Raw genomic sequence first — 142921 nt, 5'->3', positions numbered from 1 at the left:
TTGGCCATCTGACCACAGTGCTCTGATTGAAAGTTGTGCTGTTGCAATTTCTTCTTTTTATGAGATGATGGGGAATGAAGTCTAACATGGACCCCACCTAGTGTAACAGAGAGAAAAGTGAGCAGCACAACCAAATATTATCTACAAAAACCTAAAGCCATGGTATTGCAGTCTAACAGAAATGTTTTATTCGGTTTGGGGCAAAATGACAAGCAAATTATGGTTTTGCTAACCTTTCCTTCGGCCTCTCCAGAAGTTTCAAATGTTTGAGTTAATCATAAACTGGCCCACCTGATTAAATTACTAGAAGTCTTGATAATTAGTTGACTAATTGAGTAAGGTGAGTAAGATTGTGGATAAAACAAAAATGTGAAAAGTCAAGTGGGCTTAAGGAGAGTTTGGGGAAAGGCTGACATACATTCTAGGTTATTCCAACAGCAGAACCAAATGAATGTTTAGGTCTTACCAGTTTTGCTGTATCAACTGTGACTTTTTCTTCACTCAGTAGTCTATGTAAATAATTGGTTTACTGCTCTACACACTAAGAAAAAGTCCTTACCAGAATCATTGACAGTGGCTGCTTTAGTGACAGTGGTCCGAAGTTCATTTTTTGATGGTTCGGCATCTTCCCTGAGGAGAGAACAGAATTATGATCAGTTAAGTTCACTGCCATGGACACAGCCACTACTGCAACACCACTGAAGTCTGGGCCTCGAGGTCTGCACCTCTACTGGTTTTCATCCTTCCCCACAAAACAAATTCAATCAAGGAGAGATTTAGGCCTCCATTTACTACATGGAAGAAAAAAAACATCTAGAGCAGCGCAGAACTTGAGGCCTGGATTTGAATACCTCTACCACAGTTGACACTCACTCAGTTTCATTTGCCCGCTCTCTATTCACACCCTTTGCTTCTGTCTTCTCATTTTTGACACCACGTCCTCTTTTCTGTTTTCTTTTTCTGCCTCTTCTTTTCTGTTCTTGGGAATCCGTTGCCTCAGCCTGCAGTTTCCCTCTCTGTATACAATATATATTATAGTCATAAAAATGCACACACGGACTCAAAGCCATGCCTTTTCATTTATTTCCTTTAATGAATTTAAATGTATCACACCTATGTAAACTTGAAAACAAGGTGGATAAAACATGTAGATAATACTATACGGCATATATGCTTTTATCCAAAGTAACTTACAATATACAGTGACATCACATGATAATAAAGTGTTTTCAAAGTGGATAACTATTGATAAAGAGAGGGAAAGAAGGGAAAAATAGCTGTCACATTTTGACATGAAGTAAAAACAAACAAAAAGGAATGTCACATCAGTCTGGTCCAGAGGGAACCCAAGAGATTGTGTCCCAGGTGGGGACAGAATTCACTCTGTTACAATAGTTCTGTGACAGGTGGGGACAGAACTCACTCTGTTACAATAATTCTGTGACAGGTGGGGACAGAACTCACTCTGTTACAATAATTCTGTGACAGGTGGGGACAGAACTCACTCTGTTACAATAGTTCTGTGACAGGTGGGGACAGAACTCACTCTGTTACAATAGTTCTGTGACAGGTGGGGACAGAACTCACTCTGTTACAATAGTTCTGTGACAGGTGGGGACAGAACTCACTCTGTTACAATAGTTCTGTGACAGGTGGGGACAGAACTCACTCTGTTACAATAGTTCTGTGACAGGTGGGGGCAGAACTCACTCTGTTATGTGGTTCTGTGACAGGTGGGGACAGAACTCACTCTGTTATGTGGTTCTGTGACTCAGATCACAAATGGCTCTAGCAGGCTACTATGGGGTGAGTAGCAGTAGTGGATGTAAAACTGTCAGGCTAATACTAGTAACCATCACTCAGTGACGTCACCCCGACCAGGATTTTAAAGTTACTGCCCAGGTTTCTATGAAATATTGTCTATAGTTATTACAAATATTTTAGTTTTCCATCCATTGTGTTAAGTATTCAATGTTATAAAAACTGATATTCTGTGTAAGAATGCTGTGGGGCTATCCCAAAAACGGAATTCTGTGGGTGTATTACAGTTCTAGAAATACACTGTGAGTTGTCCACAGATTGGCCAGCTCATCCTTTCTAAGGCTGTTGAATGGCCGGTTCAAATTGTGTTTTTGAGACAGTTAGAAATTGGGTTTTTCAAATATAATTTTTTAAATGTAAGCTTTGGCCACACATATATGAGGAAAGTCAACAACATTATTTAGGGATGAGTTTTGAACTTTTAAAAGAGAATCTTTTTCTAGGCAGTTACTTTAAATCAACAGTTTCTCAAAAGCTGTCTTTAGGTATGGTTGACTTCACTGGTGAGTGTTTTATACAAAGAGAGGCTGGGATACACCTAACCTTTTCGGAGCAACATGTTGGTGCAGCATTTGCCTGCCTTCCAATTAAGGCCCTACATTCTTAAGTTTCTAAAGCTTCTCATAGTATGAGTGGTAATCTAGTATCAGGTCAAATCTATTACGATCTGAAAGGCAAGACTAGATCTGCACTCCTACTGTGAGACACTGTGAATAGGGGGCAAGGCCACCACCATATTCATTACACTTTAGTGATCCTACACATCTACAAACACAAACAAAATACAGGGTAAAGGGGGTCGAAAGATGATTATGTCCATCATTTTCTTAAAACCTCAAATTGGAGTGCCTTTAGTATTGTCGTATCTATTGTTGATACTGGTATCACCTGTATCTCGTTCTTCACTTCTCCACTCTTCTCTGATATAGAGTCCTGGAGAGGGCATGCGTCAGTGTGGGACGTCTGATTCCTTGTTAAGCCTTTGTCTGAGTTTGGTTCTTGGTCATTGGAAATGTCCTTTCCCCCTGACTTGTCCACAGACATCGAGTCCTCCTCTGGGTCATCCTTAACAGGCTGGTGTTGAATGATCTCCTCGTTGTAGTCAACATGAAGGTTATTCAAGTCGACATCCTTAATTGGTTGGTATTGACTGATCTCATTATAGTCAACATGGAGGTTATTCAGGTCAACATCCTTCATGGGTTGGTATTGAGTCATGTCCTCACTGTAATCTTCATCCAAGCTATTCAGACTATTTAGGTTCACTTCACTACTCATGCTGTTATCAGATTGCTGTAAATCATGAGAAAACTCTTCAAAGAACTCTTCAATACTCTTGACAGGTACACCTGTGGTGCTGGAGCTTGGTTGCTGGGACCTTGTCATGACTTCTGTTTCATTTATATTGTCCTTACATTTACCTTCTACTGAAGACAGTAATTCTTTCATCATAACATCAGAACATTTTTCCCTACAGAGTTTTTTTGTTTTCAGGTGCATCTTGAAGTCAGGATGGGATATAAATGTCTTTGGACACACTGGGCACTTGATGGGGCCATTGTTGTAGTGTTTTAACAAGTGCCTTCGCATGTCGCATGCCTTCGAAGTTGTTTTCCCACAGACATGGCACTTTCTGGAACATTCTTTTGTGTGTCCTTTCAGTTCCTGTGGGAGCTGGAAAGTGTCCCCACAGTAAGGACATATGTTCTGACAAGGGACAGGCTGGAGGTGGAACTTAGTATTAATGACCTCATCAGAACATTTCTCTCTACAAGAAAGTTTCAATCTCAGGTGCGATCTCAAATCAGCATTGGATATAAAAGTCTTTGGACAGACCGGGCACTTGAATGCACCATTGTTGAAGTGAAGTAGAAGGTGCCTTCGTAAACCCAGCATCCGTGTAGTTATTTTCCCACACACATGGCATTTTATAGAGTCTTGAGTGTCTGCTTTCAGATTAGTTTTTTCCTCTCCTTTCATGTCGGGTTTTTCATCAATTTCAGGTTTTTTGTCTCTTTTCCGATCATTCTTTTTTTTAAGATCAGGTTTTTGCTGCACAGTTTCCCCAAAGTAATCATCATTTTCCTTTTTGATCTTCTCACAGTTCTTTTGGTGTTCCTCTAAGTCCTCACCAAATTCAAAGTCTTGCCCACATTGGATGCACTGGTGGGATTTCTGCTCAATGTGAGATCGCATGTGTCTTGTCAAGTCCAGTGTGTCAGTGAAAGTCTTGCCACAGAAGGAGCATGCTTTGACCCGTTGGCTTCTTTTGTGACAGGTGTTGGATGGCTCAGGAGCTGGTGAGTCCTGAGATACCTTCTCTGTTAGTGATTCATGAGGTACCTTCTCTGTTAGTGATTCCTGAGGTACCTTCTCTGTTAGTGATTCCTGAGGTACCTTCTCTGTTAGTGATTCCTGAGGTACCTTCTCTGTTAGTGAGTCCTGAGGAACTCTCTCTGTTAGTGAATCCTGAGGTACCCTCTCTGTTAGTGAGTCCTGAGGTACCCTCTCTGTTAGTGAGTCCTGAGGTACCCTCTCTGTTAGTGAGTCCTGAGGTACCCTCTCTGTTAGTGAGTCCTGAGGTACCCTCTCTGTTAGTGAGTCCTGAGGTACCCTCTCTGTTAGTGAGTCCTGAGGTACCCTCTCTGTTAGTGAGTCCTGAGGTACCCTCTCTGTTAGTGAGTCCGGAGGTACCCTCTCTGTTAGTGAATCCTGAGGTACCTTCTCTGTTAGTGAGTTCTGAGGTTCCCTCTGTGTTAGTGAGTCACGAGGTACCCTCTCTTTTAGTGAATCCTGAGGTACCCTCTCTGTTATTGAGTCCTGAGGTACCTTCTGCACTAGTGATTCCTGAGGCACCTTCTTTGTTAGTGAGTCCTGAGGCACCATCTCTTTTAATGAATCCTGAGGTACCCTCTTTGTTAGTGAATCCTGAGGCACCCTCTGTGTTAGTGAATCCTGAGGTACCCCCTCTGTTAGTGAATCTTGAGGTACCTTCTCTGTGAGTAAATCCTGAGGTACCCTTTGTGTTAGTGAATCCTGAGGTACCCTCTGTGTTAGTGAATCCTGAGGCACCCTTTTTGATTGTGAGTCTTGATGTGCCTTCTCTGTGAGTGAATCCTGAGGTAACCTCTTTGATAGTGAGAATTGATGTACCCTCTCTGTGAGTGAATCCTGAGGTACCCTCTCTGTTAGTGAGACACAAGGTAAGACCTCTTCTTTTTTCTGTCCTTCAGCCACCTTTCCACTGTGCTCCTCTGAATGAAAGTGTATTTTTTGAGAGGTGTTGGATGGTTCTAAGAGTTCTTCTCGGTTATGCCCTTTGGCCATCTGACCACAGTGCTCCTCTGAGTGAACATGCAGTGTGTGCTTTTGCAATTCTTCCTCCCTCTTATCAGTTGATGGGCAATGGGGACCAACAATAACTCCACCTAGTGTTGAAAAGAATAAAGTTAGAAAGAGATTCACATATTGACAATCAAGGACAGAGAACAAGTATGACAGAGTCTGTGCTTGATATGAATAGTCTAGACCACTGGTTCACAACTAGTTTTAAAATGTCTAAGACAATGGCCATCATTCAAATTTGACCTTATAATGACCATACGACAGAGCTGGTATTAATCATATTGTCTTTGTCGTATCCTTAAGATCAAACTCACGTCTGGTTGGAGACCGTGTAAACCAACAACATAAAATTTGATAATGCTTAATTTGCAATAAGACCATCACTATCACAAACAACTATAATCATAACAGCCTCAGTAAAAAAAAAACACAGATAACAATAAAAAAAAATAGGTAATATAAAATAAGGAATATAGCACTTACAAATGTACCAAAATGTTTAATAATGTATCACTACCATATTAATGTATGATTTATTCCTTTCACTTCATGCTACATTTTTTTTCTCTTATTTCTGTTGTTCATGCATTTGTATGGCAGTTACCCTAATAATGGCAGATCTTGCTGTTCTAAAGGACCTTGGCTCTGGGCTGAAACATGAAACACAGATTTTTTTATGGAAAAGCTGTTTTAGGTATGATTTATGCTGAAAGCTGTCAATTTATAGGTTGAGGATCGCCACACACGCACACGTTACGGGTGTGTCATACATAAATGAGGAGTGAAGTGCGTTCTCGCGTCCATGACTTCATCCGATTTATCAATCTGCGATGACATCTACGCTCATTTCAAAGAGGTCTGACAGAATCATGAATCACACACTGAGATCCTATGTCTCTTCCCACACTTGGATCTGAGATCTTTTCTGAGAAGCTTTCATGAATGAGAGCTGTTGTGTGGAAATCGAAATTAAATTTCAATTTTCACACAACAAAAGAAAATTATTTTAAAGAAACAGGAAATTATTTTTAAATAGTGCAAGAGTGTGAATGTTTTTGGCTGCAACAAACTGATTAAATAAATATGATAGACAATTTGCTTTTCAGACAATTCAAAAGAAATACATGACATTCTGATATGAAGTGAGTTGGTTTAGTGTGTTTCTGAACGTTGTTAATATCATATAAACTCCACTTGGAGAGCAGCAATATTTTTTTTTAACTCTATATTCCAGCACTTAGGATTTAAAATCGATTTAGTGACAGAAATGTAGAAAACAGGTACTTAATAGTGTAGGGAATCATTGTGCCATCTAAATACATTTTTACATTTCTTTAAATATCCTAAAATATTGGATATACTTTTGTATATAAAAAGTCTACACACCCCTGTTAAAATGCCAGGTTCGTGTGATGTAAAAGAATGAGACAAAGATAAATCATGTCAGAACTTTTCCCACCTTTAAAGTGACCTGTAACGTGAACAATTCAATTGAAAAACAAACTGAAATCTTTGAGGGGAGAAAATAAAAATGTAAAACTCACAACCTGGTTGCATAAGTGTGCACACCCTTAAACTTATACAATGTTGAAGCACCTAGATTTTTTTTACAGAACTCAGTCATTTTGGGTAGGAGTCTATTAGCATGGCACATCTTGACGTGGCAATATTTGCCCACTCTTCTTTGCAAAAGCGCTCCAAATCTGTCAGACTGCGAGGACATCTCCTGTGCACAGCCCTCTTCAGATCACCCCACAGATGTTCAATTGGATTCAGGTCTGGGCTCTGGCTGGGCCATTGCAAAACGTTAATCTGCTTCTGGTGAAGCCATGCTTTTGTGGATTTGGATGTGTGCTTCCGGTCATTGTCATGCTGAAAGGTGAACTTCCTCTTCAGCTTTCTAACGGACGCCTTAAGGTTTTGTGACAAAATTGCCTGGTATTTGGAACTGTTCATAATTCCCTTCACCCTGACTAAGGCCCCGGTTCCAGCTGAAGAAAAACACCCCCAAAGTATGATGCTGCCACCAACATGCTTCACTGTGGGTATGGTGTTCTTTGGGTGATAAGCAGTTTTGTTTTTGTGCCAAACATACCTTTTGGAATTATGACCAAAAAGTTCAACCTTGGTTTCATCCCACGTGCGTTTGTTTTTGCAAACTTCAGCCGGGCTTGGATGTTTTTCTTTGTAAGAAAAGGCTTACGTCTTGCCACCCTACCTCATAGCCCATTTATATGAAGAATATGGGAGATGGCTGTCACATGTAACACACAGCCAGTACTTGCCAGAAATTCCTGCAGTTCCTTTAATGTTGCTGTAGGCCTTTTGGAAGCCTCCCTGACCAGTTTTCTTCTCGTCTTTTCATCAATTTTGGAGGGACGTCCAGTTCTTGGTAACGTCTCTGTTGTGCCATATTTTCTCCACTTGATGACTGTCTTCACTGTGTTCCATGGTATATCTAACGCTTTGGAACTTCTTTTGTACCCTTCTCCTGACTGATATCTTTCAACAGTGAGATCCCTCTGATGCTCTGGAAGCTCTCTGTGGACCATGGCTTTTGCTCTGAGATGCAACTAAGAAAATGTCTGGAAAATCCTACTAGAACCGCTGAACTCTATTTGTGATTAATCACTCTGAGTCACTTTAAATGATGGCAGGTGTGTAATGACTTCCATTTAACATGAGTTTGAATGTGATTGGTTAATTCTGAACACAGCCACATCCCCAGTTTTAAGAGGGTGTGCACACTTATGCAACCAGGTTATTGTAAGGTTTTTATTTTAAATTTTTCCCCCTCAAAGATTTCAGTTTGTTTTTCATTTGAATTGTTCACATTATAGGTCACATTAAAAGTGGAAAAAAGATCTGACATGATTTATCTTTGTCTCATTCTTTTACATCACCAAAACCTGGTATTTTAACAATGGTGTATAGACTTTTTATATCCACTGTAGCTGCCTCATTGATGGCATGAAGTTAGATCAGAAACAGCATTTAACCAAGTAATGTTTTGCTAAATCTAGTAACTAGGACAAAAAAAAGCATGACATGTATGAAGTCATGCTGTTTTAGCAAGTATAAACCATTAATTGGAGAATGTCATGGGCCTTCCACCTGGACAATATGTTTAAAAAGTGTTTATAAAAGTGACCACACAAAAACACACATTGTCCTCTTCCACATAACATTGTATTAAGTTCATTTGCTGAGTTGATTGGACCTGAATAACGACTTAGGGAGGGAAATATGGATTTTTGCTTTTAGCTGGCTAGTGATTTTACTAAAGCACCTTTAAATCCAGTGAACACAAACTAGAGACGTTTTCACCTTTGGCAAGCACACCTAATTCTTTGTATAGTTTTATCAGTCAGGCATACAATAATTCCCTATTCGTGATATTCTTGATAGGGCTGGAACGATTAGTCGACATTGTAGACAATAAAAAATTGTCGACAAATATCTTTGTTGTCGAGTGGTCGTTTAATCTCACGTGACCAATGTATGGGCCTGCAATATTGCGTTTTGACCGCTACGACGCTGTGGCGCTAGAGTGTAATGCAGCCGTTACAAATGCTTTTGCAACAGCGCAAATTGCATAGGGAGTAAATAAATGGCGAATTATGGCGGAGTGTAAACGGGTCCGGACCAGTAAGGTGTGGGAAAGTTTTACAAAACTGCCAACTAAGAATGCTGTCATGTGCAATACATGCAAGGCTGAGCTTGCGTTTCACGGGAGCACAACATGTATGTTGGAGCACTTAAAGAGAAAGCATCCCGGATCAAGAGGAGCCGGTGAGAGGTGAGTGTTCAATCTCCAGGTGAAGCTAACTAACTAGTTGTAAATCTCTTTATTAGAGAATGCAACACTGCTATTAATAAAAGCAATAATATTAAAAATAATAATATAATTACAGTAATATGATGATTTATTTTGCATAGAATAAAGCTTGATCGAGCTTAGGAGTCAGGGCTGTTTTTATTAATGTAACACTATTGGGTAAATAGTCTTATTACTTGCATGCATTTTATTCCATATTCATGAAGACTTACAACAGGAGATGTCAGGAAGAATATCATGTCATTTACTTTTTCATACTGTTAATTAAATGGTGAATAAGAATGTATTTGTCAGCACAAAAATGTAATGGAAAAAAAAGACTGCCATATTATACTTATAATATTTGTTTGCAAATAAATATTTAAAAAAAATGTATGTCCTGAATTTAATGTTCCTTTTTCTGTTTCAGTTCTAAGAAAAGCAGTGGGCCTAATATTGATGACTTTTTCCTGAGGAGGAATTCATGTACTCCTCAACAAGCCACTGCTCTTACAGAGTCAATTCTAAACATGATTGTTAAAGACATGAGACCTCTTTCCCTGGTGGAAGGAGAAGGCTTTCGTGAAATGGTTTCTACATTCCATCCTGGATATATCCTTCCTTCAAGAACCTACTTTACCAGATGAATAGAGCAAAAATATGAAAAAATCAAAAAGTAAATATACACCTACAGTAAAGCAGAATCGCAAATACATGTTTCAGGAACAATCTATGAGAACAATTTACAATAAGGTCCATTAGATAATGTTGGTTAACTATATAAATGAACATGAACTAATAATGAACTGTACTTCTGCAGTATTTACACATTTAATGTTTGTTAATGATAACTTCAACATTTACTAATACATTAATATAAATACAATGAACTAACATGAACAAAAATGAACAGCTGTATTTTTATTTACATTAACAAAAATGAATAATGTTATAAATGTGCTGCTCATATTAGTTCATGTTAGTAAATACATTAATGTTTACAAATTAAACCGTTACCTTAGTGTGAATTGCTTTTAGATTTCAAACTAAACATCCAGTAAAGATGATGACTAAACAACAGTTTAACCACTAAGAGAGTTAAAAATAAAATGTTCAACTAAAATATTCTGAAGGTTAAGGAAACTATTCAGGAAGGAAGAAGCTTCATTGCACTGACCACTGACATCTGCAACAGAAGCATACCTTGGTGTCACATGCCACTTTATAACTGAAGACTGGAACATGAAGAGTCTCACTCTTGCAACCATGCCTCTTGAGGAATGACATACTGGTGTCAACATAGCCACATGGCTGGAAGATGTTGTCACAAAATACAACATTTCCCTAGACAGCATTAAAGCGGTTGTTCATGACAATGGATCAAATGTTGTGGCTGCACTGAAATTGCTTGCTGAGAAAAATAATTGGGTCTCCGTTCCGCTGTACTGGACACACACTTCAGCTTGTCGTGAACCATTCCCTCAAAGAGACCAGCATTAGCAAAGCTTTGGGAGCTGCAAGGACCTTGGTTGAACATTTTAGAAGAAGTGAACTGGCCAATACTAAGCTGAAAGAAAAGCAGCAGCAGATGAACACACCAGAGCATAAGCTGATACAAGACGTTGCAACCCGGTGGAATAGCACCTACTTCATGCTGGAGAGTCTGCTGGAGCAGCGCTGGCCTGTTACTGCCACACTTTCGGATCCTGAAGTGACACCAAGGGGCAAACATTACTTTGATTTGAAGCCTGATCAGTGGTCATTACTTGAAGAGCTAACCCAGGGCCTGCAGCCTTTTCAATGTGCCACTGAGTTTCTTAGTGGCCAAGAGTACACAACATTGTCGTGCCTTCCTCAGCTTGCAAAAGGGCTACAGAGGTCTGTGCAACAATCCCTGATCTTCGAAACTACTCCTGGAAAAGCTTTTTTAGCCAAAGCTTCTAAAGAGTTAGAAGAAAGATGGGGGGATATCAGCACTTTCCTCAAGGAGAAAGATAACACCATTCTTCTGTCAGCAGCCCTAGATCCAAGATTTAGAAAACTCAAGTTTATGCCTGCTGAACAGAGGATAGAGGTTAAAAGCACTGTTGAGGTCCTTGCTATTAAAGCAGGAAAAGAGTTCTGGAAATCTACAGAAGAAGGGCAGCTTCAGTGTCACAGTGTCACTGTTCCTAGGAAAAAGGAAGAGTCAGTGTTAGAAACCCTCCTCCAGTCTGACACCGACAGCCTCAGTGAAGAGTAGTCACATGAGGAACAAAACATTCAGATGGTGAGAAAGGAAATACAAATGTACTTCTCAGAACCGCAAATAGCGAAACAAGAAGATCCTTTAGGTTGGTGGAAGGAAAATGAGGGACGCTTCCCTAACCTATCAAAGCTGGCAAGATCATTTCTTTGCATTCCTGCCACATCCACTCCAGCAGAACGGATCTTCTCAGCTGCAGGAAACATTTGCTCAAAAAAAAGAGCAAGCTTGTCACGTGAACATGTTGATATGCTGACCTTCCTTCATTTTATTTCAGCACTTATTTGAAAATCAAAAAAAGGCCAGTGCAGAAATGAGTGGTCTTCAAATAATGAAGCTCTTAACACTGCTGCCAAGAAATGTTTACATATAAAAAAAAAAATTTTTGTCTGCAATGCAGCAGATTTTTTTGTTGTTGACCTGTTTAGTTTGAGATTCATTAAAGTTCATTAAAACACAATTTGAAAAGCTGAAGTGATTATTTTGTTTTATTATTTAAGGTTATAATATGTATAACTGAATGTTTTAACTTATTGAAAAGGCTGAATAATCCTTCCAAACTTACTGATTAGTTGGTGAAATAATTGATGATTAGTCTATTAATCGTCACAATAATCATTAGATTAATCGATTATCAAAATAATAGTTTGTTGCAGCCCTAATTCTTGATGAAGAATGCGGCCTAGTTAACTTATCAGAGAATTACACAAAACTGTATGTTTATTATCATTTCTACACACTTTCTACCTGGTATTAGTTGTTAAATTCTGACTTTTAAAATAACTCAAGACACCCAACAACCACTGAAACCCTAAACACAAGCCACCAGTTAAGAACCACCGAGGGAAAAAAACTTAACTCACTGTATTTATTTCAGTGACAAGACACAGACCATTTTAAAAAAAATAAAAAAATAGCCTCAGGGATATTTTTCTTTTTGCAATGGAATGATAACTATTATAGCTATTTGTACACAAGAATATAATTAATTTGGTCCTTCGCATTTTCAGGGTTGTCATTTTTTATTTATGTTTCTGAAATTAGACATTTTGATTCCACAGAGCTTGAAATTCACTGCACTACACTCTTAAAGAACATTTCTTACCACATTGTTCCACAGTAGCCTTTTTATGGACATTGGCACCTTTTCTGACAGTAGTCCAAAGTTCATAATCTGATGGTTTGGCTTCTTCCCTGAGAAGAGACCAAGATAAAAGTCAGTTGGGATTGTTTTTATGGATAGGTTCACTGCTCCAGTCCTAGACAGTACTGTAGGGGCATTCAAATCTGGACTGTACCACTTTCATCCCAGCCCCAAAACCCCAGGGACCAATACCCCTTAAATCAGGGACCAATTCAGTCAACTTCACACTGAGGCTGCATTTACAAAAGCAGCCAAAATAATTAAAAAAAAAATTAACAAACTGAGCAATCACATCAAATATTCTCATATTCAATATTTTTCTGAGCTAATCTAATCAGTCAAAATACAGATTTGGAGTGCTCTAAGTGCACTTAAAAATGTAATAAATTTTTATTCATAATAACTATTAATTTAGTGTATTCTCTGGTCATTACATTATATAATTAAACATTTTACTAGAAAACCTGCAGGAGCGCAGACCTTGAGTTCTGGATTTAGATTCCTCTATTCCACAGTCACTTACTCTGTTTCAACTGACCGATCTCTTTTCACACCCTTTGCTTCTGTCTTCTCATCTTTGATGCCACGCCCTCTTCTATGTTTTTTATTTCTGCCTCTTCTTTTTGGAATCTTTCCTTGGGAACCTGTTCCCTCAGCCTGCAGTTTCCCTCGTCTTATAATCAGCTTTAGCGAGGGCTTGGGTAATGGCATATCACTAATGTCAAGTGTTTGCGCGCCAATCTTCTCAATCTTTAATTTTGTGATACCAGGTCCTATTTTCTGTCCTTTTTTTCTGCCTCTTTTTTTTGGGACTTGAGAACTTGTTGCCTCAGCCTGCACTATCCCTCTCTTAAGGGTCAGCTTCAATGATGACTTGGGTGGCGGTGTATCGCTTACATCAAGCGCGTGCGTTTCAATCTTCTGATTTGTAACACCATGTCCTTTTTTCCTTTTTTTCTTTCTACCTCTTCTTTTTGGTCCTGGGCGTCTTGTTGCCTCACCCTGCAGTCTCCCTCTCCTTAGAATCAGTGTCAACAAGGACTTGGGTAATGGCATGTTACTAATGTCAAGCCTGTTCAACCGCAGCACAGGCTTACGACACAGACAGGAAGCGGTTAAGCGGCTGGTTTTTAGTCCACTGCGGGTCTGAGGGCAGAGAACAGCTTTATCTCTCCTGGTCCCTTTAATGGTATCTTTGCCGATTGTCTTGCGTTTACCGCTTTTCTCAGTGGCGACCTCTATAGTGTCAACCTCCACTTCCACACATGCAGATCCTGCTGGTGGCTTTACAGTCCAAACCCTATAATCTGCCAATCTGCAGTCCCACCTCATCCCTGGTTCATCACATGGGAGAGGGCTTTGATATCCCTGCATGGTGGGATAGGACTGTCTCTCTGTGCCCACTTCTGAGGAGGCACTTCCCTCCTTCCCAGAGCAGCGTGATGATAGTGAAGAGAGGATGTAGTCACCACCAACAGACCGCAGAGCTAGTAAAATAGAAAGACCACGAAGCAAAAATTAGGAATTACTAAGAATAACATGAACCTTTCTTTTACTACATTTCTAACTGTAAATATTCAAATTGTGTTGTGTGAAAACAACATGCAGGCAATGAAATCAGGCAAGTAAATTATTTCTATAGCATGTTCCCCACCTACCATTGGTGTCTAACTGTTGTCCATTTTTCTGGTGACGGAGGAGAGTCTGTAATGGCTCTGGGTGAGCCACAGACTGGACACATTCTTCTATGAGGGCAGGTGCAATGCTGAGCCACGAGGCAGTCTGAAAGACAGAGCATGTAACAATGGTGTCTCAAGTTAAGTACACAGAGATCCTTGATGAAAACCTGCTTGTGCTCTCAGGACCTTAGACTGGGGCAATGGTTCAACTTGCAACAGGAAATGACCCCAAGCACACTGCCAAGACAAGCAGTAGTGGCTTCGGGACAAGTCTGTCTCTTGACTGTCCTAGTCTGAGCCCAGACTGAAGGGGTCTGAATACTTACGTAAATGTGAAATTTGTGTTGTTCATTTTGATATTTTCTGAAATTTCTAAAAAACTGTTTTTACATAACAAAATGTGGAAAAAGGGGTCTTTATACTTTCTGAATGTGCCGTATCTTCCAGCCTTCAACACTGTGAACCATCAGATTCTTCTCTCCATTCTCTCGTGACAAAATCTCCTGGCCCTGTCATATCCTCACACGGAATCTGAAATCATTTCTATATGGATGACACTATCAGTATTTATATCTAGTGATATCAATTTGAATATTAACTAGCATTGCAAGCCTTCATCAATAGCTTATTGTCTCCTTTTATATATAGTTAGCAATTCCAATACTGATGAATATTAGTTTTCTAATTCTGCCTCGTTACTCTGTGGCAGACATATGTCGTGTAACATTATTAGTGTCCAATCACAATCTCACTAATGAATTTAAATATATAAAATCTTGATAATCGCAATACATATTACCCAGACCTAAGTACTGGGATAATATTGTATCTCGGGCACTGACTAATATGCAACTAAAATTTGACCTTTTAAGTCTTTTACACAAATGAATGCAATTCTATTAAAAAATTTAAACATAGGATACATAGGAGCTCTGACAAAACATTAACTTTACAAATGATTTGTTATGTCAGGTTCGGTTTCACGTTTAGTTTTAAGTTATATCAGAACAACCAGAAAACATTTAGTTTTCAGTAATATCAGAACAACCCGAAAATGGAGCAACTGATGGAGAAACTGATTTACTGCCGTAGCTGTTTTGCATTTAGACTTTCTTTCAAGTACTTGTCCTTAATGCATAACTCTGATAATGTAGTTACAGCACAGTAATACCTGTTGAAGGTTTGGAGGTGGAAGCAGCTTCTCCAGTCTGGATAGGAACTCCTGGACAAGCATCTGCAGTGTTGAGTCATACTTGGAGCCAAACTCCTCAGGGAAAACATTCTAATAAAAAAGACAAACAGATAAAGTAAATACCTTTATTCTCCTTCAAAATGATTTGCATCCTTGATAACGATCCGCAAACAAGAAAATACTAATAATTAACAATATACAGAGTTTGTTATTTCCTTCATACACTTTCTAAAGTGAAAAAATGATTTATCAAAATGACTGTTACCGTTGTGGACACACCTTTTCCTATAATATAGTAGGAGATTGCCGAACACATTTGGAAGGAACTTAGACCATTCCTTAATACAGAATCAAATGAACAATTTATTGTAGGTCTTTCTTTTGTGTTCCTGGAATTATTGTTTTTGCTAGACAGCGTAAGCGGAGCCGGATTACTGCCTGAGTGACTGACTGACTTCCCCTTGTTAAATAGCATAGTGGTTAGAGACGTGGACTTGGGAACTATAGGTCCCGAGTTCGTATCTCCTCTCAGGCGAAGCGAGGTACGCATTGTAAATTATTCCATATTGACGAAGACTTCGCTGGCTGAAACTGTTCGCGGTAATATTGTGACTGTTTCTGGCGTGGAATAGTTCATCTTCAATCTCGCTAGCAATTGCTCAATTCTGATGATTATTCCTAGGAAGTTAGTAGATACCAGTAAGCCTATTACTGGATAATAATCTGTCAAAACGGCCAGTGGCAAAAGCAATTCAGTTCATAGACGCTATTTGTGGCAGAGGTAAACTTAATAAGAAACGTTAGACAGTTTAACACAATCCTCAATGGAGTCTAGCGACTGCTGAAACGTGTCATGTCGTGGCGTAGTGGTTAAAGATAGTGCCTCTCATGTGGAAGACCTATGTTTGAATCTATTGAGAGCAACAACATTTATTAATTATTTCTGGTAGTTTCCACGATTCTCTTGTCTTTTCACTTGATGAAAAAGTTAGTTATCGTCGCCTTTATTGATAGTTATTGTATAAATGTCATTCACGAATGAATGAAAAAAGTATGTTCTTATGCCATGAAATTAAATAGCTTTGGCAGACCCGCTAGCAATCGCTCAATTCTTATGACTATTTCAGTGCATTAGTAGATACCGGTAAAGCTTATTACTGCCTAATACGCTGTTAAAACGGCCAGTGGCAAATGCAATACATAGCCACTATTTGTGGTGGAAGTAAACTTTGTAAGAAATGTTAGTCCGTTTAACTGTATCAATGTCATTCACGAATGGCCAATTAACTATTAAAACGGCCAGTGGCAAAATTGAATTTGTTCAAGATCGAGACAAGATGCTACACTGGCACCCGGCTAATGTACAGCTCGATGGTGTAACGAAACAGCCTTTCACGTAGGAGACCCGGGTTCGAATATTGAGGTAGCAAACATTTTCTATTGCGGGCTGGCGGAACTAGGCGTACCTGGTTTCTTGTTTTAAAACCTCAAATTCTGGGCTGGGACTGTAATATTTTGTTTACTTATGAATAATCTATAACAATAACTATCATAACTCAGTTAGCCATTTAAAATAGTTTAAGTTTTCTTCCCTAAATAGTTCTTGCATATTTTGGAGCTGTGGTTTGGGTCATTGCCCTGATATAAGAGGAAATTGGCTCTAATCAAGCGCCATCTACAGTGTACGGCATGGCACTTCCTTCTTCAAGATCCCCTTAACGCTGTACAAATCTCCCACTTCACTACAACCAAAACACCCCCAGACAAACACATTGCCTCCACCATGCTTGACAGATGGCGACAAGCACTCCGCCAGCATCTTTTCATTTGATTTGGTCTGTGTCTCACAAATGTTCTTTGTGTTCTGAGCATCTCAAACTAAGAGTTGTCTGTACATAACACTTTTTTTCAATCTTCCTCTGTCAAGTGTCTGTGTTCTTTTGCCCATTTTAATCTTTTCTTTTTTTGGCCAGTCTGAGATATGGCTTTTTATTTGCAACTCTGCCTAGAAGGCAATTCATCGCGGAGTCGCCTCTTCACTATTGACATTGAGACTGGTGTTTTATGGCAAATATTAAATGAAGCTTTCAGTTGAGGACCTGTAAGGTTTCTAAGATAGTCTAATGTATTTGTCCTCGTGCTCAGTTGTGCACTGGGGCCTCCCACTCCTATTTCTATTCTGGTTAGAACCAGTTTGCGCTGTTCTGGTAGTAGTACACAGCGTTGTCTGTGATTTCTTGTCAATTTCTCGCATGGAATAAGCCTCATTTCTCAGATCAAGAAAAGTCTGACCAAACAAAGAATGTTCTTTGTTTCAGGACATTTTGAGACTATAATCAAACCCACAATTGCTGATAATCCAGATACTCAACTAGTCTAAAGAAAGACAGTTTTATTGGTTCTTTAATCAGCCCAACAGTTTTTAGCTGTGCTAACATAATTGCAAAAGGGTTTTCAAATTATAAATTTGCCTTTTAAAATTATTAAAAAAATTGAAAACATAACATGCCATTGGAAAACAGGACTGATGGTTGCTGATAATGGCCCTCTGTACAACTATGTAGACATTCCATTAAAAACCGTTTCCAGCTAGTCATTTACAACATCAACAGTGTCTACACTGTATTTATATGTTCTTTTAATGGACATTTCTATGTGACATTTCTATGTGTTCTTTCAAAGCACATTTCTTTGTGACATTTCTGTGTTCTTTCAAAGGACATTTCTATGTGATCCCAAACATTTGAATGGTAGTGTATGATACAATGGAGAAATTCAAAAGAGCTGGGTCTGATTTTTGGGTGGATCACAAACAAAAGCCATAAAAAAAAAAAAAAAAATGAAAGTTAGTTGTCAAGACAATGCATTGTTAAAACAATAAGTAACATGATTTCCTCTTCCAACAAAACAAACCCTGATTCATAGGGGCTGTGAGAGATGTCAAAATTCACTTAGATACACATGAGTATCCTCTATATAAGTCTGCTACCAGGGAAAGGAGGACAATATTCCATTATCCTACTAACAAACTGACAACCTGATCACAATTATTGATTACTGGGTCGCAGAAAAGAATAATTTTACATGAGTATTAAATAATTAAACAGGACACCATAAAATCCCACAATTCCTAACACTGAAATTATTTTCATTTTGTAATGTATTGTTCAACAAAATATTTTTGTCTGCAATTTATTGGTATAATTTATAAGTTTCATTACTTCATAGTCATGTCTCTTTGCCCACTCTCTACATATTATTATATATTATTATACTGACCTGGAAGAAGAGTTCCCTCTCATCTGGCTCCTCAAGCAGGGTTTCAATCAGCTTTGAGAAGCTTGCCTCTGATGCTTCCACCTTTGGATCTGAAACCTGCAGTAGATATGTGCAGAAGGTTAATTAAACTACCCACTTTCACAGTATAACACAGTATACTCTTTCCACTCTTATAGCATATTGGAGTCTTTCTTTGCACAGTTGATCTTCTGTATAGTATGTTGGAGTTTATACAATCTCGATCTATTGTATGAGTACAGCTCCAGGAAAGATTAAGGGACCACTGCACCTTTTTCTTTCCTTTCCAAAAAGTTGAAAAGGACATTTTTGAGTGAGGAACAGAAGCGTTCAATTTGCAGTGGTATCAAAATTTTAACCCTTCTGTTCCTCACTTTTTTGGAAAGGAAAGAAAAAGGTGCAGTGGTCCCTTAATTTTTCCCGGAGCTGTATATGTGTGTGTATATATGTGTTCATATACTGTATGGTATTAACTATATAGCATATAGGAATATTTTGGCTGTCCATCTTCTGTGAAGTGAATAGATGACATTACACCATTGGTCTACTGTACATAAAGAAACCGGCTTCTATACTGTTAGTTTGAGGTGAATAAAGGAATATTCAGTAAGATCCATCAGAATCATTCTCACCCCCTGACTGGAGATACAGCTCCTTATCCTGTTCAGGTGGGGCTGTACGGTGTCAGGACGGCACAATTCATCATCACAGCGACATAGCTCCAGAATAAGCTGTCAATCAAAAGAGAATTCATCATGACAACGGTCAACATAACTAAGACTCCAGTGAGTGTGAACTGAAGTGTTTGCAAACAACCTTCTCAGGATGCAGTTGACGGGGGGGGGGTCATTTATCAACGTCATTATAGTTTGTTTTGGAGAAAGACTTTAAAATGTTTCAGTTTAAAAATGAAATATTATTATTATTATTTATTATCTGTGAAGCCTTTTGAATCCTATTTCAATAGCTTAGAACAACAGGTTTCTGCAATATAGTATGTTGTGAGAATGAACTTTAAACTTAAAGAGTGGGTTTCTGAGGTAATAGGAACCTTTGTTTTTTCCCCAAAAATAGATAGAAGACCAACTTGACACAGACTGGAAGGACAAACCTAAAACCAGCTGACACTTCACCCATCTTCTGAATGCGTTTTACACACATCCCTTTGACACTTGTATCTTGTATTTTCCTACGGCTGGCATGGTTATCGTATAAGATGTAATGAGTGGACAGAAAAACAACAATTCTGCTGTGGTACAAACAGTTGACTGAAGATATCCAGGCACAAACTATGCAAAACCAACTGTTTACTTCTAATGTAAAACATTAATGAAAATAAACATTTTACTCCAAACTAAACATTTAGCAAACAAATGTATTTCAAGTATTTCAGTGTGACTCACTGGATCAGACATACAAGATACAGAGCAAAAGTCTCATTCATTTTCCTATTAGAGACCCGGTAGGCAGTGTCTGTACGCGGTGACAAGGAAAGGGCATCTTTTTTTGTTTGCCCACAGGGTCCAACCAAATGGAGAGGTATGGGGAGGAGGTACGGGGAGGATGTATGGGGAGGAGGTATGGGGAGGATGTACGGGGAGGAGGTACGGGGAGGAGGTACGGGGAGGATGTACGGGGAGGATGTACGGGGAGGAGGTACGGGGAGGAGGTACGGGGAGGATGTATGGGGAAGAGGTACGGGGAGGATGTATGGGGAGGAGGTACGGGGAGGATGTATGGGGAAGAGGTACGGGGAGGATGTATGGGGAGGAGGTATGGGGAGGATGTATGGGGTGCTGCCACAACGTCCATGGAGCAATTAAGGTTAATTGCCCTGCAGGCTGGTTACAGATCAGATGCTGTAAACTCCTGTCCACATTATTTCAATGAAACAGCCTCAATGATACAGCGATACTGTGAGATACTGTATCTGACCACAGAGATACTGTATACTGACCCACAGAGATACTGTATAATGACCACAGAGATACTGTATACTGACTACAGAGATACTGCATAATGACCACAGAGATACTGTATACTGACCCACAGAGATACTGTATACTGACCCACAGAGATACTGTATACTGACCACAGAGATACTGTATACTGACCACAGAGAAACTGTGCACTGACGACAGATACTGTATACTGACCCACAGAGATACTGTATAATGACCCACAGAGATACTGTATACTGACCACAGAGATACTGTATACTGACCCACAGAGTTACTGTATACTGACCCACAGGGTTACTGTATACTGACCCACAGAGATACTGTATACTGACCCACAGAGATACTGTATAATGACCACAGAGATACTGTATACTGACCCACAGAGATACTGTATACTGACCACAGAGAAACTGTGCACTGACGACAGAGATACTGTGTACTGACCCACAGAGATACTGTGCACTGACCACAGAGATACTGTGCACTGACCACAGAGATACTGTATACTGACCACAGAGATACTGTATACTGACCCACAGAGATACTGTATACTGACCACAGAGATACTGTATACTGACCCACAGGGCTTGTCAACAAACTGGCTTAAGCACAAGCTGGAAAACAACTTGGAACGTGGATTAGTGTCCTGCTATACTGAGATAAAGTATACTGTGCAATCTCTATCGACATAACTTCTACTAGCAGCCAGCTCTGCAAAACAAGGACACATGCAGACTATCACTTCAGAACGGGGAAGACATTCAGTTATAGATTGGGAGCAGAAAGTTATGCTTAATTTGGTTCCTACTGAAATGGTTATACCAGTGAGTGGTCCTTTTGCTGACATGAGTCATCCAAAACGACATGACCATCACATCCCTACTTGCTCCATCCATTAATGGTTCTGACTTGAACAGAAACCACCTGGTCATGCCACTTACCCGTGCTCTCAGTCCCATGAGGAGCTGGACCCTCTCTCTATAAGTCATCAGCTCAGGGACTATATCCAACACAGTGGTGGCAAACTCCTCCAGCAGTCCATAGTCCATGATGTCTCTCCGTTCTACAATCTGCCACATAGCAGCACACACCAGCCTCAGCGGAGGAACAAACAGACGCAGTGACGACAGAGGAAGAGGAGGACCTAGAAGAGAAAATTACATATTTTGTAAAATAAGCAAGCTGGTTACTATAAACTGGGCAGTACTTTACAGCCCCAACCTATTCTGCTTTTCACTCCCCTCTCCAGCTCTGCCAGGTACAGGTAAACAGCAGTAAAACCATGTCAAATCTTTGATAAGAAGTAACAGACACGAAGCACCCTTGGGAAATCAAATCCAACCTTTATCAATGAGGAAGTTGCCCTGTCAACATAACGGAATTCTGATTAATCAAATATCTATCTTGGCTGAGTTCCAACGGTGCTCATTAGATTAGTAGGTGCAACAGAGCACAAGTATTTCAGGGAAATCTGTAGTTAAGTATGTTTCCGACCAAACAGAATTTCATTTTTCCTCCAGGTTTCTTCCATTCTCTGCCACGTGTAAAACCAGCATACTGAGCAATGTGTCATATCCATTCTGACAGTGAACAACAATACATAGCACCCACAGGCATGTGGGATAAGGATTTTGAAATCTAACCACGAGCACAAATCTTGCGGCTGGAAGCCAACGGTCCATTCAAACAGTTTTTGCAATGCCAAGTCCTCCAGACCTTTAAGGCAAGGGTAACAACAATGCCAATGTAAAGTATGGTTGCACAAGACTATGTATCACCATACGTGATACCCTCACAACACTTATACCAAAAATGCGTATGAGCAAACGTCATGCAATCTCGCTTCAGACAGACTGACAGGCAGACTGAACTCAATTATTGCTTGGTCCAATTAATTATTGAGATTTTTTTTTAGATCAATAGCATAACATCTGAACCTGAATGTCAATTTATTAGAGGCACAGAGTTTAAAATGACTAATTATAAAATCAATTTGACATTTCTGTTGTTGTTTTTTTTATCAGTCTACAACTACATGCTTACATGATGACAGATTGGCCTATTCGCAACACAGGTGAGTATAGGGGTATAGGCTAATCATATCGCCAAACATGTTGTGCCAAAATAATCTCTATACACCTCTAGTGAAGAAGGGAGCTTGATTTATCCTCTAACCCCCTTTACAAAAACTGCATTCCCCTGTAATGTAATAATTAACACGTCTTGGGGTACGATATTTGTGCATCTGTAACTTTCTCACTTAGCATTATTTATTTGATGAATTTGAAATTATCTTCAGTCATAGTAGTATCAAGATTAAATAACAAATGCAAGAAACATTACATTCTTATTTACAATAAAAGTGACTCCAGAATGACACAAATACATTTACAATTAATTTCTAGAGGGTACACAATGATCTGAAACACAACACAAAAACAGGGAAAACATATACTGCAAATGTAACTTCAAAGGCTTGATGTAGTCATGTGCTTTAACTACTGGACCATATACTATACATAAAATAACTACTGTTTATGTTGCACAACATTTCAATTCATTTATATTCTTGAATTCATATACTAAAACATGATATGGCTATTTTACAAAATAGGCTGTAATGGTTTAACCTCGTTCCCTGTCTCAAGCCAGGGCCCACCTTCAGCCTCGAGCTGAGGAAGTGGGGGAAGGGCTACATACGAACATTTCTGATGTGCAGACAAGCCAAAATCTATAACTGACCCTTACCATAACAACACTTAAAATTATACTCAAGCATATGGGTTTAACAAATTCTAACAATAAATACAATTCTGCAAGTCAATTTTTTTGTATAACCACTAAATAAACCATCTTTGTTAAAAAGCCTTTTCGCGAGACCACCACACTTGCAAAGATGGTGGTCGGCTTGCTACCCTGGAAATTTAGCTGGTTAGGTAGCTAGCTTTAAATTGTGGCAGCATTGCACACTGACACACTTCACCTATACAGTCAATTGCTATATATAAATAATTTACCCTGTTTCTCCCGTAGCGTTTGCATTTTTTGATTTTGCAAACATTAGCTAACGCAAAAATAGCGCATCTCTCGACAGATCTGTCCGTGAAAATCTTGTTTACAGCATCAGACGGTGCATAGTAAGAAATTAATAACGCCAGTTTTTCTTTACCATATTATCATCTTAAACGTAACAAATGATTCGCTATGCCATATTATATTTGTAAAATAAAGTATGTAATAATTATTTGCATTATTAAACATAGTTTGTCTGCCTTATATTAAACACAATTTAAAAAAAATTGCAGGCAAACTTATAGACACATAAATAAGGACCATCCACATACATGATTTTGAAGTGCGGAAGTTGAGCTTTGGGAGTCATTTGGAGTAATAGCGGTAGTAGGTCCGCGTTACAACTCGTGTGAATATTTGTGATTTGTTCTAACCCGTAATGGATGACGAAGAAGAGACATACAGACTATGGAAAATCCGTAAAACCATCATGCAGGTATATCGTACATTGATATTACAGTCTAGGTAGTCGGGTTACAACGTTACAGCTACGTTACATTAGCTACGGTAGCTTTCTCGCGAATCGAACGTTCTTTTTCAATATGCAATATACAAAATATTACGGTGAGATGGTTTGTGCACGTTGATACATTAACACAAATGACCTGTATTTTTTATATTTTATAATTAAAAAACTGAATGTTTACAGTTGTATTTTTTTTTTACATCTCAGAGATATAGATTTGAATTGTGACACAATCACCAACACGTAAACATTCATAGGTAGGGTGAAGATGACGTACACAAAACGTTTAATTATATTAGCAAGTGAGAATAACAGCCAACATGACATGCTAAACAGTAGTATTGGCACTTGAATTGGATGCAATGCTTTGGTCAGATTCTAAAATAAACCTCTGGCACATTGTGTGTTTGGTGTTGAAATGAGAATGCTTAAGCATAAAAGGACCTCAAACCTAAATTAAAATATGGTGGTGGTAGATCTATAATATTGTAGGGATTTTTTGTAGGGTGTCCACCAATTCTCCAGAGTGAGTGGAATGTTATTTAGGGATATGTCGTTTCCTTATCAGTCAATAAATCACATTTGTTTTATATAGCCCTCTTATATTTTGCTTCCACTGGTCCTGGGACCATTGGTCTTTTGCAAACAGCAGTGCTCCCTCTAGTGTACTGAAAAATGAACGATTCCTTCTCAACCTGACCTGACATAGCATGCAGAAAATGAGGACACAGCATATGACACAGCGTATAGAAAATGAGGACACAGATTAAGTGTCATTCAAAAAGAACTTGCCTACTATCAAACTCAGATTTAGCTATTTTTATACTTTCTTGACCATTGCAAACACTGGCAGGTGGCAATCAAAGTAGGGTTCCTTTTCAGCAACTATGATGTGGCAACATAACTGTAAAGATGATGACATCACATAGCTACATGTGGTTAAAAGAAAAGCCTGATCTGTAGCCACAACCTTTAGAAAAAGGCTCAGTACCATTACCTGTGCAAGGTGATGTACATTATAAAACATTGTTTTTTGTTGTACTGTAATAGAGTGGATTCTCGATTTCATCATTTTGCAGTTTGAGCATAAAAAAATAAGCTCAGTATTTCAATAAATAGTTTATTATAGTCATATTTGTTCATCTTTAACAGCCATGGCCATCCTTTCAAACCCAATGTAGTTGTGTCATGACCGAGGCTACCTAGTGACCCAGGATGAGTTGGATCAGACTCTGGATGAGTTCAAGAGCCAGTTTGGGGACAAACCAAGTGAAGGGCGCCCGAGGCGGACAGACCTAACTGTGCTGGTTGCCCACAACGATGACCCGACCGACCAGATGTTTGTTTTCTTTCCAGGTACCTAGAAGACAAAGAAACTTGCCAAAGCGCCATACGTTAACTTACAAGTTGTCACCAGCCATTTTCTGAAAAACAGCTTTTAGCCTGAATGTCAGTTGTCTGACACTTTAGTTGTCTACAACTGTTCGCACATTAATCACGTGTTTTTCCCACAGAGGAGCCCAAGGTGGGAATCAAGACTATAAAGATGTACTGTCAGCGCATGCAGGAGGAGAACATCACACGTGCCTGTATTGTGGTACAGATGGGGATGACCCCTTCAGCCAAACAGGTGTGGCAGGGCTCATCTTCTAATCTGCTGTGCCGATCTATGGCAACTCTTCCCTCCATGTACACTGGTATAACACAGTGTACATGAAGAATAACACTACAAGCATCAACTCTGTGCCCTCTGATTGAGGAAGTAAATGCTACCTTTCATAGTATTCTAACAGAGCTGTAATTGTTCTGATTGAGTTGCCTAAACGGATCAGTCATCCCCTTTGATTTGTCTTGATTGACTCCCTTGTTTTGTTCCTTGCAGTCGCTGGTGGACATGGCACCTAAATACATCCTGGAGCAGTTTCTACAACAGGAACTCCTCATTAACATTACAGAGCATGAGGTACATGAAATCCGTCAAGTGACATTCTGATTGTGTAAATGTACTTGGTGAGGACAGATGATTCGAATAACCCAGACTCAAACCTAACATCTTGCCTAATCCTGCCTCAACCAAAGTAGGATGTTGTAGTAGTGTTAATTTCACATACAGTAATGCACCTTAAATATTAGTCCGCAAGCTGTCTTCCCTGACATAATAAATATAATTGAGGAGACAATGCCACAAACACACAAACTGCAATTTGGCCAGTATCTGCATTGTCAAACAGATGGGAGAACCAGAATCAGAACCATTCCCTTCACCTACAAATTGAACTCGCGCATCAGCCACATGTAATGAATTCCATAAGAAAATCACCACTTCGTAATAAATGAGGCTATCATCATCGATCCCTGTCATTCCTGAATGTTCCCCTACCTAACAATACAGCCCTGTTATAGTTTATATAGAATAACCTAGTAATGAATCATTAAGTCATCTTGTGAAACACATTGATTAATATAAAAGCTGTGCACTGGCTCCAGAACTCCTCCAATGCACTGTGTATGTCCTAATGTGATTCCCTGTTATTTACTGACTAGCTGGTTCCTGAGCACATCGTGATGACTAAAGAAGAACTATCCGAGTTGCTGCTTCGATAGTATCCTTTTTGCAATGAATGCAGAATGTCTATACAATGCATTGTACAGTATTTTTCTTTCTTCTTATTTCATAATAAGAAAATAGTCATTTTTCACATTGGCACACACTGCATGAAAATGTTTCAGTAGTCACTGCCTTAACTGATGTTCAGTAAACTAAAGGAGAGCCAGCTACCCAGGATTCAAGCAGGAGACCCTGTAGCCAGGTACTTTGGACTTAAAAGAGGCCAGGTGAGACTCACAAACAACCAAGGCATTTTGTTGTTTATTGTTGTGGTGACCAGCCTGCTGACCTGTCTGTTCCAACAGGTGGTGAAGATCATCAGGCCCAGTGAGACTGCAGGAAGGTACATCACCTACAGGCTGGTCCAGTAGATGGATATCATATGAAGAGATGAAGTCTGATTACTCTGGACAGCCAACCTGAAGATGACTACATCTCTCATCAAACATCATATTTCGATTATGGATTAACCCAGGATTACACGTGAATCAGAAATGTATCATCTTGGTCTCCAATAACTTTTGTGAATAGATTGACTTGCTTACCTTTCAGCTCTGCTAGTTGTTATGTGAATGCTTAAGGTGAAAACCACTGCATTAAAATTTTATTTTTATTGTGTCAAATGATTCGAAAGCATGGCAAAGGTTTTTCATATTGAGAAAGTCATCTCCCAATTGTTTGAAACAGAATCTATTTAGAATGTTTGTTAATTATACATTTTACTGCAGTTACTGTTGCAGTCACAAATCTCAACAATTATTGGGAATCAAACATTTGCATATTGCTAAACTGGTATTTAATGTCACCACTTGTAAAAAAGTAATACTAGACTGTAACAATGTAAAAATATTCCAGCACATACCAAGCAGCAGTGCTGAAGTGTTTGTGAGCACATGAAGGTAGAGGTCAGGCTAGAGCATAAACCCACAGTGTAATAATACTGCATAACAAGGGTGGCCAGGAAATAGCACACAGTTAACTCAAGAAATACTGAATCTCACTCATTCCTTCCTTGTATTTGTCCAAGATATAACAAGAACATTGGTGTGGTGCATTTTGGCAAAACTGATGGGAAAAAAAACATGAAATTAAATTAACATTACATTTCGGAAAGCAATAAGAAATCCAGTCAGTGTAGTGACTAATTTTCCTCAGTTGATATTTCCAGTGTTCAGGTCTTCCTCTGAGTCTGAATTCACTGATCTTCCTGAGTGGTTATTTGGTGTCTCATTGCTGTTGGTTAGTAAATTTGTCCTGTTTTCTCCCTCGTCTCCCCCGTAGGCTTCTCCCTCGTCTCCCCCGTAGCCTTCTCCCTCGTCTCCCCCGTAGCCTTCTGCCCCGTATCCTTCTCCCTCGTCCCCTCCATGGCCTTCTCCCTCGTCTGCCTCGTAGCCTTCTTCCTCGTCTCCCCCGTAGCCTTCTCCCTCGTCTCCCCCGTAGCCTTCTCCCTCGTCTCCCCCGTAGCCTTCTGCCCCGTATCCTTCTCCCTCGTCCCCTCCATGGCCTTCTCCCTCGTCTGCCTCGTAGCCTTCTTCCTCGTCTCCCCCGTAGCCTTCTCCCTCGTCTCCCCTGTAGGCTTCTCCCTCGTCTCCCCCGTAGCATTCTCTCTCGTCTCCCCTGTAGGCTTCTCCCTCGTCTCCCCTGTAGGCTTCTCCCTCGTCCCCTCCATGGCTTTCTCCCTCGTCTCCCCCGTAGCATTCTCTCTCGTCTCCCCCGTAGGCTTCTCCCTCGTCTCCCCCGTAGCATTCTCTCTCGTCTCCCCTGTAGGCTTCTCCCTCGTCTCCCCTGTAGGCTTCTCCCTCGTCTCCCCTGTAGGCTTCTCCCTCGTCCCCTCCATGGCTTTCTCCCTCGTCTCCCCCGTAGCATTCTCTCTCGTCTCCCCCGTAGGCTTCTCCCTCGTCTCCCCTGTAGGCTTCTCCCTCGTGTCCCCTGTAGGCTTCTCCCTCGTCCCCTCCATGGCTTTCTCCCTCGTCTCCCCCGTAGCATTCTCTCTCGTCTCCCCCGTAGGCTTCTCCCTCGTCTCCCCCGTAGCATTCTCTCTCGTCTCCCCTGTAGGCTTCTCCCTCGTCTCCCCTGTAGGCTTCTCCCTCGTCTCCCCTGTAGGCTTCTCCCTCGTCCCCTCCATGGCTTTCTCCCTCGTCTCCCCCGTAGCATTCTCTCTCGTCTCCCCCGTAGGCTTCTCCCTCGTCTCCCCTGTAGGCTTCTCCCTCGTCTCCCCTGTAGGCTTCTCCCTCGTGTCCCCTGTAGGCTTCTCCCTCGTCCCCTCCATGGCTTTCTCCCTCGTCTCCCCCGTAGACATCTCCACAGTCTACCCAGTCCTCACCTCCACTGTCCTATGATTAACAAACACAAAACACACACGAGCGACAAAAGCAAGTGTGAACTTAAGGCTCAATTGAATCAGACCTACCTAGTTCTCCTAAAGGAGAACGAGATCCGTTTTTCACTCTGACATCCTAAACCCATGGTCGCTCACCTGGCTTAGGGCCGGGGGGGAATCTGTGGTGCTGCAGGAGGCTTCGTGGAAGAGCGTGCTGTAGAAGACTATGAGGGTCTCCACGATGCGTGCCTGGTGGGGGTAGTCCACGAGGGAGGACAGAGACACGGTGGCCCCGGAAGGACGGGGGCGCATCAGGGTGGGGCCGAACACAATGCCCAAGTTACTGGCACTCATCTTGTTCTCCTGCTCGCACCCGCAGACCCTGAGACGGGGAGAAGGTAAGGGCCGGACAGGAGGAGTACTGACAGTGAGAAAGGACTAACGGACACAATGTTTGTTCCTGATAACATTTCGGAGTGCATTTCTAGTTCAAATCACATTTTGTGTGCGCGGACGCATTACTCCCCTATGCCTCACCTGCGCAGGTGCTTTGTAATATAGCGCAGTATGGCTATGTTAGCCTTGGGAAGCTTCTTTTGTATTAACTCCCTCAGTTTGTGGACCAGATTTAGGACCTCCGTGGGAGTCTCAGGACCCATGTCTGTCAGAACACCTCCCTCTGGGCTAGGAGATTCAGAAAGCAGGCTTTCCTTGGCCATCCCCATCAGAGACGGATAGAGACAGAAGGGGAAGACAGGCTCTGGCAGCTGGGGGGGAGAAAGGATGGTGAGTTTAGAAGTGTAAGAGGAGAGTCTGTTTTGTGTGCAAGGGTTACCTGTCTGAGGTAGAGCTTCAGTATGTTGCTGATATCATGAGGCGAGGCTTGAGACAGCTCCACCAGCTCCTTTCCATTCTCAAAGGCCTGGCAAAGCTTCTCCACACGTGTCTTCACACCGTTCACACGGTAGATACCCTACACAAAAAGACATCCAGTAGATAACCAAGTCATCCTTTCCTTCTCAGCCTCCATTCACTCCCTAGTGTCTACACCCATGTCTCATCACACCTCTGACGACTGAGAAACACTCCATAAAAAGCACCTTCATCGTCAAAGCCCTGCTGTCGATCTCCGTGATGCACTTCCTGATGACCAGGGGCACACCATCGAGGTCTCCCAGCCCCTGCTTAAAGTCCCTGCCGAACAGCGACAGACGAGCTTGTAGCTTCTTATGGCCACACTGGATAGCCAGGCTTTCCAGGCAACGCCTATGGGATGCCAGCAGACACTACAGGAAAGACGGCAAGACAGACAGCAATACATGGTTGTTGTACAATGAGCCAGCATATTATACTGTATAGTGCCTCCTGTGTGAATGCCTCACCTCCTCACACTCTGCACCCTGGAAGTACACATAGCTGTCACACTCTCTGCATTTAGCGGGCGTACGGAGTTTGCGAAGGCGGTGGGTCCTCGCTGCCTCAGACATTCGCACATTTCGGAAGGGACCGGTGGGAACGGCCATCTCTGGCTCTGCCCCATTCACACACACCAACAGAATGACACGCAACAGAGATGAGAGTGACCTAACAATCCCAGCAAGTCTCTGTTAACTTGATGAACTGTGTGTGTGAACACTTTTACAGTGTGGGTGTCAGTTTGGATAGAGCTGAGGAGGACTGGGTCTCTTACCCTGTTCAAATGAGTCGACATTTTCATCAGGCTCCACCAGCTCCTCGTCGGCTTTAGTTAGGATCCCTGAAACACATATTTCTATAAATGATTTATTACTGGAACTATCAGTGATATATTTTGGTTTTAAAGCTATCCTGCACATATTAGCACCATACATTATTTCTCTGCTGACATACAGAAATGCATACTATCAAACACGCTAACTCTAGAGATACCTCTACTGAGTCAGGAAGATTAGCTTTTAGTTTTTCTGCACCTCACCTTTGGAATAAATTCCAACATCATTTTAAACTGAATGGATTTGTGCCTCTAGGGAATTTCAAAAGGATGAGAGTGGATTATTTCCATGAAGAATGTATTTGTGTCTTATAAATTGTGTTAATTTTTTGGGTGTTCTCCATACTTTCTATTGTCTACAACTTGTGCTCTACAGTACCTGTGCTGGGTGTCTCCAGAACATAGACTCCTCCCAGACTGTTTGAGTCACTCATCGTTGATGGCCAGGACTTAAGTGTCTGATAACCATGGCCTTTAATAGAAACACAAATTACTAATATGAAACACCATTACCCAAATCTATAATGCTGTTTATTGGTTACTTGAAATCATATGTGTGGCTAGACAAGTTCACAACACTTCTGCATTTCTTTTGTGTTCGGAAGGAAACAACCACTGAGGACAGGAGAAGCAGAGGGCTTCCTCTTTCCTTCACACGAGGTAATCAGGACTCACAGGCCCTCTGTGTGACAATGTCTCCAGCCCTCTCCTCTTCCTCCCCCATGCAGTTAGGTGCTTCTGTGGTAGAGCTGGTTTTGCGCGTGCGTCCAGGGAGCCTGAAGAGGGATGTGGCAAAGGACTACTTTGTAGGAGAAAATGGGACAGGGAGGGTACTGCAGAACAGTGACTGCTAGCCAACTGACTGGAATTTTTTTCTGACCCTTTGAATGCTAACACACCACTTACAAAATGTTACTTTGCACCTGTTGTTTTCTGATTTAAACATCAACATGAATCAGGTGAAAGGTCAACATACTCAAAAGCTGTATGTTTATATTCGGTTCACTATTTCACTGTTCACGCCATACCAAAAAGTGTTGTTGACCACAGTCAGGTTTCCTGTCTAGCTGACACAATAATTCTATTATTTCATCTACATTTTAGTCATTTTACAAGAGCCCAAGGGCTAAGCGCCTTGCTCAAGGGAACAACAGGTGTTTTTTTACCATGTCAGCTATGGGATTTGAAGCTGCGACCTTCGAGTTATTGACCTAATCGTCTAAATAGACTACCTGCCGGTCCCAGTGGATCTAGTTTCTGGGGTAAAATATTCCTATAAAAATGTAAGGTGTACAGTAAACCCACTGGTTTGTGGAGTAGGCTTCGAAGCGGAAGTGAGCTGTAGGTTCTGGGTTTGTCAGCAGAAGCCTGGCGTTCTCTGGGCCGGTGTGCAGGAGTCGGGCGTGAGCGGCGTACTGTTGTCCTGGCTCGTAGAGCTTGGTGCTCTCGCACAGGGTCTGGTAGTGAAGAGGCAGGGCCGCCGTCTGCATGTGCATCAGCTGGTAGTAGGAAACCGTGACCTGGGGAGGGAGAAGAGTGCAAAGAACTACAACTACCATCAAGCAATTTCACGTACACAAACTACAGATGGAGGGAGAGGTGTTCAGATGGATGACCTGTACTATAACATTGCCAGAAATAAATGTGGATCTACAAACCCGATTCCAAAAAAGTTGGGACACTATACAAATTGTGAGTAAAAAAGAATGGAATAATTTACAAATCTCATAAACCTATATTAAATTCACAATGGAATATAAAAAACATATTGAATGTTGAAAGTGAGACATTTTGTAATGTCATGCCAAATATTGGCTCATTTTGGATTTCATGAGAGCTACACATTCCAAAAAAGTTGGGACAGGTAGCAATAAGAGGCCGGAAAAGTTAAATGTACAGATAAGGAACAGCTGGAGGACCAATTTGCAACTTATGTCAATTGGCAACATGATTGGGTATAAAAAGAGCCTCTCAGAGTGGCAGTGTCTCTCAGAAGTCAAGATGGGCAGAGGATCACCAATTCCCCCAATGCTGCGGCGAAGAATAGTGGAGCAATATCAGAAAGGAGTTTCTCAGAGAAAAATTTCAAAGAGTTTGAAGTTATCATCATCTACAGTGCATAATATCATCCAAAGATTTAGAGAATCTGGAACAATCTCTGTGCGTAAGGGTCAAGGCCAGAAAACCATACTGGATGCCCGTGATCTTCAGGGCCCTCAGACGGCACTGCATCACATACAGGAATGATACTGTAATGGAAATCACAACATGGGCTCAGGAATACTTCCAGAAAACATTGTCGGTGAACACAATCCACCGTGCCATTCACTGTTGCCGGCTAAAACTCTATAGGTCAAAAAAGAAGCCATATATAAACAGGATCCAGAAGCGCAGGCGTTTTCTCTGGGCCAAGGATCATTTAAAATGGACTGTGTCAAAGTGGAAAAGTGTTCTGTGGTCAGACGAATCAAAAACATTTTTTTTTCATTTTGGAAAACTGGGACGCCATGTCATCCGGACTAAAGAGGACAAGGACAACCCAAGTTGTTATCAGCGCTCAGTTCAGAAGCCTGCATCTCTGATGGTATGGGGTTACATGAGTGCATGTGGCATGGGCAGCCTACACATCTGGAAAGGCACCATCAATGCTGACAGTTATATCCAAGTTCTAGAACAACACATGCTCCCATCCAGACGTCGTCTCTTTCAGAGAAGACCTTGCATTTTCCAACATGACAATGCCAGACCACATACTGCATCAATTGCAATGTCATGGCTGCATAGAAGAAGGATCCGGGTACTGAAATGGCCAGCCTGCAGTCCAGATCTTTCACCCATAGAAAACATTTGGCGCCTCATAAAGAGGAAGGTGCGACAAAGAAGACCTAAGACAGTGGAGCAACTAGAAGCCTGTATTAGACAAGATTGGGACAATATTCCTATTCATAAACTTAAGCAACTTGTCTCCTCAATCCCCAGACGTTTGCAGTCTGTTATAAAAAGAAGAGGGGATGCCACACAGTGGTAAACATGGCCTTGTCCCAACTTGTCTCAATGTGTTGATGCCATGAAATTTATAATCAACTTATTTTTCCCTTAAAGTGACACATTTTCTCAGTTTAAACATTTGATATGTCATCTATGTTGTATTCTGAATAAAATATTGAAATTTGAAACTTCCACATCATTGCATTCTGTGTCCCAACTTTTTTGGAATAGACATGGTTGGAACCTTTGATTGGGCAGTGCAGTCCATCTGCAAACAACCTGACGGTTTAACTTGGATGTGCAGTACACTTACAGATCTGATGGTTTCATGTGGATGTGCAGTACACTTACAGATCTAATGGTTTCATGTGGATGTGCAGTACACTTACAGATCTGATGGTTTCATGTGGATGTGCAGTACACTTACAGATCTGATGGTTTCATGTGGATGTGCAGTACACTTACAGATCTGATGGTTTCATGTGGATGTGCAGTACACTTACAGATCTGAGGGTGTGGTCGGTGTGTCTAATGACATCATGGATCTGTCTGAGAGTGCTTATTTTAGTCTGCTCTCTCTCCTGGAGTCGTGCCTCTGCCTCAGATATACATGCACGGTACACAGCCTCCGCCTCCTCAGCCTGTAGAGACACAGACAAGCCCACAGACACGATCATTAAAATGCAATGACAAAAGAACCCGGCAGAGTTGGCTTTTAAGGACTAATGAATGGTCTCCAAATGTAAACTTCATTAATATAGTTTGCAAAACATATCAATGAGAACATTCTGGTAAAATACAGATTTTGTGCAATTGTACATGAGAAGTGAAATCCACTCTGAAGAACACTTAAGAAGCATGAGATTTCTCATTGATGACAATTTCTAACTGATGAAGATTATGTTGCTATGCCTCCATCGTCGCTTTTAGTTCCTTGCATTGAGTCCACATGGCTGCACACTTGGCAAGCTGAAATTGCCCATAATGCACCAGGATCACTTCCTATTCCATGGCTATACTTCCATGAGAATGGCAAGCTACGGAAATAGTAAGAACCTGAGCAAGTCTAGAACCTAGTCAGCTGACCTTAGCCCTGGCCTCCTCCTCCAATCGCCTCTTCCGTTCCAATGCTTTAGGACCACCCCCTCCAACTTGTAGCTCCTCCTCCGCCCGGCTCCTGGCCTTGTCATACTCTTCATAGCGAATCATGTACAAGCCTTGAGCCTTACGCAGAATACTCTCCGCATCAATCTGGGAACAGACACACTCTGAAATGTTGAATATGAATGACTGTCTTCTACATGACATAAGAGTACAACAAGACATATAAGAATACCGTACAAACAAGAGGTGATTGTGACAGTACCAGTTTTCTCTGAGGCCTCTGCCACTGCTCTCGGATCTCTCTACATCTCCTTTCATGCTCCTGCTTACACTGCATGAGATGCTGGGACAGAGTGAGGTGACACAAAAATATTTTCTTTGTTTGTGTTTGTGTGTGTGATACTGGTTTTACTATACTGTACATGTGAGGACCAGAAATCCCCACAAATGCATTAAAACCTGAAAGTTAAGTGCGCACAGGATGTTTTTTTTACTGATATACGGTTAGGCATTAGGTTTCGGTAACATTTAGGTAGGAAGGTTAGGTTACTGAGGTCGGGGCAAATGTAAAAATTAGAATCAGGGAAAACGAACATGTGGGTAAAAACGTCTGGTACATGTACCTGTAAAAACGTCTGTATGGATGCAGTCGTCTGCTGCACCTCAACACTTTGCTCTGAGTCCTGCTCCAGAGCCAGGGAGTAGATGGAGAAGAATGGCATGTGGGGCTGAGAGAAACAAGAGAGGCAGAGAGAGATGGTGACAGAGAGGGAGGCAGAGAGAGACAGAGAGAGAGAGAGAGAGAGAGTTGGAGAGAGAGAGAGATGGAGACAGAGAGAGAGAGAGACAGACAGGGAGTTGGAAAGAGAGAGAGGGAGAGAGAGACAGATAGGGAGACAGAGGGAGTGACAGAGAGAGAGAGAGATGGAAACAGAGAGAGATGGAGACAGAGAGAGATGGAGACAGAGAGAGATGGAGAGACAGAGAGACAGATAGGGAGAGAGAGACAGAGAGAGACAGAAAGAGACAGAGACAGACAGACAGAGAGAGACGATGAGAGACGATGAGAGACGGAGGAAAGAGGAATATTCAAATGCGTGTATGTTCACATCTGTCAGTCCGCGGGTGCATGTGTTCTTTCAGTACCTGTGCAATAGTCTGCTTACAAGACTGATAAAGCCTCTGAAGACCCTTGGCAAACTCCATCTCTGGAACACACAGACACAGAAACTGACAACACACTCACACCATGCCTGGTTACAAGAAAACGGAGCAGCAGAAATTAGGTTCAAAATAAAATATATTTGGCCCAGGTTCAATTTCTGCTAAAAATATGGACTGGACAGGGATATGTCACATTCAGTCACAGAAGCTCCAATAGGTTTCAATGGACACAGATAATAACAGTTGAAGACACAGACAGGTGAATGACAGTAATAAACAAACCTAAAGCAGTCCGTTTCTCTAAGTAGCTGATGACGTCTTTTATATATCTGGACACAGCCTTAGCATAGGAGAAAGCCAAGTCCACTCCTCCCTTGCTCAACTGCAGTAGGAGGTCCACCTTCTCCCCACTCAGCACTGACACACACATGGTCACATGAAAAACAGTGACTAGGCTAAGACTTGGAAAGGGACAAAGAACGCTTATAGCCTGGGTATCAGTCCCACATGCAAAAAGAGCCTTTGTCGACGAATGATAAGGAGTACTCACTACAGCAGTCCTCCTGGTTACTCCTCTCTTGGCACTGGCAGTGTGTCACCTGGACACAGTCTAAGTCATGTAGGTTCTCCACAGACTGCTCACACACACACACACACACACACACGCACACACACACACACGCACTGTATCAGAGGTCAGTCAGCCAGATGCTGAGTCATCGTTAACAAGTGGATATTTCTGCCCATTTTCTCTCCACATGCGCACACTCCCTCACCCGGCTCCTGTCTGTTAGAGGTAGAGACAGGAGGGTGCTGCTGTCCAATTCCCCCATCAAGAGTTCGGACACACTGAGGGACAGAAAAAGGAACATAACGGCAGATAACAGGGATGTGCCAACTGAAATCCCATCATTAAATTGAACAGGGGACACATCTCCTACTTTTTCAGATTTTCATGTACAATTATACTGGAAACACTGGGCTCACTTGCTACTGAAAGCCACAGCCATGGTCTCAATGGCCTTGTCAAAGTCCTGCCGGCGCTTGTCACTGCTGTTGTCGTAACTAAACCCTGGACACAATACATCAAACATATTAGATCTCCCTACACCCCTCAGAACACATGTGACTGAACAGTAGAGCTCTGACCTTTGACTTTGGAGATGAGTGTCCCAGCAGCAGTGAGGGTCTCCACAGTGTTGAGGAGAGGGTATGTACCAATCACCTGTCTCAAAACACGTAACACCTCTCCCAAACACTCCTGGGCCTGGGTGCGACGGTCCAGGTGGCTGTCAGAGAGTTCATCTACCAGCCTGTCTGAGACAAAGACAAACACAGCAAGGTTAATTATCTGTACATTGTTATTCATTATTATTCACTGAAGTAATTGCTGCCAAAGGTACCTCTACAAGTGTTAAATGCTGTGTATGAATGTGGAAAACATATGAATATATTGAGTAGGTTGTTTAGATCAGAATAATTAAATATGCACTCTAGTTTACTTACTAGGAATGCACCAATTTATTGGACAGCAATTGGTCATATCTGCCGTATGCTTTACATCTGGCTGATTATTTCAGTACGATAAAGCGTAATAGATTCAATACGCTTCAGTCATTTTTGTAATAATTCAGTTTTTTTACTCTAGTCAGGTGTCCTGTTGTTATTCATTTTCCTCTGTTGCAATTTATTGAACTCTAATACTTTATTTAGGCTACTACATTAATATCCAATCATTGTGTTATATACAATTGCAGAAACAGAATGTGTATTTATAATCTTTTTTTTTTTTTTTTTTCTTATCGAAATATATAGAAAGATAGCTTTTGAATGAATTTGCATTTGTTTAAATTAGAACATATTGTAACACATATATATACTGTACAATGGATGATGTAGTCCTACATAATTGGATGACATAGTACACAAGCAGGGAACTGTTTGGTCTCTAGGTCTGTGTTCTCCAAACTTGAATTGTAACTTTCATCCAAACCTAAGCTCTAGGCAAAAAAAATGCCTTTTTACTCATGGGGACCGAAGAGATTTCCCCCAGTATATTTTTGAGGGGATTTTCTGGTAGTCACAAGTGTAGAAAAAACTTTGTACACACTCACAAACACAAACACACACACACACACACACAGGAAGGACATTTTTGCAATCAGACCAGATAAAGGCACAACCTGTAGGTTATGATGCACAGATGGTATAGACAAAAAGCACAGAGACCAAGCAAACACAACACAAAGAGAATGAATCAAGCAGGATACCATGTAACACAACATGGTTTACTAGGAAAAGAGGAAGAAACACCAACCACAAGCTACTTTTATTTCTCCTTTTCTATGTCTATTGCTTAGTTGAGCTTACCAACACGAAAGGTTAAATCTGAAATATACTGACTTAAACCAAAAAAAATGATCTACTGATTATTGGGCCCATAATCCATTTTTAATACCAGTGAGAGTAGTGCCTAAAATACTCTCACTGGTATTCAAAATGTGAGTTTCCAACCGTTCGGCTCCTTTTCTGTGGATGTCACTGATTGACGTTAACACTCGTGCCTCTGTTCTTGTGACACTACTAAAATACCCACTAAGAAAGGTCTCCCCACCCCTTTTCCCGTCCATCTCTCCCTCTCCTTTATCTCTCTGACCTGCTTGGAGACTGAGAACAGGAAGTTGTGATGAAAATAGCTGCCTGGATAGGAAGTGAATTCACACTGACACAACATAGCTAACAGTTACTAAATACCAAAATCAACCTGTAATCCATTTTAAACAATTACTTAGGCAATCCAAATCTGAACAATGCGCATGTTTTAAATAACCGCTTTATGTTATTTTTAATAATTTCATATGTTTTGTGAATACATTTTGTTGTTGTGACTGTTTCTGTGATTCTGTGTAATTTGTGTAACTGTTGCCCCAGGGCTCTCTTGTAAAAGAGATTTGATTATCTCAATGGGACATCCCCTGGTAAAATAAAGGATAAATAAATAAAAAAATTAAAAAAATAGTGTGTTCTGGATCGTAAGAAACCCTTTGATTAGCATTTACACATACACATACAAACAAATACTCTAGAGTGGCATTCTTTGCCATACATTCTCTCTTCCTTCTGGTTCATCCATCTGGTTCATCAGTCACCCAGACATATGACCTAACCAACAGAAACTCGTAAAATCTTAAGTATGAGTTTTCCTGGTGAGGCCACATAGAGAAAACAACTGGCCCCAATAAAAATGCCTCACCTTCCCCCAAAACAATCTCCTTTAGCCTGTCCACGGCCTCAGCAAAATGAGCCACATCCCGGAGCAGATGGGGGATGTCATCCACCTCGATACCCACTTCTGAGACCTCTGTGGTTGGGCTGGAGGCCCGGCTCACTCCCTTCCTTTGGGTCTTACTGAAAACCCAGGCTCCAGCCACCTGTAGGGGAAAGCCAGCCGCACTGGCATTTCGGCTCAGGAGTGTGGGCCGTTTGAGTAAGGCCCCAGGGATGTGTGAAGAGCTGTGGGCTGTGGCCAGCCTGGGGTGTAGTAGACAGGGGGTTGTGGGGCAGCAAGGAGCCTGCGTGTCCTGGACGGAGGGATGTAAAGGGAGGTGGATGTCGAAGACGCCATCTTTAGTGGTTTGTTCCTTGAGGTAAGTTGGCTGGTTCGACGGACCGGAGTAAAATGAAGGGGTAGAATAGGGAATAGGAGATGTAGAGAGGCAGGAAAGACAGAATGAAGGAGGAGATAAAAACAGATTTGAATGAAATTAGAATGATGGTGAATGAAGGGTGAAACGACATGAAGATTGTAGTGATAAGTAGAACTGTTGTTTAGAAACAAGTGCCTTTACAATCATTTGAAAGACCATGACACAATACCGAGTTGTTAGGAAAAAAATTGGGTATAAACAGACACAGAGAGAAATAATAAATGATTCAGTGACGATGACCAACACTAGTTTTTGTTATTGTACTTTCATATATTTTTCTTTGTAAAGCACATTGAATTGCTCCGATGTATGAATTGGTCTATATAAATAAACTTGCTTGCTTGCTAGACAATGTCGAAGCAGTGGCAAGGTGACTAAAACCAGCCCGAGGACAGGTGTCAGCCACTCCTACCGCATTGTTAAACCCTCCTCAAGCATTAGCAAGCACTAACACGACTTCAAGAAATTGCTAAATTATAGTAATCTCGCTGAGCTAATACGAGTAGTGATTAACAAGCTAGTCACCACACCAGCCAGGAAAGTGCAAATATCATCTTCATAAAACTAATAGCGTAGGCTAGTTTAGCTACAGTACGGTAACTAGCTAGCAAACTAAGGTTACTTACTGATGAGTTGTGGGACCCAAAGCTTTCCCCCTGACTCTTCTTTGAAATTGTCTTTTTGTTCAATTCCCTTTTCTTTCTAGTGAACATTTTTAAATAGTATCCTACATTTGGCTACACAACTCCAGTGAGATGGAAGTTTGCTCCAATCGTCGCTTCCCTTGCTGGATGATTGTTAGATTCACTGAACTTTACCGTTATCTTTCTTCCTGGCTATTTTAGTAGAAATTGTCCTGGTCTGCTCCACGCCTTAAGACCGCTTCAGACCAGTACTGCTTGGCCATACTGACACCTGCTGGGGGAAATATGTCAATGTGTCAGAACTTAGTGCAATTGTAATACAGTCAAAATAGCTGCCTATTTAATTGATTTCCTGGCTCGACCTACTGCGAGCCTACTGTTTTGAATCACGTATGCTTTCCTAAAGCAATCGTTTTTCAGGATTACAGCTCTCTTTGTGTATAACTGCCTGTTCTTTAAAGCGAAAAAGTATACTGTACCAGTCAAAGTTAGGACACACTTGCTCATTCAAGTGAATTTATTTATATTTACATTTCCACAAAACTATAAAATAACACCAGGAATACTGTAAAAACCAAAATAAATGCACTAAAACTAATCAAAATACGTGTTTATTTTAGATTTGTCAGAGTAGCCACTGGTTGCCTTGACAACAGCCTTGCACACTATTGCCATTCTCTTGCTTCATGGGTCACCTCGAATGCTTTTCCAATAGTCTTGATGGAATACCCACATATGCTGAGGACCTGTTGGTTACTTTTCCTTCACTCTGTGGTCCAAGAAATCCCAAAACCTTTCAATTGGGTTGAGGTTGGGCGATTGTGGATTCCGATGCCGCACTCTATCACTCTTTTTGGTCAAATAGCCCTTACACAGCCTGGAGGTGTGTTTTCAGTCATTGTCCTGTTGAAGAACCAATGATAGTCCAACTAAGTACAAACCAGATAGTATGGTGTATCACTGCAGAATGCTGTGATAGCCATGCTGGATGAGTGTGCCTTGAATTTGCATTAAATCACTGACAGAGTCACCAGCAAAGCACTCCCACACCATCACACCTCCTAATGCGACACGGTTGGTACCACACATGCGGATATCATCCGTGCACCCACTCTGCATCTGACAAAGACAGGGCAGTTGGAACCAAATATCAGATTTGGACTCATCAAACCAAAGGACAGATTTCCACCAATCGAATGACCATTCCTTATGTTTCTTGTCCAAGTAGTGTTTTCTTTTCAGCAGTTCCACCATGAAGGCCTGATTCATGCAGTCTCCTCTAAATAGCTGATGTGTCTGTTACTTCAACTCTGTGAAGCATTTATTTGTGCTGCAATCTGAGTTGCAGTTTGTGCAGATACCAGAGGCTGGTAACTGTAAATAACTTATTCTCTGAAGCAGATGTAAGATTGGGTCTTCCTCTATTGTGGCGGTACTCATGAGAGTCTGTTTCCTAATAGCTGGTGCTTTTTGGAACTGCACTTGATGAAATATTCTTTAAATATTCCAGAATGACTGACCTTCTTGCTGCAGCAATAGGCAATGTCTTGTACCACTGGAGCCCACTGGGTCATGCATAATCTTCCCTGAGCATTTGTACTTGACTGGACAGGAATTTACTGGTACCAATTGTTTCATCTACCTTTTTCAAAAATGTTCCTCTTATTTATCTTTTATGACAAAAACGTATACTTATAAATAATAATACATCTGTAACAGCTTCTTTAAATCATTGTTAAAAATCGTTATTTATGTGTCAAACCATAAACAACGGCTCATTGGTGTCAAACCAATGAGCCTAGTGTACCAATTGAGACTTAACAACCAGGTGAGCGGAGGTCCTAACTTATTAGCCGTGCTTTATCTGTGCCGGATTCAGGCGGATCTGGGACCTCCAGATCCACATCCGGGACTTGCAACTCTCATCCCGTAGCCTGCAGTACCTGTAGGGACATGCACGTAATTTGATAGACAGGGTTTTCTGCCTGAATAGGTATAAAACATAAGAGTTTGACCAACAAAGTGGTCAAAAATATCTAATGAAAAACGCAACACTGCCTATTGCCTAGTCACATAATCGCGTACGCGGCCACGAGACCATCAAAAGGGCTTGTGTTTACCAACTTTGGTGCAATATTGGTAGTCGAGCTAAAAGTTGGGAAATAATGTCTAATAGACAATCAGATTTATTTTCATTTTTTAAACCAGCAGATCAGTCTAAACTGCAGAGTTGAGTTTGGTTGCCGGTGTAAGTCCCAAAAATTAATAATGTGGGTACAGACCAGTTTTGGCAGTGATGGCAGTTATGGACGTGTTAAGGCATTGTGTTCATTATATTTATATTATCTACTTAATTTATCATCACGTGCATGAGGCTTTTTCTCAGTTATTTCAGCACCGCACTCTAGTTATAGCTCGTTCGATCATTCCTTCCCAAGATTTACAGGATCAGCATTCACTTTGGACCTTTACATTTTAGATCTCACCTGGCTTACATCCTCACTCTTTGGATAGTTCTATAATTGAACTGGTCCCTTCATACAAATACCTTGGAATTTGGATTGACAGCGACATTTCATTTAAGAACCATTCAAATGAGCTTGTTAAGAAGCTTTATTGTAAAGTGGGTTGGGTAGTTCCGCATTTTCATATAAAGTACCCAATGTGTGGAATAGTATCCAATTAGAGTTTCGTTTGGATGACGTGATGTCCATGTGTCAATTTAGCAAGCAAGCAATCAAGTTTATTTATATAGCATAATTCATACATAGAAGCAATTCAGTGTGCTTTAGAACGAGGGGGGGGGGGGGGTCATAGTGTGAGATGTTTGTTTTAATTGATTGCGATGGGTAAGGTCGGTCTGTATTTAAAATGTATGTATGTTTGTATTTAATTGTTTTATTATTGGATTAATGTTCCCAGGGCACACTTGTAAATGACACCTAGGTCTCAATGTTTCCCCCTGGTTAAATAAAAAATGTGTGGCCAAATTAATAAATTAGATACAAAGTGAAAGCAAAAACCGGTTGGACAACTCCGCTCTACAGGTTCCATTCCTAACCCCCTAGGCAACAACCATGTGAACACTCTTAAGAGAAGGCGCAGTCCACCAAGTGAGATTCGATATGATTTACATTATGGAACGGTTGCAGTTAAAACCTACTGCTGTGTACTTGAACATTTTGTGTTTGTCATATTCAGTATTTGAGTGTTGGACAAGGTTAAATGTCAAAATAGTTGATTATGGTTGTCTTGGTAATAAAAAACATAAATGCACATTATGGTAAATGTTTGTCCATTATGTGCCATCCACAATAAATAAACGTACTTATAAAATTTAAGCCTGGCAGCAGTAAGTGACTGACCAATGGCAGGTATCTGGAGACTGACCAATGGCATGCACCAATGAGCGTTCCCCTTATGCTAAACACGCCTATAACCCACGCCCTAGCCAAAAAAGCGATGGGAGTGGCGAAGCAATGAGGGAGCGCGAAGCAATCTTTTCACCGGTCTATTCTCTGCGTTCTCTTGTAGTGATCAATTAGCCTACTAAAAAGCTGTCTTGATAACCGTCACACATACATTAGTATATCCTCTGTCTGTAACGGACTAACGGCAGCGAGTGTTAAAATGTCCAAATCGAAATGGAAACCTTTCGTTTTTGGCGGTCTGGCCTCTGTGACTGCAGAATGCGGTGAGTTTACGGAGAATGAGAGGTTGCTTATTAAATGTTTATATTTTTCAATATTAAACACGTGATTATATCCGCTGTTTAGGTACCTTTCCGATCGATTTGACCAAGACGCGACTGCAAGTCCAAGGCCAAGTGGGCGACAGCAAGTACACGGAGATACGTTACCGGGGCATGTTGCACGCTATAAACAGAATATGCAGAGAGGAGGGAATAAGGGCACTGTACTCAGGGTAAGTAGCCTATTTCGAAGGTGATTTCATTTCTGTTTTCAGTTCTGTATCTTGCCCAAAATGAAAACAGGTTATGCACTGCTCTAGCTAAAGTTTCCAACTCGAAGATACAAACAATTGTAATTATTTTAACATTAATCGGTAGTAGCTACGTCTAATCAAGACCTAAAAAAAATAGATAAAACGCACAAGACTTAATAAAAAAATTAAAAAAAGAACGTACAATATGATCATTATTGTTTTGCAATACATTCTTGCAAAGCTTCCAGTCAATGACAGTCCGCCGTTTAACTGTTCCTTTAACTATGTGTGTGTCTCCGGGCTACAGTCTAGCCCCTGCAATGTTACGCCAGGCATCGTACGGGACCATAAAGATTGGCACATACCAGAGCTTCAAACGGCTACTTGTGGACAGACCAGAAGGTAGAATAACACACCCACATTCGGGTTATACTTTCTTTGTATGTACTGACCTTGTTAAATGTCTGTTTGGTATTTTATTCTGATCCTCAGTAGTTGAAGCAGGAACTATTTTCCTAAGTCCCAAAACATGAGTAAGTAGTGAACACTTGAAAGACAAGAACAGATACAGGTTAGGAGCTAAACATTCAGTAGATGCGGAACACGGACAAGAACGGACAGGGATTAGGAGCTTTGCCCTGGAGCATGAATTCAAATTCATCCACAGGACAGGAAAGGTCCTTGATTTGTCAGGTTAAGGACACGCCACCCCAGTTTATTGTGAACATGTGAGCGACGTTTCTGCGGAGAGTAATACTGAGAGGAATTCTTTCATTGCCTACAACACACTGCTGTGACACACATGCAGTGGTAATGTTTTGTGGAAGGACTGTAATTTGATGTTCTGATTTGTTCTTCCTCAGATGAGACGTTATTGACCAACGTCCTGTGTGGTGTTCTGTCTGGAGTCATCTCCTCTTCTATTGCCAACCCCACTGATGTATTGAAGGTAAAACACACACAGCCAAAGTGAGATGGTTTTACAGTCAAAGTGAGGACCTGACTTTAACCTCTTTAACCTGATCTTTATTGCCAAACTCGAACCCATATTCTAATCCTTACCCAAAATGTAACCCTAAATTTGACCCAAGACAAAAAAGTATTTTCTTTGTCAAAATGTCCTTGCTTAGATGTAAAACTCAAACTGGTACTCAGTAATGGGTGTTTGAGTACGCACCCACTTGTACACATGTACCCCCTGGTACGGGCAATGTGACATTCATTAACACTGTGAATTGTTTGTAGGTTATTAGAGACCAAAAGCGAGCCTAGAAGACAGCTGAACATTCTTAAACAGACCATCTGGTTTCCCTGTCTGAGAAAATATTCTGTGATTCTGTCTGGCCCTGATTCTCCCAGTTCAGACTAAATCAGACCTTGGTTTCAAAATACTTTCCTATTTTCTGGGGGTTGGGGGCTTGGTATCCATTACCAACTGTGTGTTATTTATAGACTCCCCACCAATGGCACAGTGACTAAATGGCTGAGTGAAAATGATCTTGGTTAATGTGTGCTTTTAAATGGGTTGGCTGCACGTTAGAACAATGTGTTTCAGCAGCAGTGTTCTTGTTCCTGAACAGTGGCTTGGGCGAGCTTCCAGGTGTGTCATTGGGTGACGTTTTGTGCTGCGTGCACTTAAACAACTAACACCGAATAGAAAGTTTGTGTAAAAAAATAATGGATGTATATATTTGTAATAATAGCCTATCATTCTTGAGGAAAAAAAAGTAAATATGGGCTTGCAGAACAATTTGCTTTAATGAAAATGTAAACTTCAAAACCAAAATATTTAAAAATAGTAGTTAGCGAACCCCTGGTAGTGGGAGGTCATAAGTTTACATAAGTTTGATGTGCTGTTGCATTTAACTAATACATCCTGTAGGTTATCGCTGCTGTTTGTTTGGTCACAAGAAACTTATGCAAGGCTTTAGTTTGGCCAGAAGGCATTATGCAGACAAGGATAGCTGGGAAACCCTTGGCTCCTGAATACACACAGCGTGCGCAGCAAGGGTCAGTGACTCAGAACTCTTAAAAACAAATTTTCAGAAAGATTAGAAGGCCAAAACTAATGTAGTTTGTAACAACAGTACTTAAAAGGACAACACTAGGTAGAAGAAGGGTGAATTACATTCAAAACAAGTCTCTCTCTCCTCACTCTCTAATTAGAGTGGTGACTCATATTTGAGTTCAACTATTAATTGGGTATCTTTGAGGAGCTTCTCCTCAGTTACTTTTATGAATTATGCTGTTGCCTTTACAGCGTGTAACTAGTTCATTTAATCTCTCAAGTGGCTATTGACATATTTTTAAAAAGTACTCAAACATCACTTTTGTAGCATTTTCTTTGTTAACATGACTTATTGTACAACATGATTTGATCTTTGCTAGTCTATATTGCTATCTGTAGTGGTAAACATAACATTTAATATCATGATAAGCTTGAAATGATGTATAATTAGTTGTGCGGCTCCCTCAACCCCATGTGGCCGGGACACATTCTGTGGGTCCCGTGTTGACTCTCCTACCTTTAGGGGTATCTCCTCGTTTTCTGACTGACTGGCATTTCCTCTGACTTTGACTCTCGGTCTTTCCTGGTTTTCCCAGATCCGTATGCAGGCTCAGGGCAGTGTGATCCAGGGAAGCATGATGGGAAACTTCATCAACATTTACCAACAGGAGGGAACCCGGGGGCTCTGGAAGGTAAGAGCACGGACACACACACACACACACACACACACACACACCCTTAACCACACACAAACACACCCCCTTAACCCCACACTCTCTCTTTCTCCGTCGACTTCTGTCTGTCTCAGGGCGTGTCTCTGACCGCACAGAGAGCAGCCATTGTGGTGGGGGTGGAGCTTCCTGCCTATGATCTCGCTAAGAAGCGCCTAATTCTGGATTGTAACATGGGTGACAACATTTACACACACTTCCTGTGAGTGGCATCAACATAATCTGACCAGGCTTCTTGGTTCTTTAGAATAATTCAAGGTCTGGCACCATAAGAGCTAGGTTATCCCTGATTGTGTCCTTCTGACTACCAGGTCCAGTTTTGCATGTGGCCTGGCTGGGGCTCTAGCCTCTAACCCTATAGACGTGGTCCGGACGCGCATGATGAACCAGAGACATGGATCTGTTACCTACAAGGGAACACTGGACTGCTTACTGCAGGTACACACGCGCACACACTCAGTGAATGATGAACCAGCAGTGGTAGAGGGCACCCTGGCCTGCCCGCTGTAGATACAGGACTGTGTTAAATGTGTGTTAATACAGTGTCTCTCTGGTAGACGTTGCGGTCTGAAGGCGTCACAGCACTCTATAAAGGCTTCTTTCCCAACTGGCTTCGTCTCGGCCCGTGGAACATCATTGTATCCTTTTACCTACTCACAGGATTGTGTGGTTCAATACCTGTCAGTGGAGTTGACTGTGGAAGTTCTTCCAAGGAATGCATTCGATTCCTAAATTGACTGCACTGTTGTTGGTACAGATCCCAACCCAAGCTTGGGCATTTCAACAGAGGCTGAGTTTACTGCCAGCTAATTTACTCTGTTATAATGTTGTTCCTGTAACAGCAACCCAGTTCACTCAGGTTTACTGTGGGGTTTAAGGGGGGGGGGCAGGAGGAGACTGGGGTGAAGGTCAATGGGTTTGAAGTATGGAGTGTGGCTGAGTTAGGATAAGGTCCTGTATGCTGAGCTTAGTCATGCATGTGTTTATTAAGTCAGGAATCACAAGATGACAGGTTTGAGCGTGGGACTATTTATATAAACTGCGTGTGTGTGTGTGTGTGTGTGTGTGTGTGTGTGTGTGTGTGTGTGTGTGTGTGTGTGTGTGTGTGTGTGTGTGTGTGTGTGTGTGTGTGTGTGTGTGTGTGTGTGTGTGTGTGTGTGTGTGTGTGTGTGTGTGTGTATATATCTGCTTAAAAGAGAACTGAAGTGTGTGATGACATGGGTACCTTTCTGCTTTAGTTTTAGTGTACTGAATAGAAATCTGAAGTTAACTGTGTTTTTATTGCATTTAGATGATTGCGTTTAGTTTTATTACGAATAGCAATTGTGCCGACTCGGGTCTTGGTAACTCTTTGGTCACCTGCTCTCTAGCCTACATCTCGAATACTGTCCATGTAGGCTAGCCTAGATAATATTATTATAGATAAGAACAAGTATATGTTTTATCATTCATTTAGATCCCACTATACCAGAGAAAAAGATTATCTACTTTAAAAGTTTACCTTATTTTGTTTCCATCAGCCCAGTTGGGACTGTTTGTTTTCATCCACCTTATGCTGTTGGATGGAAAGCTGATTATTGTGTTTTTTGTGGTTCTTAGTTCTTCTTGTTGTCCTTAACTCCCCCTCAGTTCTTCATCACCTACGAACAGCTAAAGAAGATGGAGGTCTGATGTTCGAAAGGATTCTTGATGCTGTGAAGAAGATGGAGGAACATGAGAGGGGGGAAATGGACCAAAAGAGGAGTGGATTAGTCTGTCTAGCTATCCTCTTCTCATCTAGTGGTGGGTGTTAGCCATGCACCCTCAAACACATCCCATTTCTTATTGGCTGCTGCTGTGAGGGAGCTCACTGGTTGGCTGGGAAAGAGGAACGTAAAGTTGCACAAACAAATCTCTAAGCACTTCTTGCAAGGATAATCTAAGACCATTTTTGAACAATGGCTGTCATTAAGAAAGTAATTGGAAAAACTATAATCTTATCCTTGGTTCCACATGCAGGACCTTCATTTTAAAGAGCAGTCGTTGCTTAGTTCAGATTGTGTCTGGTTAAGATTTCAGGCTGAATGCCGTAGTGCGTGTTCTCTGTTGGCCAGAAGAACTACCAAAGGTAGCCATGAAAGTAAGACTTGAAAGTTTCTGTAGAAACATAACTGTCCATCAATTGTGTGTGGCCTAACATGCCATTTATGGCAAGGCCACTTCCTGAAGCTCTGTATTGCTTTATCTCTGGAATGCTTGCGTAGTGTTATTTCCGACGGTGGAATACATGCTGTAATGTATTTGATACGCCACCTGGGGGCTAGTTACAGTATATTATCAGATTAAAGGTCAGATTGCAGGTGCCAAAAACTCTCTCACGGACACTTAAACCCAGACGGGCATTCCTGTTGTTAATGCCAGGGTGAACTGGCTCAGAGTGTTCTGAATCTCTTTCATGCGGACACTTGAAGCCATGTTGGGCTGGCACACCATATGGACGACACTCTGTTAGTGAGGACAGTGTGTACAGACTAGGCTAATGTTATAAATACAGCCTGATTGGAACCATGTCCCGGTCTCACGTGTCATGTCAGCACTCCTCATCGCGCGCGCACCGAGCCAGCTCAAATGTCTCATCAGCAGAGCCCATGTGTTCTATTCCTTTTCAGGCTTGGTGTCCATCCCACATCATTTCATTTACCAGGGAACCTCTTGAGCTTCTGGAGAGCGCCGGCCCATGCTCTATGTACAAGACTGATATGTCCAGAGAGGCTGTTTGTGGTTAGGCTGTATATTTAGTCATTGTGCCAGACTACCAGAGCAGAGGTGGGGTTCTATGTGCTGATGTTGCGCTTGGTGCGAACTTGTGCTAAAGTTGCCGTTTTATGACACAGAACAAATCGACCTTTCATATGTTCGTCCACTATTGCCCTACGACCTTAAATATTATTCATGTTTCAACTGTCTTTTTATCAGTTATTTTGGTGGTGGGCTTGATGATTTTATTCAAACCAGACAATGGCTAAACCTCAGATGGAATTGATTTGAGAATAATCTGTTTATTTATAAAAAGGCCTTAATGTAAATATCTGTGTAAATACTCTTGTTACTATGTACCATAAATATATTGATTAAAACGAATGCTTGTACATGGCCTGTCATGTTTTACATTTACTTGTTTTACCATTCCTAAACCTTTGGCCCTGCTCTGCACCAATGGATACTTCCAACAGTAAAAAATAGAAGTAACAAATAGATTTATATAAACAACAAGGGCCTTTTTTTCTTGTTCTTCACGTGGTTAGACAAAGTTTGCCTCAGGCTTACAATAATTATGCTTAGCATGGCCTGGTGCCCAGGGTTAGGGGAGATTATCCTAAACCAGTGGTTCTCAATACAAAAATTTGACATCGCTATTTTACTCAATGAATAATCCAAATAACGCTAAAGCCATATTTGTAAGACACGAAAAACTGAAAGATGTTGCTTGCAGAAGTTTTCATCCACTACACATTAGTATTTGGTTGAGTCGTCTTTTGTTGCAGTAACCATTTTAAGTCATTTGGTATAAGTATGTAATGGGTTCTGGCCTGAAATCTGTCTCATCTGACCTGCATCCGCTACTTTTTGAGAAACTCCAGACGTTCTTTTAGATGGTGCTCTTTCAATAACTGAAGTTTTTTGTGACCCTCCAATAAAGGACGTTTTTTATCAGGTCTCTATATGTATGACTGGTGGACCGTTACACTATTGTTTTTTAGGGTCTGCCTTTTCTTGACAGTGCTTTGTTGGTGTGATGCACCTTCCACTTCCTGATTATTTATCATTACGATATCCAGACACATGGATATTATTTGTGCCATTCTCCTAATCCATCCCTGGATTTGTATTGCATTATCTAACTTCTGTAAAATGCTCTGTGATCTTCAGATTCACCGACTAACCAATAAACCTTCAACACTTGTTATCCAAAAACTGGGATGACAACTTTTAATGGTTCACAGGTGAAGGGAAAGTGGAAGTTCATTGTTTCTTTAATCTGTATCACCTGGAAACTTCCACAGAACAGCAGTTGAAAACTTCTGATGGCAATGTATTTCAGCTTTACATTTTTCTTACAATTCCAGCATGAATTTTGAGTTTGCTTTAAAATAAAATATCAAATTGAATGAAATTTCTTTGGTCAGGGTTTAGCATAATTTTTCAAGGCACTGTGTATTAAAGAAAGCTCAAATTATTGTAAAAGTAATTAACTAGGAACAGCTGTCAGGAAAAAACCTACGTAAGGCCTCACAACTTTCACCCAACCATTTAATTTCTGTGTCCAGGGTTGGATTGTTCACAACATGACATACTTTGCTCTTTGATGAAAGAATGAATCGACAGCCCTGAACTCTAAATGCAGGGCCAGACAAAACCCTGAGAATCAAGTGTATTACCTCTCTACACATTGACCTGATTATTTCCAGATGCCAGCAGAAGTTCTCACACTAAGCAGCTTTTTTTTTTTATGCACAAAATTATAAGATAAATAATAATCATGCAACTCAAACTGATGGCACTGGCAGCAATCTGTTTAATATGAATAAACCCAATAAAATTACAACACTTAACTTTAATTAAAAGAAAACAGGGAAGATCTCATGTAATGTCTTTTCTTGGATCCAGGGGGTGCCTTGGTGGCCAAAAGGTTGAGATCCGCTATGAACCACTGGCCTAAACTGACACTGCTAGGCATGTAGTCATATGATGGAAATTCTTGTTGCTACAGTATTTCTAACTGTATAATCTTTGTATCACTCATGTCTTTTTCTCTGCGAAGTACACCAGAGTCCCAGTCGACAGTTATACATTCCTCCACAAGGTGGCACTGTGTACCATGGGTGGTCATTACACGTACACACACACACACACACACACATACATAACTCTCCTCCAGGACCCTAAATCTAGCACAGCCTTGTTTTAAACAACACAGTTTCACACACATGCACATACACAAACGGCATATCTCAGACAATGACTCATGAATAATTCAGAGGCTCTTAGATGTAATTGTTCTTTTATTTCGGTGGATAAATTCCCAGTTTTCCTCATCACAGTGTTTGTGAGGAGATGATGGGAACTCAGGGGACCGCGGGGAAGGGATTGCCATGAACCTTGTGTGTGTGTGTGTGTGTGTGTGCGTGCGCATGCGTGCGTTTGTATGCCTGAGCCTAGATCTTTTATTTAGGAAAATGCGCCATGGGACTTATTAGAAGTGTATGGATGGCTGTTATTGTAACTGCTGAATCTGAGCCATTATGGTGTATTTTTACTATGTAATCATTAGTATGCAAAGCTTCAGTACTCAATGAAGTTTGAGAGAATGAAGAGACATTTCACAAAGGAGAAGTCTCAGTAAGAAACACAAATTGAGTTAATATCGGCCAATAACAGTCCACAGAATGTGTAAATCTGAGTTTACCAACTAATGGTCGGGGGAGTTCCAATTGCTATGGTGCATTATGGGTACTATTCCTTTTCATTCCTCCCTGGTGTATGGGGGTTATGATCATTGTGTTGGAGGGATCAAGGTCTGGGGTCCATGCAAAAGTGTCCTTGATAATTCACCACAGCTTTGATTGGCCAGTGACCGACATGGTAGAAGTTCCATTCAGTATTTCCTGACCATTTCTTGCTTAACTACTGTCCCGTATTTTTCAGTACTCAGAACAACAAAGGGTTGCATTAAAGGCTGAGAGAAAGGCAAAAACGATTTTGTTTTTAATGCATTCCTGCGGGAGGAGAACAGGAGCAGATGTTTGGACCTCTGGCCAGAAATGGAACCAGGCCCTAGAGTGTCCTAAGCTGAACATAGGTCTCAGTCCAAACTACTGCTTCTGTTTTGAGATTCTCTCCTGAGACACGTATGACCTGTATCTATCAATAGAACCTTTTATGCCATATGTTCTGTTTGATAGGGCTATAATGCTTTCATCATCATTTAATGTGCACATTCATGTGGAGACAATAACAATAAAGATATTCTAAATTAGCCCCCAAAATAATTTCAGTCTTAACTATATTTAGGAATGCGTAATCAGATAAGGCCTAAAGCCTGTAGCATATAATTAAACCAGTCACTTAGCATATTTACAGTTCCTGGACTTGGGAATAATTCCTTAACTTTGTTTTTATTATTTGATCGTATCAAGTGACTAAATCAAAGGAACCCCTGGAGAGAGAGAGAAGAAACCGACAAAAGAGAGAGGGAGACAGAGAGAGAGAGGGAAAAGCAATTGACGGAGAGCTGAATTGCACACCAACACACACACACACACACACACACCAACACACACACACACACACACACACACAACCCTTTCATGACGTTGAGATGACATGTTGAGGAAGTCACTCAGGAACTGGTTGACAGTTACATCAGTTACATCACTATACAACAGCGTGATGGAAAAGTTATCTGGCGGTTACACCAGAAAGTATATCAAACGGACACTACCCCGCGAGCCAAACAAGCCTCAGATTAACGGAGCTCCCTGCCTAAATGTAGCCATTTAAGTGGAGTGTGGAGCTGACGGCAACAAAAACACAGAACGCCACTGATTCCACATCACTTGCTTCACATGGTTTAGGCTGACGTGTTTCGTAAACGAACGTGGACAACATAGTGGCGTTGGTGCCATCACTTATATCACACAGTTGAGGTCTGTGGCCTGTTAGAGGACAGAGGTTTGTGTAGTTACCTATAAGGGACACCAGCAGGAGCTCCTGCTTTTCCCCTCTGTGTCCTATCAGTGGGCTTGGTCTGTTACTGTGTGCCTCTTTCCGGCCCCCTTTCTAAACCTCTCAGTCATGGCTTGCACTCTGCATGGCTGCTCCAGATAAGGAATACATATTAAATAAAGAAAAATACAGCAATATCAGTTTCCCTTGGACTCCTGATTAAAAATTCTCTGCCCTGGGACATAGAACGCCCTCCACACACACAGACACAGGGACATGAATAATGTACACACAGAAAGAGAGAATAATAGCGTGTCCAGCTGTGATCCAATCAGCTCTCATTCAGAGAAACGCAACTGTAACAATGAAGAAAACCAGAGGAGGGAGAGAGTCACAGTCAGATCATCTCAAAAGAGATCTCAGCCATGGTTGTGTGAATGTGTTGCCAGAGGAGATGAAAACCAACTTGTGATGTGGACAGACCCAGGTGGTCTAAAACCCACTTGTTTAGACAGAGGTCCTGAAGAATGACCACATCAAAAAGTGACAGACAGACAGACAGATAGGCAGACAGGCAAGCAGAGAGACATGGTCTGGATTTACTGACCTACTCGCAAACACGCTGAGTTTGATGCCAGTGATGTCATCTTTCTAGGGGTGTTAGTGTATGCTGTTAAAGAGACTGCCTAGGTCTGACTGACGGAAGCCGCAGCTCTTCACCATGTACCTCATAATGACTACCATCCATACATACTCCCTTTTCTTATTTAAGACACTGACTGTCTCTCTGCCTCCTACCAGTACTGGATGTGTAAGGCTGAACGTGAAAAATAGAGGAGCGGGATGAGCGCATAAGTCATCCACTTTCACCTCATTGTCCCAATATCAGTGTCACGTGTGAAGTCATGAGACTCCATCATCTCTGCAGCTACACAATATGGTTACTGTTAGTTGTACAAGAGGTGAGAAAGAGGGTGGGGGGGAAAGCGAGAAGGCAACTTGTATTTGCTAACACTGCCACTTCCTTAACCTGAAGGATCTGTCTTTTTATTGACCCAGTTACAATAGTAAGTTCCCTATCTCACAAGACTCTAACATAGAACATGCATGCACATACGCTCACAGTATGTTGTATTTGTGTGTTTCCCTTTATGCAAGTGGCCCTCATGAATGACAAAAGGAAAAACAGCTCTACGTGGAAAAAAATATTGGCATTTTAATTTGTTCTTATAAGGCCTGAAATGAAAGACAAATACATGACAATCAGGAAATCTGGCATAAACACTCATGATAAGAGAATAGGGTTTCAAATGAGTTTGTTTACTGACAAAGATTTGTACTTGATTATTTGGCTGTAAACATGGGTTGATTTTTGTGTCTAAGGACACCTTGCATAAAATTCCTAATAACTTTATGTCAAAAATAATTGTACATAGTCCTGGAGATACTCCAAAAGGTGAGTCCTGGAGATACTCCAAAAGGTGATTCCTGGAGATACTCCAAAAGGATAGTCCTGGAGATAATCCAGAAGGATAGTCCTGGAGATACTCCAAATGGTAAGTCCAATTTGTGATATAATTTGAAATTAAAGGAATATTTAGCAATGCATACATTTAGTATATTAGTTATACCACCAACCCTCCAAGAGCATGTTGGGTCTCAAACAATGACGCATACAACATTAAAACAGATAATGTAGAATAGAATATAAGCCACAACATACTGCATGTGAACATGAAAATAATTGCATTGACTTGTTTCTAGATAATTTACATTTAAGGGTAAATAAATGTAATAGTTTGCTTTATAAAATTAAAAAAAAAAAATATATATATATACACACATATATATTTAAAAGATAGTTATATATGGTTGATAATCTCAACTGTTTGGAGATACATAAGGACTTGTTTGTGTGCTTATAATTAGTTCATTCCATATTACATACCCATAGCACATGTTCATAGCACTGTAGTGCAATTTCATTCACTGTAAATGAGAATATTAACTCAGTTATCTCCTACAACTTGGCCCCGTGGTCTAACAGGCTATCCCCTCTGCAACAGGCATTCAGGCATCTGCATGACATCTGATTGTTTGAGTAATTTCTATTGGATTGCTCCACTGTGAACCCTAATAAAGTATTCAATGTGTGTGTCTGTATTTAGCCTTCCAGTAATAGCAAGGGTCAGTGTGTTACAGGACAAAAGGACACATTTGACACTTTTTAGTCATTTAGCAGACTGCTGATTACCCTAGGGGCACATGTAGAAGACACCCCCCCCCCCCCCCTTGGGAGTCAATTCTTTGAAATGACTACAGAAAAAAGTTTAGTGAAAGACAGAGACAAGGGGACACATGGTTTCATTGAGTTAGAAAATACAGACAGAAAGATAGATAGTCAGATAAACAGACAGCTGGGGTTCATATTCATTATTAAAGAATGGATTGCTATCTATTTGCCCTCAGTTTCTCTTTGAAAGTGTATGAAAAGTGTATCAAATTCAATAACCAATTTCAATGTGTTCTGCCTTTTGCTTCCCTCTCTTTCTTTCTCTCATCTCACACCCCATCCCACTGCCTCTTTGTCTTGAGTAATAAACATGTTAAAACATGGCAACGAGAGGGATTGAGGGAGAGTAGCAGACGAGATGGCTTTCTCCTTAATATTACAGTCCATTCTCACAACCAGAGGTCCTCGAGAGTAGAGTCCACTGCTTATTTGGGTCAGCTTCTATTTCGACATCAAAATGTTACTTTTTTGATAACATTGTAATCGTGATGAAATACATTTCTTTTCAGGATAGGTTGTGCCCAGTACTAAATTATATATTTCATATGAGTGCAACATTTCAGAGAACTTCTCTTAGTTTTAATTATGATTACTTTAATAGTTAATTTCAGTCAGTCATTTAAGCCAGCGCGCTTGTCTAGTGGTTACATAAAGATATGCATCTCCCCATCCCTGTCTCCACCCTTAACCTCTGTGTCTCCACTTCACCTGCCTCCACCCTTAACCTCTGTCTCCACTTCACCTGCCTCCACCCTTAACCTCTGTGTCTCCACTTCACCTGCCTCCACCCTTAACCTCTATGTCTCCACTTCACCTGCCTCCACCCTTAACCTCTGTGTCTCCACTTCACCTGCCTCCACCCTTAACCTCTATGTCTCCACTTCACCTGCCTCCACCCTTAACCTCTGTGTCTCCACTTCACCTGCCTCCACCCTTAACCTCTGTGTCTCCACTTCACCTGCCTCCACCCTTAACCTCTGTGTCTCCACTTCACCTGTCTCCACCCTAAACCTCTGTCTCCACTTCACCTGCCTCCACCCTTAACCTCTGTGTCTCCACTTCACCTGCCTCCGCCCTAAACCTCTGTGTCTCCACTTCACCTGCCTCTACCCTTAACCTCTGTCTCCACTTCACCTGCCTCCACCCTTAACCTCTGTCTCCACTTCACCTGCCTCCACCCTTAACCTCTGTGACATTTTATAGCATTTTTTATCATTTAGTTGAAATTTGTTGAAGGAATCTAAGAATGCAATGCTCTTTCTAGATGGGTTGGCTAACTATATACTACCTCAGTAGGAAAGTAGCTAGAAAACATATCTAAACAATAACACCAAAGTCAATATAACCATTTGAAATACATAGATATAAAATGTATTAAACAAACTGCAGAATGAATTAACGTTGAACGGAAAGCTGAGTTAATGTGACAGCCGACTGTGTAGTTTGGTAAATGTTCCACTGAGTTCCTGTACATGCTTTGTGTACTTTGGATCGCACAACTGTGAGGTTTATGGTGTCAGAGGCGTGCAGGCAGAAAGTAGAATCGCCAAAGCCACTGTAAATGTAGCTAAAGTGAACCCAAAACATTTACATATCAGGGGAATAATGGGACCAGTGCTGGTAAAGTCAAATGAATCTGAATGTTCTGTAGGTTCCACAACCACTCCAGCATCCCATGACTTTCCCAACATTGTCGCCTGCACCCAGATACACACAGTAAACATAGAACACACAAAAAAACATGAATCTGTCTTTATAAAAGAGACCAGAGCCGAGGGAAGATGCATAACTCTCTAGATTAGTGTAAATAGATTATGGCAGGAATGAAGAATTAATGCACAGAGACTTGTGATGCATGCAAACCATCAAGGATCTCTTTGGGGAGGAGACATGACAAGAGGGGCCTCTGTCGTACATTTTGTGTGTGTGTGTGTGTGTGTGTGTGTTTAAAGAGAGAGAGAGGGAACAGAGTGAAGGGGAGAGGCAGTGGAACAGAAAAGAGAGTGGAGAACTTAATAAGAGGCCACTGCTTAGTAATGTCATTACTGACCTTAATACATCATAAACTCTGTGTGTATATGTAACTGTGTTGCAACTGGTTTGTGCATCTTTATGTATTGTGCAGGGGTCATTTACAGTGCGATGATATCTAACTCTACATATAACTGGTGTAACTGAAATGAGATGTGTTATTAATGACAGTTAATTCATTTGACATGGTGTGTCTTACTGCTGCAGTGGTAGCCTGGACATGAACGGAGATGCTCCACTTCCACCAGCCCAAGCTAAGTTGCACACTGTAATACTTGCTAATTGCAGTTGTTGTACCTCAGTATACAGGAGAACTATCGCTTTATTGTAAAGCTCGGCTAGAAACACAATTTTAAGGCAACTGTAAAAAATGAATGAAAAAATAATAAGGATTTAATAATTTGCAATAGTTAGAAAATAAAGACAAAGTGGTGACCCCATTCTGCAAAAAAACCTTATGACTAAAACCCATTTACTTGTTTAGCTGTTTATATAAACTTAATTTTCATTCCCTTTGATTCATTTAGATTTCACCTAGGTCATATTTTAATTATGACAGCATGTTACAGCTGAAGTGCTTTCAAGCTATGCCAATGACCTTCACAAGACACGAGACAGATCAGTATAAGAGGAATCAATGCATCATTTGACATGATACAATTACTAAATGCTCAGTAGTTTATATCGGAAATTGCTGTTCATTCATCACATTTTTGAAAACTTTGCATGCACAGTTTGAGCTAGTTGAACAGTTTGAGCTAGTTTTTATTTTTCAACTGAATTGTTCACATTTTAAGTCACATTAAAGGTGGAAAAAGTTCTGACATGATTTATCTTTGTCTCATACTTTTGCATCACAAGAACCTGGCATTTTAACAGGGGTGCGTATACTTTTTATATCCTCTGTATATACTCTATTTTGTGTGATATAGTCTGTCAACTCATTCATTAACATACCATGCATGGTGCAATTTATTTTGTTTGAAGACAAGTCAGATGGCGTCATGGTGATTTCTTCTGGTCATTGTTCGTGTTGTGCAGATGAATGAGGTCCGTGTTCCAATCCAAAGGCACCTATCTTAGTACTGCAATTTTCCAGTAAATAATTGATAGCATAGCATACAGTTTTCAAGCATAATAGACTTATTATAGAATAACACTGTGAACCATCATGCAAAGACATATATACATTCTACCAAGTGTAAGAAACATTTGTTGAAATGGTAGGGTTAATATTGTTGCTACTATAACAGCTCAAGCAACGGATATTTTGAGTAATTTTGTAAACTACTATCCCAAATTGGAATGATCTGACACTAAAAGTAACAGAATCAATCTCCTCAGTGTCTGCAATCTCATGTGAACAGACGCCGTAAACATAAATGGTTGAAACAGTGAAACTGCCTTAGAAATCCAATTGCGATGATAAAACAGTTCAAAGTCGATGTAGGCAGCCTTCAGGGCAGACTAGATAAGTAGCCTCGGATTGTGGAGAAACCAAATCGCTGAGAACATGTGACCACTGAACAAACCACTAAAATAAGTCTCTCTCATCTCTTTACCAACAAATTACTTTTTTATTATTCAATTTTTTTTCTACCAATTCTACCAGTCTTTTCTCTTTAGGAATGAGGGATGTCTCACTATGGGAAGGAGTGTATATACTGCAAGGAGTGAAGAAATAGGTTAAGATATTTAGTAAAACAACAATAGAACACAATTTGTTCATGTGAGTTGTATGAGAAAAGGTAGGGACAAACCTGTGTAAGAGATTAGCATCTCTAACGAGGAAATGTTGATCCAATATTGGACCTATTTGTTGGTAAGGTAATTTAACAATTGGGTTGCATCTCAACTCACTTAGTTTGAGCATTCTACACTCCCTGCCAGTGTGAGTTATGAGACAAATTATTTGTCACATGCCAGAAGATAACTGGCGTTTCATTGGGAACTAATAGGCCTTCTACATTATAACTGATATTGGTCTAATGAGTAGGTTTGTATTGTAATACATCCATGCATATTGTTATAAAGCACTTACGTTCAAGATAATGTCTTTATATCAACTGATAAACCAAAATGACCATTAAGTGTCTGGCCAGAGATTAGAAGTGTGGGTGTTAGAAAAGTCCAGACAGTCTGGTCTAGGGCATGGACTTGTACATCAAGCAGCTTCATGCGACAGAAACAGAAGATAGGCTCCTGCTCCAATGAGCCATTCTGAGTCGCACAAGCCAAGACAAGTCCAAAGCTGGTTACTTAAATTGAAAGGTGATATGATGCAATATAACTCATTATGTAAGTAAAACGCTATGGGTACAAAAAAAAAAACATGTGCTGAAGGATAGCATGTCCAATATAAGGACAAACAGTAAATTCATATCAAAGGGTAATATAGTGTTTGTATATTCAATGTAATGAGTACCTCACTGTAACATTATTGATGTCTGTCTTCTTCTATTCTTGCAGAGAATTACATGAAATGCAATCACCAGATGCTTAAGCCTCAAAACCAGAAATGTGTGGAGGCATCAAAACTTGTCATTTAGTTACAAAAATTACACAGTATGTTCCATAAGGGAGAAACTTAACCAATTTAGCCTGTGAAATACAGTACAACTAGCCTCAGTATACAACCTGTTGTCACACACATACATCCTTGTGAATAACTGAATAACTTTTCATCTTTATTTATCCAACACAACAGACTCATGAGCTTGTGTACTTTACTATGTATTTTTGCCAAAAATATAATTACATTTCATTCCTGTGTAGTCTATATAAAATGGTGCAATATGACCCCATAAAGTTGTTTGGTGGCAATACAATAATAAGGCTTCTGTGGAACTCTGCGTGAACTCTGTAACGACCCTGTATTTTATCTGAGTGTGAGCGATTTGGAGCCCCCTAGTCAAAACACAAAGCTGCCCAATTACATGGAATTGTATTACTAAACAATCCAATGTCAATGGCACGTTATTGGAGGATTTTTAACAATAGTTGTGTTACGTATTCCTAAAACTAGCTAACAAACATCTCTGTGACAAAACTCTATTAATTGCTCACTTCCTAGTTTGCTACTAACAAACAGCCAGAAAAGCAAATCCACACTTTAGTTACCTCAAGATCAAGATAATCTTTTTGGTTGGTCATCTATCTCATTGTGTACCACCTCAGTGCTTGTGCCATAGAGAACTCTGTGGACTACTCTGCCTTGTCTATGGGTAGTTAGGTAGTGATCTGGTGAGGTCCTTTTGGGGTTCTGAATCTATGCTTGGCCATGTGGTTAGGGGTTTTGTGAAGACTTTGTTAGGAAAAAACAACTGACATTTCCATTTCTGGAGGATTGTGTATATTTGACCTGCTGGTCATCTGAACCTTTGATATATTGATGATTGATATTTTCTCCACAAGCGGATTTGCCACCCAGCACATCCCTAGGATTCTTTCTACAGCATGTTTTTGCTATCATGGGAGCTTTCTCTAGCCACTGTGCTTCAATAATTTATTGTCTGAGGTGTTAGGCTCGGTATCAGTATAAGCACTTTGTAACAACTATTGATGTTAAAAAGGGCTTTACAAATTACATTGATTCATAGTCAGTGGTGGAATTGTGGTAGTTTCTACGTTATCAAAAATCCTTTTCCAAGACCCTACAACATAACTATTTCTTCTCCCATGTTCTGACTGGCTCAGTGCTAGCGTCTAGTGACTAGCAATTGAACAAGACTAAACATTTAGTGCTAGATGCTAGCTGTGTTTGGTCATCCAAACACAACATGAGGTGAGTTAGCAATCAGAGGTAAGATGAGTGCCAGATGATCGGAAGGTCTTCAATCGCTGCAGAGTGCCATGGCCTTTACGTTTTGGAGGCTGCATCCATTCAACATTTAAAAGGTTGCAACCTGAGGTTCATAAATGACTCCCGATAGGTAGTTGAAAGCATGTTCCCATTTGAGCTACCTAGATTGGTTTCATCATCTCCTTAAAACACTTTTCAACTAATTATTTCCCATTCATCTGACCAGGTAGATAATTCTACTGTATACTAGCACAGTTTGTGACATTTTAGGCAAACCTTTATCTACTTGTCCCAATACATAGAATATATATATATTTTTTAAAGAATGCTGCAAAATATCTGTTGATTAGCAGATCTATTTTCCTCAGATATTGTAGGGAGAATTCTCATAACCAAAGTTGTCGGCGCTCAGCCTCGCCTGGCTTTCAGGTGGACGTATGATGCCGGTGCTCTGTTTAACCCCTGCTCTTACACCCCTGTTAACCTCGGTTCCTCACAAATGTCATGTCTGGAAAAAGCTCAGTTAGCCTTTCCTTTTTTGTAACTGAGGGAACAGTACATGTACAACTTGTACCTCCTGTGGACAGACTATGTACTGGTATCTGTCATCAGACGGTATGCTGAACATGAAGCATTAGTTTATATTGACAAGCGTTATGGACAGTTATGTTTGCTACATAGCTTATACTGTATCCCTATTGGACACCTTATTTTGGGGATTCTAGCTGTTTCTCAATGTCAAGGATCCTTCCTTGGTAGGACTAGTCCTTCCAAGGAAGGATCCTTCAGAGGCTAGGCCAGGCTCCTCAATGGAACAGGCTACCAAGTGCATGTCATTGCGTCATTACGTCATTTACGAGCTGGCAAAGCCGTGCGCATAGGATTGTGGGTAATATAGGAGCGCGAAGGATACACATATCCTTCGCCGTCTATGGGAAATTCTCCGTACGAAGGACTCGGTCCTTGGTGGGATTGGGAGGATCCTCGACATTGGAACGGTCCTTCGACGGACGTCGATGACGTAGCATCCTCCAAATTCTGGCTTCAAAGGATCCTTCCTTGACATTGAGAAACAGCTACTGTTTTGATGCTTGTTAGTTCGCATATTTGAGGATGTTTATGTTGATGGGAAAATATTTAACATTTGGGTAAACAGCAGGGATATTTGGCTTTTGTTATGGTTAAAATCTCTTAAACAGATATGTAATCATAGCTTAATTGAGCATCTGACCAATTATCAGAGACTTGAAACAGGCCTGGTTTAGTAATGTCTGCTTGTGTGTATGTCTGTGCGTAAACAAATGTCTGACCTTAGATATCAGAATGACCTTTGGCACCGTAACCCTGACAGAAGCAGACACACACAAGAGGGTAGGTGTTCACCATTTAGAAGTTACCACGTGTCAAGTATTGCGTTGGAAAGGGTAATGATTTTAGTAAGTGTTTTTGGAGCGGTTTGTGAGAGTTTGTGAAAACTAAAAATTACAAATCCAAATCCAAATTGTTGGATATTTTCTGTCATTGACAAAAGCTGTCCGTGATCAATCCCAATTAAAGTAATATTTGATTTTACATAAAGTGCCACTGTGAAATTCAAGTCAGTAGATGTGAAAGTGGTCCACTTTAGCCAAAACAGGTCTCTGTTATTGTATACTACATTTTTTATTTTGCCAGGAAAGTTGATCGCCAATAGATTATCATTTACTGCCAGTTAACCCATCAGGGACAAAGCCGACAGAACAGCACAGATGCATACAATGCTAGTTACAAAATCAAACCGTTTATAAATAATGGTCCTGGGTCCTTGAGATCTACCATCAGGGAGGTTTTCTCTCCAACCCCAGTTGTGACTAACCTGACTTAGCTTCTCATCAAGCCCATTATTAGAAACAGGTTTACAAAATTAGGGTTGGAGAGAATACCTACAGGGTAGTTGCTCTCCAGAAAAGGGATGGATTAGCCCTGCCCTGGTGGAACCTGGGAACCATAACACACAGAGCGCAAAGTCTGGGGCATTAAAAGTGGATGTATCAAGATTGGTGTTCAGGTCACACTAGTGAGACACGAACACCTAACCATCCCAACAAACTAGTTGTTTATTTTTTACATCAAATTGTGTTATATAAGAATTTGTGCAGTAAAACTTCATAAACCAAATGGAAATAATTGAGTGATCTATTTGTGTACAGTGACACAAAACTTTTTTGGGCTCTGTACTCCACACGTTGGCTTTCCAGCAAACCATTTAGTAAATTTCTCCAAACTGCTTTTGGTTCCCTAACATGGGGGATTTTGCATATAGTCACATTTCTAAATGATTCAACCCATATGAATGGAAATACCGTCACATGATAGCTGACCGAAGTAGTCATTTTGTTTGAGATACATCTTGGATTTAAATGTAAAAGGAAGCTATGCAAACTAAATCATTATGATGTCCTTGGCATGTCAGAAGGTTTTGTGAGTGTTTCCACGACGTCCCCTGTTTGCTGGAATTAATGGTTATTGTTTGCGTTACATGATTAAATGCTTTAAATATATTTGAAATATATTTGAAAGAGTGGGGTTCCTCCATTTACACATCCAAAAAGCAGTGACTTAATTATTACACACTTCAGTGAAGATGTGACTGCTAAACCTGAAATACTGTATACCTGCACACTAGCAGTCAGTTGTCTTAACTTATTATTGTCCATAGACTTGTCACTGTTTGTGTCATTCGTTCTTTCTCTTTCCCTTATTCATTCTTTCAGGTATCCCAGTTTGTCTCCATTGATTGGTTCATTCCTCTGTCATTCATTCGGGTTGCAACGTTTCTGTTCATTCCTGGTTCAGAATCAATGTCATTTCCTCTACTTATATATTCAAACTGATCCACATTGTTTTGAGAGAGATAGTAGGACAGAGATTATTTCCTCTGTTCCATTGATATTAGGTAATGCAATACATACTTTGATGTAGTCTGGGACTTTTGTGATCAAGAATATATTTAAGCTAGATGTGTAATATGCTGATTATATGTGAATACATAGAATTACTGTCATACCTCAACCATCACGCAAAGTGAGCAGTTTAGATGACTTGATGCAAGGGGCACATACCTGCCATAGTACATTATTTATGGGGACACTTTTGGCTTGACAGCACCATTTATTCTACCAGTGGCAAAAAATCATAGACTGCATTTTTAACTAGTACACAAGGTTTACAGAAAAAAATGCATTTACTAGGTTCTTTTAGAATCTTACGCAATGCACACCCACATCAAATTCACAGTTCAGTGGGAGAGATGAGAACTGTAGATTATAGGTTTGTTTTTAATCTCAGAAGTGGGCATTGAAGTGTGATGGGAAATAATGAATACATGTGGGAGAGTGAGATACAAATTGGAAGGTAGAAGGGAAATCTCTCTCACTCACCACTGTGTTGTGTTGCTTTCAGCTGCATCCCAGTGCTACTAGACTATCAGAGCAGTGACAACTACAGAACTACATACACGCTAACACACAGGCATGCCAATGCTCGCAAGCTTGCGCGCACACACACACACACACAGGTGTTTATGAAAGAGAATAAAGAGTGGGTCTGTTTCACAGTTACATCTTAATCCATGCACGACTAAAGACACCAGCGCCTAGGGCAAAAGTTCCCTCAAGACTCTCTCTTGTCTTCAGGGGTGAATGTTTTTCTCAGAGACAGGACAAAGGGGGGTTGTTCACTACTAGCATTCATCATATCCACATGCAGCTCTTGTGTAGGCCAATGATTCGCTCTATAACCCTCTGGCAACATCTCATCCCTTCCCTGTGTCCTGTCAACACATCCCCAGGCCATGTCTTAATCTATGCTGGTTATCCCTTGCTTTCTTTCTCTCCATGTTCTCTTTTTCTTACTCCCTCTCTCTATTATCCATTGTCCCATTCGCCATTCTTTTTCTTGATCTGCACGTGCATCAGCCCATCTCTCTCCATCTCTCTCCATGTCTCTCCATCTCGCTCTAGCATATTACACAGGTGAAATGCAGGTTAGAGAAAAATAAGTACGCTTATCGAAAATAAAAAAGCACATTCCAGCCATGAGAAGGATTTTATTCCAGTTCTATGTCTTGTTCTCTTGTTCTCCCAATGGACCTAGAGAAAGTCATGCCTGGCCTTTCTTCCCCTCCCAATTTTATTTGGTCTAAGTGTCAAACACTATACAGGGTTGCTGACTGGAGACAAAAAGAGGTGTTGTGATGTGTCTATGGCTCCATTTCAACGAGGGGCATCCCGCTGTCCCTGTATTGAGTCCTCAGCATGGCCGCTTGGGGCTGTGTTCCTGTGTACAGTCTCAGGACTTCCCCTTGCCTCTCTAGGGGTTCTGTGTCATTCTTTGTTCAGTCAGGAGTTGACACCTCTTTTAACTAGGTTCTAATAGTCTACTGGGCTGTTCAAAGGCCAAGGGTCAGGAGTTAGAGTCCCTTGGGCAACCTTGGGTTGGGGTTAGGACCCAGGGCTATGCGACAGGGGCACATGACACACCAAACATTCCCTGTGTTTGTGTGTGTGCGTCTGACATAGGGAAAGAAAGCTGGGTCCCAGCAGACTTGAGTAGAACTGCGGACATAGCTCAGGGCTCTATGGGTTAAAGGTTAGATGTAAAGAGGGGTCCTAGATGGTGTTTCAGACAGCATGCTCACAACTTTCTACTGTCTAAAAGCAGAGGTATTACAGTTGTTTTGCCCAATAGGGACATTAATGATGGCAATGAAAGTGTACAGTACCCACTGGACAAACATCAACTGAATCCCCTATGTTGCTTCCAAGTCATTTCAAATACAAACGTTGATGTGATGAGTAAGTACTCTTACACTAGTTTGTAATATGAACCTTCAAATGCTTTAATAGTTCAGTCTGAGACACTAGCATAATCTTTTTATTTCAATTCGTTTTTTTGTAAAAACATGAATCCTACATATCATTTCTCAACTTAACCAAATATTAATATTTCAAGGTTATTTTCCATGAACATTGTCAACAAATGAATTAATATCTCCATAAAAACAGGTAAAGTAATGGACAGTTCGTAATTTCCCAAAATTAGAAATATTTTAACATGATCCTTTACTTCTATTGGAAAAAAGAAAAGGGCAATCCCACTTTTGTGAGTGACTTTAAAATAATAAATGAAATCACATACATCTGGTGTAATAGAAACAAGCATTATCACCAAGATCGTTTTTAAAAACCATGATTGCCATGAATACTGACCATGAAGGTCGGTATATTCCTTATGATGGATCCTGTTTTCTACGGAGAATGCTTACAGTGGTCAGATTTGACCCTGTGGTTTCAACCTATGAGTGGGGCCATTGACTGACAAGAGAGTTATAACATATGGGGCCAGTTTTGTGAAGAAAGATTAAACTTGAAGCGCACTAGAGATTTTGACATGAAATGCATCAAGGAAGATCTGGTATCATTTTGTATGATCTATTTTGTAGGAAAGAACCTTATCATTGAAGAGGTTTGAATTCATTCTCTCTCAGACTGATTTTCTGCCTGGGTCTGTCCACTCCATTTTAACAGGTTCTGTAGGAAGGACAGACCCTGAGACTCTATCAGAAATGGAGCTTACAATATTGTCAAGCCAAACTGAAAAATAGAAACTTTTGTAGAAAGAAAACAGAAACCACTAAGTTTAATACAACATCTTTTTAGCTACTGGAAGTTATTGTACAAAGCACATGTTTCCAGTATCTTTTGTGACCCCTTTTTAATGAAATGTTGTGTTATAAGATCTGTCAGGCATCTACAACATTTGACTAGAGGAACCTGCACAGTAAGAAGTCTAGAATAGGAATCCACAAGTGAATTACCAAAACAACTGGAAGGGAGATGAATGCAAGCACATGAAGACATTGGCCAGAATGGACAAAATTATATAACATGCAAAATGGTTAATATAAGCTGGGGGGATATGAACCCCCCCTCCCCTGTGCCTCATGTAAATAAAAGGTCCATGTATCACAACAAATAGCCTCAACAGTAAAGGTGAGAAAAAGTTGAGACCCCCCCCGACCCCACCCACACACACCCCCCCCACACACACACAGAGAGACACACTGACACACACCATCACATCGGTGAGAAAGGAATGTACTATTCAAATGTTAGGCAACGTTAGTGAACACATGCAGACACAGAAAACTACAATAATACTATCAGTTACTCATGTTGGAGAACGAGACTAGATAAAATGACATTTAAGCAGCCTATTCTATTGGAATACAGCAAATTATATTCATATGATTTGTTATGATCTCCTTGACTCTCTCCCTGTCTCGGGAGGGAGGGGTTAAGTAGAGCCAGTCATCGCTGAACGAATGACAGTGCTCTAGCATATATAGGGGCTGTTAGTCTGCGGTCTGCACGCGGAGCCAGAAGTGTAACGGTATCAGGAAAGGATAGAAGTCTCTACTGTCTTTATTGAAGCACAGACCAATTACATTTAATTGATTTCCAATAACTTTTTGGGCTGTCCTTAAACTTTATGTAGATTTATATAAATTCCACTTCATGTTTGTAAAGAGAGGGGAAAAAGAAAACACAGGCCAAAGACAAGGATCAACTTCGGAAACATGCAGATGTGGGAAGAGAAGTGATGAGGAGAGGTGAAGAAGAGGACCTTGAAATGATTTATTGTTATTGTCTTCTCTGACAGTAACTGAGAAAGGTGTGTTAATAGGAATTATTCTTAACTCTGAGTAGGCTATCAAAGCAAGAAAACGGTTACTTAAGGGATCTTTTGAGGAGCTCCCTTCAAATTTTCAGGTAAGAAAATGATCATTTATTTACACAGCAGTGCATACGTACGGTCGAATGTCCATACGCGCTAAAGTTCCAAAATGCAATTTGTGGCCAAAATACTCCATTGTAAAATCAATGCGCATCCCACATGACCAGTTTCATCTGGGAAGATCTGCCCGAAATATCGAAAGACATAGCTATATCACAAGTTACTATATAGGCTAATGAATGTGACTGCTAGAAAATACAATAAGGTGTATTGAACAGTAAACACTTGTTATGAAACATTTCTCTCAAAGCGATGATAATCAAAGGCCTAACCGTTTTGTGGTAAAGGGGCTTCACCAGAACCCACTTGTTACTTGCTAAAGTAGCCCATGCCTTTCCGATGGAATGATAACATAAAGATTTTATAATTAACCTAAGAAAGACGCTGTTTCAAATGGGAGACTAGTAAATCCAAGTGGGAAAAATTTAGGAAGGATCTTGGCAAGACCAAAGCACAAGCAAGCGTTTTCAGCTATTAAAAAAGTCAACATTTTGTAGACCTATTAGCCTACAGTAGGCTAAAGCTTAGTTATTTGAAGAAGTAACTTCACCCCCTGGAAAGTTGTGTTTTTTTTTACATACTTTGAAATGGAAATGTATTCTTCACTTCAACACTATTGACAGATAAATGTAACTTAATTTAAGAATTTACAGTGAAAGATTCCACTTTACTGTAATTTATAATGTCATAAAAAATTTACAGAAATGCAATTTCATAGCAAGGAAAAAGTTAGCAAAGCTCCAGCTTCAATAACTGGCCATAACTTCATGTTGCTGTTTTTTGTAATGGACTATCAGTCTTATATCCCCTGGGAATAATTTTTACCCACTCTTAATTACAGTAGTGCTACAACTGTGTGATGTTTGGGGGCTTTCTTGCATGCATGGACTGCTTCAACCACAGACTTGATATCCCATAACCCTCCATTTCTTCTTTTTGAGCCATTCTGTTGTAGCTTTGGTCGCGTGTTTTGGATCACCATCCCGTTCCAGGATCCATGTTCTTTTCAGCTTCAGCTTTTTGACAGATGTCTTCACATTCTCCTCAAGAACTCTCTGGTAGAATATGGAATTCTTGGTTTACTCAATGTTGCCAAGTTGGCCCTAAGGCAGCAAAGCCGCTCCAAACCATAATGCCACCGCCGTCATGCACCGTCATGGTTGGTATGACCTTTTTCTATTCAAAGGCGTTGTTTCGTTTTCGCCAAACTTGATGCCTGGCATTGCAGCTGAACATCTCCATCTTCGACTCGTCTGTCCAGTGCACTTTTGTTTCCGTAGTTTAGTTTTTTCCACAGGTGTTGTCTGGCAAATGTCAGTCTTGTCTTCATATCCTTTTTGGACAGCAGAGGCTTTTACTTTCATGCCCTGATTTTAGGCCAAGTATGTGTAGTCTCTTATGTCTTTGACTCATGCACATCAGCAGGGATTGTGGCGTTAGAGGCCTGTAGATCCTTAGATGTTACCCTGGGGTTCTTAGAGACTTCTGGGGGGATCTTTCTCCATTTGTAGATGATCCGTCAGTTGGATGATATACTTCAATTTGCTTGGAAATGGCTTTGTAGCCCCTCACAGACTCAAGGGCCTCAGAGAGGTCTTATTATCTTGGCATGATGTTTTACCACACACCCATATGATTATCTTCATCAATGAATATGGAATATAGCTCACATATCTATGGGTATGTACAATCCTGTTTCCAAAAAAGTTATGAGGCTGCATAAAATGCAAATATAAACAGGATGCAATGATATGCAAGTCAATCATCCCTATATTCAATTGAAAATAGTACAAAGACAACTGAGAAATTTTATTTTTTTGGGGGGGGGGGGGGGGGGGGGTGCATGCCCATTTTGAATTTGATGCCATCAACACATTTCAAAAAGGTTGTTGTAAAATACAAAATAAGACAACTTTTCAGGGGGTGTAGCTATACACATGAATGTAGATTAGCCTGACTTTAAAAAAATTTAATAGAATATGCGACTTGTCATTTTAGGTTTGAGTATATTGTTATCGTAAAAATGTATTTGCTGGGCTGGCTGCCTGAAAAATATTTGGCTGTATAGCTACTTCTCCAAGCACCAACACACCACTGACTATTTTATTCAGATGTTTCAGTTCTCATCTATCAACAAAAACTCTATTGTTTTACACTTTCCTGTGAAATAAAGGATAATGCTTTCGTAAATAATCGTAATTGTATCTGTAATATCCTACAATTTGACCAAATAATATATAGATAACATATATTCATTTTGACATACCATAACTTTTTCTTTGTTTGTTTGAGAACTACTTTCAAAATGTATACAATTATACAAAATATTTTTAACACATCTTCAAATGATAGCCTAAATCTTTCATGTGTTCATGTTTCAGAGCAGACAAGGACTCCTGGGACACCAGTGATTATGGCCAAAACCTTTTTCCTCAGTGTCCCACTGGTTCTCCTGGCAGGTTATTTCCTAGTGGTTGATGGACAAGCCAACAAGCCCAGCCAACCATTGGTTTTCCCAGAGGTCCCATCGCGTGCCACACACAAACCAGTAATCTCCAGTAAAGAGGAGAGCCTGGTGAGGTTCAATGTCAATGTGTCCACTCCTCGGCGCATTCGGCCTTTACCACCAATGTGTTCGGGACCTACAGAGATCAGAGATACATTTAAGTACATCAACACTGTGGTCTCGTGTCTGGTGTTTGTGGTCGGCATCATTGGAAACTCCACGCTGCTCAGAATCATCTACAAGAACAAGGGCATGCGCAATGGCCCCAATATTCTCATTGCAAGTCTGGCCCTGGGAGACCTACTCCACATTGTGATTGATATTCCCATCAATGTATACAAGGTGAGAACCAGCAAGTACATACCAGTTTTGTGCATACAGGTACCTTCTGCACACTCACAGTATGGACAAAGGCTGCCAGGTCAGAAACGGCTGTAGTACTTTAATATTGGTCCAACATTCTTTACCGGTCCACAGTAAGCTTGTTTTATTTTCCAAAAAACTCCAGGCAGGCCACAGTCATATCAAGCTCAGGAACTAGTCTGCAAGCCCAATACATTTTCTTCCTCAAATAACATTCTATATTGCAGTAGTAAGCTTTTTGTATATTTTTTGAACCGCTGGAACCCGAGCCATAAAGGATTGCTCAACTCTTTCATTCTCCACGATGCTTGTGTGTTATATTTATTTGGGCTATGGAAGGCCAGTGGGTGTGTGTGTGTGTGTGTGTTTTGAACGCAAGAGATTTATTAAATACTGTGTTTGGTTAGTGCAAGGTCCAAATTTGAAAAGACTGGAAAAACCCCAGTGTTATATCTCTGTGCTACCTATAATTCCAATAGGGTGTGATCAGCCCTAAGGACAATTATAAACCTTATGTCATTCCAGTTTAGCCTCATAGACAGGCCTCAGAATGCCAAACCATCCACTTATGGTCAGCCAAGGTTCAGCCAGCAGCTAACTCTTATTGTCCTTTACTCATCACCAGCAAAAGCAAAACAGAACATAGCTTTAAATGCTTATATGAAATGTATTGTTATGATGTATTTGGTCCATTGTGAAATACTACTTGGTCAATATATGTTTACTTTATACTTCGTTGTGAATAACCCTGATTTCTCTTGCCTGTCTTGACCTCAGCTTCTAGCCGAGGACTGGCCGTTTGGTGTAGGTTTGTGCAAACTGGTTCCGTTTATCCAGAAAGCTTCAGTAGGCATTACTGTGCTGAGCCTGTGTGCTCTGAGCATCGACAGGTAAGATACCATTCACATACACAAAGACATACACAACACTGATAATATTATTTACTGACTACACAGGGTTCCTCTAACATTCCCCAGGTACCGAGCAGTAGCATCGTGGAACCGTATAAAGGGGATTGGTGTTCCCAAGTGGACCGCTATAGAGATTACACTCATCTGGTTTCTGTCTATTCTGCTGGCTGTGCCTGAGGCTATTGCCTTTGACATGATCGCTATGGATTACAAAGGAGAACACCTTCGCATCTGTCTCCTACACCCCATGCAGAAGTCAGACTTCATGAGGGTATGTGGACACACACAAACACACAGAAACATGTGTGATTCTCACGAAACATTTTTAACAGATATGTAGCAAATTGAGTTACAAAACCAAGATGCATCAGCAAAAACAAACTTTATTTCTGAGGACTAGGATTTTTGAGAAGGTGTAATAATTTTTTGTATATTTTTTTCCAGAACTTTTGCTCAGAATGCATGCTGGTAATTATTGGGTCATTTTATGAAATATTTGAAATCAGATCTATTGCTGTAGTTTGTCCATAAATCATGACAATAGTATTTTTAACTTTGCTTTTAACTATAATATTCATTAGGGGTCATTATGAATAGTTTTTTAAAGTTTGTGTGAAAACCAATTCTTGTATTGGCCAGAAAATGACAAAATAGTGGAAATTGGGGAAAAGTCTAATTTAATTTGAAATATTTTAATTTCCTGTGTTATGTTTTAGCCATGCCTTCATGTTAAGGGAACAGTGTAATAAAATTGTATTGTATGCTTTTTTTTTTTTTTTTTTGCAGTAATGAGAATAATGATATCAGATATTATCCAGTTTAGAAGTTCTGGGGAAAATATATCAGTTTTGTGACCTGCACATTTGGGTATTATGTACACATGTACACACACACACACACTCATGCTAGCTCACATCTCACACAAACACAGTCACACAGTGATAGGCTATAGGGAGTGTCCTTGGCCGGGGTCTGTGGGAAGAGTGCAGCTGAATGCTGACTCCCCTAACTCTCACTCTGATGAAGGTCATTTACAAGACTTATGAGGCCCCTGTTTCTCTCTATACAGCGCATTGAATGTCTTTGTGTGTTGTCAGAAGTGTGTGTCCGTATTTCAGAGACTCAGACACACGCAATACATGGATAGGTTGAACTTGTGCAATTGGCGTCCATAGAGGTTTTACACTGAATTATATTTATTGTGTTGCCAGACGTGAACTCTTAAGTTACACAGATCCTTGAGGTCTTCTTGGAGTGACGAGTCCTCACTCTTCTTAACGTCCCTTATACACCTTTTGGCTCCTAACTAACCTCTAAGTCTTTAAAACCATTTAGAAACAGACCTCTCTGTAGTGCTTCCTTCATCCAGAGTTCCCACATGTACAGGATTTGTATTTCCTTTGTGTTTTCCAGTTCTATAAGTCAGCTAAGGACTGGTGGCTGTTCACTGTGTATTTCTGCCTGCCCCTGGCTGTTACTGCCATCTTCTACACTCTGATGACTTGTGAGATGCTGAGGAAAAAGAATGGAGTTCAGATTGCCTTGACTGATCACCTGAAACAGGTAACAGCTTCCTCCTTTATTCAGCCTTAACATTCCTTGAACAAATGACTAGATTTGTCTGATTGGTTGATTTATTAATTGACTGATCCCTCTATGTGTGTGTGTGTGTGTGTGTGTGTGTGTGTGTTTGTGTAGAGGCGGGAAGTGGCTAAGACAGTGTTCTGTCTTGTGCTTGTATTTGCTCTGTGCTGGTTGCCTCTCCATCTCAGTCGTATCCTGAAACTCACCATCTATGATGAGAAAGATCCCAACCGCTGTGAACTTCTCAGGTGAAGACCACACACACACACACACACACACACTTAAATGTTATCATAAAGCTGTCAATGTCTATGTGGTAAAAAGAAAATAACACAGGTTGTTTGTGTTTCTCCAGTTTTTTCCTGGTTCTCGACTACATAGGGATCAACATGGCATCTGTTAATTCCTGTATCAACCCAATCGCTCTCTATATGGTCAGCAAGCGTTTCAAGAGCTGCTTTAGGGTAGGACACACACACACACACACACTGCATCTTTACAGCAGGTCAAATGTGGTTAACCCTACTACTTGGTCCCTACTAAGTGTGTGTGAAACTCATATAACTATTTTTTTCCTCTCTCTCTAGTCATGTCTGTGTTGCTGGTGTCTTCCAGCTGAGATGTTAATGGATGACAAGCAGTCCTGTATGAAGCTCAAAGTCACAGACCGAGCCTCTGACCAAAGCAACACGCACCCCACAAACAAGTACACCACAGCATGAGAGGGACCCTGTGCAGTGTAAAGAATTCATCAAGGAAGTACCAGACATATGTATGATGTACTCTAAAGGTCAGTCAAATAACCTGATTCTGACTTAACCATTAAGAGATGGCCATGAAATGGGTCCTTATTCAGGAAATTATGATTTTATTTTAAATCAGTAGAAGAACAGAATTGCCTTAAAGCAGTTGTTCCCAATCAAGGAGGCACGCCCCTATATGGAGTGTCGTCATGGTAGGCTGCAGGACCATCCTCCATTTGAGGGGTAAATAAAATGCTTTATTGTTTACCAATCAATAACAACACATACATCTGTAATAATTTAAACTAACGGGAAGACAAATCTGATGCACATTCAGTGCCTTGAAAGTATATTTGCCCCATCAAATTTTGTGCACATTTTTTACATAAAAATTGTGTGGATTGTAGTAATAAATAAGTATACTGTATACATATATATGTGAGGTGTATGATTGGTGCTTGTTTCATTTGTTTGGTGTTCAAAGTAATTAAACATGCTATGTGGAAAGGTTGCTCCCAACCTAACTCAACCCAATGAAAGGGATTATTACTGTTGTTTGAATAGCTTGGTAAACAATCAGGCCTAATTTGGGCTAGACCTGCACAATATAAATCAGATTTTGGTGGTTTCCGTCAGAGTGAAGTTGTCAGGACACAGGTTCCAAAGCCACAACAGGCCATCTCTAAACACGTCTGGAAAACGCTGTTGATTCGAAAGTTTGGGACAATTGTGAATCTTCCCATGTCAATCCTGCCAAAATCTCTTTGAGAAAGTGTTAATCATCCAGTAAATCACGAATAACCCTATAACAATATCCAGGGGACTGCAGGCCTCAGTTTTTGAAAATGTACCAAATAGAAATCAATAAATTGCAAATGTGCCTCCTCTTGGCACTTTGGTCTTGGCATTTAGGCTCTAGCCAACAGACCATCAAGGTCATCACAACCATGTGACATTTTTCATAAATGATGTCATCTGTAGCACAACTGCATGCTTTCTTCGAGTGGTAGTGGGACAGGCATGTCATTGTGTGACTCCCAGGTTACTCCGATATGATGACAACGCAGGCCCTTTCACACCTATTTCTGTCATTTTACAGACACAAAAAGATTGCACAAGGTCAAACAAACTCTGTGTTGACATTCTAAAATGGTTCCCGTGTATTCTGTTATTTGTGCAGTCCTGGCTTTTATTATGAGTCAGGTCATTTATCAGCATGAAATGGTTTGATGGAAACCTGGCAAAAGATGCATTCCGGGATTTTTTGGTTACTGGTTGTAAGAGGGGTGCCCAACAAAATCATGTTAGATATGTACCTACAGTATCTCACAAAAGTGAGTACAGCCCTCACATTTTTGTAAATATTTGAGTATATTTTTAAATGTGACCACACTGAAGAAATGACACTTTGCTACAATGTAAGGTAGTGAGTGTACAGCTTGTATAACAGTGTAAATTTGCTGTCCCCTCAAAATAACTCAACACACAGCCATTAATGTTCAGTTTCCCGGTCTAGGCAATCATCTTATAGCCTAGGCCATCGGTACGTAGAGCAACAATTCTTTTTTTCAGATCCTCAGAGAGTTCTTTGCCATGAGGTGTCATGTTGAAATTCCAGTGACCAGTATGAGGGAGTGTTAGAGCGATAACACCAAATTTAACACACATGCTCCCCCATTCACACCTGAGACCTTGTAACACTAATGAGTCACATGACACCGGGGAGGGAAAATGGCTAATTGGGCCCAATGTACTCACTTTTGTTGCCAGCAGTATAGACTAAATTAATGGCTAGATTAATGGCTGTGTGTTGTGTTATTTTGAGGGGACAGCACATTTACAATGTTTTACAAGCTTTACACTCACTACCTTACATTGTAGCAAAGTGTCATTTCTTCAGTGTTGTCACATGAAAAGATATACTCAAATATTTACAAAAATCTGAAGCATGTACTCACATTTGTGAGATACTGTATATGTCTCATGTCATGAAAACCACTCTCTTTCAAACTTGGAATTTCATTACGTAATAAGTATGAAAGTGATTTTACTTAATATAATATATATAAAGAACATATTACACATCTGGCCCGAAATTATTTAAAGTAAGATAGCCTGCTAAATTGTAAACTAGACATGTTTTGATATTAAGACAAAATTGCCTGCGCTGGTGCCTTGGAATATCATATATCCAACTCTGAATTCAAGGATTTGCCTTTACATCGTCTGGATATTTTTAAGAGTAGTATTTTGTATATGATCTTAGCTGTATACCTAGCTATAACATATTTAAATGTTTGTATGTTCATTATCTCTAGGCTTCAGCTGTTTTTCATTAAACTACTGATCTAATTGGGTTTAACTTCATATGAAGAAATCACAAATGGCATCACATTCCAAGCATTCGCACCAAAACAACATTCTCACAATAATGGCTTTATTTAAAAAATATGTTTCAGAAACTGTTCAGCGTGTGTCATAAACATGATGATTGTAGTATTCTGTAACTTTGTGGTCTGTCAGCAAACTGTAAGAATTTATCAATTTATGATGGTTTTATAGCAAGTTATGTGACCTTCTATTTTTCTATATTTCTATTTATTTGTATCTTTATATCTGTCCCTAACTTTCTACCCTTAATGTTGGAATAAGACCCGAAAGCATTTCACTGTTAATTCTCCATCTGTTGTGTACAAAATCTGTGACAAATACAATTTGATTTGAAAAGCACTTTTGCAGGTTATTGGGGAATCTAATAAAAGGGAGGGGAGAGAGTATACAATTTTAGTTTAGCGTTGATATCTGTGTTGAATCTGATGCTGTGTAGTTGAAAATGGAGCGGTGTTGCTGTTTCATGTTGTTGTGGGCGTACCCTGATGCCCCGTGGTTGTGATTTATGTGCCTTTCTGTTTCCACACCTTTTCTTAAATAAATAAAACAAGAGAAATACATCTGTGTAAATGTTTGGTTTTTTAACACAGGATTTAGACTTGATAGATATCCTCCCATCATTATAAGGGACTCATGATACGACATCACTTTTAAACCAAAACATGCAGATAGACTGAATCAGCTCTTAGCAGGGCACTCTCCTGGAGTAAAATATGCTTCACTATAGTCACTTAGGGAAAAACTCAGTGTTTAATGGCCAAATCACAGATAAGTGACATCAAACCAAATATGGTTATTTTATTTTAAAGACGCTCGTTACTTACTTTGCTTTTGTGCTGGCTAAGGACAAAGCTAAAGCCTACTTTGTGATAGCTGTTTTAAGATCCACTGTTCTAAGCGGCTGTCTCAGGTGCACAAGAAGCTGGTCCACTAATGAAACTCTGCCCTCCATCTTTCACCTCAATCTCAAATAAAGCATTAGCATGGCCTCAAAATATATCTCTGAAATTCAATAAAACAGCAGAACCGTAAACTTGGATTTTACCACCCCAAACTCTTCGTGAAATCTTTGCATTCTCCAGATCTGTTTCTCTGCCCTCGGTCAGCGCTGAGTGTGACCAGAGGCACCAGTCATATGAAGTGGAGTGTTGCTTTGACCTGGGAATGTCCCTTCGGGCTCATGCAGTGTCACACATTTCACATCACCCGTGAAAGACGCCCACTGTCCCACCCCTCCACCACTGCCTCCCTCTTGCCCTCCGTTCCTCTCCACTGTAATTCTTAACAATGGTGCCAGTGATGAGTTCTGATGTGATGTTCTGATGGAAAACTGTGTTATCACAGCTCTTTATCAGATCAGCGCCCAGTCCAAAACCTTGCACTGGTGGCGGCATTAGTAGTTGAACAGACTTGCAGTGTTTCTGTGTGTGTGTATGGTCACATTGTAAGTTGAATTGGATAATTGGTGGCACCACACATACATGTCTTTGTTAGATGAGCCGTTCCATGTTATGACTGACTCTGCAGCTCCCAGAAGAGTTTCAACCAAACGTCACCAGTTATCAGACAAGCCCATCTCAGCCCTTGTGTTTTTCATTACACACCATCCACACTGTATTGTCTCACTGTCAGATGATTAAGTCCATGTCACAATCCAGCCTTGAAGCTGTTTTTTCTGTGTAACACTTAAGGTTTTTTCTCTTAAGAAAAGTCTGATTGGTATTCCTCTGCAGTAAGTTCTGGAAACATGTATGCACACATACACTCTACTAGTGTGAAGGGAAGAGTCCGTCCATCTGGCCGAGGTTATATTAACATTTAGACAGAACAAAGAAAATAGGTCGGCAGTGTGTGTGTGTGTGTTTTAACGGAACAGAGAAAACACTCTCTTGGCTCCATCATGAAATCACTTCAAGGCAAAAATGTTGAAATTACCCAATGCCAAGATCCTCACTCCTAATGCCAAACAAAGGTATGTTGGACCAGAATGTGTGTGTCAGTCTGTGTGTGTAAGCACTTCATGCGCGCCTCACCTATGCATGAAAAATACATAGTGATGGGAAACAGACAAGTACATTCAAGACTTTGTAACTTACTACTGGACATTAAGGACAACTTGCTGGGTACACATTATGTGAATATATAGGGTTCATCCAGGGAAGTAGACCTTGCCAAATTCTACAAATATCTTGGTGTGGGGGGGGGTCTAGCTGAGTGCTCATGCCAACAGGGGGGCTAGGTCAGTTTGGTTTTGATAGGGAAAATTCTCTTTTCTCCTTCTCTTACCTTTTTTGAGAATAATACAATTACTTAATTATTTATTAATTATTTTCAAAAACATGTTATCGGCATGTACATCATTTTATCATCAGTGAGTACATATGATCAGCAATTTGCTGATAAGTGAGTGTTATGCAAATAACTCTGTTAACATTGAGTCTTGAGTCAGGTGATCTGTAGGTGAAATATTGGTGCATTTCATTACATTTTGCTAAAGTGAAAACCAAAAATAACACAATGGGTCATGCATTGGGTTTAGCACAGTAACTTCTCATACACAAAAAAAAAATGTATTCAGTAATTTTATTATTTGGAGATGGTGAGGGAGATGGGGAGGGAAAATGGTGAGGGAGATGGTGAGGAAGATGGTGAGGAAGATGGTGAGGAAGATGTTGAGGGAGATGGTGAGAAAGATGGTGAGGAAGATGGTGAGGAAGATGGTGAGGGAGATGGTGAGAAAGATGGTCAGGAAGATGGTGAGGAAGATGGTGAGGGAGATGGGGAGGAAGATGGTGAGGAAGATGGTGAGGGAGATGGTGAGGGAGATGGTGAGGAAGATGGTGAGGAAGATGGTGAGGAAGATGGTGAAATGTAAAATGTTGGTCTTTATGGGAACAGAAGAGCACTTTTTGACTAACAGAAATGGTACAGAGTGAATTAAAACAAAAGAAAGAACAAGTTTGTGCCATAGCTTAATGAATCACTAGGTATCAGGATATTTTATCCCAAAACCTGGTTGCCTGGAGATCGAAATCATCAGAATCAACATAGAAATGGTTGTGGGACCACAAAATCAGTTTTCCAATGGCCATCAATAACCTCAGTCTTTCAGGCTTGAATCCAATTAAATACCTGTGGTCTGAATTGAAAGGGGCAGCACACTAGAGCAAACCTTGACTATCAAGGATTTTGAAATGTGCAGCATGGAGGAGTGGTGTTTTCCAGAAAAAGACCATACTACTGATTTAAAGGTTTTGTGTTTGAGACATTATTGGACGTATCCAACTCCTCTTGTGTTTAAGGCCAAAATATAACCTATTGTTTGTATTGTTACATTTTTGCGTTCACATTTGTTCAGTTTCATGGAGGGTACCTATAGTTCTTGAGTTGACTGTATGTATATATATACACATACACATTTGTTTCCTAAGTCAAAGAAAAAAGACTTGACAACGTTTGTACACCTGTTTCTTGAGGACGTTTCACACACACACACACACACACACACACACATACACTCACACACATAGGTACACCCACTATCATTTAATCTGAGTATAATAATAACAGAGGAATGCTTTTATGTGTGTATTTTTTTTTTAGGACAAACTAACACATGATTGGACACAAGTTTAACCTCAGCAGATAGGGCCAGAGGGGAGGCAGAAAGATGAGGGGAAAGAAAGGCTGACGCAAGCAGAAAGTTGCCTTTATTGATGACGGCAAACACACACTTTGTATTCTCCTTTTTACTTATCCTGGAGTTACATTTAAATCAAAGAGGTTTATGCCAACTGGTACTAGATTTTTTTCATTCAAGACAAGGTGGCACTGTGCTTCAATACCCATGGATTATCTCTCTCACACACACACGCACACGCACCCACACACACACACACACACACACCGTTCATTTGACTCAGAAGAGAAGAATGCCTTATACAAACTAGAGGGAGAAGATGTGTAAGCACGTGGTAGCATTCCATTTAGATTGATTAGGGACCTGCTTGAAGCCTGACATAATGGCACATTGGATCAGTGCAAACTCAGTCAATGTACATTTCAGTTCAGTTCCAGTCAGTGATCGGTGATTAATTTAAAGACGGGAGGAAGGAAGGACCGGCTCATATTAAATTAAATCTGATTGTATTAGCAAAGGGCCTAAAGCACTACTCCTGGAAATAAACATGTCCTGTAAACACTGGCCACTAGGAGGTGCTAGTGACTATGTTAATGAGAAACAGCATTTATTTAACATACAGTACCTTCCCCTGAATAGTATGTCTCTGTGTGTGTGTGTGCGCGCGTGTGCGTGTGTGTGTGTGTGTGTGCGTGCGTGGTCAACCCTCTGGGGTTTGCATTGCAAATATACCCGTATTTACCTTTGCTCCTTGCTGACAATAGTTACCAGGGGTAACCTCTGCTACAGGACAGGTGACCAATCAGAATTCATGGTGGGAGGGGCCCTTAGGAGAAAGAGGGTGCAGAGCAGTTGTTTGTGGAACAGGATGAAGTCACTCCTAGGACACTGATCTCAGGGCAGTTTTGTATTTTCTTCTTGGTGTTTTTTGTTAGGGATTTTTGAAGGATCAGCTGATCCTAGATCTGTGCCAAAGGGCAGACTCTAAAAGAGTTTGTTTGTGTCACAAGAGGAAAAGAAAACGGTTTCCTGTTCTCAGCTTTGGTCGTACTGTACCAGCCATCTGCTTGACAGACACATCATAGCAGCCACCCAATAGAAGGTAAGCTCACTGTAACTATGTCAGACTATACCGAAGACCCCTAAACATGATTGTTGATGGTTGACTAAACAAGGATAGTGCTAATATGGTCCTTAGAGAAGCTGGGTGTGTTTAGGAGTTCTAGGCTGAACGGAATGAGTTTTGTGTTCTACAGTGGAACATGGCAGAAACATTAGAACTGGTTTTGTGATTCTGGCCTACATGTGAGAAAACCTGGTTCTATATATATTGTTCATTAAGAGTTCTTGTCACGTTCTATCTGTATTGTTTGTAGAGTATAGTGTTCTTTGTTGTATCTTTGCGTTATTATGTTATTCTATTTTATAGTACTGTCATAGAGATTTTATAATGTTGGATCTGTGTTGAGTCTTGGAGTTCTGTGTTCATAGTGTTCGATCTGTGTCCATTTCAGTTTATCGGGGTTTGAATATTAACACAACATAAAGGAGTGTCTTTCTAGATGACAGGCACAGATGGATTGGGTGAACACACATGCATGCATATACACCTTATTTTTTACTTTTGAAGTTTTTTGGGGGGGGGCCAAAATGCTTTCTCAAAAAAAGTTCCCTAACTCCTTACCAAACCAAAACCCCAACCACAGACAGGAACCCTAATCAGAAAACCCTAGCCCTAAAAATTGACAGTAACCCAAACCAGAAAAGCCTTTTTTTACATCTGATGGGACAGGCAATATGTCCTCATATCACCAGATTTTCAAAAGGTTCCTATTATTGTGAGGAATTCTGGTTCTGACAGGTATGATAATACATGTACACAAACACACACACACACACACAGACGAAGGAAAGGGGTTAAGGGGGTTTGAAGCTCACCAAAACACAGGGTTACTAAGAGTGGCTCCGTGAATTCTGAAACTGGCCAACCTCGGTCACTCCAGGCAACAAAGAAAGCTTATCAATTCCCCTGTCTGTTGTCCTATCAGCCTGGCCTAGTTTACCAGGCTCTTTACACACACACACAGACATGAACAGCACCAAGTCTGTTATGTAGCTCATCTCTGTCCCTAAGGGCCTGGCTGCCACTTCACTGGATCCGACATGACTGAAGCCACAGATGCACATGTGTGATAAATGATCCCCTGGGTGGTCTCTGTCATGTACAGAAGAGTCTTCCAAACCTCCTCTTATCGTCCCAGTGTAGAGGAGGAAACACGAACGAGTCATATCGTGGACACAGACAACATGGAAAGGCATCACCAGTAGGGCAACACCAGAAACCGACATAATACATGATGGCAGCCCGCCAGACATACAACGGAACATTGGTCTCCGTGGTGACAGTGGTTCCAGCGTCATAATGGGCCTGATCTGCCCTCTGCCTCTCTCAAGAGGAAGTGGAGCCTACAGAAAGGGGTTGTGCTTCCTGTGTGATAACAGCCCCAGTTGCATCTCGTTCTCTCAGCGTCACATACCCACGTGCACCGCTCGCACAAGCATGCGCACAGACGCGGAGGCGCACAGACACACGGGCTGCCAGCTTAGAACAGGAAACCCACATCGGGCAGGCTGGGGGAAGGGGTTGATACCAAGCTGAGCATGTGCCTCTTCTTTTCTTAGCCCATTGATGTGTTTGTTTCCTGTGTTTAACTCCTTTCACATCGTGGCCGGTGCCTTGACAAGTGTCGATGTATGCTAATTGTACGTACATGTTTTTGTTGACAATCCCACTGATCTCCAATGTAAACATTTGCATTTAACTAATGACCATTGAGCGCTCAAGGGAAGTCTCCTCTCTCTCTCCCTTAAGAGTGAAGTACAATGGGAGGAGCTCGGGTGAACATAGGTGTGTAGCATAACAAACTGTGCTCATGGTGCATGTCACCTGTTGCAACCTAGAGGAAGATCATCACATGGTTCAACAAGCAAAAACAGGATATTCTGGTGGTAACAAGTGTTGGAAGAGAACAGGACTGGTTAGTTTTATAATTTTTTACGTTTCTATTAGCAAATAAACAATAGCAAATCTAATGATGTAAGTAGATGATATAGGCTTGCTGATCTATAGTTTGTTGTTATTGATGCCACTCATATGATTCCATTTTAAGAACTCAGCTATAGGTAGATTTGTGTCCGGATCTGAAGATGTGGAAGAAATCCAAATAAAGATTAAATAGTTAACTGGAGTTAATCATTACCCAGCACCTTTAGTGATTCTAGCACCCTTTATTTCTGTAGAAACGTTTCTCTGTGTGTCTCTGTGTGTCTTTGTTAGCTCTGTGCTTATCTCGCATGTGAACTATTCCAAACACATTCCTGGCATGCCAGACCAGACGAAAAGCACCAAAACTTCAAATGAGGAGTTTCCCTACTCTTCCCGTACACCCACCCACCCACACACACACACACACACACACACACACACACACAGACACACGCCCTAATGCAGATGTCCACTGTGTGACCTGAGAATGAGCACACACAGCTGCTTCTTTTTGCCACCCCCACCTCCCTCACACACATACAGAATACTCATAAACTCTCTATCTCTCCGTAACACACACACACGTTCACTCATGACGCAGTCCGGAAGCTCCTTTCCTGTTGATGGTTTGGACTCTTCAGTAAAGCAGATAGGAAAGTAGCGAGTAAGATAAAGGAAGAAAAAAAGAGAGGTTTGTGTAGCTGAATAAAGTGTGTGATAAGAGAAATAAGAATATAAATAGTTGCTTGTTATAAGAGGCCTTGGCTCGGCTTGACAGAATATAGTATTTTTGCCCTAGTTCTTCCTAGGACAGACTGCTATTCTCAGCAGTGTTTAGAGAGCCTGGGGTCACGTGATTCTGTTTATTGTCTGCCCTTTGCACAAGGTGTGTTCGATCAGAAAGAGTGTAAACCATGTTGGTTGCAAATAGTTATGCCCCGAAGATACTGGTCTAATGAATGTTAAGTCTTGTTCTCTCTTTCTCTCTCCCCACCCCTGCCTCATCTCTGTGTCTCTCTCATTTCCCTTTTCTCAGGTTGAGACCACAGGACCGTTGGTGGCCTACACTTCCTCATTGAGAGTAGGAACCGTGAACAAGAACACAAGGCTCTGCCCCTGTTCAGCATCTCATTCACAGACAGTCTACAGAGGAACTCTGCAGGATTTTAACATACCTCCGCTGGAGGGAGGAACTAGTTATCCACCCAGCTATTTATCTGAAATTACTTTCATTTAGCTGGTAGTTACTGTGCTGTAATTCAGCCATGCAGTAAAAGGAACTAATCCTCAAGAGGACCTGTGAGAGCAACGTTGGAAGAAATTCATGCAACTTTCGTGGCCCTGGATCTCTTGAAACACAATAAACCTGTGATTTGATACCTAGAACTTAGATACGGTGCTCTGGAACATAAAACCTAAAACGTGTGTTGTGGAGCTTTTGGGATCATGACATCGTAAAACTGCTATTAGATTCTTCTGGAATGTCTGCCATGCTGCAGCAGACAGAACTCATCTTTGAGTTTGCCAGTGACCGTGTAAACAATGGACCACAGGTAGGAACACCCTGTGTGTGTGTGTGTATTGTGTGTTTTCCGACAGTTGAGGAGCCAAATCCTCCTCTGAAATCACATAATAATGCCTAACCACAATGAAATATCAAAGTGCAGATGATCTCTACAGAAGGCAGAGAGCAGAGATAGACTAGAGACACAGTTGGGCCTTGGGAAAGTATTGAGAACTGTTCACTTTCAACACATTTTGTTCTGTTGTAGACTTAACCCCCCTGTTGTGTTCGTTTCATGTTAATTCTGTGTTCCCGGTCCAAAATGGCCGCTCCATGATATCTGATTATTAATCCATAATAATCCATATACTGCTGTTGAAAGTTTGGGGTCAATTAGAAATGTCCCTGTTTTCAAGAAAAAGCATATTTTGTCCATTAAACTAACATCAAATTGATCAGAAATACAGTGTAGACCTTGTTAATGTTGTAAATAACTGTTGTAGAAACTGATGATTAGTCGTACAGGGGCCCATTTCCAGCCAAAATCAGTCCTGTGTTCCAATGGCACATTGTGTATGCAAATCCAAGTTTAAAAGGCTATGTGGTCATTAGAAAACCCTTTTGCAATTATGTTAGCACAGCTGAAAACTCTTCTGCTGATCAAAGAAGCAATAAAACCGGCCTTTTTTAGACTAGTTGAGTATCTAGACTAGAGCATCAGCAATTGTGGGTTCAATTACAGGCTCAAAATGTCCAGAAACAAAGAACTTTTTTCTGAAACTCATTATTCTATTCTTATTCTGAGAAATCAAGGCTGTTCCATGTGAGAAACTGCCAAGAAACTGAAGATCTCGTACAGCGCTGTATACTCCCTTCACAGAACAATGGAAACTGGCTTTAACCAGAATAGAAAGAGAAGTGGAGTTGTCTCTTCACTGTTGACGTTGAGACTGGTGTTTTGCGGGTACTCTGCATCCCATAAACTGATGGTAGATTTGTTTCTGTACACGCCAGACAAAATCAAGGGACCCACGTATGCTTGGACGTCTGTCCGGTCTACCTCCTTTCATTTGTCTTCGTAAGCACACCTCCCTTCCAAGTTGGTCATGTTAATCACTACAGTTTTGATTGACTCTGTCAGGACCAGTTCGAAGCAGGATTTTATGTCATCAGCCCAGGATATGATGTATCTCGTTGGCCCTGTGGCCATTCTGATACCATTTTCAGCTGACAGGCGACCTCTTCTCTCAGGTGGGGATGAAGAACAGTACAAATTCCCATTCTTTGACAGGAATGTAACAACAACCTCAGCAGGGATTCCTCGTCACTGGATTGCTCCACATCGTTTGTCTCTTGGTCTGGATTATATTCTGTGCAATCTTCAACTTCTGACATTGCCTCCTTTAGTGCATCTTCACTGTCAGTTTCCTGGCCTCTCTCCTCCTCACAAGTGTCATGATCAAAGATATGATAAAGAGCCTCACATACAGTCTATTGTTTGGTCATTGTGCTGCCACAGAATAATTTGTGAGCAAGGTCTCAAAAAAGCTTTATATACCAGAGCTGTGAGAAAAGTTCTGTATATTACTGAAACAATGTTGCAATTGTTTGTGAGAATAACAACATGCGTGGTTCCCGTGGTGGAAAGATTCTATTGGGGAAATTTTCCTGTGGGGGTTGCCATGGAGTGACGTGTGTGTGTGCATGTATGTGTCCTCAAACACACATGCATTTGGGGGTCTAGGAGAGGAAGTGTATACATTTGATGAATGGGCATGTCTCTGAAACAATTTGTAAACATTGATTGTAGACCCCCCCATTCATTTCTTGTGCGGGTCATTTTTGACCTGGAACACCACAGGTGTAAAAAAGTTAAATAAAACACCCGAAATGTCAAGAAAATTATCAACATTTATTTTATAAAAGTCATGGAAACTTATGACAGTCAGATTCAATATTAAACATTTTTAGCCAATTTATAAAAAATGAAAATATAAATATCTCATGTAAACAAGTATTTAGACCTTTTATCCAGTACTTTGTAGAAGTGCCTTTGGCAGCGATCACAGCTTTGAGTATTCTTGGGTAGGCTTTGCACACCTGGATTTGTGCCCTTTCTCTCATTCTTCCTTGTAGATCTGTCAGATTGGATTGGGAGAATTGGTGAACTGCATTCTTCAGATCTGCATTAAGGTTTAATTCCATGCTTTGGCTGGGTCACTTAAGGACATTCATAGTCGCAAAATCATTCAGTTGTTTTGGCTGTGTGCTTCTAACCATTGGTCTGAAAGGAGAATGTGGAATGTGTGTGCTCTGGATCAGGTTTTCTTCAAGAACCTATGTGTATTTTGTTTAGTTCATCCTTCCCTAAATCCTGACTGGTCTCCCAGTCCATACCGCTGAGAAGCATCCCCAGACCATGATGCTCTCACCATCATGCTTCATCATGGGGTCGGTATTAGCAAGGTGATGAGTTGTACCTTGTTTTGCCTAACATATTACTTGGCATTCAGACCAGAGTATCTTTTTGCTAATGAAGGCAACACTTCAAATTAGCTAGCTACTCTACCATAAAGGCATGAATGATGGAGTGCTGCAGAAATGGTTGTTCTTCTGGCAGGTTCTCCCATCTCTTCAGAGAAACTCTGATGCTTTTATTGAGTTGCCACTGGGTTCTTCGACCCCTCTCTAACTAAGGCCCTTCTTGTCCGGTTAATTCATTTGTCTGGGCAGCCAGCTCTAGTAAAGAGTGTTGTTGGCTCCAAACTTTTCATTATGATGGAGTCCACTGTGCTCCTGAAAACTTTAAATGCTGATGCTATTTTTGTTTAACCTTCCCCACATTGGTGCCTCAACACAATTCTCACACATGGTCTACTGAGAGTTCCTTGGACTTCATGGCTTGGTTCTTGCTCTGACATGCACTATGAAATATGCAACCTTATATAGACAGACAAGTGACTTTCTAAATCATGTCCAGTTAGTGATAGTTGCTGTAATGTTCTGGAGACACCGCAAGGATGATCAAAGGACAAATGACGCATTTGAGCTCAATTTGGAGGTCTGAGTGCTTATTTACACAATTTCTAAAAAGTGGTTTTTGCTTTGCCATTATGGGAAATTGTGTTTAGAGTTATGGCTAAAAAATATAACTAGTAAATTATAAATTAAGTGTACAAAACAACAAAATATGCAGAAAGTGAAAGTGTCAGAATACTTTCCAAAAGCCCTGTAGTTATTGAAATATTACTCCCACTTGTACTTCTTTAAATGTAACTCATATGTCTAGTGGATCACAGTAGTGTGTATGACAGTGCCTCTGTCACGAGATCAGAACCTTGAGTGTTACTGCACAATGTTAGTGCACTTGCCTTTCAAGTAAAACAGTTGCTTGTTCAAGCCCCATGTTTGCTGTTCCAATTGATTTACAATACCAAGCACTTGGAAGATATTGGAAAAGTAATGGAATAGATTGGAATAGAAGTGAATAACAGATATTTTGTCCCTGTGCATTACAGCCGGATGAGCACTTGGCCTACCCTGCAGTGATTGTGGAGCAGGTCCCACACTCCCACTTACTCTCATACTCAGGCTTGGCCTGTGAGCAGACACACACAGATGACCAATTGCTAACAACAGGTAAAAAAAAAAGGGGGGGGGGGCAGGCAGACATGTTTGTTTTCTATCTTTTTGGGGACCTAATCCTAACCCAGATATCCATGTTCCCAATCACCTAGCCCAAAACCTAAACCTAACTTAATGCTTTCCTAAACCCCAATAACCTTACTTCATGCCTAAACTTAACCTAGCCTGAATGCCTAACTGGTAATGCCTAAACCTAAAAGTAACACAGAGTCTAACACTATGCCCCATTAAGTTTTACCTTAAACCTAGCCCCCAAACTGGAAATCACATTTTGCTGGCCAAGAAATCTAATTTTGCTGTACAATTTTTAAAGCTTTGGTATCTTTGTAGGGTCTTGGTCCCAACATATATTATTAAACCTATTGATTTTCATAATAAATTGTTAGACACACACACATTTTTGTTTTCTATCCTTGTGGGAACCAGAAAACAATGTTCCCTATCCCCTAACCCTAAACACACACACCTGTGCTCTAATGAAGGAGACTAGAAGGATGGGGATGAGAAAGGTTTTCATTGTAAAATCGAATTGCATTAGTGAAAAGTGCTGCTAGCTTACATACCAATGTGTCTCTATGATACATGCATTAGTGTAAGTATTAGTCTGATATAAATAGATGTTAACCACTATGTAATAAAGAATGCACACGTTAAAGAATTAAGTCAGATTAAGTAATATTGGAGTGCTAATTGGTCAACAGTCTTTTTATTGCGTCAAATTGTATTATTTCACGTGTTTGTTGACAAGCAAAGACATTTCAGTTCCAGTTACATAACACATCACTAAAATAATTTAAAAACAAAGCCGAAAAAAATAAAACTTTCAGTACTGTAAATAACTGAGAATTTAGCATAAATAAATACAGCTCTCATCGATTACCACTTTTGAAGAGGGGACTTGGAGAGAGCTTAGCCAGCACTCTTTTTAGGAGAGAGCTGACTAGGGTGGTAACTTTAATTTTTGGGCCAATCAGAAAAGTTCTTAAATACAGGAAGTGAAACAAAACACGTCTTCTTGTGTCCGCTGCTGCTTTGACAGTTATGATCATGTGGCTGTAAGAAGTAAAAAAAAAAAAATCGTATTTAAAGTTCTTATTTAGTGACGATAATCTTAATTTATGCAAGTAAGTTTGTGGCCAATTTGTTTTATAAATTCACTCGTCTACTTTTGTAACTACAAGCTATTGAACAATCTTTGAGCTAGCAATTTTAAGAACTGCTAGCTAGCTACACGAGTAACTAATTAATTTTTCATTAGTCAATCGTTTTGAACTGTTATTTAGTAATTATACAGTTCGCTATGCTTTTTTTGTGAAAGAAAGGCAGCAGGTTTAATAGTAAACAATATAGGTGCAGTCTAGTTAGTCGTTTTAAGTGTTTACTTTTGTAGCCGTCCCCTTTCCCTTATCTCTCAATAACTCTCCATTAAACCCTCCCGATGTCTCCTCAGTGGAGGGAGGTGAGAGTGGAGAAGAGGAAACCATGGAGACATTGGTGGCAGCGGGGAATCTTCTAAACATGGACTCCCCTGACTCCTTCTCTTTGGACCAACAACATTACAGTAAGACGCAGACACATCATCTCCACTGAATGAGTAACATGGACTGACTCAGTCTGTAATGCAAACGTCTCAAAATCTCAAAGGGCTTTGAGCTTGTTGTCTTTTGTTACCAAGTTTCTATGGACGGACCAAGGGGAAGCGAGTGTATTGCTGTACTGATTTGGAATAGAACTGTCATTATTTCATCTGTGATCTGATTGTGTCCTTTTCGATTTACGTGTTTCTCCTGTTCTCTCTAGCCCAGCTGTATGTTCCTTCTCTAAGCGATGTAATTTCTTCACCTGTTACCCACCAATTGACGGTGGCAGCGGAGGGCATTGTGGGAAGTTTGGGCCAGCCCCAGTGGGTTTCAATGCAGAGGGAGACTGTTTCTGAGAAACCTAAGAAGAAGAGAGGTCAGTGTGTCTTTTTACTGATCTCATTATATGGCCACGCTTATAAAATATAATCATAACCACAACCTTAGCTTAAATGCCTGCTCATGCATTTTGACAAAATTATATACATTATGCTTTCTCACAAAGGAATTTGAGTACTGCTTTTCACAGTGAAATAACAAATACTCCTACTTCTATGTTCGTTTTAGGTAAAAAATCCAAAAGGCCCGAATCCCCTACGCCAGACATCACATTCAAGAGGGGCAAATACAGCAAAGGTATATGTACATACTTGCAAGTGTGTGAATGTGAACATATATATGAATATATAAATATAAATACACGTAGACACCTGTGATCATTTGTTGAATATGAAAAAGTGAAACAACAAAAGTATTTAGAACCTTTATCAAGATACTCCAAATTGACCTCAGATGCATCCTGTGTCCTTCGATCATTCATGAAGTCTACCTCTGTCAGATTCAATTGATTGCAAATTTACAAAAGGAACAGGTGTTTGTAAAAGGTCCCACACTTCACAGTGCATGTCAGAGCAACAACTGAGCCATGGAACTAAGGCATTGACCTGGGGAATGTTACAGAACAATGGCTAAAGCATTGACATTTCCCTGGAGCACAGTGGGCTCCATCATTGTGAAATAGAAGTTTAGAACCACCCAGACTCTTCTTGATCTGGCCGTTGAGCAAAGATTCATCTTTCAGCACAACAACGAAGCAAAGTACACAGCCATTGGGGTCTGTCAATCTCCTTGATTGGCACAGCCAAACCCCAGACTTGAACATCTTTAGAGGGACCTGACGATCGCAATCCATTCAAACGCTTAAATTCCTAATCAAGAAATAAATGCGCTTCTCCAAAACATTCTCCAATAAATGCGCTTCTCCAAAACATTCTCCAATAAATGTGCTTCTCCAAAACATTCTCCAATAAATGTGCTTCTCCAAAACATTCTCCAATAAATGTGCTTCTCCAAAAACGTTTGTACTTTCCCATGTTTGTATATTACAATGTTATTTGAGTGATTAAATCATCTGTGGTCATCCACGACTTCCTGCGGTATAAATATGAGTTGACACATGCAAATTTCCCTTAGCCATCAATAATGAACATGGTATGGGGAGGATCAGAGAACACAGATTAATTGAAAAATCTAAATCAAATCAGATCTTCATTAATTAGGCAGTGGCAAAAAAAAAAAGCTAGAAATCGGGGAAAAAAACATATTGATAACTCGTTCAATAGTTAAATAGTTCAAATCAACTAAAGCTGTGATAAACCTTCCTGGAAGAGTATTCTGCCCCCACACAGACTGAGGATGCAGAGTGATGAGGATACTTTGAGAGTATCAATTCTCCAAGGATCAGAGAATTGCAGCAGTTGGTTAAATCTTTTCAAATTATAATGACACATCACGTCCATTCCAACAAGCTATTTGGATGTATTGCCTCTATTCTCATTAGGACATTAGCATCAGTGCCTGGAGTTCACTAAAGGTCATTGTCACTTGGTGTGATACACATACTAGAATATTCAAACTCACCTCTCCTCCACATGTTTCAGGTAACACAATGTATCTGTGGCAGTTTCTGATTGAGCTTCTCCAGGACCGACAGGCCTGCCCCCGCTACATCAAATGGACCAATCGGCATGCAGGGATCTTTAAGCTGGTCAACTCTAAGGCTGTGGCTCGACTCTGGGGAAAACACAAAAACAAACCAGACATGAACTATGAGACCATGGGCAGAGCACTAAGGTACACTGACATTATAATACTAATAATGACACAATCTTTGTTCCTTGCTATGGACCCACATGTTCCTTTGACAAAGCTGACCTCTCTCTGTAACTGACAGGTATTACTACCAGCGTGGGATCCTGAACAAGGTCGAGGGCCAGAGACTGGTCTACCAGTTCGCCTCCCTGCCAAAGGACATGGTCTTCATCAGCGATGATGAAGACCAGGAGGACCAAGACAATCACGAGGAAGATGATGATGATGTTGATGACGCTGTACCAGATGATCCAGAGGACAGCCCACCTTCCAGTGACGAATCCCTGGACGATTTAGAATCCTACAACCATTCTTTCCCCACCCCTCCTGCTTCTAGGCCAAGCTACCAGCGGCCCAGACAAACCAGCACTAGTCCGGCAGCAGCCCAGCACCAGAGACACAACCCAAAACCCAAATCTCGAACCCCAGCGTCTTCCCCAGCTCAGCGCAGGACAGTTCTCCGACCACCAGGAGGCAGTCTGATCCAACAGCAGCATCTTCCTATAGTCTCGGCTGAGATGCTGCGGACCCTGCAGAACGTGCAGTCCCTGCAGCCCGGTCAGCACGGTTCGGTCTTCAGAACGGCTCAGCTGCTGGGGAGTTTGTGTGAGAGACAGGCTGCTAGCGGAGGACAGGACAACAGCCAAGTGGTGACTCTGCAGCTGCAGCCCTTTACCTATTCGCTCAAGCAGCAGGAGTTAGAGGTTCAGACAGAAGATGATCCAGACTTAGGACCGACTGGGAAATAGGACACAACGAGGACGAGATCTGGTCAGTGATATCACCTAGTAGTCCAGACAGCTGCAGAGGACTGTGACTGAAAAGGGAGACCTTAGAGAATGATAACAGACGGTTATGATGTAAATTATATGTATTTTACAGTTGTGACAAACCCTGATGGGCATTGTCTATTACATTCCCTCAAGAACGAGAGGAATAATAGAGAAAACCTACCAAACTGTCCTCCATGTTGGCACCAAACAGTCCACAATGTTCTAATAGGCATTTTAATTATGATGTCAATGATTACCTTTCCATCCAGAGTTTTTTATGCAAGTAAAGTCATATGTCAAAAAAGAAAATGAAAGCAGGAAGTGTCAGTGAACATTTGTATACATGTTGACAGTTTCATCCTTTAACATGGTGGGATCTGTTTTGCGTTGGTCAAATTAATTTTGTCAGCGACAGAAATTCTGTTATGCATGAAAATTGATACAATGATCCTATCAAAGAAAACGTGGAAGTCACCCACGTTGAATAGTTATCCGACTAACTCAGGGCAGTGTGTCATGTTTTAGGCTACAGGTATGATTAACTTCACTGGGTTGCTTAAGTGTACAGTAATGAGCTTGATGCTCCTTTCCAGGAAATATTAGTCTACCCACATTATAGTTGGAGATGTTGGCTAGTGAGTATGTGCCAAGACTAGAGTGGGCACATTTGCCGTTGAATGCTAAAATATTATAAAACGCGTGCAAGTTTCACTGGTTTGGTATAACAAATTAAGTGAAAAATTACCTTTTATTGTGGCTATGTAATACCATGTTACTTTTCATCCACAACAAACCCTTCTGTGGAAAGATACCTCTGGTTTATGCAGGTTTTAGAATACTTGCATGGAAATCTTCAACTAAATGGAAACCTAGCTATTGTTTTAGAACTCTTGGCACCAACATGGCAGCCATTCTAATTCTCCACCAAAGACCAAAGACATGCACTGGAATATACAGCCACTCTGCAGAGCACCATTCACTGCTCTGTGTATGCACTGCAGCTCCACTGACTGTATTGAAGCTTGTGCCCAATTATCTTTCTTTCTATGTCCTTTGACCATATTTTTTGCACTTCCGTGTACCTTTCTTTGTTCCCAATCTTCCCCTTACCTACCAAAGTCCCATTCATATTTAAAAAATTATGTTTCAGCTTTGACCAAATACAGGATTATTCTGTAACATGCTAGCTTTCAACGTGTGGCTGCTTCACATGCTGCTTATGTGTGTCACTTGTTGATCTTCTTTGCAAACACTTATATTGTCACATGCCAGTGGAACACACCATCATTTCTGGAAGCCGGTAAACATGTTCAGGGAATACATTCTGTAGAGATTACTTCGCCTGTTAACCTCAAAATAACATTACAGGCTTTCTGTTACGTACATATTTAAAAAGATAAAACAAATTTAAATTGAAAGGGATTTTCTGTATACATTTTGTGCAGTGTTGGAATTACGGCTTACTTTCAATATTTTGAAATTAGAACTGTAGTTTTCTGTTGACACTGCTGATGATTTGGGGATGAAAAGCTTATCCTATATTTGGGGCACTTATAAGGGACACCTGTTAGAATTCCTCATATGAATTTCTAATATGCTGTTGTAGTTATGACTGTGCTTTCTGGGACCATATACTATACTCTGTATATGCCATATTTATTTATGCTGTGAGAGTGTTATCCAGGTCTGTGTACAGGTAGAAAACAGGTGTTCTCAAATAGTAAAACCTGACAGAATTGTTCCCAAAAGGTATTTTTAGGGTTAGGAGATAGGGAATATATTTTTGAGTTACAGGTCCTCACAAGGATACAAAATCAAGTGGGTGTATTTAAAATTGCAGATCGGCATGACTTTTGTCTGACAGTTTTCTCCATGGTTTGGATGTCTTTTTTGCTGCATAGACACAGTATATGGTCCCAGTTCCTAATCTAACTCATCTATGAAAAGATGAAAGATTATGTTACCCCTTTGGCCTACACTGATATATGGTTAGTTTTGTTGACAATGATCTTCTACCTAATCCCTTGTAAAGGCTTAAAAGGATATTTCATTTATTTATTTATTTAGCAGTATAGACCTCTTATTGATAAAGTAGTGGAAACCGCATAGTATTTTGATATGGATGTGTAGCCCACCAACACATGAGATTTCTTGTAGTGCTGTTTTGGAACATATTGTGATGTATTTTTGGTGAGTTCATACACTACCACCTGTTTGCAAGTAACTAACTCTTCTGAAGAAGCTCAGGTATAAAAGACCAAAACAAATCTGGGTGATCTTACAACACTAAAAGTAAGTGGAAAAGTTGGTTTAACATGTAAAAACTGAAATATCCTTTTAAGACTTTCTTTGCCTATATAAAAAGAAAATCATATGCAATCTGTTCCTTTGATAATATTGCCATTTGCTTTTTGCTTTAGCTGGATGGCTCTGATATGTTTTTGTTATAATGTGAGTATATCATTTATAATGTAATTTTGAAAATATTGTACCAGGCTTTTATACCAGTGAAAAGATGATTTCTTTACATAAAATAAACATTTTCATTTTGTATTAATTCCCAAAGACTGTTTTTTTTAAACATTATTACTAGCATTCTGTACTGATGGGTATTATGAATCACAACAAATTTACTGAATCATTGATTAAAGGGTTTTGAAACACTTTAGTTCAATATTCAGTTTGTTCTATAAGTTAATTCCGTCTCCATCTCATGGAGAGTAGCATTTGTTGTAATAGCACTTAGTTTGCTGTTTGTAACACAAATGAATAGTTCTAAGTAACTGACTACACAACTGACATGGTAAGCATTTTGGGATGTAAGATTTTTTATTCCCGACTTCACCAGCAGCCTAAATTGCAGTTAGCTTTAGGTGAAATAGTGTTAGAATCCAACTGTATTTACAGTGGATTTATTCATGGTTTTTGAAATAATATAAATATTTTCATGACAAACAAATGGAGTCTCGAAAATATAACTTTAAAAGAAGTAAAAACTGTTTTAGCTTGAAAAAAAGGTGTAATTTCAGGCTTAAACTGAAACCTACTTTTTGTGATTAGAGAATGTGTTTAGTTTGAGAATTTATATGTGAGCTAGCAACTTTTGATAGACTGGTTTCACCTGAAGAACCATATGTTGCTCCTCAACCATATGGAATTAAAATATGGTTCCAATTGCATAATCCATGTGATTAAAATATATCTCAGGGTTCCCTCAGTCTGGATAATTAATTATGGAATTTTTACAAATTTGAGAAAGACTCAACTAATATTACATTACATGAGTTGTATGCTGGAACTGGGCCATTTCTGCCAACAATTAAACCTCTGATACAGGGCCGTGGCTAGGAATTCCCCTGAAAATATAGATGCCTGGGTTCCCTCACTTATAGAGGATATTGGCATTAGTATGAACAATGGGCCCTGCCATGACATGGGCCCCGTGAATCATACCCACCTTTCCCTATGTTAGCTACAGCCCTTATCTGAGATCCCAAAGGTAAGGAACATAGTAATAGATTTGAATACTTTAGTCAGTGTTTCATTGTATTTGATGGAAGGCAAATTGAGTTTCCACAGAGTTTCAAGGTTTATTTGTCAAATGCACCAAACAACACAGCGTCATCCTGCACATTGAAATTATTGTGACATGGAAACCGACAACTAGGTCCAGAAATAATTGGACACTGAGTTTTGTTTTGTTATTTTGGCTGTTTACCTATATATATTCAAGTTACAGTACAATAATGAATATGGGCTTAAAGTGCAGTCTCTCAGCTTTAATTTGAGGGTATACACATCCAAATCGGAGGAAGAGTTTTGGAATTACAGTTTTTTAATATGTAGCATCCTCATTTTCAATTGACCAAAAGTAATTGATTACTTTTGACAATTGATTCATAAACGGTTTCATGGACAGGTGTGGGCTATTCCTTTGTTATTTCTTCATCAATTAAGCAGGTAAAAGGTCTGGAGTTGATTCCAGGTGTGGCATTTGCATTTGGAAGCTGTTGCTGTGAACCCACAACATTCAGTCAAAGGAGCTCTCAATGCAAGTGAAACAGGCCATCCTTAGGCTGCAAAAAAACATCCATCAGAGTGACAGCAGGAACATTAGGAGTGACCAAACAGTTTGGTATATTCTGAGAAAAAAGAACGCACTCGTGAGCTCTGCAACACAAAAAGGCCTGGACGTCCATGGAAGACAACAGTGGTGGATGATCGTAGGATCCATTCCATGGTAACGAAAAACCCCTTCACAACATCCAGCCAAGTGAAAAACAGTATCCAGGAGGTAGGCATATCATTATCCAAATCTACCATAAAAAGAAGACTTCCCTGAGGACTGCCTTCAGCATGGGTTTGCGGACAGAGGTCCAAATGGAGCTGGCATGCGTCAGCAGTTCCATCTCACAGGATGCCTTCATTGCCCGGGCTATTGCGATCGACAGGCAGCTTCCGGCACCGCCTGGCGCACTGTCCCCATCTCCTTACCTCTCAGATGGAGCCGGAACCTGAGCTCATGGAGCTGGGAATCACCAGACTCCCCGTTGAGGAGAGAGAACGCTGGAATCTTCAGGGGCTGTGCCTGTTCTGTGGGGAGAAGGGGCACTTCCGAAAGGGGTGCTCCTTGGCCCAGACACGGAGCAGGAAAGGGTGAGTACCCACAAAGTATAATTGGGCACAGTAGGTGCCTTGTGTTTATGCCACATTACTAGCCCTCTCTGTTGTCCAATCATCACGTGCGGAGCCACGATGGTGTAGGGTCCTGAGGCCTCCTTCTCCAGCAGCCAAGCCAGGTGTCTCCCTCCCCAACGCCCCGGGGATTGCACCATCAACCTCCTAACAGAGACCACGCCCCCTAGGAACAGGATCTACGCACTCTCTGTGGCCGAAAACCGAACTACGGACACCTACGTCAAAAATACCCTGGAGCAGGGGCACATCCGCCACTCCACCCCCCCTGCTTCAGACAGATCCTTCTTCATAAAGAAGAAGGACGGTGTACTGTGGCCGTGCATTGGCTTGTCCCATCTGCCATAGAGCAGCTGAAGGGGGCGCGCGTCTTCACCAAGCTCAACTTCCAGGACACACAACCTTGTGCGTATCCAGGAAGGAGACGGGTGGAAGAAGACGTTCAAATGGCGTCGGGCCACTATGAATATCGTGTTATGCTGTACGGCTTAGCTAACGTGCCTGCAGTGTTCCAGGCTTTCTTGAACGAGGTGTTCCAGGCTATGTTGAGGAGGTACCTAGTGGTGTACATAGATGACATTCTAATTTACTCTTGAGGCAGCTGAGGTGCTGTTTCAGCAGGTTTTCCGGCTGTATGGGCTTCTAGAGGACATTGTTACTGACCGTGGTCCCCAATTTACATCCCATGTTTGGAAAGCCTTAGTGTCCAGGCTGGAGGGAGCGGTCAGCCTCACCTAATGGGCAGGCACAGGGCACTAATCAAGAACTGGGAAGGTTCCTCCAGTCCTACTGTATGGACCGTCCAGGTGAGTGAACCGCTTTCTCCCCTGGGGGGAATATGCTAAGAACTCCCTGCGCCATTCCTCAACAGGCCTGACCCCCTTCCAGGTGGTACTTGGTTTTCAACTGCCGTTGTGCGCCTGGGTGGGGAGTTCCAGCAAAGACAAGGCTGTGGAGGAGTGGTTCAGGAAGTCAGATGAGGTCATGTCTCTCTCCTCAGGTTGATGGTTCCTGGTCCACTGGGGGGATCCGGCTCTGCAGGGGCGCCTCTGCCTCTGGTGGCTGGGGTCCTGTGTATTCCGGGATGTGGGGGTACTGTAATGTCTGCTCCACGTGGCACGGGGGCACTCCCTCCGCTTCGACACTCCACCTCACCGTTGTACTAACCACCAGCTGGAAACTGATGGCAGCAACGCTCCCTGAGGATGCCCCTGTTCCCCATCACTAATCAGTTGTTTATTTATGTGTTTGATTCTTCATGGCACCCTAAGGATTGTTTGTTGCTACTCATTGTGTGGTAGAAGTATTGAATATTATAGATGCATATATGAGTGTAATATGCTTATGAATGGTACATGCAAATGAATATTCTAATGCCCATTTAATGTACCTGAAATGACACCAGAGCATCAGGAATGTTCGTTTGTCTGGTCCGGAATGTTCGTGTATCTGGTCAGTATGATCATAGACCAGTGTTGCGTGGTTGAGAAGCCTTATGGCCTAAGGGAAAAAATGGTGAGTCTGGAAGTGCGGGCCCCGATGCTCCGGTAGCGTCTACCAGACCGCAGCAGTGTGAACAGACCATAGACTTGGTGACTGTGATCTTTGATGATGGTCCGTGCTTTCCTCAGGCATGGTGCAGATTCGTTGTACGGAGGAGAGATGGCAGCCAATGACGCGCTCCCCAGACTTTACCAACCTTATGAGGGACTTGCGAGCTTCAGCGGAGCAGCTGCCGTACCAGGCAGTAATACAGCCCGAGAGGATGCTTTCAGTGGTGCACCGAGAAGTTATTGAACGTTTTTACAGATAAAATGAATTCGTTTGCTAGAAGAAACATTGAAATAAATGCTGGAACAAATATGCACCGTGCATGGTTCTGCCGGATCAATTCCCAGTCGGCTTGGAGGATAACCTCCAATTGGAAACAACTTTCTGGGGTCTATCTTGGGTTAGTTATAATCTTTGATATAAGCTTGATCTCTTGTTAACGATTTAAAAAAAATACCATTACCCACTAAAAATGCACGTGAACGGGAACCAACTCTTAATTCCAAATAGGAAAATGAGTTTATTCATACAAATTAGACATACTGTCATTCATTCTATGAATGCACCTTGAATCCCATTAAAAAAATTGCAGGATGGCTCCGGTAGTGGGCGGTACTTTCATTATACCCATCTAGAACTTTCCAGCAAGAGCTACAGATTGTAGTTTCTGCTAGCTTCCCCATCACTGTCAACACGTTCTAGCCCCATGGCAACCGAACGGCAAGTATATCGCTAGCTAAACTACGTTTAGAGTATTTTCTAAAATGTGGCCTTGTTCAGGAAGGTAACGTTAGATTGTTTTTCTTGTTTTAGCAGTTTCCCAGATAGCTTCATTGACGAGGATCCACAGAAAGCTCTTGGGGTAAATAGAGGCTAGGTGGCTAGCCAACCTTAGCTACCTAGCTAGCTACAGTACTGTAACGTTATTTATCTAACTAGAAAGAAAATGTTACTTAACATTGAATGATATTCTTGCTAACATTCTTTGGGAATGTGACATGTTTTTAAACACTAGGCATTCAACCTTAGGTACATGTAAACTTAGTAATGTTAACTAGCTAGCTGCAGACAGTACCTTGGCTAATTGGCTGGCTAATGTTTTGCTAACTTTAGAAACTGCTGTACAACAACACCATACGTTAACGTTCATGAAAGTGCTTGCTGTAAGTGTCAGTTGCCCTATTTAACTCCAGTAACATTGCGTTTGTGATTCAACTGCTGTAATACGGTGTGAATATGAGTAAAGCCATAGGCGCTAACTTCTTGGTTACAGTAGCTACTGTAGCTAGATGACTAAAGTAAGCTGTTGTTAGCTTACTTTAGTCCACCTGTCTGACCACCTAACATGCACTTCATTGCGGATACTTATTACTAGTATCCTGGACAACTAGGTAATTTAAGGGCAATGTTTTTGCAGAAAAGCCAAGTTAGGTATTTAGAAACATAGTTATGTGTCAAAACAGTATTTTTTTCAAATGTCTTTGTAATGTAGTTCAATTGACCAAATTTCATGAAACATTTTCATACAGGAACTAAATGAAGCCTTGGAAGGAAACTCTGGCAATGCAGAATGGTTTTGTCAACGAGCCTACGCCCACCTTCAAATGAAAAACTACAGCTGTAAGTCTTCTAATTCCCATTATTTTACCCAAACCTAACCCTCTTCGTAACGTAGCTTATGACAGAATTGATCTAATACTCTACCTAGCCTTGTGTGGTCATACTTCCACATCTAGTTGTACCTCCTTGCTGGTCTGGCACTTTTGCATTTGAAAATGGATTTGAATGAAGATTTCCATGAAATGTTACAGTTCAAGAAATGTCCAGTTATGTCCTCTAAAGTGTAAGGTCCAGTTGTAATAATTAGGATTTAGCTTGTCAAAGTTTGTTTAATCTTGATATAAGCAGATGGTTCAGCGCAAATAGATTTTGATTGGGTTCATTCAGCGATTTTCCCAGCTATTCTCACATGATTTTGCAATTGATTATGTAGTTAGCTTGTTGGTCCGGGCGAGAAAAAGGAACTTGTAAATGATGTCCTCCCCAAAAGACATATATCAATACCATTAATTTATAAGACCATTGTTGTGTTTAGTTTTCTGCTTGGGGTAACAAGATGTAGATGGCTAGGTATTTGAAAATAGAATCATGCACAGTGATTTCTGCCGTCGACATGATATTGGTAATGCCAGTTTTCATTACTTCCCTCATGGTACTGCCGAGAACAGCACTAAAGCAAGCAGAAGTAAAAGACACTGACACTCCCCAAAGAGTAGATTCTTTCATTGTCATCGAGGTGGTTACCCCCATTAATATTGTATACTACAAGTCATTTGTGCTGTGGGCTGCTATCTTGCTTAATACATCTTGAATGAAAAATAAGTTGGCCTTCTTAGATGCCACTGGCAAAATGCCTCAAACATCTCTGGCTGCCATGTGGGAAGAAACTCACTGTTGGCAAGCATCTTGATACGGCACTACAGGTCACTTACACCAGAATGTTCTCATGCTATTCAGGAGCATTAACGTTAGCTTATTTGCATGCCACTATAACATCTAGATAGTAACCAAAATTCCAACATATATTGCTCACCCATGAAAATAAACAACTTTCTTTTACACAACTTGTAATGGTCTGCGTAGCTACTGCCGGTGAAGCTGATACAGAGAGTGAAAATGATCATGGGTCTAGGGTCTAATTAGACCTACCATTTGGTCATTCACCCTGGCATGTCGTTTTGAATCCCAGCAACATAGTTTGTTATTGGCATGTCACTATCATAGGAATGTTTTTTTTTTGGGGATGGGTGAACATGGAAATATTGTTCACCATTTAATTAGCTCCCGGTTGGTGTAGCAAGCAATCCCATTACCTTAGCTATTAGGTGGAATGTCTGAGTCCAGAGTAAATGTATGATGTCACTTTGAGATGAGTTGTATCCCTTTTTAGTCATGACCATAATCAAGTGAGTAGGTTCTATTAAAAAAAAAAATCTATGTAATCTCATCTAGCGTAGGATGGCTTAATACTTTTGGTAAAAGAAATACAGCTCTGAATCTGGTCTAATTTCCTACCACGCATTATTTGAATTAGTCATGTTGTCATGATGTTTGTTCAGATTTTTTCTTTGGTACCGAAAGCTGTATCTTTCCTTAGTGTCTTTTTCTGTTTCTGCAGGTGCTGTAGACGATGCCAAGAAAGCCCAGGAGCTCAATCCCAGCCTTGCTCTTGCCTTCCTGAGAACAGGGTAAGGTGGGCGCGCGTGTGGGTGGGTGTGTGTGAGCATCCATGCTGCCAGGGCCTTGAGGTAGCGGTTGAATGATAGCAGGGTGTACAGAGCATGTGTACCGACTCATTCTAGTCCATGACAACCGTCAAACAATATCAGTCCATCTGAATGTACAGGCATTTATTTTGGCAGCTTGTTTGTTTTCTGTGGTGAATGTCTGTCTGACTACTTTAGCAAGAGACCATGTTAATATCTAATTTGCTATCGATATTCAAGTGAATATTTGAAGATGTTTATGACAAAATATGCCCATATTGAATCCCTTTTTTTTATACCAAATATTGCATCTTGGGTGTAAACAGTGTAGATAACCTCTGCCAAAGCAACATTTATTTGAAGCACCTGCATGTAAAACTAAAGACAGATGGACAACACAATCATTCAGCATTAAACATTTGGATGTTGCTATAGTAATAGTTTTATTATTGTTAGGATAATTTTTTTAATTATAATCAAACCGATGCCCGACCTCCTATCCATCATGCCATCAGAATAAGGCCCCTTGTATTGGACTAGTCAACCTTCATCACCATGTGAAGATTCTAACTTACTTATTCTATAGGGTTTTCTCTCATTGTTGAGGGAGCACCGCTCTACTTATTGTGTGACATCTCAGAGGATCCTAGGACCTGAGCTTATCAGAAAAAGATTTTCATTTGGAAAGGGTTAGGGTTAGAAAGTTGTGTTCATGCTACTTATGTTATTGCTTCAAATCTCATGAAACTGAATTACATTGATTCGTTCAACTAATAACACCCAATTACACATTTCAAACTAAAAGTAGAATTCCTCTGTCGAAGCCAATGTATCAGTCAAATCACGCGTAACATTTCTGTTCCACATCTCTAACCACTCACACAGAAATATTGGATGAAAACATGGTTACTACATTTTTACAAATATCTTTTGCCCTGCAGAATTGCCGAGTACCACCTGAACCACTTTGAGTCATCACACGCTGCCTTTACTCATGGACACAGTCTGGATGGTAAGGCCTACTGAAGAGACGTTTGGAGGGCACAGAGGCCTGGTTCTTTTTACCAACCTAATCCCAAATCAACTGGGAGCCCATATACCTAGACACTTCATGTTCTTGTAGCTCGAAAAGCAAAATTCAGTATCAATATTAAAATTGCTGTAACAGCTTGTGACCTTTAATTGGAATATTATGTATGCATCTTTGTTCATATCTACAGAATTTGAACTATGTGTATATATAGGTAGTTCCTCTTTAGATGTTTAACCTCTAACAATGTGCTCTCCCTCTGCTCTACAGTTTCAGATAACACTTTCAAAACATGGATCAAACGCTGTGAGGAGATAATGGGGAGTAAGTAAGATCTGTTGTCTTGCAGATATGAACTATTTTATATCCTTCACCTCAAATGCCATGTCAAACCTGCCCCAGTCTTATCTCCAGCTTCTGATCTCTCTGTTCACACAGTATGCTTGATGTACATGAACAGCCCTCAGTTTATGTTCTAATTGACAGGAACCCAGTAATAATGAAAGGGTAGCCTCGTTGTCGAAGTTAACAAAGAGTTGGTGATTCTAATCCCTGAACCGACAAGGTGTAAAAATACTGAGCCAGGTTGTTATTTCTTACAGGACTTTGTTGTAAATAAGAATATGTTCTTAGAATACTTATCTGGTTAAAAAAAAGTTACATTAAAAAGGTTTGGTTAGATTCAGTGGGTGCTTGCATTCTATCTCTAAAATGGTGTGCTAACTTGGACTAAATAAAATGATGCTGTCAGAGTTAGTGTGATCCTGTTGGCATCTGCTTTGTGAGAAAAATCTGCATTTTTAAGAAAGGTCGAAGGAGAATACCAAGATTGGCTGTCCCCATTTAATCAACCAAAATTGATTAAGGCTTTTATACTCAGAATCAATTATATGTTTTATAATTGAAAGCTGTCTGATTTGTGCCTGTATCCACTACAGAGACTGTGATTCTGTCCCAGTATAACTCTTCCCTGCAGTTGTTCTGGGGTTGCGAGGAAGTTTTGTGCGGTACTCACTAGTGTGTTGCTGAATTAATGTTTTCTTGTGTCTTTAATAGACTACCTGTAATGTGCTTGTTCAGAACAGAATTCCTCTGTGCTTGTTGACCCGTAGTCAGCATTGGCGTGGAAACAAATGTCCCAATTAGTGACAAGAATGTACTTACCTTTATCTCTAAATTGGCCTGACAGAAACTAATTAGATTTACTTTATATCACACATACAGCTCCAGTCTTTGTATGTATGGTGTTTGGACGTAACAACTCATACAATTCATTCAAGGGATTTATTTAGTACTTTCCACATTGTAGAATAATAGTGAAAACATCAGAACTATGAAATGACATGGAATCATGTAGCAACCAAAAATGTATTTAACAGATCAAAATACTTTTCAACCCAATTAAGAGGATTTTGGATGAGTTGGACCGCAGAGCGAAAGAAATGCCACCAACAGGTGCTCAGTATGTGGGAATTCCTTCAAGACTGTTCAAAAGCCTTCCAGGTGACCACATGATTCCATCTGTTATTTTATAGTTTTGATGTCTTCACTGTTCTACAATGTGGAAATACCCTTGGATGAGTAGGTGTTTGATTGCTAAGACTTTATGCATTGCCAATCTACTAAATATGTTTTGTTTTTTTATTTTGTTTTATTGGATACAAACATTGGGGGAAGATGGAGGTGAATGTTTTTGCTGAAAGAGCAGTGGATTGAACCTTTGCTGCTGGGTACATCAGACGAGGGCAACCTACAGACTTTTTTGCTAGAATAATGAAATGTGCAATTTAATGCATTATCTTCATACTTTGTCTGAAAACTTGCACTGCCTTCAGTATTAAAGGCTGACTCAAGTTGTTACATGTTCTGGGGGAGTTTTATGAAATTAATGAGGGAGCGAATGGAAGCCTACCCAGTGGGCAACAATAGTTTTACTTGCATTGCCCAGACTGACCCAGTACAGCTTTTATGGTGAAAATGATTGTATAGCCGTCTATTCTGCTTGACACCATTGCTTCCGCATTATTTAACGTCCCTGTGGAATGTCTGAATAGTTCTGGAGCTAAAGGTGTCCGACCCAGTACTAGATAAAACATACCTAATAACCTACCTTCTCTGAATCTGTGTCGGTAGCCGGTTCCACTCCCTGGTCAAAGGCTGCCAGCTGTCTCCCAGACTCTGACCAGCAGCAACCATCCTCATTTAATTTTAGGAAAAAGTTTAAGGTAGAAGCATTGCCTGGGAAAGCAAGGTTATGCAACCTAATCACCTAATACTTCCAGAATCTCCTTAATTTTTAATTATATTTCTCAAAATGTGGAGAAGTCCCCAATCAAATTTGGCAAACCCTAGTCATCATTGATAGGCATATGCATCTGACATTGCACAGCAGCTGTCAAGTTTAAACCAGGAACTTGTGTTGCTATGTATTGTTTTTGTTGCTAAAAATGTATTTATTAACCGAATGGGAATATGTTTGTCTACCCATGGCTGCAGTGGCGTGTTACGTGATGAGATGGGGACCTGAGTACTGTATGCATGCTGACATACTTTAGAACATGTTTATTATTTGAAAGCCAATGCAATGTTTGGGAAGGCCTATAAAACTACATTTAAGTGGTAGTACATGCTTAACTCTTTCGGCGGGGGTGGGGGGGGGCTTTTGTTCCGTAATGAAATATAAAATTAAGGTGCATGAATTACAATTATTAAGCGCTTGAGCAAATCCTTGCCTTTGTTGTGTGTTTGTCTCAGTGGCCTGTTTGTACCACATTAATAATGTATGTGTGTAGGGGAACAAAACGGCAGATGACTCCCATGCATAACTAAGTACACACGAATAACAGATCATCAAACGCATTCAGCATGCACACAGAACCCACACACACCTCGGTTGTCCATCACTCTGTGTTGGCCTTACCCATTGACTTCCCTCCCGACTGTGTTTACTGATAGGCCCTTCTGCTAGACGGCTCACGCACATCAAAAGAGGGTGTTCACATGGCGATATCACACACCCACACATGTACAAGCACTCAAACTTGCCTACACAACAGGCCCCCTTTTTCAAACGAGACCTCATTTAGATAACATTAATGCTCTGTCTCATCCCAGCTCATCCCTGCCCTCTTTCTTTTATCTCCTCTCTCCCTTTCCTTCCTCTGCTTTTTCTCCCCTCCCTCCCTCCCCCTCCACTCTCTTGCGCCTTCTCGCTGCTGCGTTCTCCCCCCCTTTCTAATGTAAGCAGTGAATAATGTAACAGACATTAGAACTGGTAAATACAGATCAGGCCTGTTTGGCCTCGGTGGGGTTTTAATAGGCATAGATGGGCTGACTGGTAAACAAACTGCATAGGAAATCTCCATGGGAGGTGCGCGTGTCCATGTGAGTGTGGTTATTGCCTGTTAATCGGGGACTGACTGTGTCATACTGTTTCTTCTTTCTTGCAGCAGCTAATCAGAATGGAAAGGAGAACAAGGTGAGTGCTAAGAACCAAGTTGGATCGCCCTACTGTTATTCTATGTATAGCTTGTCCCACAGTTCTGGCATTCAGTTTCACACTCTGTCTCATGGGGGCACTGTTGCCATCAGTATTTTGGTCTAACTGCTACAGAGCAGCACATCAATGCAGTGAGTTTAATATGTATTCACTTTGCTTGATGTTTTCTTTTGAATGCTTCTGCATTGCAATGGTGATTAAAATTAATGGGTTATGTTGGTGTACACGTTCTATATTGTCTGTTTCTATCAAATTAACAAACTATCTATTTAAAGTTTTTGAAGTATTATTGCTTAAGTGTTCATATTTGTTTAGACCTGTGGATTGCAAAACGTTATGTCTTGAAACCCAAATGATTGTACTCTCAAGCGCCGTTTACACCCACCTCCGACCTGTCTTTTATTCTGATCTTGACCTGGGCTGCAACAGTTCTTTGACTTAGTCAAATTTGACTGGTAACATCGTTCAGCTTCTGTTTCGGCTGTCGATTAGTCATTTCCAGTATATAGAGTGTGTCGCTCAACTAGCCTAAATATACCTGGCAGCTCTGAGATCACTGCAATCTCACAAGCCTTACTTGAACTGTCAGGCAGCAGCAGGGGAAAATTACTATAAAATGTAGTCTAGAATGCAATCTGGTAAAAGGGGATTGGTCTGAATACTTTCCTAAGCCACTATGTTTATATATGTAAAGTGCCTTCAGAAAGTATTAAGACCCCTTCTTTTTCACCACATTTTATGTTATAGACTTAACAATTTATAATTGATCAAAAGTTTCTGCTATCAATCTACATGCTATGCCGCATAATGACAAAACAAAAAGAAAACGTTTTGAAATTTGTGGCAATTTGTTCTAAAGTAAGAACATTTAAAAGCTCATGAACATAAGTAGTCAGACTCGCCATTTAAGTTCTTTGTTGAACTGACTTTGGCTTGTAAATCTTCTCTTGCTCTGGATGTGGAGCATCAGTGAGGTGCCATCTTCATGTCTCACCAGGTCTGCAATAGGTTGGCCTTACCCATAGGTTGGCCTTACCCAATCCTTGTTTTGGCTGGGCTACTCAAGGACATTTGGGCCTAATCATTGAATTATGGTTTCATCAGACCTGAATTTCCACCCTAATACTGTTAGATTCCTTCAGACAGCATATCATATGCCTTATACTCCATCTAGCCACTCTCCCATAAAGGCCTGATGATTGTAATGCTGCAGAGATGGTTTTTCATTTGGCAGATCTTTCCATCTCTGCAGAGAAACACCGAAGCACTGTTAGTTTCCGCTGGGTTCTTGGTCATCTCCCAAACCAAGGCCTTTCTTGCCCAGTTACTTACTCTAAGACGACTGGTTCCAAACTTCTTCTATTTCGCAATGGTGGAGCCCACTGTGCTCCTGGGATATGTCAATGCTTTAGCAATTGTTTTATAACCTTCTCCAGGTCAATACCTTGTCACTTCTATCTTGCATGTCTACTGAGTTTCTTGGACTTCATGGCTTGGTTTTTGCTCTGACATTCACTCTGAAGTGTGTGCCTTTCTAAATCATGTTGAAGTAATTGAATTTGCCATAGTTGGACTCCAACCAAGTTTTAGAGACATCTCAAGGATAATCCGAGGACATGATGCATCTGAGCTCATTTTGGAGTGTCAGGGTAAAGGTTTTGAATACTTATGTCCATGAGATATTTCTCAAATTGTCACATTTCTAAAAAACATGTTTTTGCTTTGGCAAAATATATACAGTTTAAATCTATAACACAATGTGGAGAAAGTGAAGGGTTCTGAATACCTTCTGAATGTACTGTATGACTATATACTGTAGGTATAAAAAAACATAGCATTTTGGTTCTGTTCTTATGTGTTAGAGGATTTTGAGGTTGTTGACAAATCAATCGGAATCCCAATTTGTTTACCCAAAAAATTGTGAAAGATACGACAGGGGGAATATTATGTCAACTGCCCTGACTATTTGTATTTTGTGCGTGTTTGCTTAAACATTGTAATTTTCCTCTGTTTTACGTGATGACTGGATGCCCAAGCAGACACCAACGCCACACATTAAGTAAGTAAACTTTATCACTTAGTAACAAATGGTACTCAGTATCTTAAATACTGTGCACATTTTCAGTTTTTTTCCACCATCTGGGTTGATCAAATTGATAAAAAATATACTTTGTTAGAGAACTCGAGCCAAAATGACAGAACATGGGCTTCCAAAACAGTACTTGTACTATATGTAGTCCAATTAAATAAAGTGTTTCATACATTTTGTGTAGCTGTATGATACGTGATGACAAAATTGTGTGTAAATGTGTCAGATCAGATGTGGGGCCTATAAGCCATTTCAATATGGCCTGCAGGAGGTTTAGTATGATGTCAAATATGTTGTGTCTGCCTGTTCTTAAACATACACTAACACTAGATAGAATTTACATAGAAATTATTATTGACCTATAAATGTTTTAATAACTAAACTTGTGTCCCTCAAATCAGTTATGACTAACAAATTGTACATTGCTAAATCTGAATGTTGCAGCAAAATGTTTGCTGGGATGTAGAACAGTGCTGCTTTACCTCTTGACAGGTTATGTGCCTGCAAGGTCAATGGTGGTTGTTGGCCAGAGAATGTATTCTTCTCCAGGCTGTTAGATTGCAGCAAATATTCCTGTTTGGGCTAGTAGTCTGATAAGCAGCAGAAAGGTTTAGTGATATGGGTGTTGGAGGACAAGCTTGCTGGATTACAGTACATTAAGTGTGTTTTGTTTTTTTTCTCAGGCATGACTGGTACCAGACTGAGTCCCAAGTAATCGTCACCATCATGGTGAAAAACGCTCCTAAGGAAGGGGTCGACGTCAACTTCAATGAGCGACAGGTATGCGTGCACTAGCGCGCGCACACACAGGTCACTGTAAGAAGCTCTTGAAGGGAGGTTGACTCCCAGTGTTTGAGGTGCAGGCAGTACAGTAACTGAGGAAGACATCTCTAGACACGTCTGCACTTCTCATCATATTTATGTTGAAAGGAGGGGGCGAGGGTGTAAATAACAAGGAACCAAATCTGTGAATAGGTCTAGTGTTTGATCTGCGCTGTGAATGAATGACTGTAGGGTGATTTGGGTTTAAATGAGATGGAGATGTGGTAGCATATAGATATAGTGGATCAGTGGGCAGTCATCCAGAAGGGGGAGGGGGGTTGTTTTCCCTGGGGTAGAGTTGCTTTCTCTGATACACTCTTCTGTTTCCGCGTCTCGCACCCTTCCCGTCTCTTCCCTCGCCCACCCTTTTTCTGTTGTTCAGACACGCACACGCGCTCCCTTTGGGCCCAGCTACAGCTCCAGGGGTCCTGTAAGCTCAGATCTTGGAACAGTTTACCCTTCCCAAGTCTAAATACCCAATATTATTTCGATAAAGAAAGCTCAACTGATCTAAGACCAGCACAAAACCCCTCAGGGTAAATTTCACCCCCCCTCCCCCCATGACCACCTCCTCTAGTCTGCAGTAGATGAAGTCTGTCTGTCTGTCTGTCTGTCTGTCTCTTTGTATAATATATGTGTGTGTGGGGTTTTCTTTCTAGTTGTCGGCAGTAGTGAAGCTGCCTTCAGGGGAGGACTTCAGCCTGAACATTAACCTGTTGCATCCAATCGTTCCTCAACAGAGCACCTTCAAAGTCCTATCTACCAAGGTAATACATACACAACATGTTTTCATGGCTTTTCAGGACCAGCACATACACTCACCTAAAGGATTATTAGGAACACCTGTTCATTTTCTCATTAATGCAATTATCTAATCAACCAATCACATGGCAGTTGCTTCAATGCATTTAGGGGTGTGGTCCTGGTCAAGACAATCTCCTGAACTCCAAACTGAATGTCAGAATGGGAAAGAAAGGTGATTTAAGCAATTTTGAGCGTGGCATGGTTGTTGGTGCCAGACGGGCCGGTCTGAGTATTTCACAATCTTCTCAGTTACTGGGATTTTTTTTTTGGCCCCTTAGTGCCAATTGGGCATCGTTTAAATGCCACAGCCTACCTGAGCATTGTTTCTGACCATGTCCATCCCTTTATGACCACCATGTACCCATCCTCTGATGGCTACTTCTAGCAGGATAATGCACCATGTCACAAAGCTTGAATCATTTCAAATTGGTTTCTTGAACATGACAATGAGTTCACTGTACTGAAATGGCCCCCACAGTCACCAGATCTCAACCCAATAGAGCATCTTTGGGATGTGGTAGAACGGGAGCTTCGTGCCCTAGATGTGCATCCCACAAATCTCCATCAACTGCAAGATGCTATCCTATCAATATGGGCCAACATTTCTAAAGAATGCTTTCAGCACCTTGTTGAATCAATGCCACGTAGAATTAAGGCAGTTCTGAAGGCGAAAGGGGGTCAAACATAGTATTAGTATGGTGTTCCTAATAATCCTTTAGGTGAGTGTATATATACACTTTTGACTGATACTATACACTACTGTTCAAAAGTTTGGGGTCACTTCGAAATTTGAATAGAATAGAGTAGAAATATAGCAACATTTTGGTAATTTACAAGGTTAGTAATTGAAATAATTATTGTGCCCTTCAAATTGCTTTTGTCAGAGTCCTCCAGCAATTATACTCCTGTAGACCTTCATTCTAGCTGTCAATTTGTTGAGGTAATCTGTAGAGATTTCACCCCATGCTTCCTGAAGCACCTCTCACAATTTGGATTGGCTTGATGGGCACTTCTTATGTACCCTACGGCCAAGCTGCTCCCAGAACAGCTCAATAGGGTTGAGATCCGGTGACTGTGCTGGTCACTCATTTGTAGACAGAATACCAGCTGACTGCTTCTTCCTAAAAATAGTTCTGGCATTGTTTGGAGCTGTGCTTTGGGTCATTGTCCTGTTGTAGGAGAGTATTTTGTAAAATCATGTGCCGTCCACAGGGTATGGCATGGCGTTGCTAACTTGAGTGATTAGCCTTCCTTCAAGATCCCTTTTACCCTGTAGGAATCTCAGACTTTTATGGCTTTTTCTTTGAAACTCTGCCTAGAAGGCCAGCATCCCAGTGTCACCTTTTCACTGATGATTTTGAGACTGGTGTTTTGTGGGAACTATTTAATTAAGCTGCCAGTTGAGGACCTGTGAGCTGTCTGTTTCTCAAACTCGAACGTCTAATGTATTTGTCCTCTTGCTCAGTTGTGATCTGGAGCCTCTCACCCCTCTTTCGAGTCTGTTTAGAACCCGTTTGTGTTCTGTGCAGAGAGTAATACAAAGCGGTGTACGAGATCTTCAGTATCTTGGCAATTTCTCGCATGGTAAGCCTTCATTTCTCAGAACAAGAATAGACTGAGGTGTTTCAGAAGACACTTCTTTGTTTCTGGCCATTTTAAGCCTGTAATCACACCCACAAAATGCTCCCGATACTCAACTACTCTAAAGAAGGCCGGTTTTACTCTTTTATTAGCGCAACAGTTTTCAGCTGTGCTAACATAATTGCCAAAGGATTTTCTTATTATCCTTTTAAAATTATAAACTTGGATTAGCAAACACAACGTGCCATTGGAACACAGGAGGGATAGTTGCTGATAATGAGCCCATGTATGCCTATGTAAATATTCCATATAAAATCAGCCATTTCCAACTACAGTAGTAATTTACAACATAAAAAATGTCAACACTGTATTTATGATCAATTTGATATTTTATTTAATGTGTTTTTGGACCACTCATATATATTTAAAGCCTACTTTCCAGAACCTCTTAACCTACTGCACAACTCCACAATAGCATATTCTAAAAAGCCATTTCAAATCCTCCAACACACAGCGTGTTACCCCGAGAAAACCCACACTGGACTGTGATAAGTGGTGCCGAGAGGCTAGGAGGAGGAGGAGAATCCTGTTTCTTTAATATACAGACCTACCTGGGTCAAAAAACACATTTAGCACACACACACACATTATACCACCAGAGCGAGTTAACAAGCTCTGGTGGTATAAGTAATTAGCGCTTTTAAGGAATGGGGTGGGCACTACTTGTGGGAGTGTATTCTAATTAGCGTTTATATATTGTGTAGACTGAGTTTGCAGTCATTTTTTCTGTGTAGTCATCTGTTTACCTGTCACATCCACCCTATGTTAAAACTTTTGTCCGACAATGGAAATTAATAACAATAGTAATACAATATTTTTGTATTAGTCCAATAATGCATTGCAAAAAAGGGTGCATGTCTTTGAGCACTTTCAATTGAGCACTTTCAATCCATAGGAAATGTCACACCATGCGATTTCTGCATTTTTCTTGACTGAATAGTTCAATAGTTAACTTGACTGCTGACATGCACAGCTTTTGGGGATTGATCAGTAGACTATTGAACAAAATACTTAAGCATTGTTTTTGGCCATTACTTTCTAAACCTATTCGCAAAGGTTTTTGTCTTGATATTCAGCCATTAAACGTTACAGCTTTCATTACTCCCAGTATCTTTTGGCCTACTCCCTCTTATGATTGTTTAAAGCATGCACTCACGCTTTCACTAGTTTAAATCCTAAATGATTCCCGTTCCCTCGGCCCTTCATTTGCACATTAATGAGCAACTCTGCCATTTAAACAAGTGTCCTAGAGTTGAGGGAGTTAACGTATCAAGGATGTAGATGGGAGGCAGATGGCCTAGTGGTTAGTGTATGGCCTCTGAATCCCCAATCTAACAAGATAAACATACACATCTTAGATTTTCTATGTGCTCATTAGACCCTCCAGTGGCAGTCAAGAGCAAAGTGGAATCCAATAAGGCACCATTTTCTTTTAGAATTTGTGCACTTCCACAAAAATGGGTAGGTGTGATGCCTTTGTTTTTAATTTAGAGAAATACGTGCTGAATAATACTTCCGCCTGTACTTTATAATCTTGCTGCTTCCAGTCGTTCCTCAACAGTATGCCTTCAATGTCCTATCGACCAAAATTTCCTGGCTTTTAAGGACTAGTATGTAACTTTTGTTGTTTAGCTTACCAAGGTAAAAAAAATTAAATTACAATATAAATTGCTTCAGTCCAGTTAAAATGATGTCCCTAAAGTTGAGAGGTCCATTGATCTGCTCAACACTTGCTGGAGGTCTCAATTTATATGTGACAATGGATGGTAGGGGTGAGGGCCTGCTTTTGACTTTGTCAGGCAGTGAATCTGGGAGACACACAAGCACATAGGGTTGGATATTTTTGTTTCTAAATGGAATCAGCTTTTTAATGCCTTCTGTAATGAAAATAAATGTGTTATGATGATGATCAATGGTGATGACAATATAGATGAATCAGCGATGAGCTGCCCACTGGTGAATGCAAGCTGGGTATGCTTGTGTGAGACTTTGCTTATGTTGAGACTCTGATTTTACATTACAACTGTTTGTTTTAACACCAAATCAGGAACATCTAATATTGAAATCTCCCATGAACCAAACTGTGTTGGTGACATTCAGTTTTCTCTTGATTGTAAATTAATGCTGAAGTACTTGCAAGAGGGTATATTTGTTTCCAGTTTGGCTACATTCTGATTGTTTTATTCACAGTCTTACTGCTTTGCAGGAAGTCATGAACATTTCAAGTTTTTTAATCTATGGTGTGAGAAAGAAAAGCGCTTCCTTCCCTTCTGAGCAGTTTTTCAGTTTCAGGTCAACTGTTCAAGATAAGGCAGTAGACCTGGACCAAGTCATTTTCAGAAAATGCAAGATTTTTCAACTGATAAAAACATATGTATGTTATAATTGTTATTCCTTTAATTAGACATGTACTAATTTCACCCTTGCTTGTGAGAGAACTCTACACAAAGATACATAAATATCTCGCAGGTATGCGAGGAGGGGATTGTATGCACTTATTTTTGAGGATGTTAATAAACCCTACAATAATTTTATGAATATTCCAAGTAGCTTATTTAGATCTTGCTATTTTTTTTCCAATTCTCTGTCATTATACTGAGATAAATCAAACATTTTCTCATGTTAACTACCACTTACTGTAAGTTTGAAATGTGAAGAACATGTTCTCAACAAGTAGGGAAATAAGTGTATGGATCCTTTGGCATGTTGCCTTGCTTGTCGCTCTCTGTACTACGCACATATATTAATATATTAAGACATTTTTTACATTGTTTACATTGCCTAACATGGTCAGCGAAGGATTATGTTGTCCTGTCGTCCAGCTCTAGACACAGAAGGGGAATAGAATAGAAAAAGTGAGGGGTTATTTCCTGCCAACCAATGCTAAAACTAGCTTCTACCCCAGCAAAAGGGCCCAGTACTCCCCCACACACATTCACACTCCAGCTCACTGTTTGCCATGGCAACAGCAGACCCTGCCTACCAGTGGTGCACGTGTGTTGAAGCTCAAACAAGGACCCAGTCTTAGTATGGAGGAGGGAGGGAAGAGGTGGAGATGACTGACTCTAACTAGGACCCAGTCTTAGTATGGAGGAGGGAGGGAAGAGGTGGAGATGACTGACTCTAACTAGGACCCAGTCTTAGTATGGAGGAGGGAGGGAAGAGGTGGAGATGACTGACTCTAACTAGGACCCAGTCTTAGTATGGAGGAGGGAGGGAAGAGGTGGAGATGACTGACTCTAACTAGGACCCAGTCTTAGTATGGAGGAGGGAGGGAAGAGGTGGAGATGACTGACTCTAACTAGGACCCAGTCTTAGTATGGAGGAGGGAGGGAAGAGGGGGAGATGACTGACTATAACTAGGACCCAGTCTTAGTATGGAGGAGGGAGGGAAGAGGGGGAGATGACTGACTCTAACTAGGACCCAGTCTTAGTATGGAGGAGGGAGGGAAGAGGGGGAGATGACTGACTATAACTAGGACCCAGTCTTAGTATGGAGGAGGGAGGGAAGAGGGGGAGATGACTGACTCTAACTAGGACCCAGTCTTAGTATGGAGGAGGGAGGGAAGAGGGGGAGATGACTGACTCTAACTAGGACCCAGTCTTAGTATGGAGGAGGGAGGGAAGAGGGGGAGATGACTGACTCTAACTAGGACCCAGTCTTAGTATGGAGGAGGGAGGGAAGAGGGGGAGATGACTGACTCTAACTAGGACCCAGTCTTAGTATGGAGGAGGGAGGGAAGAGGGGGAGATGACTGACTCTAACTAGGACCCAGTCTTAGTATGGAGGAGGGAGGGAAGAGGGGGAGATGACTGACTCTAACTAGGACCCAGTCTTAGTATGGAGGAGGGAGGGAAGAGGTGGAGATGACTGACTCTAACTAGGACCCAGTCTTAGTATGGAGGAGGAAGGGAAGAGGTGGAGATGACTGACTCTAACTAGGACCCAGTCTTAGTATGGAGGAGGGAGGGAAGAGGTGGAGATGACTGACTAACTAGGACCCAGTCTTAGTATGGAGGAGGGAGGGAAGAGGGGGAGATGACTGACTCTAACTAGGACCCTGTCTTAGTATGGAGGAGGAAGGGAAGAGGTGGAGATGACTGCTTTAGACACTCACATTGTCACCAGACCTGGGTTGTATTTGATAATCAATGTATTTGATTGTCATTGAAGTACTTTGTTCTGTTTGAGTTTTTGCCCAGTTACTTTCCAAGTGTATTTCCAAATGTATTCCCATATTCAACAACCTGCCACTACTGACTTTATTTTCTTTAAATCTAGTATTTGAACCCAGGTCTGGTTATCATACACTGTGTATAGGCACACAAAGGCCCAGTCACACAAGGAGGCTGTCTAAAAAGGTGGTCCGGGGTGAGGAGGGAGGAGAGTTCTGGCCCTCTCCACTCCCACAAAGCCCTGTCTGTTCCTTGGTCCGCAGGGCTCCACAGGCTCTCATGGCCCTACACACTGAGACAGCATTTACATGTGGAAAGCCCTGTCACAGACTGCATGCATATACAGTACATTGTTTTTTTACATGTCGTATTCACTCACAAAAACATGGCGCAAAGACACGGCCATAAACACACACGCACCAGTCTGACACACAACTAAACTCACCAGTCTAAGGTTGCATTCCTTTGTGCCAGAATTTGGCTGGTCTCTGAACGTGTGTGTGTGTGTGTGTGTGTGTGTGTGTGTGTGTTGAGATTATTTGATGCTTGTCTGACTTCATTTCTGTAGAGCCGCTTTTGTGTGAGAAGGAAGCAGCACAGAAACCTACCAAAACAGACCCAGAGAACCATGCCGTAACTCTCTCTGAGTCCAGGATCTTTGTAACAGTCAAACTAACCCAGCTGCACGACTCGCTGTGTTTTTGACTAGTAGTATTTTGTGTCCTTCCTCTATTTAGGAATGGTGACAAAGCTACAGTGTGCAATTACATACACACTCATCAGGTCTTTTGTCTCTGGACAATGTAACCGGTAGTATTTTATATTCCGGAACATTTGGGAATTGTCCTGGACACATTTAACCTACAGTACTGTGAACCAATTAAAATGCTGTTACTTCTATGGAATTGTTTTCAAGTGTTAGCCAAGATGTTTGTCTGATGAAACAAAATGTAAATGATGTTCTTATAAAAACAGGTTTTATTGGAGAGCAAAACAATTTCCATTGCATTATAGAGAACTACGGTTTTGGCATACACAATAATAAATACAATATGGAAGAAGATGAGTACTTCGTTTTGTTTGGCATATCAGTGGAGCATGTCGGTGTCAGATCTTGACCTGCTCAATGTGAGCTACTGCTGTTGGGAAATCAAAATTGTCCAACTCCTTGGAGCAGCTTGCAAAGCACATTAACCTGGCTATGGTTTCCTCCTGAAGACAGGTTTTTGAGGCTGTCTTTATTTGGTTTTGGACAGAGTCCCTTCATAGTGTAAATCAGGTTAATTAAAGCTATCCTCTGTGAGTTTTTCCCTGTTAGGGTACACTTCACTGAAGTCCTTTTATGAGGGCTTTGCAAGCAGTTGAGATGTTTTGGAGGCTTAACAATTCTTCCAGACAATTTGGCCGGCAGCCAATGCTTTTAGTTATTTTATTTTTTTTATCGTCCGAAAGCCGGTTATAGCTCGCTAACAGAAGCTCTGACACGTCCACACATGCAGTTTAGATTTTCTGGACTATTAAGGAACTAATAAAGTCATATTTTCCCCAACTTTAACTCTTACCCCGACCCGAATTTGTAACCTTATCTATTAACCAAACCCCCTATGCTTAATATAGAATTTTTTGTGAGGATTGGCAAGACTCTTAACTTTTCTTGAGGACTTCACAAACAAACACATGCATACATACGTGCGTAAACACACATACATACCATACTCTTAACGTTCAGTTTTCAGGGTTTTGGTAAAGCTTTGCGCTAGAATTTGTCATACTGGTATGTTATGTGTGGGGGGTAATGCGTCCATGTCTCATGTACTTGTCAGTGCTGCCCTCTCTGACCTCTTCCAATCCTCAGCTGTCACAGACATTCTAACCAGCAGGGTCGTCACGACAACAGGGAGCCAATTACACACAAGTGTTTGATCAGAACGCAAGGGTAAACACACTTGCTTAGCTCCAGAGTAATCTCTTCTCTGTGGATAGATAACATACAGCCCCCCTCTGTAATTTTCATGCCTGTCAGCTTCCCTCGCCAGACTCTTCCTATTTTTATTTATTTACTTGTCCGTTAAGTTGCTTTTTAAATTATTCTCTCCTGTAATCTAAAGTAGGGGCTGCCTTGTGAAGGGCTGAGCTGGGAGACACTTCTTTGTGTGGGGAGGGCAAAGGGGTTTGTGTAGGGCAGCAAGAATTTAGGGTGGAGGAGTGCATGTAGGGCAGTGAGGACTGAGGGTGGAGGAGTGTATGTAGGGCAGTAGTTACTGAGGGTGGAGGAGTGCATGTAGGGCAGTAGTTACTGAGGGTGGAGGAGTGCATGTAGGGCAGTAGTTACTGAGGGTGGAGGAGTGCATGTAGGGCAGTAGTTACTGAGGGTGGAGGAGTGCATGTAGGGCAGTAGTTACTGAGGGTGGAGGAGTGCATTTAGGGCAGTTGTGACTGAGGGTGGAGTGTATAGAGGAGTGTATGTCGGGCAGTGGAGACTGCAGGTGGAGGAGCGTATAGAGGGCAGTGGAGACTGCGGGTGGAGGAGCGTATAGAGGAGTGTATGTAGGGCAGGGAGGACTGTAACGAGGTAAAGGCACATGGAACACAGGGGTGTGTATTGCTCAGTTTGGCCCCTGTGGGTGGTGGCCTTGCATTTGCCTGTGCTGTCACATCCCTTTAAGAGGCAGCGCCTTGTCTGTCTCACACACGCAGAAACGCACGCGCAGCGCCTCGGCTTCCACGTCCCTCGCCTGCCACGTCCCTTTAACGCGCAGAGACACAGATGTGGCAGCAGATTAATGTTGTATAGCCCTGAAGCACCCACACACTACATGGGCACAGACTGCACCAGGTACTTATCACCACACACTCGCAGTGTGATAAGAGCTTCAAAACCTCCCTGCAATTACAGTGAATCTCTGTCAGCTCCGGCCCATTCCCCTGCGCTCTGTACTGCAGTTGACTAGTCTGTGTCTGCAGACAGATGCGAATATACAGTGTAGAAGAACGGCCTGGGGAAGGACTCTCCGTCATGTGAACATCAGTTGGGCATTAGGTCCTAAGACACTGGGTTTGTTGGGTTGGTGCCGAGCTCCTCCGTTAGTCCCTGTACTCTGTTGTTGTGAGTGGTTGCACGTGTCTCTGCCCCCTCAGACCTTCATGAATGAAACATCCCACTGCCCAGACCAGCAGAGATGTTCTTTAATTGCATTGACATGCAGTTGCGCAACCCCCCCCCCCCCCACCCCCAACTATCAGGCTCTAAACACACACAGCCCCCACTCCTCTCTCTTCTTACACACACAATTACACCCTCCAGAATGTTCCCGCACACAAACACGCACGCACGCACGGCCCAGATGGCGGGGGGTACTGGAGCGCTCGGCAGCTCGCGTATCCCGCTGGTTAGAGACCTGTCACTGCTGCTCAGTGTGTGAGGCGGCGGCGGCTCTCCTCTCTTCTCCGACGTAATGATCCGTCCCAAAATGTGTCCCTGCTGCTGTGGTCTCACCCACACACCCCAGTACACCGAGCAGGGCTGATCAAACACTCAGGCCCCTCGCACTGACACACGTCTCGTTAGCACTCTGTCAGGAAGAGTTTGGGAGTGAGCTATGTCCCTGTGTCTCTCTGCTGGGAGCTGATCCCACTCCATAGTGACTGGTGAGCACTGAAGGAGCTTCCATCTTTTCATCTTCTGTGTTGTGCCCCATTTACACCTACGGAGTGAGAATAATAGACATGCATGTCTCTCTCTCTCTCTCTCACACACACCTCTACACTCTCAGGTGGAGATCAAGATGAAGAAGTCAGAGGGGATCAGGTGGGAGAAGCTGGAAGGAGAAGGACAGGAGCCCAACGTCAAACACTTCACCCCCAGTCAGTTCCTCTGTCTGTCACACACACTCACACTTCCCTCGTGCACTCCCTCCCTAACACGGACCAGTCAGGATCCATACATTGTTCACCACTAAAATAGCCTCTACCTAATTGTCATATGGTGCAGAAACCTTGCAGGGTGTGTGCGCGTGTGTAACGTTTGTTTCTGTTAGAGCAATACCCGTCGTCGGCCCACTCCAGCCGTAACTGGGACAAGATGGTGGTGGACATCAGTGAGGAGGAGAAGAAGGAGAAGCTGGAGGGAGACGCAGCACTCAACAAACTCTTCCAACAGATATACTCTGACGGCACTGATGAGGTCAAACGGGCCATGAACAAGTCCTTTGTGAGTGTCTGCGAAACACACATGTACACACGTGCATGTACCCCAGGGCGTCCACCGGTCCTTAAATTAATTTATCTAAATAAATGGCCTTAAAGCCTTAAATACTTTTATTTAGTCTTTTTAAAGATCTTTTTTTATTGTGAAGAGGCGAAGCAAAAAACTTGTGGTTTGTGAACGCATTTTAGCTCTGGTTGCACACAGAGAGGAACCAGCAACTTTGCTTTGTGGTTGAAATCTGTTAAGGGAAAGAAAACGAAGCCCACTGTGTTTTTTTGCAAGAAGTCTTTTAAACTTGGCACATTTATGGGAATTTAATCTGTGGAATCCCATATGAAATGTGAGAAACGAAACAAAAACGCTTCGAAAAGCCTCCAACAAGCATTTCTGTTTGGTCATATCACTGACTTACAGTCCTGCAAAGTACAGCCAGTAACGTTATTGTCAGCAGTAGGCTTACTGCTCTAACAACAGTGGGTTCTTCAGTCCAACTGGTGTCCTTATGGATTTTTTGGATGGGGTGTTGTCGTAAAATTGGTCTTACATTTTATTTGGAGTGGCATTAGAAATCTGGAAGATAAATATCCTAACTCTACAGTTCACGTGTGCTTATTGAACCGTAGGGGGCGTACCGAACAGTTGGATAACATGCCATGTACTGTTGCATCCCTAATGTACAAACACACATGTATTCACAACAAACCAGCTCCCATCAACAAGCGCTAGAAATAAGTCAACTAAAATGACGTGACCTACAGAAAATATTATGCTTACCAAGTAAATATATTTGTATTTATACGCTTAATTAAAACATAATATAGCAGAAAATAAAAATGGTGGAGGCTATACCGATGGAAAGTCGTTTACAAAGTCACAAAATATGGGTGCATTGAAGACTTTAAATATGATGGTTTGTTGCACAATTTGCTAATCTGAATGTGTGTAGCACAGGAAGACGAGCATGGCGCATTAAGAGAGAACACTTAGCCTTAAGGACAGAGGAGAAAGAGAGAACATTGAGCCTTAAGGACAGAGGAGAAAGAGAGAACATTGAGCCTTAAGGACAGAGGAGAAAGAGAGAACATTGAGCCTTAAGGACAGAGGAGAAAGAGAGAACATTGAGCCTTAAGGACAGAGGAGAAAGAGAGAACATTGAGCCTTAAGGACAGAGGAGAAAGAGAGAACATTGAGCCTTAAGGACAGAGGAGAAAGAGAGAACATTGAGCCTTAAGGACAGAGGAGAAAGAGAGAACATTGAGCCTTAAGGACAGAGGAGAAAGAGAGAACATTGAGCCTTAAGGACAGAGGAGAAAGAGAGAACATTGAGCCTTAAGGACAGAGGAGAATGAGAGAACATTGAGCCAAAAGTCCCCTAATCCTTAGATTCTGGCTAAACTAAGTGACATTGCTTTTCATAGAGCTTGTTTTAGTTTCACTTGCTTATCAATTAAAATGTTCCGTACTTCAAGTCAAAGTATTATTTTAGTTGTGATGTTAAGGACCTACTAACTGCCATTCTATGAAAATATAAATGTCATTTTAATCAAAACATGATTTTGGTTTCACTTTTTTGTACTAAAATTGCTAGGCATTCTTTGAAAACGTGTGGTATGAATGTTTCATATTGAAGCCTCAAGAAGACTGAAGACTCATTGGCAATGACAAAACATAGAAAACTTTCTGATTTCTCTGGTTAGCCTTTAAATGGTGTTCGGTGCAGGACTAGATAAAGAGACAATATGTGGGCTTTAAATGAATACAGTATTTACTTACTCAGTAGCACCATTGGCCTAATAGTTGACTATGAAAGGTACAGTGATTTATGAAGCAATAAACCACTGAATAAAAAGCACTGTTTTTACTATACAGATAATGTAGGCTGTAACTACAGGTGTGAACAGTCATGTTCCTCTGGATTAGTGTTGCCTTCCCCATGTGATTGACTGACTGTCTCCCCTGTAGATGGAGTCAGGTGGTACGGTCCTGAGCACCAACTGGACTGATGTGGGGAAAAGAACAGTAGAGATGAGCCCTCCAGATGATGTGGAGTTCAAGAAGTACTGAAGAACTAGAGGGGTGTATCCCTCTCTCTCCCTTTACTACAGTGTCCTACTCTCCCTCTCTCTGCCTCAAATGGACTGCCCCATTTCGCTTTCCTCCAAGGCCACCTTACTCCCCAGAAGCCACCTCTTCCTACTCCCCCTTCCAGCCCATCTGTCACTATTGGTTTTGGTGTTTTTCAGCAGCAGTCCAGGAACTGCTGTTTACCCTCTTGTAAAGTTGTTCTCCTAAAACTAGGGAAAGTTGAGTAGTAAAGTCATGCGATGCCATAAGACAACGTGGAAATCAACTGCTGTCCAGGTTCTGTTTTATGGAACCAGGGTAAAGAAAGCGATTTGGTTTTATTGGATCCTGGCCTGAGAATCCCTGATGTTGCATGTTGGTTTCAGGGCCTTTCATTTTGGAGGAGGAATGGAAGATTAGGGGATTTTTATTGTCCCATTCACCATTTTTGTTTTTGATGTAATTTTTTCTGAACAATTCTGAATATTGGTTGTTTTCCACATCAGCAGCAATACTTGGAAATCTGGAATTTTATTTTTCTTCAATGTGGTTCAAATTTCAGTGTACATAATAATAAAAACATCTGGATCACGATCCACTTTTGGTTTTACTATGTTGATGTTGTTTTAGGGGCCTAAAGAAAGCTATCATGGCATTTCCCAAACACACTGCTGCTGTTCATGTCTACTGTATTAGTGGGTTTCTTCTTCACACACCCACTCTCCACTGCTCACATCTGAGTGGGCGTTGCGTTAAAATCCATGGAAGCATTAATATGGATCAACTAGCTAACCGCATCATCGCCCCCCCCCCTCACACTGACTTAAGTTTTAAATTCATTCTCACACACACACACCCCTTTCCTTCCTCACTGAATTAAGTGTTAAATTCAATGCACATCGTTTCATCTTTCGTGACCATTCAACGCCCATTTTGTGGCTTCGGTTAGAACTCTTAACTACATCACACACACACCGCCCCCTCCCATCCCTCTGCTTGAAGCTGCTCTCTTCTGACATCAAAGGAGCTAAGCACTTTGCATCGTGGGTAAGATCTCAGAGCATGACGGCTGCAGAGTCTTTAGTCTCATTAAAGAATTCTAGAACTGGAACTCTGACATTAAAGCCTTCCAAAACTCTGAAACTCACTGCTGCTGTCAATGTTTCATCTTTTGGATCAACTGCTGTATTGGATACTTAGAAACTTCAGTCTGTATGTGTTTTTATTTGCCTCTCTGAATGCTGTGGACCCATATTGTACAGTAAAGACTTAATGTTTACTTAAAAAAATGTTTATTCATTAAAATTGCACTTTGAAATAGATCTTTAATTCTGAGGGAAAATACAATGGGTTAAGGGAAAAACAAGACAAAGCATACAGCACATGTTATGACCCTACTTCTGCAGAAACAGTGTTCAAATGGTCTGCATAGATATTTCTCTAGCAGGACGAATACAGACACCACTGACTTGCAGGCTTGCCTGACTCCATCTTCCATTCTTTAGCATCTGCCTTACTGTGTGTTCTGGGTTGATTCACTGACCAAGGTACATTTATGGGGTCAGACACGTTTAACTGTTTTTTGACTCCGATCTTCCCCGTCTTTTCCCCAAAGAAATTATCTTCAATTAAACAAAGCATGAGTATGGAGCTGCCTCCTTCTGTGACAATACAGTTAAGAAAATAGTATTGTATGATTAGAAAATAAATATAACTATGTTATCTGGTGTTTTAGCCTACCTATGTGTAACAGCATGGATAACAACCATTATAGTTACAAAAATATCTTAGTTTCATTTGTTTGTTTGCGCTCTACCCCTTTCTCTGTATTTTTCTCTCTTGCCCAAATCCAAAATGAATTGAATTATTCCAAGTCAACTCAACAAACTTCATTTGCTGTTAAGGTATCTCTCCTCCCTCTCTTTCTGGGACCCCCACCCTACCCACTTTTCAGCACCCCCACCCACCTCCCCACTCTGTCTGTCCTTCCCCTCCTCTCTCTTAACTATAGTCCGGACTCCAGGACCTAGGGGTGTTTAGTGGATGCCAAGGATGCGCCCCACCCACCAACGGCAGGGCATGATGACTCTGCAGGCCACCCTGCACCCGCGGTAGTGGTAAGGCCAGGGTTGGAACCCGCCGAGTGGCTCACAGATCCTCTGGCACTGGGTGTGGCCCCTCCGGCACTCTGTACAGCACACACCCTGGTGGTCTAGCATGGGGTCAAAGGTCATGGTGTTCTCATCGTCCAATGGAGCACGCTAAATGTTGGATGAGTGAAAGAGGTGTTAGATGGGGGAAGAGGGGGGAGGTGGGAGATTAGACAAAAAAAGAGGCAGAGCAGTGTTAAATACTGCTTACATAAAGGAAGAAAATGATGGCCTAAATGGCAATGTAGAAATAAGAAAAAGCATCTGTGTGAATGTTTTTTATATAAAAATACCTGCCACATGAAGTCTCTAATGTGCGTAATGTGGCAAGGCAACCCTCGCAGACCCTGGACGGGGTGGAGCCAATTTGCTCCTCCCTTTGTGGGACCGCCTTGGTTGGTGTGACGCTACTACGGCATGAACCCGAGTCGCAGTGACACAGCTTTGACCGCAGCATTGCACTACTCAGGAGAACCAGAAATATAGTTCATATTCAATGATTTCTCTCTAAAGCGAACAGTGAGTGTGGTTCTGGGGTCTCGGTGGTTCTGGGTATGTCTGTTCCTCTCTCGGGAGGATGGAGGAGGAGCTGTGGGAATTAAGAAGTGTCTGGGGACCTGCACATGGAAGGGGGGCTTCATACTAGAGCTGTTCACAGTCTGAGAGCCTCAATGAGACTTTAGTTTGGTATTCTAAACAGATCTGGGACGCACAGACAGACTTGGGGTGACAGCCGAACACACACCCACAAACACACGTTTTAAGTGTGACGTGCGCGCACACACACCCACGCAAGACAGAATGAATGGCATGGCTGCTTGGGGTGATATTGTGACCCCAACATCTGCTCCTGCTCACATTGCTGGGCATGCTGGGAGAGCGACGGGACCAGGAGAGAATTCATTTGACCTGTTGTCTGAATGCTGACACGGCGTGCAAGCTTAACGGTGTGGGTAAGATGAGATATGGACTGGTTGTTAGAGTACGTCTGTGGTGTGGACTGGTTGTTAGAGTACGTCTGTGGTGTGGACAGGTTGTTAGAGTACGTCTGTGGTGTGGACAGGTTGTTAGAGTACGTCTGTGGTGTGGACAGGTTGTTAGAGTACGTCTGTGGTGTGGACTGGTTGTTAGAGTACGTCTGTGGTGTGGACAGGTTGTTAGAGTACGTCTGTGGTGTCTTAACAAACAGTCCATGACTGTTCAAGCTGTGCTGCTGGACTTCTAAGTCACATCACACTGACCGATTTGTCGATGACACTCACATTATAGGGGTTCTCTGGGTTTAGTTCTGCTTCTGGGTCCTCTTCATTCTCAGCCTGAGGTGCCTGTCTACGTTGACGAGGGACAGCTCTCCTCTTCCTCTGTCCACCTAGGGAGAACACAGATTTAGTCAAGGCACTATGAAGTCTAGACCTCATGCGGTCCTATGACATCGCCAAAGGATATGAACACGATAACATTTACACAAGTTAAATGCAACAACATAATATAATATATAAAAAGCAATCTAGGTTTTTCAATAATTTGTTCAATATCTGAAGTTTTAATTTACTGTTTTTGGCAGTTAGCGACTTGGCGCTTCTCAGCCTGTTCCAAATGTGTGAATGTATTGGGCTGGTAATTTCTATTCTCCCAATTAATGATGCATTCAGCATTATTGTTGTCTTAAGATAATATAAAGAGGGTGAAAAGGCACCATTGGGGTAAGTGGGGCGGAGCCAGAAGATTGGCAGGTCTCCACACAAATCACGAATCTTGGAGCTGAGGAAGGCAGGGTCCGATAGGGGCGTATCAGCTGCCACCCAGATCAGAGAGTCCTCCTCAAACTTAGCCGGCATCACCTCATCCTCCTGGAAAGAGATGGGGACGGGGGTTAGAATTACAGGATTAAGACAGATAAGAGCATGCATAAATGCCTTGATCATCATTTCTTCAACCTCTGTAGGGTGATTGGTTTTGCTTCCTTCAGAAGCACTTAAAACATAGTAAATCAGACTGGCAATTCTTGCTAGATGATCTTTGACGTTTTCTTGAACTTCCCAAACCATTCTGATACACTTCAAACCTAACATCCATTAGAAAGTGTAACACAAATTGTCATAGGTCCAATTAAGAAAATAAACATTGGTTGTTGAATATATCGTATCACTTTTTTCTTTACGTCTGGGAACCCCTGGCCTAGATTAAATATGTAGCGCTTGACAGAGACAGACAGACAAAAGTAAAACCCCTGGGCTTGCACTATATCTGAGTGAGCTTGTACTCGGTTTCATGTCTCTTTCCTCCTATTCTGTTTTAATCTTTTACATGTTTTCTTAAAGAAACTAATAACAAAGTACATCATAAAAAAAGAATATCCCTCAAGCCTTCTGTATATACTTCAGTGGGATCCTGACCTAGTGCTTGTTAGATGTTAGACAGATGTATTGGACGGTCTGCATTAGATACTAATAGATATTAATCCCTCAGGGATTAATTCCTTGAAGATACAGTAGCTCTCCCATGAGAACCCCTTAGGTTGTCTCCAGTGTTTTAAACAATGTCAGGAGTCATTCTCATCAAATCAACAAGCTATCAGAAAAACATGATGGCCTACATTTAAAAAGAAGCTCCAATTTCTAGATCAAACACACCCATCCACCCACACACACTGCTAACATTATCTTACTTGTGATATACTGTAGATTGTGCTACTAGTTACTAAAAAGGATATAAATAGTTAGAATGTTAACCCAAACACCCAAGACACTTGGGGACAACAGAAATAATCATCCACAGCAGGACAGACACCAGTTTATCTTAACCATTATTAGTGTGTTCATGTGTGTTGGGGTGTGTCGATGTGTGTGTTGGTGTTGATAGGTGTCGGTGTGTGTCGATGTGTGTTGGTGTTGATGTCGATGTGTGTGTTAGTGTTGATAGGTGTTGGTGTGTGTCGGTGTGTGTTGGTGTTGATGTGTGTTGGTGTGTGTTGGTGTCGATGTGTGTGGGTGTGTGATGGTGTCGATGTGTGTTGGTGTGTGCTGGTGTTAATAGGTGTTGGTGTGTGTCGATGTGTGTTGGTGTTGATGTGTGTTGGTGTGTGTTGGTGTGTGTCGATGTGTGTTGGTGTTGATGTGTGTTGGTGTGTTATGGTGTCGATGTGTGTTGGTGTGTGTTGGTGTGTGTCGATGTGTGTTGGTGTTGATGTGTGTTGGTGTGTTATGGTGTCGATGTGTGTTGGTGTGTGTTGGTGTGTGTTGGTGTGTGTTGGTGTTGATGTGTGTTGGTGTGTTATGGTGTTGATGTGTGTTGGTGTGTGTCGATGTGTGTTGGTGTTGATGTGTGTTGGTGTGTTATGGTGTCGATGTGTGTTGGTGTGTGTTGGTGTGTGTTGGTGTGTGTTGGTGTGTGATGGTGTCGATGTGTGTTAGTGTTTGTTGGTGTCGATGTGTGGTGTGTGTTGGTGTGTGCTGGTGTCGATGTGTGTTGGTGTGTTATGGTGTCGATGTGTGTTGGTGTGTGTTGGTGTGTTATGGTGTCGATGTGTGTTAGTGTTTGTTGGTGTCGATGTGTGTTAGTGTTTGTTGGTGTCGATGTGTGGTGTGTGTTGGTGTGTGCTGGTGTCGATGTGTGTTGGTGTGTTTATGGTGTCGATGTGTGTTGGTGTGTGTTGGTGTCGATGTGTGTTGGTGTCGATGTGTGTTGGTGCATGTTGGTGTGTGTTGGTGTGTTGGTGCATGTCGATGTGTGTTGGTGTGTGTTGGTGTCGATGTGAGTTGGTGCATGTTGGTGTGTGTTGGTGTGTGATGGTGTCGAGGTGTGTCGGTGTGTGTTGGTGTGTGTCGATGTGTGTTGGTGTTGATGTGTGTGTTGGTGTTGATAGGTGTCGGTGTGTGTCGATGTGTGTTGGTGTTGATGTGTGTTGGTGTCGATGTGTGTTGGTGTGTGTTGGTGTCGATGTGTGTTGGTGTGTGTTGGTGTCGATGTGTGTTGGTGTGTGATGGTGTCGATGTGTGTTGGTGTGTGCTGGTGTTAATAGGTGTTGGTGTGTGTTGGTGTGTGTCGATGTGTGTTGGTGTTGATGTGTGTTGGTGTGTTATGGTGTCGATGTGTGTCGGTGTGTGTTGGTGTGTGTGGATGTGTGTTGGTGTTGATGTGTGTTGGTGTGTTATGGTGTTGATGTGTGTTGGTGTGTGTCGATGTGTGTTGGTGTGTGTTGGTGTCGATGTGTGTTGGTGTGTGATGGTGTCGATGTGTGTTGGTGTGTGCTGGTGTTAATAGGTGTTGGTGTGTGTTGGTGTGTGTCGATGTGTGTTGGTGTTGATGTGTGTTGGTGTGTGTCGATGTGTGTTGGTGTTGATGTGTGTTGGTGTGTTATGGTGTCGATGTGTGTTGGTGTGTGTCGATGTGTGTTGGTGTTGATGTGTGTTGGTGTGTTATGGTGTTGATGTGTGTTGGTGTGTGTCGATGTGTGTTGGTGTTGATGTGTGTTGGTGTGTTATGGTGTCGATGTGTGTTGGTGTTGATGTGTGTTGGTGTGTTATGGTGTTGATGTGTGTTGGTGTGTGTTGGTGTGTGTCAATGTGTGTTGGTGTCGATGTGTGTTAGTGTGTGCTGGTGTCGATGTGTGTTGGTGTGTTATGGTGTCGACGTGTGTTGGTGTCGATGTGTGTTGGTGTCGATGTGTGTTGGTGCATGTTGGTGTGTGATGGTGTCGAGGTGTGTTGGTGCATGTCGATGTGTGTTGGTGTGTGTTGGTGTCGATGTGTGTTGGTGCATGTTGGTGTGTGTTGGTGTGTGATGGTGTCGAGGTGTGTTGGTGCATGTCGATGTGTGTTGGTGTGTGTTGGTGTCGATGTGTGTTGGTGCATGTTGGTGTGTGTTGGTGTGTGATGGTGTCGAGGTGTGTTGGTGAATGTTGGTGTGTGTTGGTGTTGATGTGTGTTGGTGCATGTTGGTGTGTGCTGGTGTTAATAGGTGTTGGTGTGTGTCAGTGTGTGTGCTTGCGCCTGCATGCTTGTATGTTGCCATTTGCCACTGAGAGACTGAAGTTGATCTGACCCACATTCCTCATCATTCTAAATTACAGATGACCAGCCTGCAGCTACTATTATCCTACAACCCCCTGCCTCTACCCCTACCAGAATAAATGAATAAATAAATGTTCATTTAGAGAGTCATATAATGTGTGTGTGTCTGTGTGTGTGTGTCCGTCTCTGTCCAGCCAGCCCTGCATGATGTTTAATAATGTGTGGTTAGGGCATATGCGATGGTAACTGATTTAAATAATCAGACAGTCTTATTTCAGCACTTGGACACCTTACACACACTCGAAACCAGACGCATACACAAACGCCCATCTTGCAGTGCTGTGACAGCTTGACAGGCTTGTTCAGAAGTTGTTAAAATCAGCGTGCCAATCCATCCCACCTCGTTCCAGTTCGCTCCGAGAGACAGTGTGTGAACATGACTCATGAGCGAAAAGCCATCCCTCTCTCTGAATGGCACGTGACAGTTGGTGAGTGTGTTAACACCCAGAGAAGAGTGTGTCACCACAGTTCACAGTCCACCGCTCTGCCACTGGATCTCCAGTACTCTGCCAGTTGCTAGCCAGAGCTGGCCCGTCATGACACAAGAAGGTACACAGCCACTACGGTCACACACAACACAGCCAGTCAACCACTCACTCAATCTCCCACCTGTCCTGAAACGCCGTCAGTGAGCACAGACCCTACTTCCAGCTCAACCGCCCCCCAGAACGCAAATAATATGAACCGTGACGGACACTCAACGCCAATTGTCTCCCAACTGGACAAGAGGAAGGCCTGCTATACATCCCAATGCTGACTGCAGCTCAATGTTCAACACCACAAAACCCTCCAAGCTCATCAATATTCTCAAGACCCTGGGATTGAACACATTCCTCGGGGAGGGGGGGGGGTTCTGCATCCTCCTGAACTCCTTGTTCCCCCACGACTGTGTGGCTGCTCACGACTCCAATCCCACCATGAATGTATGTATTGTATGCATATTGGACATATGGACTTCATAAACTCTGCCCACACACACACATCCCAAATACAAACCCTCTTCAAACTCATCACATATGCTGAACCCAGACCCCCACACACCAACCCTGAGCGAATAGTGCGATTAGTCAAGTAACTGTATTCATATCACTGTTTCATTTATTCTGTCTTGTTGTTATTTGTATCACTGTGCATATATTCCTTGAGTTGATATTATGGCTGTTTATCAATTCCAAGTACGCTAAGAACTACTTGCAAAGCGTCCTTGCCAGAATGGTCTTGCAAGATCGCGAGGACAGAGAACGGGCCTATCTGGATTGAGATACATGTGTACTTGGCTATTGCGCAATACCCCTCCACTCTATGAGGGCTGTAACCTCATCCGTAGTCGCTGAATAAAATATGAATGTGAAGATGAACGGCAGAAGGTTGTATGGAGACTATAGCCATAATCATATGATATAGGACATTTTATATGACATATTTTTGAAAGTAAAAATAAACTGCAATTCTAAAAAAGCTGTCCCTCTCTACCGGTACCGTAAATACTTAATTTAGCTAACTAGCCTCTCCACTGCACTGAATAACGTTAGCTAGCTGATCAAAAAGTCGGAGCAAATGTATAAATTAGTCGTTTCTTAAATAAGCAAATATTCAGCGACTACAATGCCCATTTTTTTCAGTCGCTGATTTACAAGTACCGTTTACCTGAAATAAGAAAAGTTAAAAATGATTACAGTTGTGGAGTTTTTCCTGCTCTGACACCTTGAAATGACTTCTGGGATATCAGATGCGTTCTCGCCGACCAAGTCACCAACCCATCCTCGATAAAAGAGGCAGATCAATTACACATAAGGGCATTTTTTTTTTTTTGCTTTATTTGGATTTGGAACCGTACTTGGGCTATGAAAGATGACGTCAAACGAGTTCACAAGAACACAAATACGGACAAAACGCGGATTGATAAACGGCCTATTATTACGAATTATTCTATTTTTTACCATTTATACTTTAATTAGCATTTTTTATCGGGGGGGGGGCTTGGTGGTCCACTGTGAGTGGACTTCTCTTTGTAGTGTTCATCACAATGCAGATTGAAGAAAAAGCACTGATCACCTCTACACAGTGGTGAATAGTGAACACAACAATAGTAAGAGTTGTTGTAAGAGATTGATAGACAGAGGTGGGACTGGGAGTTAGGGAGAGAAAGGGCACAAGTCCTTCTTACCAGATCGAACAGGAGTGACTCTTTGTTGAGAGTCTCCACATTAGGCAAACGAGCTTTGATCTGGGTCTTGATGTAACATTTCTCTCCTCCAGCGAATCGAATTCCAGTTATACCCTGGAGAGAGAGGGGGGGGGGGATTACTTTTAAAAAGACTTTTAAACTGAATGAACTATGTGTGGTCAACCTGGTATAACTGCCTGAAGAGACTGACTTAAATATTCCTTTTAACTTCTTTATTGTTGTTGTCATTATTATTGTTTCAAACTTACAATCTGGAAGTCATGAACCTCCACTGCTTCGTCATTTCCGCTTCCAGTGCGGAACCTCTCCATGTTGTTGGTAGCATCAATCTCCATAGACCCCTCCTCCACCTTTCCATTAATACTCATGCTGTAGTGGACATTGTAGACCTTCCACACACACAAGCACATACAGAGCATGTTTTAAAACCTGTAAAAAGGACTGATGAAGGAGGAATAGTGTGTGGATGTGTGTGTGTGTGTATATATAGTAGGATAATGTAGGATAGTACTTTTGGTAAATGTAAATGTTTTCAAATCTACCCTCAATCACACACACAAACACACACACATTCTTTATATATATATAGAATGTGTGTGTGTTTGTGTGTGTGATTGAGGGTAGATTTGAAAACATTTACCAAAAGTACTATCCTACATTTTGAGTCTAGGCACTGAAAGTCGTGGAGGCCTATAAAAATGAGAGTATAAATGTATATATTATAGAGTATATACACACACATATACAGTACCACTATGGATAAGAGTGTCCAAACTTTTGACTGGTACTATACACACACACACACACACACACACACACAGATAGATAGATAGATAGATAGATAGATAGATAGATAGATAGATAGATAGATAGATAGATAGATAGATAGATAGTATAAATACAGTACCTACATACAGTGCATACATATAGATGTATATTCAAAACTCATTGGCTGTATCCTAGTCTAATATCTGGCTCACACCTCTCGTCCCTGGGACATCAGCTGGACCTTACAATCCCCCAAGCCCTTCCTCAGTTTTAGAAACACACAAGGCTTCTATTCACCTACGGTATTGACTTCGACCCAGCGCTCAAAACCCTAACCGCATAGTTTAACATGATAACATGGTAATTAAACGATTGCTGTTACACTATAAAATGGCTTATTATAATTGGTAGCCTATACAATTGTTTATTGAGCTTCACTTGAGAAACAAACGTTTCTGGTTCAAGGCCCATAGCTCTTGAATTCCCTGGTCAATTAAAGGCCTTTATAAAGAGTAACTAATGTGTGGTATGCTTAAACTCTTACATGTTTGTCGTTGTTGTTCCAGAAGTAAAAAGCTCCTATTGCCCCAAACAACAGCAGAATTGCCCCGGCGATCAGGACCACAATACCGGTCTTCAGAAGGCGGCCGTTGGCGGCTGGTGTAACAGCCACTGGAGTGTATGCCTGTGGTTGGTTAAAAAATACTTGTTTGAAAAATGAAAAAATCCATCTCATCAGCATCACCTAAATAAGTAGGCTATGAGCAGGCGTTTTGTTCATATAATGTAAACACATTCACAGTCTCGGACGAAAACGTAGGCTATCTGGCACACATTTTAGAAAGAAAAGCAACAATACATCCTATAGTCTACCTACCGGGGGCATAAACTGTTGCATGTCCTCGGAATCTGCCAAGGCGATGGGCACTTTCTCTGAACTCCCGGCCATGGCTGCGAATGGGTCTCAGCAACCGAAATAAAGTTAACACTGAATCCTCTCTCTCACCTTCTCCACTCTCTCTCCCTCTCTCGCTCCCTCTGGGACAGGGCAGGGGTAACAAACTTCCCATTCATGGGCGATGCGTGTTACCTGCATGGGAAACAATCGGGTGGACAGTATGGGCGTGCCATACCAGGAATGTTTTCACACTCCAGCAACAACAGTCAATTTGGAAGTGCGCAACTTTATGTGCAAAATATGTTCAGCCCTCTTGCCTAAGGCGCTCAAATACAGCAATTGCAGGTTGTACATACTGTAAATATGCCTTTGTTATAGCTAATATTTTTTTTACGCGGTGCCTAGAACTGAGGTGGTGCCTGTGAAACGTGGCATCCTATCTCAAGCAAACGATACAGAATTGGGAACCACTCAAGACCCGTTGGAACAAAAATCCATCCAAAATTCATATCTGCATTGAGACGTGGGATTTATGTGTTTATTGAGTCATGATAACACGTTTTACCAAACATTAATTACATCATATGGCTATGGGCGATAGTCAATTGCTTCCTATCCAAATGAACCAGGTCTATTATTACGCACGGCAACTCATTTGCAACTGTCTTTTAATTGAGGGAAGCGCGCAGCTGTTTATGATACTATTCCTTGAGGTATTCTTTAGACAGCCTACAATATAACCACTGGAGATTACAATATACGTGGATGACTCTTGTTAATCTTGTTGAGTTTGATTGGCTCCGACCGCTGCCTCTAGCGAGCACATGGCGAGACAGCCAGAGCGTTTATACCAATAGTGAAACTAATTCATTAATTAATTGCGGATGAAATGTGAAAGCAGGTTTCGTCGTTTATATTTAGTTTAATGTGCAATGACATTTTCACTCCCGAGCTATTCTGTCACTAAATGGCTACTTCGAGCTGCAGCTTTTATAATAGCGACACCTCTCGGCTTTAAATAGCAGACTAGAGAAAAGCTTTTATTGAATTGGAAAAAGTGACCTTAAAGAAGAATTGAGCCTCTATGAGAGCTTCCTCATTCTTCCAATCATAAGAGTAGGCTATCGTATTTTAACGTAAAGTAAAGCAGAATTCAGAAACAACATTCATGTTCTTAAACGGTATTTCAACTTTTATTTTCTTTCGAATATCGTGATAAAAAAATCTAAACAATTATTACGTTATTGCATTCAAATAAATTCATACATAGTTATCAACATGATACACTGGATCTTCGCCCTCAAACCGTGGTTTCCGGGCCATTTAAATAGAAGGCATGCCATAGAATCAGTATAATTATGTACACATATTCAGATTTTAATTATGATTTTTATAAAAAATAAACTCTCTTTACATATAAATCCTTGCATAAGTTACACAGTATATGTCCAACAAAGTCTTAAAAGTGATTGGATATAGACTCCAAATTGTGACTTTTACATGAAACACTTAAAAATGCAAAGTACACAAATAATATTTAGGATATATAAACTCATTTACACACAGTTTCCCTAGACAAAATTATCTCATAGCCTACATTTGTAATCAATGTCATTTTTATTGACATATAAATTAAATTACACTGGTTTTTGAAAACCAGTTAACTGAGTTCTTTAGACTTCATTACTGGGACAACGTGTGGTGATGGGATTGTAAACTGGGATAGGGATTTCAGTGATTTCCTGAACTCTAATGGGTCTGGGAGGAGTGACCATGACATAGTCATATTCTGTATGCAGAACCTTCTCATACACACTCTGCAGGCCCGTTGTTTTGGGAATATGAGCTTGATAATAGTTGTCCCTTCGGAGCGTGTCTCGGGGTAACGACGCAGTCTTGGAGAGACTGTTGAAAGAGGAGAGGGTATGGCTGGTGGGTGTGGGGACCGGCGAGGGGCCAGTGTTAGCGCGGACAGCCGAGGGGCTCCAGCAGCGGTCAGAGTGTCCCAGAATCTTACACTCACTGGTGCACGCCCATAGACCTGACAGGAAAAAAAGCGGGAGATAGGTTATACATACACACAAATCCAAAACAATATAGGCTTGTGCACTGATATTATTGAAATTACTGTAATAGGTATAACATACAAAGAGAACTAGGAGTGTCTCTTACCACTCTGGCCGCCCATTGGGGGTACTGGAACGCCCTCCTTCTTCAGGTCGGTACCACTGATGTCACTGTCACTGTCATTAAAGTCACTATCACCTTTTCCGCTATCCTTCCCGCTGAACGCGGGGTCTCTCGCTGAGATGGTTGTGTATGAGTTGCCCTTCCAGATGGTGATTGGTCTGACTGCCTCTTTACCGTTATTGTAGCCGTTACCGTAGCCTGGCAGAGTAGAGTAGCCCTGTGGAGTCGAAAGGGAAATAACTCGGAGTTCAGTACCACGGAGAGCGAAACAATACAAAGCACTGCACCAGGGAAGTTGAGGGGACAGAGAAACAGAGATAGCATTAGGGAGGGGCTGGGGGATGGGGGAAATCTCACCTTGGGTTTGTTATCTGGTTCATAGACGCATGGTGCCTCGCTCCCATCCTCCGAAGCGGAGCATAAGTCGCTGTTACCCGTGTGTCCGCTGGTAAAACCCGGCTGAGTGGAGAACGTGTGGGCTTCAAACCCTTCTACGGTTCGGTGGAGCGGTAGTAGCTGGTTGTCGCTGTTGTTTTTGCCTCTTTCCAAGATCTCCTTCTCTCCATAGGAGTCGGTGTCATCTCCAGTCTTGTCCCGTTTCCGCCGATTGCAGGTGGTGGCGATGAGGATGATGGCTAACAGCAGCAGCGTGCAGCTACCCGCCAGGACGACGATAATCACCACCGACAGGTCCCATTGTGCGTGCTCCCCCACCTCTCCGCTGTCTGTGCGGTACACCGTCCTGTCGCTCGGCGGGGCGCCCGCAATGATGAGGAAGTGAAGCGTGGCGGTGGTGGTAAGTGCAGGTCTTCCGTTGTCACTCACCGTGACCGTCACGCGTAGGGTCTCATCCACGTTGTGGCTAATCACGCGATTGAGGTAGACCTCCCCTGTGGCTTTGTTAACGGAGAAGACGGATGCCTCGCCAGAGGCCAGTCGGTAGGACAACTCTGCGTTCACTCCCTCATCAGCATCTCGCGCCTCCAACCGGGTGATGACATAGCCTGAAGGAGCATCCCGGGGTAGAAGAACCTCTGCGGACCCATTATTGAGCGCGGGCTGGTTGATGACAGGCGCGTTGTCATTCTGGTCCACTATCCTGACGTGAATGCTCGCGGTTCCGCTGAGGGGCGGGGACCCACTGTCGCTGGCTGTGATTCGTAGTTCAAGCTGTTTCATGACTTCATAGTTGAAGCTCCTAAGTGCATAAAGAGAGCCGCTCGCGGGGTCCAGGGAGACAAACGTCGACACAGGGGAGCCCATGACGTAAGTGTCAGCGAGTTTGTAGCTAACCTTCCCGTTGCTGCCCAAGTCCATGTCCCTAGCGACTACAGTGGTGATGTATGCGCCCGGTGCGTTATTCTCCACCACAGCCACTTCATACACCGGTTTACTGAAAACAGGGGCATTGTCATTCTCGTCTGTTAACCTGATGGTGTACTGGGTGATGGTTCTGAACGGTGGGGAACCCAAGTCCTCTGCCACCACAGTTAAATTATACTCAGGGATCTTCTCCCGGTCCAACGGGCTCGTGCTTACGATCATGAAGCTGTCCTCATATGCCTGCTGCAACCTGAAGTGGTCGTGGCCATATAGCGTGCAGTGCACTTGTCCGTTTGCGCCAGAGTCCTTGTCCGAGGTGCTGACCAGAGCTACAAAACTCTCTCGAGCAGCAGCCTCAGTGATATATGCGATTCCAGCCGTTATTGAGGTCATAGGAGTAATGGAGATCTCTGGCGCGTTATCGTTAACGTCCTTGACTTGCACCACTATCTTACAGATAGTCGGGCTTGGGTTCGGACCCAGATCCGTAGCCTGGACGTCGAATTCGTACGTTTTCTTGCTCTCAAAATCAACAGGGCTCTCTAGGGTCAGTCGTCCGGTTTTGCGGTCAACTCTGAAAAGTTCTCGAATCTCTATTGGCACTTGCTTGCCGAACCCATACACTACCTCCCCGTTCAGCCCCTCGTCTGGGTCCTCTGCGTTCAGGTCCAGTAAGAGAAACCCGACCGGTGCGTCTTCAGGGAGTTCCACTGAGAAACCGTTCCTGTCGAATACCGGGCTGTTGTCATTGTAGTCTTTCACCTTGACGTTGATGTGCGTCGTTCCTGTGCGGGCTGGGTTGCCACCATCCATAGCAACCAGCTCGAGCGCAAAGGAAGCCTGAGTCTCGCGGTCCAGCTCCTTCATCAGCACCAGCTCCGCATATTTAACCCCGTCGGCTCTGCTGAGCACGTCAATGGTAAAGTGACTGTTAACGGAGATCTGGTAGCTCTGGATGTAATTCAAACCTACGTCCTCATCCACAGCGAAGTCTAACGGGATCCGAGTGCCCAAAGCCGTGTTTTCTGAGATCTCCAGACTCGACTCTTTCCGGGGAAACTCGGGGGAATTGTCGTTGATGTCCTTGACCTCCACCTCGACGTGGATGAGTTTGAACTGTTCTTTGGAGAAGCTGACCACATCAAATGCAATGAGGCAGTGAAGGGTGTGTTTGCAGATTCTCTCTCGGTCAATTCTCTCTCCAATTGTCAGCTGTCCGTCGCTCTCCCTCAAACGGATAAAGGAAGAGTTGAACTGCTTCATCATCCTGAAATTCGTCTTGGTTCCCGAGGAGGGGCTGGATGAAATGTCCTTGGCCAAGTTTCCGATGACAGTACCCGGGGCATCCTCCTCAAATGTCTCATACTTCACCGTCTTTCCCTGCGTGCAAGCGGGCAGGACAGCAAGTGAGGTGCATACCAGCACCCACCAGTTCCACCCTCTCAGACCCATCCTTTCAATTTAACAAAATAAAATCCACTAAACTGGCTGCACTTAACTATTTATAGAAACAAAAGCAGTTGCAAAGTTTAATTTTCCCGCTCTCTTTGGGCATGCCAGTGTTCTTTTTAGGATGCTATTGTTCTAAAACCTTGGTTTTAGGACGTCCTCACTCACTCTCACTCTTTTCTGCTGTGTTCTCTCGGAGGTGTGCTCTCCCAGCGCGAGAGGGCTGCAGTGGCGGGAGGGTTTATACGTCGGCGCATGCAAATGAGCTGCACTGTGACCAATCCGCGCTTTGAAAACGAAAAGGGTACTTCTCTAAAAGACCTCTAAACCTGTTTGGATTCCTAGACTGTGCTGAGAAACTTGGCACAGATATGAAGGCTAAACGCGAGGCTTGATTTAATATGTTTAGTTTCCGTTGCTTGTTTATGTGCATCGGTCTGTTAAATGAGTCTGCGCACAAACATACGCAGTGCCCCTGAAGCTAGAGGACAAAGCACTCGGGTAACAAACAGCAGCTACAGGAGCCTATAAAGACGAACATTTGTCATTATGGACATAGGGGCTAGACGTATTCTATTGTTCTACTTTACGCCAGCCTATAACTTACTGGATCATTAGGATATTGGTGCATTATCACCTAGGTCATATCAGTGTACTAAACAGAGCTATTTAGAAGTTTGGCTGAGAAGGTCTGAACAGCAGCCTATCCATCCATTCTCGAATAAAGACCACTGATGAAGGGAATGGTATTCGGTAGCCCTGTCCCAAACAAAAACGCAACCATTTTAAATCACAAATGAGTCTTCAAATTTCTCCCCCAATACTCTAAGCCAGGATGAAAGGATATACCATTGCCGTCCATGTCCCATTAACGCAAACGTGTGCAAATATTTCCTGTGATGTGTGTTCAGTGTAGCTTTGTAATTGTCATTCATAATTCCATATTCACCAAGATCCCTGCCCGCCGTGTGTGTGTTGTAATCCAATAACTGTTATCAGATCAAATTTGACTAAATAGAAACGGCTATATCCACTTAATTAACGTAAACACTGATTTTATTATAATTTCGCTTCAGCTCATATCGGTTCACGAAATGTAGTGTGAGCGGGAGTGCGTACTCATTAATGAAAGCTGGTGTACCGGGAACGTTTTAACATGCGTGTCAGCGCCTCTCTCCATAACCTCGCCTGCCAGAACAGAGAGCTGCGCAGGTGAAACGACAACACACAATCACCCCCACAGTCCCACACAGTCACATACACACACCCGTAACAAATGGGATTTGGCTGTAAACGCGGGGAGATTTATCCGGATTTCAATGGTGAGATTATATCAAAGGCGTATGAGGCGCTCGTTAGCAGAAGCAGTATAATGGCATGGCAGGGCCTCCCTTTGGAGGCAGCCCCGGGTGTATTGTGCGTATGAGCCGGCCGATGGGGACTCTAACCCCCTCTGCTCTCATACAGCCATCCGCCTAACTGCAGCATAATGAGCCAGATCCACATGCGGCCTTTGTCGTCGTCGTCCCCCGCCCGCCACCCCCCCACACACACACATCGCCCCAGACTTAGCTACAACCTTTTTCATTAAACGAGAGATGGGGTATAATCGGACGGGACATGGGGGTTCCTATTAAAATACATTTAGAAAAACGGCCGGGGCCCCGTCATGGGTCTTTAAGATATTTTTTTCTTTCGTTCAGAAAGAAACACACAGCTATACAATACACAGCTCTGAGGGGCAACACTTGCCGTTCCAGAAGGAACTAATAATATCAGATGGCTCCTTGTAAAGACCCATCTGTTGCAGAATGTCAAAAATTCTGAGACGTACAGCTATTGGCTACAGGTTTCACCTGGGAACGTGATCTGTACTAGCACGTGAAACAGTTGAGTGAAAAGGTCTTTATAAAATCAATGTAATTGATTTAATTTATTGTTAGCTGGGGACCGGCATACACCGCTTGTGAGAAAATACACTTGAGCAAATATAAACTATAGTCTAGCCGGTCGAAACAAGTCTTAATCCAAGCATTCCTCAATAAAAGGATTAATAACTCTGGCAATTTATTCTAATTTATCTTAATACATTATGTAGACGGATATAGCTGTATTAGGCATATAGCCTGTTCTCTGCAGGCTATTCTATACGGTGAGAATTGTTCTGTTTAGTCTCGAGGCTACTCTATACAGCTCAGTGTTCTCACAGGGAGGGAGCAATCAAAGGCAAATTACACTGTGTAGAGTCTCGCTTTGCGGCTTATGGGTGAGATAGATCAGTGTGTGTGTGTGTTTGTGTGTCTGAGGGGGAGAAAGCGGGAGAGCAGGGGGAGAGGTAGCCCATAGAGGTTTGTTCTTAAGGCCTCTCTCGATTCTCTTTAAAATGCTGGACAGACTTTTCGGCAAACCCAAAGCTGCCTTTTGTGTGAGCGTGCTTTCACTACTCCAGTTCTGACACACTCAAACACATCTCATTATCTCACGTGATTGGTGTGTCAATCTCGCCCGTCTGCACGCGAGTTCAACAATAGCCGAATTAGAGCGGGTCTCGCAAATCCCTTCTTTTCTTCACGAGACGTATTAGCATTTTCTTTAAAAATATATCGCAGACCCCAACCCCCCGTCCCATTTGCCCTATAGTGATCTCCCGGAATATTTGGTGTGGAGTTGGTCGACTGTTGTGGGGCTTAATTTATTGAGATGGAAACGAAGCGGTTTGGACTCTTTTGTCCGTCTGAAGCAGTCGGAAAAGAAGGCAGAAGACAGAAGGGGTGAGAGGGTACACAGGGCTGTCCAAGATAATCGATCCTCGAGCTGTTAAAGACAGGCAGGCGAGCCTCAGTCCCTTTCTCGCGCACCCTTCCAACCCCCCGCTAACCTTTGCTTAACTCGCGTGCCATCACACGCACACATCCTAATTGGTTCCTACAGCTATTCACCACTAATTATCAAATTATCGCCTTTCTAACGGAGAGAGGAGACTCGATTAGGTCAGTTTAGAATGATACTTCCCGATCATTGATTTACATTTTAGAATGCACCATTAGGGCTAACATGTAGCCCCCGATTAACTAGATTCAAGTGAAGAGCACTTGAGAGAGTATTGAGTCGTGTCCTAATTGACAGGAGTATTGAGGATCCAGATGCCATGTGAACTGAGCAATTAGGAAACAACATGAGAATAAGAAATATGAATGAAACTCAAGACTGGTTGAAGGAATGAATGTTTTGGACTTCAATTACAAAGGGACAAGTTACCCTTAAGTAACTCACTGAATAGCCGCAATCGCCATTCCAGGCCAGCTGCTACGGAGTGGATTAGAAAAATGAAATTACATGTTCCAATAAAATGCATAATAATTCCCGCCCAAATTACTAGAACTGGAATGGTTGCCAGTGAGAGATAGCCGAGAGGATAGATAGCACAATTACCACAATATGTTAACATATAAGAAGCATGGACGGCACGTGAAACATTGTTTCCATTTACTAGGATATCCTTTATTCACTTCTTTCCCAATCTGAA

The 142921-nt window shown here is 41.5% G+C and overlaps 9 protein-coding genes across 20 annotated transcripts in view; 5 read left to right on the top strand and 4 right to left on the bottom strand.

Annotated features, from left to right (window-relative positions):
* The window catches only part of LOC106024859, a 27895-nt gene extending 4264 nt beyond the window's left edge, over nucleotides 1–23631 (bottom strand). The window contains exons 1-13 of one of the 4 annotated variants that reach the window (XM_034290385.1): nucleotides 23519–23631; nucleotides 21443–21645; nucleotides 19173–19271; nucleotides 18523–18618; nucleotides 15223–15333; nucleotides 14031–14154; nucleotides 12896–13859; nucleotides 12334–12422; nucleotides 4192–5249; nucleotides 2710–4137; nucleotides 874–1016; nucleotides 560–630; nucleotides 1–97 (exon numbers count right to left, since the gene is read on the bottom strand). The exon at nucleotides 1–97 is cut by the window's left edge and continues 4264 nt beyond it. In XM_034290385.1, the coding sequence (XP_034146276.1) occupies nucleotides 1–97; nucleotides 560–630; nucleotides 874–1016; nucleotides 2710–4137; nucleotides 4192–5249; nucleotides 12334–12422; nucleotides 12896–13859; nucleotides 14031–14154; nucleotides 15223–15333; nucleotides 18523–18618; nucleotides 19173–19271; nucleotides 21443–21645; nucleotides 23519–23543 (4508 nt within the window). In that variant the 5' untranslated portion in view covers nucleotides 23544–23631. Of the gene's footprint in view, nucleotides 98–559; nucleotides 631–873; nucleotides 1017–1066; nucleotides 5250–9986; nucleotides 10690–12333; nucleotides 12423–12895; nucleotides 13860–14030; nucleotides 14155–15222; nucleotides 15334–18522; nucleotides 18619–19172; nucleotides 19272–21442; nucleotides 21646–23518 lie in introns of those variants that run through there. The other 3 variants (XM_029116015.2, XM_029116021.2, XM_013139811.3) reach the window with 3 other exon arrangements.
* A 229-nt stretch (nucleotides 23632–23860) lies between these two features.
* Nucleotides 23861–27265, top strand: LOC105022321 (DNA-directed RNA polymerases I, II, and III subunit RPABC1). The gene is given in 7 exon segments (NM_001303905.1): nucleotides 23861–24009; nucleotides 25221–25395; nucleotides 25554–25669; nucleotides 25922–26002; nucleotides 26584–26642; nucleotides 26796–26874; nucleotides 26953–27265. Coding segments are annotated over 7 exon segments (633 nt in total). The 5' UTR covers nucleotides 23861–23952; the 3' UTR covers nucleotides 27019–27265.
* Nucleotides 27266–27426: 161 nt separating this feature from the next.
* LOC105022302 (rho GTPase-activating protein 45) lies at nucleotides 27427–40492 on the bottom strand. 2 transcript variants are annotated; one of them, XM_013132258.4, is made up of 22 exons: nucleotides 40307–40492; nucleotides 39227–39629; nucleotides 37123–37290; nucleotides 36961–37045; nucleotides 36750–36822; nucleotides 36524–36608; nucleotides 36256–36390; nucleotides 35956–36017; nucleotides 35433–35537; nucleotides 35072–35152; nucleotides 34792–34956; nucleotides 34209–34346; nucleotides 32023–32237; nucleotides 31393–31493; nucleotides 31097–31189; nucleotides 30658–30738; nucleotides 30350–30498; nucleotides 30068–30253; nucleotides 29803–29940; nucleotides 29505–29734; nucleotides 29124–29349; nucleotides 27427–28980 (listed from the first exon to the last, which is right to left on the bottom strand). In XM_013132258.4, exons 1-22 carry the CDS (start codon nucleotides 40391–40393, stop codon nucleotides 27799–27801), a joined length of 4188 nt encoding a protein of 1395 aa, XP_012987712.3. In that variant the 5' UTR covers nucleotides 40394–40492; the 3' UTR covers nucleotides 27427–27798. The 2 variants fall into 2 exon arrangements, with proteins under 2 accessions (XP_012987712.3, XP_012987713.3); XM_013132259.4 differs by having other exon boundaries at nucleotides 30658–30723.
* Nucleotides 40493–43795: 3303 nt separating this feature from the next.
* On the top strand, nucleotides 43796–50136 carry LOC105022292 (kidney mitochondrial carrier protein 1). 2 transcript variants are annotated; one of them, XR_003777640.2, is made up of 10 exons: nucleotides 43796–44018; nucleotides 44101–44248; nucleotides 44577–44671; nucleotides 45133–45218; nucleotides 46874–46969; nucleotides 47086–47210; nucleotides 47320–47446; nucleotides 47566–47646; nucleotides 48638–48790; nucleotides 49657–50136. XR_003777640.2 is itself a non-coding variant. In XM_020045352.2 (9 exons), exons 1-9 carry the CDS (start codon nucleotides 43955–43957, stop codon nucleotides 48677–48679), a joined length of 864 nt encoding a protein of 287 aa, XP_019900911.1. In that variant the 5' UTR covers nucleotides 43796–43954; the 3' UTR covers nucleotides 48680–50136. The 2 variants fall into 2 exon arrangements, 1 of the variants encoding a protein (XP_019900911.1); XM_020045352.2 differs by having other exon boundaries at nucleotides 48638–50136.
* An 18108-nt stretch (nucleotides 50137–68244) lies between these two features.
* On the top strand, nucleotides 68245–76172 carry ednrba (endothelin receptor Ba). Of its 2 annotated transcripts, none has more exons than XM_010890614.3 (8): nucleotides 68245–68651; nucleotides 71063–71524; nucleotides 72323–72435; nucleotides 72523–72727; nucleotides 73870–74019; nucleotides 74155–74288; nucleotides 74396–74504; nucleotides 74628–76172. In XM_010890614.3, exons 2-8 carry the CDS (start codon nucleotides 71090–71092, stop codon nucleotides 74760–74762), a joined length of 1281 nt encoding a protein of 426 aa, XP_010888916.2. In that variant the 5' UTR covers nucleotides 68245–68651; nucleotides 71063–71089; the 3' UTR covers nucleotides 74763–76172. The 2 variants fall into 2 exon arrangements, with proteins under 2 accessions (XP_010888916.2, XP_010888906.2); XM_010890604.3 differs by having other exon boundaries at nucleotides 71058–71524.
* A 5514-nt stretch (nucleotides 76173–81686) lies between these two features.
* On the top strand, nucleotides 81687–96070 carry LOC105022340 (ETS-related transcription factor Elf-1). 5 transcript variants are annotated; one of them, XM_010890627.4, is made up of 9 exons: nucleotides 81687–81916; nucleotides 83687–83852; nucleotides 84897–85413; nucleotides 88883–89003; nucleotides 90460–90570; nucleotides 90810–90965; nucleotides 91157–91225; nucleotides 92530–92722; nucleotides 92823–96070. In XM_010890627.4, the coding sequence occupies exons 3-9, from the start codon at nucleotides 85342–85344 to the stop codon at nucleotides 93487–93489; spliced, it is 1389 nt and encodes a 462-aa protein (XP_010888929.1). In that variant the 5' UTR covers nucleotides 81687–81916; nucleotides 83687–83852; nucleotides 84897–85341; the 3' UTR covers nucleotides 93490–96070. The 5 variants fall into 5 exon arrangements, with proteins under 5 accessions (XP_010888929.1, XP_010888938.1, XP_010888948.1 ...); XM_010890636.4 differs by lacking the exon at nucleotides 83687–83852; XM_010890646.5 differs by lacking the exons at nucleotides 81687–81916; nucleotides 83687–83852 and adding an exon at nucleotides 84446–84551.
* A 4307-nt stretch (nucleotides 96071–100377) lies between these two features.
* sugt1 (SGT1 homolog, MIS12 kinetochore complex assembly cochaperone) lies at nucleotides 100378–123951 on the top strand. 2 transcript variants are annotated; one of them, XM_010890676.3, is made up of 13 exons: nucleotides 100378–100479; nucleotides 100573–100621; nucleotides 101289–101379; nucleotides 102938–103007; nucleotides 103967–104037; nucleotides 104326–104379; nucleotides 107505–107533; nucleotides 109594–109613; nucleotides 110327–110423; nucleotides 111125–111232; nucleotides 120860–120950; nucleotides 121124–121296; nucleotides 123256–123951. In XM_010890676.3, exons 1-13 carry the CDS (start codon nucleotides 100466–100468, stop codon nucleotides 123355–123357), a joined length of 969 nt encoding a protein of 322 aa, XP_010888978.1. In that variant the 5' UTR covers nucleotides 100378–100465; the 3' UTR covers nucleotides 123358–123951. The 2 variants fall into 2 exon arrangements, with proteins under 2 accessions (XP_010888978.1, XP_012988294.1); XM_013132840.3 differs by having other exon boundaries at nucleotides 100419–100479; nucleotides 100576–100621.
* A 711-nt stretch (nucleotides 123952–124662) lies between these two features.
* Nucleotides 124663–134580, bottom strand: LOC105022371 (chondromodulin). The gene is made up of 7 exons (XM_010890689.3): nucleotides 134413–134580; nucleotides 134080–134220; nucleotides 133016–133156; nucleotides 132747–132860; nucleotides 127204–127357; nucleotides 126770–126876; nucleotides 124663–125618 (listed from the first exon to the last, which is right to left on the bottom strand). Exons 1-7 carry the CDS (start codon nucleotides 134482–134484, stop codon nucleotides 125394–125396), a joined length of 954 nt encoding a protein of 317 aa, XP_010888991.1. The 5' UTR covers nucleotides 134485–134580; the 3' UTR covers nucleotides 124663–125393.
* Nucleotides 134581–135618: 1038 nt separating this feature from the next.
* Nucleotides 135619–139598, bottom strand: LOC105022400 (protocadherin-8). The gene is made up of 3 exons (XM_010890752.3): nucleotides 136981–139598; nucleotides 136606–136840; nucleotides 135619–136474 (listed from the first exon to the last, which is right to left on the bottom strand). The coding sequence occupies exons 1-3, from the start codon at nucleotides 139396–139398 to the stop codon at nucleotides 136107–136109; spliced, it is 3021 nt and encodes a 1006-aa protein (XP_010889054.2). The 5' UTR covers nucleotides 139399–139598; the 3' UTR covers nucleotides 135619–136106.
* Nucleotides 139599–142921: the final 3323 nt, after the last annotated feature.

Source organism: Esox lucius, chromosome 3 (assembly GCF_011004845.1).
Source record: "Esox lucius isolate fEsoLuc1 chromosome 3, fEsoLuc1.pri, whole genome shotgun sequence".
Lineage (NCBI taxonomy): Eukaryota > Metazoa > Chordata > Actinopteri > Esociformes > Esocidae > Esox > Esox lucius.
This window is presented reverse-complemented; position numbering and strand designations above follow the sequence as displayed.

Coding starts and splice junctions, on each gene's coding strand:
- LOC105022302 (XM_013132258.4), bottom strand. CDS start 40,393: ATGTTCACTAGAAAGAAAAGGGAATTGAACAAAAAGACAATTTCAAAG. Junction 31,190..31,392: donor CATTGTCACACAGAGGGCCT/GTGAGTCCTGAT, acceptor TTTCTATTAAAG/GCCATGGTTATCAGACACTT. Junction 28,981..29,123: donor CCCCCCCGGCCCTAAGCCAG/GTGAGCGACCAT, acceptor TGTTAATCATAG/GACAGTGGAGGTGAGGACTG.
- LOC105022292 (XM_020045352.2), top strand. CDS start 43,955: ATGTCCAAATCGAAATGGAAACCTTTCGTTTTTGGCGGTCTGGCCTCT. Junction 44,672..45,132: donor ACTTGTGGACAGACCAGAAG/GTAGAATAACAC, acceptor GTTCTTCCTCAG/ATGAGACGTTATTGACCAAC. Junction 46,970..47,085: donor GAACCCGGGGGCTCTGGAAG/GTAAGAGCACGG, acceptor TGTCTGTCTCAG/GGCGTGTCTCTGACCGCACA.
- ednrba (XM_010890614.3), top strand. CDS start 71,090: ATGGCCAAAACCTTTTTCCTCAGTGTCCCACTGGTTCTCCTGGCAGGT. Junction 74,020..74,154: donor TGACTGATCACCTGAAACAG/GTAACAGCTTCC, acceptor GTGTTTGTGTAG/AGGCGGGAAGTGGCTAAGAC. Junction 74,505..74,627: donor GTTTCAAGAGCTGCTTTAGG/GTAGGACACACA, acceptor CTCTCTCTCTAG/TCATGTCTGTGTTGCTGGTG.
- LOC105022340 (XM_010890636.4), top strand. CDS start 85,342: ATGTCTGCCATGCTGCAGCAGACAGAACTCATCTTTGAGTTTGCCAGT. Junction 85,414..88,882: donor GTGTAAACAATGGACCACAG/GTAGGAACACCC, acceptor TGTGCATTACAG/CCGGATGAGCACTTGGCCTA. Junction 90,571..90,809: donor TTTGGACCAACAACATTACA/GTAAGACGCAGA, acceptor TGTTCTCTCTAG/CCCAGCTGTATGTTCCTTCT.
- sugt1 (XM_010890676.3), top strand. Junction 101,380..102,937: donor TCAAATGAAAAACTACAGCT/GTAAGTCTTCTA, acceptor CTGTTTCTGCAG/GTGCTGTAGACGATGCCAAG. Junction 104,038..104,325: donor TCATGGACACAGTCTGGATG/GTAAGGCCTACT, acceptor TCTGCTCTACAG/TTTCAGATAACACTTTCAAA.
- LOC105022371 (XM_010890689.3), bottom strand. CDS start 134,484: ATGGCCGGGAGTTCAGAGAAAGTGCCCATCGCCTTGGCAGATTCCGAG. Junction 132,861..133,015: donor AGGTTCATGACTTCCAGATT/GTAAGTTTGAAA, acceptor CTCTCTCTCCAG/GGTATAACTGGAATTCGATT. Junction 127,358..132,746: donor AGTCACTCCTGTTCGATCTG/GTAAGAAGGACT, acceptor ATCTCTTTCCAG/GAGGATGAGGTGATGCCGGC.
- LOC105022400 (XM_010890752.3), bottom strand. CDS start 139,398: ATGGGTCTGAGAGGGTGGAACTGGTGGGTGCTGGTATGCACCTCACTT. Junction 136,841..136,980: donor AACCAGATAACAAACCCAAG/GTGAGATTTCCC, acceptor TCGACTCCACAG/GGCTACTCTACTCTGCCAGG. Junction 136,475..136,605: donor CCCAATGGGCGGCCAGAGTG/GTAAGAGACACT, acceptor TTTTCCTGTCAG/GTCTATGGGCGTGCACCAGT.